Below are 144,179 nucleotides of genomic sequence, written 5' to 3'. Positions count from 1 at the left end.
ACAGCAATGATGACAGAATGACTACCCAGGAGCAAGGATGGATCAAGACATTAGAGGATAGAAGAATATCACGAGGAGATGGAGAATCTTGCGCTGGTGATCCAGATGAGGAAGACGAGCGGTGGCACAACTGGTTGAGCGGAGTAACCATGCTACACTACAACATGGTGACGAAATCATTGTACTGCGTAAAGGCCCAGGATCGCGAATTGCCAAAATATGATGGGCTAACGATGATAGATGAATTTTTGACCAAATTTGAAATCGCGGTACCCGAGCACCAACGGTTTGACACGATGAAATGAGCATTTCGCACGACGCCTGCACGGTGGTGGGGCACACATGAAGGAACATTCGAAGATTGGCGCGCCTGCAGGCGTATGATGAAGATCAGATTTGGGAAGCCGAAACTACACATAGTGGAGAAATACGATGGACGGGATGATCCGCGCATGCACCTGACTAGGTGGATCAAAGCATACGGAGAGGAACCGCAGCCAGAATGGGTGCACTTATTCTATCACACCCTGGACGTCATTCCCAGAAACTGGTACACGGAAGCGGAGCTCCGGCACGACACAGGCGAGTGGGATATCTTGCGCACAGGGTTTTTGTCGACATTTCTGTTCGAAGACCAATGGATGGATCCTGTGGACGAAGCGTTACAGCTAGTAAAGGCCGCCATATTCAAGACACTGTTAGAGCCAGAGGAAACTGTGTAGCTTGACTGGTCGCGGCAGCTGAGTCAGGCCCTTGAATGCTATAATGTCCAGGTAGAAGATGATGAGGATGATCTGCGAAACGTCAATATTCCGGAATCAGAGGGGAGCTGGGAGGTGCGCAGACCCGAAATTGAAGATCCAGATATCACGACACCATTGAAAACGAAACAAGTTAACATTGGAACCAAAGAAGAGCCGAAGTATGCAACACTTGGGGACTACTAGGACGATGCCACAGTAGAGAAGGTCATCGAGTTGCTTCAGGAATACCGAGACTTGTTCCCAACAAAGATCACAGAGCTAAAGGGAATCCTAGGAGAACTAGGAGTGATGAAGATCACATTGAAGCCAGACACGAAACCGGTGAAGCAGCGACCCTACCGATTAAATCCAAAATATAAAGCAAAGGTCCGCGAAGAGTTGGACAAAATGCTGACAGCAGGAATCATTGAACCAGTCAAGGAGTCCGACTAGGTAAGTCCGATGGTTGTGCAGGAGAAGAAACAGAAGGGCGAGATTTGCATCTGCATCGATCTCAGGAAGCTCAATGATGCCTGCGTCAACAACCCGTTTCCAACACTGGTTACAGATGAGGTACTGGAAAACGTGGGGGGACAGGAAGCCTACTCTTTCACGGATGGGTTCTCAGGATACCACCAGATCAAGATTGCGCCAGAGGATAGGAGTAAGACAACGTTTGCTACTGAATGGGGTTGTTTTTAGTACACAGTAATGCCTTTCGGACTGAAGAACGCGCCGGCCATTTTTTCACGAATAGTAGTCGCAGCATTCAAAGAATTTATTCACAAGTTCTTGGAAGTCTACTTGGATGATTAGACCATTTTTGGACTAGTTAAGAAGCACATAGTGAGCTTATGGTTGATGCTGGATACTTGTCGCCGTCATCAGATTGCGCTCAACCTGAAGAAGTGTACTTTCCTGGTTCCATTCGAAAACCTACTGGGCCACGTGGTCTGTAAGCAAGGCCTGATGGTGGATCCAGCAAAGATTGTCGTCATACTCAATCTGCAAGCGTCGCGCAGTGTCAAGAAATTACGCGCCACACTAGGGCACACGGGCTACTATCGAAAGTTCATCAAAAGCTACACTCAGATCACGGCTCCGATGGAACAGTTGCTGAAGAAGGACACTACTTATTGTTGGAACGAGGAATGTAACAAAAGTCTGGAGACGCTTAAGGAAAAGATGGCATCGGCCCCTATATTGGTCTTTCCAAAATGGGACGTCAAATTTCATGTGCATGTCGACGCGTCATGTATCACCTTAGGGGCAGTACTTACACAACCAGGAGCAGAGGGAATTGACCACCCGATTGCGTTCGCAAGTCGCCGGTTGTCAAAAGCTGAGAATAACTATTCCACTACTGAGTGCAAGGGATTAGCGATGGTATATGCGCTTCAAAAATTTCGCCATTATCTACTGGGAGGTCACTTTAAGATGTATACCGATCACTCGACGTTAAAATACCTTGTGAATAAGCCTGTGTTGGGGGGGCGTATCTGTTGATGGTTGTTGTTATTCCAGGAGTATGACTTTGAGGTCGTCATCAAGCCGGGACGTCTAAATGCATGCCCAGATCACCTGTCCCAAATTGAGATCGACGAAGAACCCACAAATCTAGAAGACGGACTTCCAGATGCTCAGCTATATGCATTACGCATAGCAGATGGTCATTTTGAAGATATAATCCATTTCTTAACTACAGGAACTGCGCCGCAGGAATACTCCGTTCAGCAGAAGAAGGAATTGGTGATACACACAGCAGACTTCATCGTGATTGCAGGACACCTCTACAAAATGGGCAACGATGAGATTCTGCGTCGGTATGTCCCAGAGTTCGAGCGAGGACAGATCCTAGCCAAAGCCCATGAGGGGGTTGCTAGCGAACACTATGCAGGTTGCGCCACAGCCCAGAAGATACTTCGTGCAGGATTATGGTGGCCCACTCTGCATCAAGATTTGAAAGCTCACTGCCGAGCCTGCGATGTCTGTCAATGTACGGGGAAACCGTCGCGGAGAGATGAAATACCACTCCAACTGCAGATGACGCTATAGCCCTTCGAGAAGTGGGAAATCGACTTCGTAGGACCTATTGAACCACGAGGAAAAACGAGCGCATGCTATATCATCACCGCAACAGATTATTTAACACGATGGGCTGAGGCACAACCGGTTAAGGATTGCACGGCTGCAATAGCTACGAAGTTTTTGTTTGAGAATGTACTGACAAGGTTTGGCTGTCCCAAAATTCTCATGAGCGATCGGGGAATGCATTTTCTGAATGAAACCATCAGCACACTCACTAAGGAATTCCAAATATATCATCAACAGAGTACGCCATACCACCCGCAAGCAAATGGGACCGTGGAGGCATTCAATAAAATCTTGGAGACTGCATTGACCAAGGTCTGTAATGCGTGACGAAATGATTGGGACTTGCACATCCCTGCTGTGCTATGGGCATATCGAACCACGTGCAAGAAATTGACGGGCCAGACACCTTTTCGGTTAGTCTATGGCAAGGAGGCTATCATGCCTATGGAATATATTGTGCCTAGTCTGCGGATCGCAGCAATCACAGGTATGGCAGACCACGGGGCTTTGGAGGAAAGGCTCGCACAGCTCGAAGAAATGGAGGAGGAACGATTTTTGGCTGGATTCCATCAGCAAGTGCAGAAACAGCGGGAAAAAGCATGGCATGATCACCATATCAAGGTGTGCACCTTCAAGGAGAATGATCTAGTATTTCTATACGACAGTAAATTCGAGAAGTTCCCTGGCAAACTCCGAATGCATTGGTTGGGACCTTACATCGTCAAAGAAGTTATCGATGGGGGGTGTGATTCATCTTGCCAAACTCAATGGGGACCCCTTTCCAGGCCAAGTAAATGGTAGTCTCCTAAAGCTCTATACGGGCGAGTCGGCCGCCTAACTAACCATTCGAGGGACAGTCTCATTACTCCAGCTAATTGAAAGAGAGCGCAGGACGATAAAGTAGTCTAGGATAAAGAGGCACGAGTGCCAGGATACGCGTCGATCGGGCCCATCATCAAGATCGCAGCTGCACGGTCAGAAGTACGTTGTTGCGTTGCTCCGAGCAAAGGTGACCGTTCAGGTCACTATTCATGACACAATGTCTGCATTATGGAAAAAGGGAGTGGGCGGCGGGTAATTAAGGGAAGGAGTACGAGCCAGATATGGCATGAGCTGCTACAAAAGTTACACAAGGACGCAGGAACAGGCGGCAATCCAAGAATTTGAAATTCGACTCGCTTATAAAAGACTGAGGAATAACTACCAAGCGACTTACACATCCACAACACATATGCTGAGTCTTGACATGGCGTTGTTTATGTTGAAAAGTGTGCAACAAGAAATGCTTGTTGAGAGTGCAACAAGATGATGGAGCTTAGTGAAAAGAGTCGCCTTCACTAAGTGGGCCCGCAGGCTATTTTTGGCGCAAGTCTATTTTTAGACTATGTCTATTTTTAGACATATGGATCATGTCTATGGATTGCAGGTTGTTGTTTATGGATGATTGATCAAGTTGGGAAAAAAAATAGATGGACTTCTATTTTTGATGAAAGTGTGAGTGATCACAGTGTGAGTGATCAAAGTCAAAAATAGAAAAGTCAAATATTATTATCTCACAATAATATTTGGACTATAAACTTAATCTTATTCTCTTGGAGCACTTCAGGATGAGCTACGGATGTGGTACATGCAGATCCCAGAGGGAAATACGTGGTTACCTATGGGATGACTAATATTTGCATGCATGACTTCAGTTAGAACTCAATCAGTTGAGTTTGGTGGAGTTGATGGAGTTGTGTTCAGTTTAGCTTTGTTAAACTGGTTGTATTTAGTCTAACTGGCAAATAGACTAGAGATGAGTTGGGTGAATTAGTTATTAATTAATTCACAAGTTATTAACTCATAATACAACTAATGAATACATCAGTTAACTCAGTTGCATGTCAGTGCATGTTCAGTTCAGCAGGGACAGGTGTTAGAGAATCAGATTGCTATCAGTTGTGACTATAGTTGTGCACCAGATCTTGCACAATAAAGGGATTGAGTATGCTAATGAGTTTGCTCACGTATTTGCCCACATTATAGCTTGTGCACACGTCCAAAAAAGTGTGAGTGACTATTTTGCAGGTGAAATACGAGTTTGGGAAGCCATTCTCATCAGTTCTTGAGCAGGTATTGAGCTGGAGAGGCGGGCAAGCAGTGGAATAGATTTGGAGATCAGATCTGAGCTGTATTGTGTGTAACAGGTGGAGCTGGTACTGGATTGCTTGTGATAAGCATTGTACTATGTATTGTTACATGATTCAATCAATATAATATACAGATAGTTGGGGTTTTTAGCGAGATGCTTTCCCCGGGATACATACTGTGTTAATGAGTTTGATTGATGCTTCTATGTGCGCCTGTGAATGTTTCTGCTTCTGTAAATTGATGATCAACGTAGAGGAGGTTATGTATTATGCATGTTCCGCTTATAAGTGTATAATCAGGATAATCTCTATGAATATGTGTCATATTATTCAAAATTTCTACATGGTATCAGAGCTGCTTGATTTGTAGAAGAGATTTTTACAGGATATCAAGCGAGGATTGATCATCAGATCTACTATTCAGGAAGTGTTTACATTCTATTTCTTCAGGCAGAGTCTGTAATCGGGCCAGGTAGCCTCTGGATTCATCCTTCCCTTGGAAGGTGAGATATCCGGTGAATGCCCATACAGTCAATCTCTGTACGAGAAATATTGTGTTCTCACGAATTTTAGACCGGAAGCGGTTGAGTTTTGAGCTGGTGGAATTCAAATTTAATTCCAAAGAAAGAGATAAAACTCAGAAACATTAAGTTTGAGAATGGAGACAGTATGCCCAAGTATCTCACGAGGTTCACTGAGTGTCGAGATGAGCTGGGAAGTGTGGGGGTTACTGTTGATGATGAGGATTTGGTGAGCTTGGCTCTCCTTGGTCTTCCGAAGAGTTGGCATTCCTATCAGGACTCTGTCAATGGTCGGGAGAAATTTCCAAGATGGGAAAGACTGTGGTCGGATCTTGTGCAGGAGGAGATTAGACGGAGCACCAGAGACGGTTCTTCATCCATGCAGGATGAGGAGAACTGTGCCTTAGCGAGTAAGGCAAAGAAGGGGAAGGGGAAGGTTTCTCTTTCTGAATCCAGTTCTTCCAATGATGGGAAGAAGGTTGACAAGGCGAAGGTGAGATGCTTTCATTGTCATGAGTTGGGTCATTATGCTACTAATTGCCCAAAGAAGAAGTCCAAGAAGGGATCCGGGGAAGGATCTGAAGGTGAGGCAGCCTCACTTGCTTCACAGTTTGAGTTGGACTTCACACTCTTCGCATGCATGGTTTCATCCAAGGTGGGAAGTGGTTGGTTTCTTGACAGTGGAGCTTCTTTCCACATGACCGGTGACAAAAGTTTGTTCAGTACTTTGGAGGAGAAAGATCTCCAGATACTCATAGGGATGGGTAATGATGAGAAGTATAGTGTCTCAGGTGTAGGCACGGTTATTTTTCAGAGGGAGCATGGAGCTCGCCTTACCTTGACCAATGTCAAGTATGTACCAGGACTGAAGAGAAACTTGGTGTCGATCGCGATGTTGGAAGACAGAGGCTATGATGTGGTCTTTAGTAAGGGAAAGGTTTTCCTTAGACACATAATCACTAGACAGGTGAAGCAGATTGGTTCACGGGTCAAGAACCTGTATGCTCTTGAGGTTCAAGATGCATGCAAAGCCTTGAGCAGCGAGGCAACTGATGGAGACTTCGTGGTTGAGAGGGAGTGTATATTACCTCTCAACATGCAGAGCCAGAAGAAGTCTCAGACGATTGTGGAGGAGCCACGATTGGTGCAACAGCTTCAGGAGGTTGTGGAGGAGCCACAACAAGGGAAGCTAAGAGGAGATCGAGTAGAGACATCTACTCATCCAGAGACCTCCAGTAGGGGGAAACTTCGAGCCAGATGGGAAGGATCGCATGCAGGCATACCTCCAGGTAGGAGGTGGGGTGATGTGGATTGATTGTCCCAAGGAGGAGGGGCAGGATCCTTGAGGTACCCAACCTCTTGGATGAGACCTTGCTACGGGAGCCCCGATGTGTAGTAGCAGGAACTGACTGATTGGGTAGAGACAGATGCAGATGGAGCGGCAGAGAGAGCGATAGTGCAGGGAATCCCAGGACAGCGCATAGCTAGCAGGCTGTAGCAATGCGAGAGGCACAAGTGTTTTGCACAGTGCTAGGTGGCACAAAGAGGTGTGCAATGGTGTGAGATGCATGGAGATGTTGCAGTAGCGCAGATGTCAGAGAGGGAGCACTTGTCAGCAGCAGGTAGAGCTTCAGCATCAGAGGGTGTTTCTATCCCAACATGGAGGTCAGTTGGGAGGTGCAGTGCAGATGCAATGCTGGGAGATAGAACTAGCAGCAGCATGGATGCAGTCAGAGATCAAAGTGACAGAGGCTAGAGCAGTCAGATACTGAAGAGCACAGAGATGCAGAGTTTCAGTCGACAAAGGAAATAGCAGTCAGAGACTTTGATGACAGAGCAAGTGGACCGGCCAGATGTGTTGCATGGAGAACATTCCAGAGTTACAGGATCGGGTTTGAGAGGAAGCCTTTCTTGTTGAGAGGGAGTGTTGAAAAGTGTGCAACAAGAAATGCTTGTTGAGAGTGCAACAAGATGATGGAGCTTAGTGAAAAGAGTCGCCTTCACTAAGTGGGCCCGTAGGCTATTTTTGGCGCAAGTCTATTTTTAGACTATGTCTATTTTAGACATATGGATCATGTCTATGGATTGCAGGTTGCTGTTTATGGATGATTGATCAAGTTGGGAAAAAAAATAGATGGACTTCTATTTTTGATGAAAGTGTGAGTGATCACAGTGTGAGTGATCAAAGTCAAAAATAGAAAAGTCAAATATTATTATCTCACAATAATATTTGGACTATAAACTTAATCTTATTCTCTTGGAGCACTTCAGGATGAGCTACGGATGTGGTACATGCAGATCCCAGAGGGAAAGACGTGGTTACCTATGGGATGACTAATATTTGCATGCATGACTTTAGTTAGAACTCAATCAGTTGAGTTTGGTGGAGTTGATGGAGTTGTGTTCAGTTTAGCTTTGTTAAACTGGTTGTATTTAGTCTAACTGGAAAATAGACTAGAGATGAGTTGGGTGAATTAGTTATTAATTAATTCACAAGTTATTAACTCAATACAACTAATGAATACATCAGTTAACTCAGTTGCATGTCAGTGCATGTTCAGTTCAGCAGGGACAGGTGTTAGAGAATCAGATTGCTATCAGTTGTGACTATAGTTGTGCACCAGATCTTGCACAATAAAGGGATTGAGTATGCCAATGAGTTTTCTCACGTATTTGTCCACATTATAGCTTGTGCTCACGTCCAACAAAGTGTGAGTGACTATTTTGCAGGTGAAATACGAGTTTGGGAAGCCATTCTCATCAGTTCTTGAGCAGGTATTGAGCTGGAGAGGCGGGCAAGCAGTGGAATAGATTTGGAGATCAGATCTGAGTTGTATTGTGTGTAACAGGTGGAGCTGGTACTGGATTGCTTGTGATAATCATTGTACTATGTATTGTTACATGATTCAATCAATATAATATACAGATAGTTGGGGTTTTTAGCGAGATGCTTTCCCCGGGATACATACTGTGTTAATGCGTTTGATTGATGCTTCTATGTGCGCCTGTGAATGTTTCTGCTTCTGTAAATTGATGATCAATGTAGAGGAGGTTATGTATTATGCATGTTCCGCTTATAAGTGTATAATCAGGATAATCTCTGTGAATATGTGTCATATTATTCAAAATTTCTACAGTTTATTATCTCTACAAAAGGAGTCAGCCCGCAGGTGGTAATATGGCCAGGAGGGTAGCCAGACTATCTCAGGAGCATGGTGTTGACAGCCGTGAGCGTCTCGCCGCATGTAGACTCAACAGTAGGGGATGTACCGGAAAAGAGAAGACACGAAGTAAAAGTGGTCCAGATGTCGTCGCATCGTCTAGGGGCGGGTCGGAAAACTACAAAAATTTCACAAAAAGATGGGAAAACGGAGACCACGGGTCAGAACGAAGTTACTAAGGCATCTCTGAAAAACTATAAGCAGTGGGATCTCACGAACAGCAGCAACAGTCTTGCAAAATTGCAACACAAGCTGCAGCAGACAATGCAACAAGAAGATACGAAGGTTGGAAGTGGCTGCGGAGGTACAAGGAGGTCCTATCTGAGGCTTCCCCGCTTGAGCTAAAATTGTATCAGGGGGTGTTCTGTGTTAACTGAGCAGAGCAGAATGAGCATCATCGGTTGGAAGAAGTAGTACAAACACTGAAGCAGGAGATGGACGAAGCGTTGTAGGAGACAACGAAGAAGCAGTAGGACGACAAGCATCACTCAGAGGGAGGTGAACCACGAAGCCACAGCAGTGCGTTGCGCCACACCAACGAGTGACTCGGGACGAGTCACGATAATTGTGTTGGGGGATTGTTGGGTAGCGGAGGTCCCGCATAACGGTTTTGGGACAGAAAGCCTAGAAATTAGGATTAAACTATTGTAAAAGCTCCGAAGTATGCGGAGTGCGATGTGTAATAAGTCAAAGTCAAAAGGGTAGTCCACCCAAAAATAATGTAAGTTGAGTCTGCCCGCCTATGGATCACGGTCCATAGAAAGGTATAAATAGAGCGAGGCTCTATGGGTAGAGCAGCTAAGTTTTTGGTATGATTTTGGAATCTGAAATGTAATGGGTATCTGAGAAGAGTATTCTAAGAGCATCTGTAAGTCTGAGTCATGGGTTTGGGTAGAGGATAGAGGCTCTGCAGCTGTGTGCGCAGAGGCCCGGAAGAGTCCGCAACTGTGTGCGCGGACCCCTGCAACTGAGTGCGCAGGGAAGATCTGGATGTAAGGGTGATAAGTGGAATTAAAGATAAGTTTCTTATGAATTCTGTGTTAATTCTGAACTATCGCAACTCTGTTCTTTTATGGTTTATGACATTGTGTTGATCTGTGTGCATATGCTTATTGAGTACTTGTGAATCGAGTTTAATCTTAGTATGAGAACTAAATGAAAGTAATAAATGTTTGCCTAAAGACCTCTCTAAGTAGATCTAGGTTATAATACTTAATTGAATAAATTATATCTAGCTAAGATTATCGAGATCTGCGCGGTTCTAGCACAGCGTGAAGCTGCAGGTTGGCGCGCGAACCTCTCAGACCACATCTAGACATCCCAAGGGTGCGGAAACCTGGTTCCAGCACCCTCCCCTGCTACCTCAGGTGAGACCTCAGTCCGCGCTTTGCGAGCTGTTGCCGAAAGGGCCGGTAGCTGCGGGATTTGCTTGGCTAAATAATTCTTCCAAACCTGGGTCAGACCCATATAAGCCAAAAGTTGGCCCAGAGTAGGGTGGGTCACTACAAGGAGGAAAACTTCCCATATCAGAGGATGAGAGGTTCATGTCTCCGATAATAGGGGAAACAGTCTCATTGGACGTCCATGGGAGGAAGGAACCTCAACAAGAGAATTAATAATCAGATTTTCATGATTATTATCAAAGAAAAGGTAAGTGAAATGACAAGGAGGAATACCTGTAGGATTATGCTTCAAACTCGCTTCCAAACCAACCGCCTTTTTGCAATGAACCAAATCATCATGTCTCGCCACAATACCCGTCGACCCATGAAGCACCCTCCTATGGGAGTCTTTACGACCCCCAAGTCTATGAACATTGGGCCATAAGATTGCCAGTGCGATAACATATAAGGCATATGAAGGGAAAGCCCCAAAAATCCAATCACTGCAGTAAATGTGTATTCTCCCAGTTCAGCTCAATGTGGTCCGGGAAACCACCCATATACTCTTTCTCTATCAAAATCCAGGCAATTCGCTTATCCCTTGCCCCCAGGCACTGAGGATCAACATAAACAAATTTATCAATAGAATTTACAATATCAATAAAGACCTGCCTCATCCAGAATTCAATCTGCATTCCAGGAAGCTTGACCCAGATCAATATGCTCCTGGGTGTTTCCTTCAGTAGGTTGAAACCAATATACCATGGGTGTAAAGCCAAAAACCCTGACCCCAAATCCACGCTAAACCCCTGATCTTTTCCAAATATTCCTGACACAGGAAGTGAAAACTATACCAACCATTCATCAGTATAACCATTGTGGGCATGTATCCCATAAGAGATTTCCACTTAGTTTCTACCCAGATACACATCTCATCTTCCATAAGTTCATAAAAGTGCCATCTACCAGCAAGAGTGAGTCTAGCTAACATTGATTTTTCAAAGAATGAAAACTATGGAGTAGAGGTTTTTTCTTAATAATATTACGAGATCACTAGGCCAAAACAAGCATGGATGCCACTAGATTTGTGCTCGTTTATGTAAACTATGAATGTTTTTATGAAACCAGCTCACAAAAAGATAGAAAAGATAGATCAACGCCTTAGAATTCAGCCTCTTCGAGGGGGCAACCTCCTTTACATTGCACAAATGAATGATTCTTTCATGATTCAAATTAAAAAACCTCCTTTCTATATATAGGAGTCTAAGGAGTCACAATATAACCCAACCAACCTAACAATAGTAATATAAAGGCACAAAAATAACAATAGAGGGATTCTATGGGGCATAGTAATAACAATATGGGGACAATAGGGGCACAAAAATATTAATAAGGGATACAACTACAATAGTAATGGGGTAATCACTAGTATTATAGGGACCTAACATGCCCCTCTCCTTCAAAAAAGTGTTGTCCTCAACGCTTGAGTAGTTATGGATGCTTCTGTATAAAATTCTCATCCTCCCATGTGGAATCTTCAGCGGACAAGTTCTTCCACTTGATGAGATACTCTGAAATTGATCGATTTCGTAGCTGTCGAGTTCTTGTTTTTGTGATTGCTTCCGGTTCCAATATAATTTTTCCTTCCTCGTTAAGTTCTGGCAATATTGTTTGAATTGGGAGCTTGTCGCCTATAACCTTCTTTAAATATGAAACATGGAAAACTGGGTGCACTCAAGAAGCTGCAGGAATCTCCAATTTGTATGCCATAGTACCAATCTTTTGCAACACCTTGTACGGACCATAATACTTTGGTGATAATTTAATATCCTTCTTAGCTTGCTTGAGGTACATTTGTTTATATGGTTGTAGCCGTAGGAATACCCAATCACCTACATCAAAACTTCTTTCACTGCGATGTTGATCTGCTTGTTGTTTCATTCTATTCTGCGCCAACACGAGGTTATCCTTTAAGAGTTGGAGGACTTGTTGTTGATGCTCGATGTGATGTTCCACTGCTTGAACCTTAGAATTTTCTCTTAAATATGATGTGATGGATGGTGGCTGATATCCATGAAGTGCCATAAATGGGGTCATTTTTGTTGTTGTATGGAAGGAAGTGTTATACCACCATTCCGCTAGAGGAAACCATTTGACCCATTATGTTTGTTTATCAAATACAAAGCAACGAAGATATCCTTCCAAACATTTTTTTACTATCTCAGTTTTCCCATCAGATTGAGGACAGTAAGATGAGCTATGAGCTAACTGAGTATCGAGACAAGAAAATAATTATGTCCAAAAATTTCCTGTGAAAATGGGATCTCTGTCACTTACAATAATCTTTGGGTTTCCATGTAGCTTTTGAATTGTTTCCATAAATGCAGTAGAAACTGTACTGGCTTTAAATGGATGTGATAATGCACAAAAGTGTGCATACTTGGTAAGTCTGTCAACTACCACCATGATGACACTCTTTCCCTCAGACTTGGGTAAACCTATGATAAAATCCATTGAAACCTCCTCCCAACGTTGGCTTGGAATGGATAAAGGTTGTAATAGACCCAGGGTCTTAATTGTTTCAACTTTATTTTGTTGGCAAACAAAACATTCCGCCACAAACTTTTGAATATCTGATTTAAGGCCATCCCAAAAAAATTCCTTCTTAACCCTGTGGTAAGTTTTTAAAAATCCTGAGTGCCCTCCTAAGGGAGAAGTGTGCAATTCCATAAGAATCTTTTGTTTGAGTTGGGAATTCTTACAGAGGTATAAGCAATCTTTGTACCATAACGAATCATTTTTCCAGCTAAATGTATCAGATGTACTGGAATCTTGTTGTAACTTTCGAGTAAGTGCCCACACTTCTTCATCATTGTTCCATTCCTCCCTTGCTTCGTTTATCCAATCTGGTTGGATAATAGAAATGGCGCACAACAATTCTTCCACATCCTCATCCTTTCTTGAGAGTGCATCTGCCACGACATTTTGCTTCCCTTTATTGTAGACGATTTCAAAGTCATAACCCATCATCTTTGTGACCCACTTTTGTTGCTCTTACGGAGAATAATCTTTGTTCTAAAAGTATTTAAGGCTACCATGATCCGTTTTTACCTTGAAGTGTCTTCCCATTAGGTAGGGTCGTCATTTCTTAAGTGCATGTAGTATTGCCAACATTTCCTTCTCATAAATAGCTTTGTGTAAAAACTTTCCCTTGATTGGACGACTTTCAAAAGCAATGGGTCTTTCATCTTGCATTAAAATAGCACCAATTCCATTTCTTGAAGCATCACATTCCACAATAAAGGTTTTTTTGAAGTCCGGTGTAGCTAATACTGGTGCGGTAACTGACACCCCGAGGAAAGAAAATGCAAACACCTAGTAAGCAACCTGAAAGCTCTGATTCCAAATGTTATGAAATCAGCTCACAAAAAGATAGAAAAGATAGATCAATGCCTTAGAATTCAGCCTCTTGGAGGGGGCAACCTCCTTTACATTACAAAAATGAATGATTCTTTCATGATTCAAATGACAAAACCTCCTTTCTATATATAGAAGTCTAAGGAATCACAATATAACCCAGCTGACCTAACAATAATAATATAAAGGCACAAAAATAACAATAGAGGGATTTTATGGGGCACAGTAATAAAAATATGGGGACAATAGGGGCACAACAATATTAATAAGGGATACAACTACAATAGCAATGAGGTAATCACTAGTATTATATGGACCTAACAAACGCGGTCGATCACAACATCGTGACCAAAACTCAGAAAAGGCGTCGGGGTGGTGATATCAATTGCACATCTATTCCACCTCTGTCGTGAGCCCCTGGGAATACCACGTTGATCAACAAGGGATCGAGGTATTGCATGTGTGCCACCTGGAGTATTTCTAGTTAAGCCGATCACATTCCTTGTGTCCCTCCTAGATGGCCCACCGCCCATACCATCTATGCGGCCACCTGAATGAGTCCATTCATCCTCCATCATGGCTCTGATATATGCCTCATGGGTCGATGTGTCTGATGCAAGATGGTCTGAGTATGCCATGATAAGACGAGTGATAGGGGTTAACGTAGTATATTAAGCCCGGTCCTCATACCAATCTGTGGTAGGAAGGTAGTGCGCCCCACCAGTAAATGCGGATAATAATATAGTAGGTCAGCATCCAGTGAATACATCTTGGTCCGTGTGGTCAGCCAATATAAAATGCCACAACCATCCCCATCAACACAAAGACCTCATTCCACATCCCACCTACATGCCCACTTACCCAGAACTTTGTCGTCAGTGCATAGCCCGAAATGGAAAAATAAATGTATATAGAGTAAATGTAGATATTTGCCCGATCCAAAGGCCAATCCGGTACCCCAGTCAAGACAGTCAGTGTACAGTTGCCTATATAATGTCAGTGATTAAGAATAAATAGAAAAGACTCGTCCTAGAGATGTGGAGCCGAGGTCATCATGCGCGTCCATTCAGAATTTGAAAACAGCCACCCTAAAACCCTATGAAATCCAGGTCGAAGCAGTGAAAGTGAAAGTATTAGAGAGCACCACATTCCAACCAGTAAAACATAGAAGTATCATTATCCCTCACAGCAACAACAGCAACACCATCCTAAACATGTCCACCACCTGTTACAAAATCTAAAACCAAATTCTTTGCATGGTATGGAGATTATAAAAGCATCCACCCACCTATGCCAAAGGGTAGTGTAATTAGTAAACTCCAGACAGGAACCCTCCTCCTAGGTTCGAGTTGGGCAGGCAAGTTCTACAATATCAGCGCAAATAGGCATGTGGCCTCCTGTGGTTCCGGGAAAATTGATCTTGAATCATACAGAGTAAGATATAGACCGCAATGATAAAGATAAGCACAATGTGCAAGATCTCTGACTATATAAAATGTATCATGTCGATAGTTAGTTGTGCAAAAATGGCAACTGGAACTGAGCTCAGTAACAAAAACATGTACCACGATACTTCCCATCCAACCACCCATAATACAGTCATGTATTCCTAGAGCCTTTCCAATTTCAACCTATATGCAAAACTAATCGGCACAGCAGGATCAAAAACTCGGAGACCAAAACTGCCCCAGAGACACCTCTGTGCCAAAACAAGAGCTCGGAGAATACCAAAAACTAAACTATCACATCGATGTAGTCCATCAAGATAACAATACACCAGTCCTATTGTCCCAGTAAACACACCTAGTAAAGTTCGAGTCTGGTCTTACATACCATATCTGCAATTCCTATCTCGATTCCATTTGTTCCTCCTTTCTGAGCTCGTCCTTTGCTTCAGCTATCTCCTCCAAACCCTTGGAGTGGACTCTGTCGTGGGCGGAAACGCAACGAGCACCTCGGCAAGTTTATTCAAATGTCTTTCATGATTATTGGATCTTTTTTTTAATAAGGTGAACAGGTAGATTTGTCACTTATTTAAAAAAAAATTGGGATAGATTTAATGAGACTGCCATTATACTTTTGAGCTTAACATAATTATCTATAAACTAAATTTCAAATTTAAACAAACTCATTATATTAATTAATTAGTAAACGCCAATCAATCTAAGACTGCCAACTACTAAAACAAAGTTGACCATCTTTCATCTCTAAAATTTAGATCAGTGATTCATATACATTATAAATTACATATCATCCAAGATAAGACTAATGAGGACTTAGACTCATACTTGATGGAGTTACATTTTATAGCAGGATGATCATAGTTAGCCATAAAAGACCATGAGAATGTTGTAGTTAGTCTAAGGAAAAGTAGAGTGTTTTAGCTATTTGGAAATGGAAGTTGCATTTTGTTTACATAAGTCTAGTGCAATAGCCAATTTTTTGTAGAGTGTTTTAGTTCAATTTTAAGGAAGTTGGTTATGTGATAGTTAAATTTGATCATTAAAATGTGTATACACAAAAGCTAAAAGAATCTCGTCAAATTTGTTTGAGTGTAATATCACATTCAAGTTCAATTTTAAGTTATTGATTCAAGTTTTACAAGTGTAATATGTAGTGTTAATGCTTAGTATCTCTATCTTATGCAAAAAGTAGTTGATAGTTAAATTAAAGTAAAACAATAATTTCGGCGCATACACTTCTAATTAAAAAAAAAAAAAAAAAAAAAAAAAAAAAAAAAAAAAAAAAAAAAAAAAACATTACCATGTAATTAATACCTATCTCTTATACAAAAAGTAATTAAGCAACCCCTTTTCCTTGTCTTTTCCAATTTCCGTTCTAAGCTTTTCTCGATGCATCCAACTACTGTGAGCTCTAATGCCTATTTTGCACATAATTTATGAGCAATGGATGCCCAAAGCACCCCTTGTTAATGGACCAAGACACTAAAAATTTGACTATTCTAACCATCAACATTTTGGCATGTCCATAAATGATCATTAATGTGATCATATGGTAGGTTTTTTTTCAGTAGGAAAAAATCGACATATTGTATTGAGATATGGATCATGTTACATATGACCGTAGTCTTGGAATATACACCAATATGGAGAGTATCAGCCGCCTGAAAAGGCTAAGAGTTATAATATAGAAGAGAGCATCAGCGATGTAATTACCATAGCAAAAACAACCTGTGAGAAGGCTATGAGACGGAATATAAGAGCGCAGGAAATATGTATACATGGCTCCGAAGTTGAGAGCATCAGCGATGTAATTACCATAGCAAAAACAACCTGTGAGAAGGCTATAAGACGGAATATAAGAGCGCAGAAAATATGTATACATGGTTCCGAAGTTGCACATGTGATGTATCAGCAGCATAAAGGCTATGATTCAAAATATATAAGAGAGCAGCAGCGGTCTATAAACCGGATATTGAGATGCGTGGAAAGTGGAACAGCTGCGAGAGAGCTAATCAAAATGGGAGCGCATGTATCCTGAAAATGGCATATGGGAAGAACACGTTCCATATGAGACCTGTATAATATTGCGCTGGACAGTATTCCCATGTTAGAGCTGAGTGGATATGGATCCCGAGATGAGTGGAAGGATGGAGAGCAAAGACAGGCAGGAGGCCTGAAAAATGCGCCGATTCCTCCATAACCAAATATTCCAGCAAGTGAGGCAGAAGAGTGCCTGTCTGTCAGAGCTTTGGTCTGCCCACCATTTAAATGCCTCCTGGATGGAAGAGAAGTGTCTGAGAGGGAAGCTGTGGAGAATCGAGAGTTCCTGCTAGATTACTTGGACAGCATGGCAGTGAAGAAACATGTGGAGATTTGTTTCATTGTCCTGAAGACAAAGAACACATCGACCAGGACCGATCCAGCCCTTTCGTAGTAATACATCCCAGGAGAGATTTTTATCATAGAAAAGCAGCCAGGAGAAGAGGATGACTTTAAGAGGGCAAGGGGCCTTCCAAAACTTGACAGGAAAAAAGGAGGAAAGGGGAGGGAGTTCAGCTATGATGGAAGAATAAATTTTCCTGACAGTGATGAAATGGATGGAGGAATCGGTAGACCATATGAGGGAATCCTTTGTTCCATGTTGGAGAATCCCCTGATGGGAAAAGAGTGAGGTGAAGGATGTCCAATGGGCAAGTAGATGGTGAGGGATAGCAAGCAAGTGGGCGGATTTCCAAACCGGCTGTAGAGACGACCAGGATTCAATGAGGGTGTTCCATGTGAATAAGCCTCGAGAGTGAAAAAAGGAGAGAAGGGGGGGGGGGATCATAGACTCAAAATTGTAAAGGGTGGGGTCAATGCCTATGAGAATAGAGGAGCCCGAGTAAAGTGTCATATAGTAGGTTACATACACCATCTTAAAAAACTTATGATTAAAAATGATAAAGATTCACTATCCATAAAAACCTATCAATTAACAAAACATGTAATAAAATTTTGATAAAATTATATGATAAACTCAAAAAACTTTGTCCATATTTATTTTATTTTATATCAAATTTTTAAACATAAAAAATAAAATAATAATAAAAAATTATAATGCATTTCAATACTAATAAAATTAAAATTAAATAAATAATAAATAATGAAAATTCTAATCCTTATTTTGGCTTTTAGCTACAAGCATCTATGTAAATAAATAATAAATAATGAAAATTCTAATCCTTATTTTTGCTTTTAGCTACAAGCATCTATGTATGGGTCATGCTGTAAAGTTGGTTTTTAGGTTGGATACCAAACTGTGTTTTAAAGAGCATGAGCATTTGATAAATTATGGGATTACTTTTAACCCGGCTGGAAAAAGCTTGTCATTTTTTCCTTAGTTCAGTTTCTGGAGATCATGTTATTGTTATTTAAATCTTTTTAGGTTGTGCCACGCGCCATAATATTTCTAGACGTGATCAAGCGTTTTGGAATTTTAAGATCCCAATTCGGCTATGATCAGAATTAAAAAATAATAATAAAATTATTAAAATCTTTTAAATAAAAATAATTCACTTCTGGACATTTCGAACAAAATTAATTACATGATCTGAATTAAAAAATAAAATTATTGATTAAAATATAATATTGAAAATATTTTATATATAATAAAATTAGAAAACATAAAGATCCTTTCATAAAAACTGTGCTGTTGCATCTATAATGTTTAGAATGAGTTTCTAATGTTGAAGGCTCAAGATGGTGATGTACTAGACGGTGTGTCACTACTGTTTGAGGAGGGACGCCCGTTTGCATTTTATGCTGAACCAACAGTTTCAGATGCACCACTGCCAGGTTAGTTTGAGTTAGTTTGGGTTAATGACATTGTATTTTAAAAATTAATTAATTCAAAAATGTTTTATTTATGTTATATATTTCGATTTAGGGTGGGCATCAATGTTCAAATTTGAACACATCACAGCTTTTTGGAAGTCCTCTAGTACGTCACAGAAGTGCTCAGCCAAATTTACTCGTCAAAAGAAATTTTAATTTTAATTTTTAAAGGTTTTTTAAAATTTTAAATAATATTATAAAATGTCATATGAAGGTAGGACATTTCAAAAAAATCTAGTTCTTTGACTGATGTAACACTCTAAAGTCTGCAAGAGGTTTTGGCAACACTCAAGAGGTTTTGGCAACACTCAAGAAAGTGCAATGGGACGTAATGGAGGTTGTTCATCCATTCCAAAGCCATTAGTCATAATGGCAGCACTAATAGAGTTAGCAGTCATGATATGAGGTTTATGTTTGCATTCGTTGATAACATAGGTTTCTTTTCACAATCATTGATAACAGAGGATAAGTAGCTATGTATTGGTATCCGTGAACCGGGCATATTTTAAAGGTACCGAAGATTTAGAAGAAACAAATGACAAAAGACAGAATTAACGATAACTAAGGTAGATTATTCTAAGCCTGTGAATCTTGCTTGCATTGATTTTTCCAATCCCAATCTTGGGACGAGTGCACTACAAGTTCGCAAGGTATTTTTAACTCTCAGTTTTAATTTTCAACATTCATTTCCCTGGCCTTTCATTCAGTAGAATTGATTAAAATTATTATGTCTGGAATGGTTTATTGATCTTTATATAGTCATGTGTAGGCTCAAGATTTTTTTTATATCGTCCATCATGTCATCGATGAAGATTTTTTGGACTAAGTCTTTGAGCAAAGTGGACGACTTTTTGCCCTTCTTGAGGAGGAAACGATGAAATAGCTGCGGAATGAGAACCATCAAGGTTACACTCTGTATCAAGTAAAATCTCTTAATCTTTCCATTCAACCAGAGGGTTTGATGTGGATTTGTGTCTCCTTCTATTTACTTTTGCTTGTAATTACATCCTACTCTGATCAACTCTAAAAATCAATCTGTTGAAGTATTTCACTTCATATTTTTTCATATATTTGTTTTTCCAGGGGATTGGAAGGGGAGTTATGAAGCTTCTGAAGCGTCGATAAAGGCAAGCGATTTCAAAGTCCTAATCAATGGCCTTCAACAGATATGCAATTCAGCATTTAAAACAATATTTTGCATATTTGCCCAACACTTAAAAATAGATTAAAGTGACAGTATTGACATTTTTACATCATAACCACATACTGCATTTTCTGTGGTATCTCCATTTTCCTTAATTTGTAAAATTTTATTCTTTCTTGTCAACCCACCATTAACACAAGATTGTTGAATTATGAGATTACCCCATTAGATAGTGATAACTATGCTTACTGATTCACAAACTTTTATTTGCCATCTTGTAAATAACTACTACCATCTACTACATTTTCGACAATGCCGAATATATTCGAACACTGATCATCCTACGGTTATGAAAACATCTTCCATCCTACCTTTATGCAGACATATTCATGACATTACTTTGATGTTCCACATAGATATCTTGACATAGTATAATAAGGCCGGTATGGTTCCTTACATTTTCCATGAAAACATCATTACTTCATGACATTACTTTGATGTTCCACATAGATATCTTGACATAGTATAATAAGGCCGGTATGGTTCCTTACATTTTCCATGAAAACATCATTACTTTGAAACTCTGTTCGACATGGAAATCTTGAGATAGCATAATGAGACTGATAGGGTTCTTTCTTTAGGGTTTTTTTTTAGCGAACATCGGTATATAGAGTAATCTCTTTATTAATTTGAATTCTTATTTTATAGTAATAAATGAATACATTCTCATTTTATAGTAATAAATGAATAATTTTTCATTTTATAGTAATAAATTAAATAAATTAGTTAAAGATGTAATATTATCGTATTTAAAAATAGATTAAAGTGATAATATTGATATTTTTACATCATAACCATATTTTCTGTTGTATCTTCATTTTCTTTCCTAATTTGCAAAATTTTCTTTCTTTCTTGTCAACCAACCATTGAGACAAGATTGTTCAATTTTGACAACCATTCATACAAGATTGTTCAATTATGAAATTACCCCATTAGATGGTGGTAAATAACTACTACCATCTCTTTTCTATTTTAGATTATTCCATGACTGACAACCATAATTCTTACAAAATCTTACAAAAGCCTAGCATTGCTGCTATTTGAACTTACTATAATCAAGCTTACTATTAAGCCTACTTACTATTAAGCCTAACATTTGTAAAATCAAACTTCATTTAAAACCCTGTATTTCTTCTCTTATCTTAAAAATCCTTTTTCTTTATTAACTCTCTAGTTTTTGAAAACAAAGAAATTAATGCTATAAAAAAATTGAGAAATAATAAGTGTGCTTCCGTAAAATTATGTAGAGATTTGAACCAGGGAGGAGTGTTAAAATGAATCTCCAAGGCTCTATTAACAACCACACAACCAAATATTGGTCTGCCTATAGGGCTACAACTTAATTTCCTTTTTCCGGTCAGTCTTCCCAAAAGATATAGAATGCCAATAGTTATCCATACAACAATTATTGTCTCTCCCGCTTCATTTTCTCCATTCGGAGTCTAGGAAATAAGTTGTGCGTGTGGGTGTCCATGTAGCTGCTGCTATGAAGGGGTTTTTAAGGAGATGTTGAAATCATAAGAAAAAAAAAAAAAAAAAAACATTGTTAATGTAAAGAAACCATATTATTAGGAAAATACATCAACGAAAAGAAACCGCATTATTAGAAAAAGATATCAACGAAACTTGAATTCATTGTAAGGACCAAATTTGAAAACCATTCTTAAACAACAAAAAAATGATCAACCAATCCATACAACAACACTGTAGATGTGTATTACATATTACAATATTTCCCTATTAGATATGGAAAACGTTCCTTTTAATTACATAAATTTTTGAATCTATAGATCTTGAAGTTTTTAATGGAGATAAAAGTCTATTGATAGTTGGTAGTGTTCTTTGATTGAGCAATGTAAAGAGAAAAGTTCAATTCCCTTGGTTTTTGAAGGTATATATTTGTTTTTTTGGTTTTCTTTAAATTGTTTCAAGCTGAACAAAAGATATAGTATAAATTAGAAACAAATGAAAACTATAAAAAAATTCCGTTGTCCAAATAGATTTATATTTTCAATAATGTAAATTCAAATACTTTTGATTCGAGAGTGAGACTACACACTAATGATACACCCCCAACCCGACTAGTGTGTAGGAAGCGAGAACTGCAAACAGCTAGGGTTTTAGGTTACAGCTGAGGTTTTTCCATGGAAAATTGCAGAGGAGGGAGCTCCACTCCCTCCTACAAGGAAGTTGTGGCCAAGAAGGGCAAGAAGATTCTAGATAAAGGCAAAGAAACCGTTGAAGAAGGAAGAAGGAACATGGCAGAAGAGACAGAAGGTACCAAACTAAAGGAGAATAACAGCACTAAAAACAAGGAGGAAGCTCACAAAAAACAAGGAACAAAAGACAAAAGGGTTCTTGTAAACCCAAAGCTGAAGTTACTCCCAAAGTAGTTTTAAATGATCCAGCACTGCAGGTGCATAGGGAACACATGGGTACCTATGCAATCATCTGTAAATTCATGGGATTATGGCCCACAGAAAAAGCTTTGCAAATGTGGATCAAATACCACTGGAAACCCAAAGGGAGCATTGATCTACATCTTGGGTCAAAGGGTTTCTTTACGATGGTGCTTACAAACATTGAAGATAAAGATAGAGTGTTTGAAGGAGGGCCCTACTTCTACGCAGCAGCAGGTCTTTGTATGAGGCCATGGAAGATGAACTTCATTCCGAAGCAGGAAACTTTTACTTCGGTCCCGATCTGGGTAAGACTTTATTCTCTACCTCTTGATTACTGGCAAACTAAATCGTTGGCGGCCATAGGCAACAAATTAGGTAAATTTGTTAAAGCTTCTGAAGCCACAAGAAAGGGAAAATACCCCTCCTTTGCAAGGATTTGTGTGGAGATGGATTTATCAAGAGCTCTTCTGGACGAGGTAATTCTGGAGGTCTTTGACGAGGAATGGGTTCAAGCAGGAGACTATGAGCATATTCCGTTCAGGTGCCATAGATGCCATGAACATGGGCACCTTCTCAGAGATTTCCCTCTCAGCAAAGCAGACAACAAGAGCAAATCTAATGCAATGAAAGATGCTGATAATTTTCACAACGTGGTACACAAAGGAAAAGGCAGAAAAAAAGGGGTGAAACAACAACAAAAAGAAGGACAAAAGGTTAACCAGAACCAGTTCCACGTTCTTGAAGAGGATGAAGAATTAATAGCAGAAAAGCAAGCAAGGGAAAGAAGTCCTGAGGAAAAGGAGAAGGAAGAAAACAGGGAACAAACACAGGAAAATGAAAAACAGAAAGAGATCATGATGAGTGATACAGAGACAGAGATGGATCAAGAAATGACCCAAAGTGAGATGGATCTGGAGGACCATGAGCTGCAGGAGATTCTTGATAGAGAACACCTAGATCTGGAGGGGTTCTTAAATCAGGGAACAACCAGGGGGGGTAGAATCGTTACCTCAAGAAGAGTTAAGTAGAATACAGCAACTGTATTTATGGAGAACTCAAGCTAAGGGTTTGGAGGGGGCAAAAAACATTGGCAGGCAGAGCAATGAAGGCATTAAAGCAATAAAAATGACTTTGGGATTAGCACCTAGAAACCCAGGAAAGAAAAGAGGAAGGAAAAAACAGAATGAGCTACTGATGGAATGTGGCAAACTCATGATAGACTTAGGTAAGATGAAAGATCTAGCAAGCTATTCCTTTACTAATCTTTAAATATGAAGTTCACATCTTGGAATATTAGAGGTCTAGGCAGTAAAAGGAAACAAAGAATGCTTAGTAATAGAATGAAACATGAGGCTCCGGATATAATCTTTATCTAGGAAACGAAATGCTCCATCCAAAAGTTAAGACAAATACATAGCAAATGGCTCAGCAGATTTGAGTTTCTAGAAGTAAAGGCAGAGAATTCTGCAGGAGGTATTCTCTCCCTGTGGAATCCTCAAAGATTAAGCATAATAGATGCTGAGGCATATAGGAATTATTCATCAGTGATCATTCAACCTATTGGAGATAGGGAAACATATCTTGTCACGAATGTTTATGGCCCTCAAAGAATAGATGAAAAACTCTGGTTCATAGAATCCCTAGTGGATCTCAAGGACAGACATTCAGAGATAACTTGGATTATAGGAGGGGACTTTAATATGACTAAATCTCTTTCAGAGAAAAAGGGGGAACAAGAGCTCTAAATAAAGAATCTTTGGCCTTTCAAACCTTCACAGATAATATGAAGCTAGTGGATATGGAGACAAATAATGGCTACTTTACATGGAATAATAAAAGAGGAGGAAAGTCTCATGTAGCCTCCAAGTTAGACAGATTCATAATTTCGGAGGATCTTATGCTAACAGATAATGAAATAATAACAAGGGTTCTTCCCTTTGGAGGATCTGATCACTGGCCAATCCAAATGGAGATTCAGAGCATAGGGACTCCTCGGAATAGACCTTTCAAATTTGAAAATATATGGCTCTCACACCCAGAATTTATGAGCAATATTGAAAAATGGTGGATGGAATATTTGCAGATTCAGGGAACAAGAATGTTCCTTCTGCACAAAAAATTAAAGCACGTCAAGTGAAACTAAAAGAATGGAACAAGAATGACTTTGGCAACATTTTTGTTGAAAAGAAATCTGTTGAAAACAAAATGCAGAAAATCAACCAAGTCATGCTGAAGAAGGGCTTTGACAAAGACAAAAATGATCAAGTCAAGAAACATCATCAAGAATGGGATAATTTGTGTAAACAAGAGGAAATATTTTGGAGACAAAAATCCAGAGTTCAATGGCTAAAAGAGGGAGAACGCAATACCAAATTTTTCCACAAATCCACTATGGCCAACAGAACTCACAACAGAATCTCGTCAATCAAGAATGAGAATGGACAGATTCAGCAATCACACAAGGATATAGAAGCTGTGTTAGTCCAGCACTTCCGAGGCATAGCTCAGGAAAACAACCCAGAAAGAGATCATTACATTAGGGACTTGACCAACCATATTCCTAAGCTGGTGCCTAGAGAGGAAAATTTCAACCTTAACAGATCAGTGACTGAAAAGGAGGTCAGTGAAGTCCTCAAAGAAATGAAGAATGGTAAAGCACCGGGCCTAGATGGCTTCACTGTGGATTTCTTTAAAGCCTGCTGGAATATTGTAAAACGAGACAGTTGGAGGGTTGTGGAGGATTCCAGGTTGAACAAAACTATCTTGAAGGTGCTCAATACATCCTTCATCTTCTTGATACCCAAACAGGACAATGCTAAAACTCCAGAAAGGTATAGACCCATTGCTTTATGTAATGTATTCTACAAGATTATATCCAAGATTGTGGCCAACATACTCAAACCTCTGCTTCCTTCTCTGGTATCGGGGGAACAGATTGGATATGTAGAAGGCAGACAGATTCTAGACAACATCATTCAAGCTCATGAGGTGGTTCACTCCTTAACTAGCAAGAAGAAAGCTGGAATGATCATGCAACTGGACATAGCCAAAGCATATGATAAAGTGAACTGGGCTTACATCAGGAAAGTACTAATTGCGTTTGGTTTTGATCATAACTGGGTTAGATGGATCATGGCCCTTGTAACGTCTTCTAGCTTTTCAATTCTAGTTAATGGCTCTCCCTCTGAGATTTTTCTTCCTTCAAGAGGCCTTAGACAGGGAGATCCACTCTCACCCTTTCTCTTCATCCTCATGATGGAAGGACTAGGTCGATCGATCAAGCATGCTAGAGTTATGGGCAAAATACAGGGACTTCAACTAACGGAGAATGGACAGGTTTTGACTCATCAACAATTTGTAGATGACACCTTGTTACAAGGTATCCCCATAGTCAAGGAGGCGTTAGCATACAAACAAATTCTAAATGACTTTTCCATGGCTATAGGTATGGAAGTTAATCTTTCCAAATCAAAAATATTTTTCTTTAATACCAATATTGCTATTCAGAGAAACATCTCAAGAATTCTAGGCTTTCAAAGGGATTCCCTCCCTTCCAAGTATCTGAGAGCCTCTAACTGTAAAACCTTTGCATAAAATCATCTGGCAACCGTTGATCAATAAGATGCAGGACAAAGTCCAAAACTAGACCATCAGATCTTTAAATCTGGTGGGGAGATTGGTGCTGGCAAAATCGGTGCTCCAATCTTTCCCAGTTTTTATGCTTTCAGCACTCCCAGCACCAAAAGGAGTTCTGCAACAATTCATAAACATCCAAAGGGATTTTCTCTGGGGCAAGGAGGAGAATAGAAAGAAATTTGCATTAGTCTCTTGGGAAAAGATTTGTAAACCCAAGAACCAGGGAGGCCTAGGCTTAGAAGATCAGGAGATACTCAACAACGTTCTAGCATGCCAAACTTTGGTGGCGTTGGGTTAAAGATCCAAAAGCCCAATGGGCAAGTATTTGGAAAGAAAAATATGCCAGTGCCTGGCATCATACTGATCTCATAAGGATGTCTAGAAATATTAGGGGCTCGTCCATTTGGAACAAGGCCTAGGAGAATAGAAGCTTAGTTCAAAGAAATAGTTTTTGGGAAATCAGAGAAGGGGATCTGGCACTATTCTGGGAGGATAAATGGCAACAAGAACCAACATTGCTAAAAGAAGAATTTTTGGACCTTAAGCATGAAACAGATAACCAAGTATTAACAAAAGTAAAATATTTTTGGGATCACACTAACAAGTCAGGAAAATGGAGAACTTGGAGAAACATAGATTGCAGAGACGATGGACCCATGAAAATAAAAGCAGAGGCACTCATGAGAATACTGGAACAAAGGATGATTCTTGTTACTAAGGGGCAGGACCAGCTAAGGTGGGGCAACAATAAAAAAGGCATCTTTAATATCAAAGAGGCTAAAAGTATTCTCCTGGAGCTGGAGTCCCAGGCTCAGGACAGAATTTGGCTGAACCTATGGAGACATCAAGGGTGGATGAAGATCAAACTCTTCATGTGGCTAGTGTATCACAAAAAGATCTTGACTTGGGACAACATCCGAAAAAGGGGTTTCCTGGGGCCTTCCAAATGCCAGCTCTGTGAAGCCCAAGAGGAAACCATGGAACATCTTCTCAACAGTTGCACTTTCACTTCTAGGTTATGGGACACATTTGCCACCATTTTCCAAAAAATGAATAAGGACAAAGAGAGTATCATCAATACCCTGAGCAATTGGAGAAGAAGTTTTTCATACAATGAAGTTCTTAACTATGCTTGGGCTCTCATGCCAAGCTTCATTATATGGAATGTCTGGAAGGAAAGAAACAAGAGAATTTTCAAAAATGAAAAGAATCCTTCTCTTAGCCTGTTTGAGCAAATCTTAAAACAGCTTAAGGAAACGGTTGGCACCACAATGAGAAATCTTCCCAATAATCCTCCCTCAGAGGTTGATAAGAAAATTCTCAAGCAGTTGGATATGCAAAGGATCATCCCACAAAGCCTGAATAGGAAAGTTTTCCTAAAGGAAACTGAAAAGGAGTTCTGGCATCCTCCCCCGAGAGGTTTTTTGAAATACAATATAGATGGAGCTTCAAAAGGTAATCCGGGATCTGCAGGTTTTGGAGGGGTTCTGCGAGATGAAGATGGGAGTATTTTATCTCTCTTCCATGGTCATTTAGGAAAAGCTACCAATAATATGGTGGAACTAATGGCTCTGGAGCAATGTTTAGATTATCTACAACAAGACAATTGCTTAAATGTGGTGATAGAAGCGGATTCTGAGTTAGTCATTAACTCGGTCAAAAGAATCAGTTGTGGAACAGAGCCGGAGAAAGTCTCTAATCACTGGAGATTAATCCAAGTCTTTCAAAGAATTCAGGGTCACCTTCAGGGACTACGTACGGTAAAATTCAACCACGTATGCAGAAAGGCCAACAAGCTAGCGGATATACTGGCAAACCAAGGGGTAAACTGTAAGGAACGCTCTGTTTCAATGGGATGGCAAGTAGTGCCTCAGGGTAGTCTGAAAATTCTTTGTCACACTCAAGCGGAAGAGGATAGAGAAGTGTATAGAAACAAAACTACAGAAGCAAGATAGCTATGATTTGGCCTCTGCATGTTTCCCTAATTTTGGTCGAGCAGATCTTTAGTAAGAGGCAGGCATCGAAAGGTCTCAGCAACACAATTAATTCCATCTTCAAAATTCCCTGGTGTATCGAGGAAGGAATTCTCAGGTTATTGGATGTTAAGTACAGGTTAAGTTTTGAGTTCAGGAACCTGAGCTTGTTGACGAAGGAAGGGGATCAGGGCTTTTCCGGTGGCAGCAGTATTCCTTTTTCCACTCTTCAGAAGACAAAACCTCTCATTGAGGGGTATTTGCTTGATCGCTTTCCTCTCAAGCGGGAAGTGGATTTCGCGATGTGGGAGCGATCCCATACTACTTCTGACACGTGGTGGGGGGCCGGTATGGTAAACCGCCCACATCGCATGCTAAAGATCGTCTCCATAAAGCAGTGCGACATAACCAGCATCCGTCGGATCTCGGGGTTTGGATCAATGATCAGGATTGATCGGGCTATTTTGTGGGACCCGATCGTTAGTTATATGACGGTGTTATTTCATTTCAAGTACAATGGCATTGTTATCTTCCGTGTTGTTGTTGATTCAAGCATGGATCTAGTAGATTTCGGGCGAACTTCCTGCACGAGGGTTATCCCCCTTGGCGGACCCAAAATCCTTCTATGGTGGTCTATATTTTCTCATCGGGTCCATTTCCTGAATTATAGAGGGTGCTTGTTTCCATTCCGAGATGAAACCATGTCCGTTAGATCGCTGAAGGAGGATGGTACGGTTTTGGCAATTGTTAATAATCTGAAGGACTAGTTGTTTTGTTGGTGGGCCCTTGGCTCGGTTTGGAGCTTAGGCTCGGTACCCAAAACTTTGGGCGGCTAGTTAACTCTAGAGCCGACATCTTTTTTGGGTTTATTGTAATTTATGTAAGCTGTTTTTACCGATTCTTTTGAATAGAAGGACCGACTCTTGCTTAAGCAAAAAAAAGTAAATTCAAATACTTTTGAAGATTATCTAATGAACAGAAGAAACATATGTTTAATTTTTTAAATAGAATTTGAGAAAAATGTTTGCCTATATACTAAATTCTATTGAGATTTTAAAGTGTTTTAATGTAGCCACTTTTTAAATTTTAAAGATTTAGAAGGAAACCATTTCATTTTGGCATTTTTTTTTATAAAGAATTTATTTAATATACACTTGTTAATAGAAGTACAATTTTTTTTATCACTTTTCATCTTTGAAGGGTTAGATAAATATATGCCCTTCCAAATAAAATTAAGACCAACCCTTCAAATTCGATCACTAGTGAGCATATATTGTTGCGCGCCATTTATGGATCGATAGTATGATAAATAAGGCTTGCAAAAACACAGTCAATTGTTGGAGAGCCAGAGAAACTAGATTTTGGAATAAGTATATATGGAAATAATATAATATAATATAAGTTATTAATTAATTAAATTATGGTATTAGTTAATTAGGATATTTAATATAGAGAGCCAAGAAAATCAGATTTTGGAACAAGAATGGATGGAAATAAAATAATATAATATAAGTTATTAATTAATTAAATTATGGTATTAGTTAATTAGGACATTTAATATAGAGAGCCAGGAAAATCAGATTTTGGAAATAGAATAGATGGAAATAAAATAATATAATATATGTTATTAATTAATTAAATTATGGTACCAATTAATTAGGACATTTAATATGGTACAGATGTCAATTTAATTATTTTTGTGAAATTTATATTTTATATATAATTTTTTTGTTTGATAAATAGAAGAAAAAAACCTATAATAATTGTTTATTCAATAATTTAGACTAATCAAAAAATAAGATTTTAAATTTCAAAAATTCTAAAAAAATAATTTTAATTTTGAGAAAATTCATTTTAATATAATAATTTGTACCAACTTATAAGAAAAAAAAAACTGATTAAAAAAAAATTAAAGTTTTATTTCAATTGATTTTCAATGAGTTTTTAAAAAGACATCAAGTAAGAAAAAACCAAAATCAAAAATTTGAAAGAAGTTTTGAAGATTGAAAATTATATTATTAATTTGAGGTTTACAATTAGCAATTCTAGATTCAAGTATGGGATGGCACCATATTTTGTGTTTATTTAGTTATTATTTAAAAAAAAAAATAGTCTAAATGTGTTATGAATTATCTTTGTCTTACTTGCTCAAAACAAAGGGAAGGGAAACCAACATTTTTGGCCCTAAATGTGAGAAGAATCATTTTGTATTGATAGAATTGTAGGATTTAGATGTTAATATTACACAATCCAATTGTACTAGGAGTATTCAAGAGTGACAATTCTATTTTTACATTAAAACAACAATTTCATCAATCTAAAATTGCAATTTTGACAACAATTCATTGGCTAGATTAGGGGAGCAAACTAGGAAAAATTCAAAATCTTAGAATATTTAGCCTTCTTCGTTGAAAAAAATTATAAAATAACATGTATTATTGCATGAGGGTTGGTAGTTTATGTAGGACTTATGCAACATATGATAGGGGATGAAACTCAAGGATTGAAATGGGAAGTTGATTGGGTGAGGAATATTCAATTTCAATTCCTAATAAAAATTTAAGATAATGTTCATTGAGAGATTTGGTGGATCAAACTATTGAATAAGCATTGAGCATTCTAATTCAGCGTCTAATCCAAACAATGGACAAGCGATCCACTTGATAGTGGAATTAGACAAAGAGATGGAACCTAATAGACATATTTGAGAGTTTAATGAAGACTCTACTACAGATGCATTATAGTGCATAAATCATGATGTCTTGTTAGACAAATCATAAATTTATGTATCATAAAGAGACCTCTAACATAATAGCTCAAGGCACTTTATATATGGGAAGAATTGATAAGAGTAAGTTAAAATTCACTAATAATGGCATTATGAAAGAAGCACCAACAAGAGAGACATGAGAAGATCCTTATGAAGAGATAGTGCAAAAAGAAACTTTCTTGGAGACTTGTATAATCTTCAATTCATAGATTCTCACTACATCAATCTAAGAAGGTATTCAAGAGTTTCAATCATTGAAGAAGGCACATACATAATAGATACTTCTATGTACTCATGTCTCACACACACACACACACGAAACTTTCTTAGAGACCTATATAATCTTAAATTTATAGATTCTCACTACATCAATCCGAGAAGGTATTCAAGAACTTCAATCGTTGAAGAAGGCACATACATAGAGATATGTACTCATGTCTCACACACACACACAATCATTTCCCTTTAGCCTCCTATTTTCCATCATTTATTTGGAGATTCTTATAAAAAATCATAGATATTATATGACTTCTATGCAATCATCTTAAATACTTAATTTAATTATCTAATTAAACATTTTATTTTTTAGCACATAGAGAATCATTTAAAGTGAGGACTAGAACAAATCCTTTTTTAAGGAAGAAGTCCATTATTATTGGATGATGACCAAAGAAAGTAGGAATTACATTTATTAAATATGCAAGCCCAAATTTTCCAATAATAAAATTGTTTAAATTGACAAGACTTTGTTGTCTAGAATAATTTGTGTCCATGTCTTTCATATAATTGTTTCCAATGTAATAGATCCTCTTAGAGAGATTGTTTTTTAATTAGAAATGGAACCATCAACTCCAAATTTCCCCTTTAATCTATTGCTAATATTTTTTCGTCACCTTCTTAGAGGGTCTAAACCTTCTTTTTTATTCAAGGGGCACTCTATTAAGTTAAAATCACATAGTGGTTAAATGATGAGTAATACATGTCTACAATTGTTTCCTAACTAAATATAAAATTAAGGCAGGGATATTTATCATCCCAAAACATTTCCTTTCAACACTCTATACATGATGTGAGGGGAAGCCAAACAAGAAGATAGGAAAAACCCCTTGGAGACTAGAAATGGCATTTTCTTGTTGCCTTCATGTTCATTAGTGACAATTTTAGCTTCATTGTAAATAGGTGCTAAAATAGACTCTTTTTTCAAACATATTAATTTTGATTTGTTGCAACACTATAATGTATGTCATTTCTAGGTCCATTTTAAACATTTTAGCTACAACCCTTCTATTTATTCTAACCCCTTCATAGTCTAACCAAAATTCTTCATTTTGCTTATGAGGAAACCAAATTTACCCAAAAATTGGGAAATATTACCAAATTTTGACCATTTTTACTTTACCAAATAAATAAACCCATGTTTTATTTTGAAGAATCTATGTCATGAAATATCCCAACACCTTCTAGGGCACAATGATCAACATGGAGTGAAATTTGTCGTACACAATCACCAACAACCCTCCAACCTACAATATTGGGTGTGCCCTACCCTTGTATGCTTGTGCCCTACCCTTATATGGTTGTTAGCACACTCTATGAAAACAATCTACCACATTGAAATGGCTTCTCTCCATGGACTCACGAAACACCCCGTCCATAAACCAAAAGCCAAAAAAATCTTATAATTTAAACCTCATTAGATGCACAATATGTTGGCATCAAAGAACTCAAGAGTAAGCCAAAATATGAAAACCCCAATGAACAACACAAGCATACAATTCTAGACACCCCACACACACACACATATATAGGTAGGTAGGTAGGTTTGTCAAGCAGAGATACAAGGGAAGAGATAGCCAACCCTTGATGTCATGTGCAATTCAATGAGCATGGCTAGTCATGCCAAGCATAAGGTGAATCGAAAATGGTAGTCAACCTCAAAAGGCATGTACAAGTAACATGTATTGGTGATCATGTCACATGTAAGGATCATGAAAGATAGTAACCAACCATTAAAGATGTAAAATTAATAAGCAATGGTTGTCTCCACTTGTCACATCACAAGCCTCCTCATCTCTCATATGTCTCAAAGCAATCAACCCACATTTAATGCATGGACACCTTATCATGCTTACTAATGCCTCCCCTATCTTACATATAGTATTATTTATTTTCATGTTTGTCTTTTTCAAACCATTCCATGATGGTGCACTTAAGTATTCATTCTAAAATTGATGTCATGAACATATGATATTGTGATAAGAGCCATATATATCATATACCAAAAGTGTCAACCACATCTTAGTCTTTCTATGAATGCATGGAATCTCTTTTTGATGCAATAGATGGCTCTCTAGGGGAGGTAGATTGGTTCTAATAAATTCAGTGCTATAAGCTATTCCAGTGGCACTAGAGCTCACATACCCAAAGGTAAGCTTGAAAAAATCAAAAAAACCTGTTTTAATTTTATGTGGCAAGGGCGAGTATAAAGGGAATCATTTGGTTAACTGGCAGAGGATTGCATCTCCAAAAGCCTTGGTGGGTTGGGAGTTGAAGAACATACATCTATTTGATAAAGCTCTACTAACAAATACAGTATGAAATGTCATCACAAAAGAGAGCCTATGCAAAATGATTCTTATATAGAAATACATTGCTCCAAGCATTTTCTTAGACTAGATTGGAAAATAAAGGAAGAGTATAATGAATATATACAACCAATGGAAGGCAATAACACTAGCCTTCTCAGTCATAGGCACTAATTTAGCATGGCAAGTAGAAGATGGATCGTAAGTAAGAGTGGGGGCAAGAGTAATAATGAGGTGTGGTAGAGATATATTCCTAATGAAATCATATAACACTTACAAGTAATTGGAAAATGTACAATTAATTTGATTAACAACCCAGATGGCACATCGTTATGGATTCAACGCTAGAAAAACGTAGTGAATCTTGGCCTATTAGGAAATTTGGCTAAAAGATGGAATCATTTTTTAGTAGACCTCGAGAAGTCACATATAAGATTTGTTGAAAATGTAACTATGGTCGATCTTCATAACTGCTATTGTACTTCATCATTATGTATTTATTGTAAAATTGAAAAAGAAGAAGAAGGAAATTATTTTGAAGCATGGGTTTCATGTTCTTTTCATTTGTTCATTAAGTCAGCCTCCATTAAAGGCTTCTAGGGATTTCTTGAGTCATAAGAGTCATTGTCATATGTATTTGACCCTTCTTTGGATTTTGTATCATGTAAAGAAAAATTATTTTGAGTCAAAATAGTCATTTTACACTTCCTCGCCAAGTTGACCCTGTTTGGGGCTATTCGACCTTGTGGAAGAAGTATATATAGGAGAATTTGATCTCCTAAGCATCAATTCATATCAAGTTTGACCTACAATGGAAAGAAGACAAAGAAGAGTGAAGCCTATAAGAAGGAAGACAAAGTCAAGGAGAAGAGAAAAAGTCAAGTTTTGGACATCTCTCTCTCTCTCTCTCTCTCTCTCTCTCTCTCTCTCTCTCACGTGTGAGTTTTTTAGGGTTTTTGGGCTATTGCAGGAGGCCGGAATTTCTGATTCTACTACAGGTCAGAGTTTTAGAGTTGCAGGGGACCAAAATTCCAAATTAAGAAGATTTTGAAGGTGTTGATCCTTGTTGGTTTTGGCAGAGTTTGTCTACTTGAAAGGAGGGTTTACTTGGTGATTGGAAGAGGTTTTTGTCTTTGTCAAAAGGTCTCGGATTGTATCTCTTTGACTTGGTTCTATTAAAGGAAGAATTTAAGTGAGATTTCACCCAGGAGAGGGGTTTTGCCCTGGTTGAGTGCCTACATCTTGTGTCTCATGCTCTTGTGATCTTCATGTATTTGTTATTTGGTAATTGCTTGATAAAAGATAACATACTAAAGAAGTAAATAATCCAACACATATCACGAGTAATTATCAAGAAAAGAGGAATCAAAACCTTAACAACTACATGCATTGATTTCTCAACATGGTATCAAAGCTAAAGTGAAGAAAGGATTGTTTGAAGATCACTTTGTTGGCTATCTTTTGAAGGAAGGAATATCTGAAGGAAAACACTCTTGAAAGAAAGTATACCTCATTAATGGAAATCTATTTGAAGGTGGGACTCAAGACCCTTAAAGGTCTCTTGGAAGTAGCAAGAAGCTTTGGTATCAAGGTCATCTACAACATATCAAAAGGAGTAGAATATGGAGGACACTTTTCTACACTTATAGGTACATTTGATGATGACAATGTTTGGATCATTGATAGTGCAGACTCAAGACACATGACAAGAGACTGTGGACAACTTCAAACCTTATCAAAAGAATCATCATCTCATTCAATGGAACTTGGAGACAATAAGACCTATGTAGTCAAAGGCCTTGGATCTACTTCATTAGAACTAGAAGATGGTGGCTCAACAACATTCTTTATGCCCCAAGTTTGAAAAAGAATTTACTTTTTATTTCTTATCTAGAAGATAAAGGAGGTAGAATTGCCTTTGTAGATGGAAAATTTCTTGTTGGGGAAGGGATTCTTGTATTGAAAAGGCAAAGGTTATTGGGATTCATGAGGGGAGGTTGTATAGTCTTCTAACACCCCCTCCTCAAGCTCTTATTCACATGGATATTAGTCCCTCTAAGCTATGGCATAGAAGGTATGGACACCTTCACTATAAAATATTGACTTCTCTGAGTTAAATGGTGAAAGGCATCCCCAATTTGAAAGAATATTGTGAAGGAGTATGTAAGGGATGTGCCTTGGGAAAGAATACAAAGAAGCCATTTACAAGCATTGACACAAGGTCTAAACAAGTATTAGACCTCATTCATTTTGATGTGTGTGGACCAATGGTAGATAAATATATTGGAGGCCATCTATATTATGTAATCTTCATTGATGATTACTCTCGGAAGACTTCGATTTATCTTCTCAAATCTAAAGATTAAGTCTTTCAAAAGTTCAAAGAATTCAAATCAAAAGTGAAGATCTTAACAGAAAGGAAGATAAAGACCCTTAGATCTGATAATGGTGGCGAGTATACATCTAAGGAACTCATAACCCTTTACAAGGAAGCAGGTATTAAGAGGGAGCTCATACTTCGTTATAATCCTCAACAAAATGGAGTAGCAGAGAGAAATAATAGGACCATTGAAGAATGCATTATAATCATGATATATGACCAAGAGCTTCCAAATTCTTATGGTGAGAAGCAGCTATAACAACAGTATAAATTCAAAATAGAAGTCCTCATAGAATTCTTGAAAACATGATACCAAAAGAAGCATTTTCAAGGAAGAAGCCAAATGTAGATCATCTCTGAATATTTGGATGCCCTACCCACATTAATATTCCTAAGGATTAGAGAAAGAAGATAGATTCTACTAGTATGAAGGGTATCTTTGTCGATTATGGCCTTTCATTAAAGGCTTATAGAATCTACGTAAAAGAAGATTGTCAAATTGTAGCTAGTAGAGATGTCATATTTGATGAAATCTTTGCATACAAAAAGTCCAAAGATACTCTCGTTGAGTCTGATGAAGAAGATATCCACTCTTTGAAGAAGAAGAGAAACATGACAAAGCACCTACAAAACAAGAAGAAGAAGGACCAATGAACCCATTCAACCTACTATCATTCCCAAAGAAAAGAAGAGACCAACTTGGTTAAAATCCATACTTTAATATGTCGAAGGACATGGAGCAGCAAAAGGTACTTTCAAACAAAGCAAGAAACCAAAGATGTACTCTGGATATGCAGCATATATGACAAAACTAATTGAAGTAGAACCAATCACATTTGATCGAGCCGCTAATCATGATGAATGGAAGAAAGCCATGCAAGAAGAATATCAATCAATCATGAAGAATGGGGTTTAGGAAATTGTTCCTAGACCTAGTGACAAAGTTGTTGTCACCTCTAAATGGATCTACAAAATCAAACGTGTTGTTGATGGGAGCATAGATAAATACAAAGCAAGATTTGCTGCAAGGGGTTTCTCTCAAAAGGAAGGTGTGGATTACGAAGAAACATCTACCACTACAGCCAGGTACACTGCCATTAGATCCTTGATTTCTTTAGCAACTACAATGGGATGGAACATCAACCAAATGGATGTCAAAACAGCTTTCTTGAATTGAACCATAGATGAAGAAGTGTACATTGAACAACCGGAAGGTTTTGAGCTACATAGTAGGGAATCTCGCGTCTGTGGATTGGAGAAAGCTCTATATGGCTTGAAACATGCACCTAGAGCTTGGTATGCTAGAATGGATGCCTATCTTTTAAGGATTGGATTTTTCGAAGCTCTGTAGACTCAAACCTCTACATCAAAGTAGTAAAGAATGAACTAGTCATTATTCTATTATATGTGCATGATTTATTCATTAGAGGTGTGGAGCATAGAAGTCAAGAATGTAAGATGTTGGCAGTTGAATTTGAAATGAAAGATCTAGGACTTCTGCATTATTATTTGGGCTTGGAAGTTTGGTAGAAATCTAAAGAGATATATCTTGGTTAAGGAAAATATATTATCAAGATTCTACAAAAGTTTGGTATAATGAATTCCAAGCCCATGACAACTCCAATGATCACTAACTTAAAAAAAGTTGAGAATTTCAAACTCTAGCTCCATTGATCCCACATGTTATCGTCAGTTAGATGGCTCGTTGATGTATTTGGTGAATACTAGACCCGATATATGTTATGTCATAAATGTTCTAAGTCAATTTCAGTTGGAGTCGTGTCATGATCATTAGATAGTTGTCAAGCACATCTTAAGGTATTTGTGTGATTATTCATAATTGCCTAAAGTATGATGTAAAGGAAATTTGATTAATAGGTTTCACCGATTCTGATTGGCGTGGCAGTGAGATGACTGGAAGAAGCACTACCAATGGTTGTTTTAGTCTGTGATCCGCAACGATTTCTTGGACAAATCATAAAAAAGGCTTAATGTTTTGAGTAGTGTTGAGGTTGAATATGTCGTTGCTTGTCAAGTTGGAAAAGAAGCGGTTTAGCTAAGGAAGCTTTTGTCATATTTGTTTGGAGGGCTCTTGGATCCCACAATTATAAATTGTGATAACCAAAGCAGCATCAAAATGTCTAAGGACCCCATGTTCCATGCTAGGACTAAGCATATTAATATTAAGTATGACTACATTAGAAGTTTGGTACAAGATGGAGTCGTGAAGCTACAGTACATTCTGACATATGAACAAGTAGTTGATGTGTTGACAAAATCTCTCCCCAACAAGAAGTTTGTATATTTTAGAAGCATGCTTGGATTGGTGGATGTCTCTAATTTGGTTGAGAGGGAGAGACGAGTCCCTTAGGTTGTGTGCTCGTATGATGGTACTTGGGAGGACAACTTGGCCTAGATGGTATTGAGATCTCAGTTATAGCTTGACCTAGATGATACCTAGATCCCTGTGAGGGTTGGTGTCTTGGCATGGAGGCCTAGATGGTACCTATATCTAGTTGGATTGATACCTTGGTTGTAGCTTGATGGTACCTATAGTGGCAAGTTGCCTTGATGACACCTTAGTCCTTGTTGGGTTGATATCTTGGCAGTTAGCCTAGATGGTATCTAGATCCCTAGCATTGTGTATGTTGATACTCTTCTGAGAACATGTCAATTTGAGTTCATCCTTGTACTTGTTTGTACAATTATGAATACCTCCCTAGTTAAGAGGGAGTGTTGAAAATGTAACTATGTTCAGTCTTCATAATTGCTATTGTACTTCATCATTATGTATTTATTGTAAAATTGAAAAAGAAGAAAAAGGAAATTATTTTGAAGCATGGGTTTCATGTTCTTTTCATTTGTTCATTAGGTCAAAGCCTCCATTGAAGGCTTATAGGGTTTTCTTGAGTCATAAGAGTCATTGTCATATGTATTTGACCCTTCTTGGGCTTTTGTATCATGTAAAGAAAAAATATTTCAAGTCAAAATAGTCATTTTATGCCTCATCACCAAGTCGGCCCTGTTTAGGGCTATTTGACCCTATGGAAGCAGTGTATATAGAAAAAGAATTTGACCTCCTTGGCATCAATTCACCTCAAGTTCGAATTGCAATGGAAAGAAGACAAAAAGAAGAGTAAAGTCTAGAGGAAGGAAGACGAAGTCAGGGAGAAAAGAAAAAGTCAAGTTTTGGACATCTCTCACTCACATGTGTAAGTGTTTCTACAATTTCTAGGCAATTGCAAGAGGCCAAAATTTTGGATTCTACTGCAGCTCTGAATTTCAGTTGTAGGGGACCGAATTCCAAATTAAGCAGATTTTGAAGGTGTTGACCCTTGTTGACTTTGGCAAAGTTTGTCTACTTGAAAGGAGCGCTGACTTGGCGATTGGAGGAGGTTTTTGCCTTGGTCAAAAGGTCTTGGATTGTATCACTTTGACTTGGTTCTATTAGAGAAGAAGAATTTGACTGGGTTTTTCCCTGTCTTAGTGCCTACATCTTGTCTCTTGCTCTTGTGATCTTCATGTATTATTTATTTGGTAATTGCTTGATGAAAGATGACATAATAAAGAAGTAAAGAATCCAACGCATATCACAAGTAATTATCAAGAAAAAAGGAATCAAAACCCTAACTACATGCATCTATTTCTCAACAAGATTGACAAAATTCATAGATGAATTACTCTGGGTTGTGAATGTAGCAAGGGGCAATTATATTGTTAGTCCTGAATACTCAGCACTTTTCGAGCCAGAACTAAGTGATGACAAATAGTAGCGACAAAAATTTGGAAACTTGAAGCTCCTCCCAAGTGTAAGTTGTTTATGTGGAGTCTTAACATGGGAAGCCCTCTAGAAAAAAGGAATATAGCAGGTCCAAGCATTTATTTACTTTGCAAGTGCAATGAGGAAAACACTTCACATGTATTCTTGCATTGTAATTTATCTCAGAAAGTTTGGGTTGATGCTAAGAAGTCTTTCGAAATACAAAACCTTTGGAAATGTGAATCCATAGATACATTTAAATGTTTGGTTTACTCAACACGATCTAAAGTGCTACAAGGCAATCCCATTTTCAATTCTATGTGGAATGTTGATAGTGAAAAACTCTATTTTGTTTGAAGAAAAGATGATTCCCACTTTTCAAATAGTTGCTTAGGTTGATGTTTTACCTGCGTGTTATAAGGTTACTCCAAAAGTTAAACTACAAAGAACTCTACTTTAAGATACAAGTGGACATATCTTTAGTGTGGAAATATTTTGATGAGCTTCCCAAGGCCCATATTTTATTTGGGGATTGACTTCATTCTATATATTCCAAATACACAGAGAATTTAGGTCAAAGGTATTATAGGAGTAGGAACAAATAACCAAGCGGAATTCAAGGCTTTATTGTACTTACTAAAATATGTGTTTGACAAGAAGATTGATGAGATTTAAGTCATCGGTGATTCATCTATGGTCATTAATTGGATGAAAGGAAACCTCCAAATACAAAATAATTATCTCGTTCCATTGGCACAAAAATTAAAGGCAATATATAAATAATTTCTTTGGTCCAACTATACTCATATTTAGAGAGGTCACAACAAGACTGCAAATCAGCTCTCAAAGGAAGGACTTCATCAAACTGAGCTTTATGGTTCTTTGAGAGAATACGAATTGACCAAACAATCTATTTACAACTATTTTCTTTTAATGATTTCTAAAATCCTTTTAAACCTATAAGTTGTCAATACATGGGACTATTAAAGTCTATTTATACTTCCCATTACTTGATACACAATATATGTTATATTATGAAAGTTGTGGATCTTTATGGATGTAATTAAATATTCTTAAAGATCCATCTCTAGATGATATTATTTGGATTGTCCCTGGAGCCCTTGAATATTGTAGTTTTGTTTATCTCAAATAATTTTCTTTTCATGGAAAAAAATAAACAAAATATAAAGGCCATATGATGTCCATGTTTTACAATCACACAGGGAGATTTGGATAGCAATGAATGTTATCTTCACCAACCTAGATCCATTTGAACTTTGGATCTACCAAGCGTCAAGAGCGATCAAATCTCTTTTCACTCTAAAAGATGTCTGCATCTCAAGAGATTTGATCCATCTCTTGGTAGATCCAAAATTAAGATGGATCTAGGTTGGTTTAATTATTAATTACTAATTAATTATAAATATAATTACTAATTTTATGTTTTTTATTTTATTTTATTTAGTTTTACGTAATTTGACCAAGTCAAAATGTTTTATTGATAATTCTAATTATTAATTACTTTATTTTTTTCTTTTATTTTTATATAATTTGACTATCAAAATGTTATACAGGACATTACATGACAACATTTTTACCATACTAATCTGGAGAGCACCTCTCGGCGCAATATTTCTGTGTACAAATGTATAGTAAAACAACTATGGTTTACCATTTCTCAAATATGGTATGGTATGGCCCAAAAGAAATGCAAATCAACATGAATTCTTTCCTGATGTGTGTAACTGCTAGAGTGTAATCACTGAACAGAAAACTTGTCCCCGTTATTTGCCATCACTGAACAGGAAATTTGTCCAGGTTATTTGCTCGATAGATATCGCACAGACTTGTATATAAACAATAATGCAAGGGAATTTATCATGCCAATAAAACAAAACAAAAATTGACGAAATGAAGGAAAAAATATGCCCAAAAAAATGCAGATATAACGGAGAAAAATATCCACTATCTTGTTGATCATATAAAAGCATATTGATGAGCATTCACCAACTATTACCATTCTTTTCATTAGTTTCCATTCTCCAAAACAAAACAAGTTTAACAAATGCAATAGTGGATCCACATATCATAGACTTGCAAAAGTTCTTAAGTTAAAAAAAATGACTTCAGCATTCTGAAAGAAATTGATGAAATATTTTTGGCAAGTTTAATTTTTCCAACAACTGATTTGTCAAATATACAGAAGAAAACCCAAGCCTCACTCTTTGTATAGATTAGCACCAATTCTATAGGAAAACTAAAACTTCTGCACAGTTGAACCAATTTCCACTCTTGCACTTTAGGTATTTGTCCAATGGTAAATGGCAATTACAATGGTATTTGTCCAAGTGGTAAATGGCAATTACAATTACCAGGTGAAGAATCAAAATCCACGGTACTTAAATTAAGCCTACACGTTAGTTGCCTACAACCAAGTAGCCACTTTGATGTATACAAATTGCAATCTCAAAAAACATAGCTAGTTCCTTAATTATGTAGTCTTCAGAGAACAAAGAATAAAAGGAATCTCTTCTAGGGGGTATATTTAGTCCTTTCGTAAGGCTCGTGCATACTATATGGCATAAACTTCTCCGAGCTCAGTTCTTTTTAAGAAGATTAAGAATCTCATTTATTTGGGTCTCGCAAAGAGTTATGTAACAGTGGTTCAACTCATTCTTACACATACTCGGATAAAAAGCACACCATAAAACAGTTATTAATTATTTCCAAAGCAGTTTTGAGCCTCGACATGACAATGAAATGTTTGTGCACTCTAAAATTGGCATGGCCAGAAATTAATAGATTCATGACCAAGAAAGTACATGGGAATTTTACATTCAAAGATAAAAGAGGGTAAACACAACCTCAAGGACTACAGCCAAAAAAAAAAATATCCTTGTTGCTACTCATTCAAGAAGCAATTACAATGTATCCTGAATTTGGAATTGTGATTATCACATCAAAATGAAAATCTAAACTACCTCATAAACCATGTACAGTGGGTATTGCATAAAATCATTTAAAACCCAAGTAGCTGGTGAATTATGGCCCCCATCACCTCGGAACTGACAGACCAAATTCTAGCAGACAAACACAAAATACAACTGTATCAGCCCACCAAACAATGACCAAGTCAATGAAAAAAAAATCATAACTTCAAACAGAATTCAGGTAAGCATTTCAAATAAAAATGCCCAAAATTTTTAAATAGATATTCATTCAAGCACAGTCAAACTGAGAAAACACTAAAATAAGAACTGAAAATTTTTCTTGGTGCAGATTGCCAGATAATAGATACAATTGATTATTAAGGCCAACAAGACTATTGTGGAAAAGGCTATATATTTCTAAACTGATTTCACTAGATCAATTTCACTTTATAAATTATGGATCAATAATGGAAAAAAAAAATCCCCAGGCTTTCCTTCACCAAAATAAACAGGCAATGGGCAAGAAGCTGGAAAATATATCATTCGCAGGGATAAATACGACATGGGGTTAAGCCAAAAGTAAGCAAATACAGTCCCCGGTCCAGAATTCAACTGTTATCTACATCAAAATCTCAAATTTGTGATTATAATGGATAAGTTATAACATGTGAGCGTCCACCTTCAGTAATAGCACATCCCGATGCAGAAAAGGATGATTCACGTGCCATCTTTGTCATCTGGGAAAAGAAGCAATGCTGGTACTTAAATCCAAGAAATCAAAACTTAACAGACCATTAAGTGTTCCAACACCCATTCTTAGTACTTCCATAATGCCAACAAATCATGGTAACATATTTATTACTTGATTGCATAAGGAAATATAAGTTGACTTTACAGAACACAAACTGTATAACAGGAAAACAAAAGGTGGTATAAAGAAAAATTATCAAGAACCATGATTCATCAGTCTCATCACCCAAGCAATCAAATAACAGTTAGCTTTCAAACAGCAAAAATCACAAATACTGGGCTCAAATTGGCAAAACTTCAACATCAATAATATTCAAAGAAGTCAATAATATTCAAACCAATTTTCTACGTAAAAGAAACTTTTGCGTTACAGCTCAAATCAAGCAAATGTCCACAATATATTCATAGCTGGTAGCACATACCCAGTATGTCCCAACAGGCCTAAATGACATGCTAAGGATCTTGGGATTTATGTGCATGCATGTAAACGGGCTTAAAACACTTCAAATGGATCGATTCACAAGGTTTCCAGTATCTAGCTCAGTAAGATCAACTCAACTTGCAAATTTAAACTTCTGCACATAATGGCTGTCAACTGGACAGATAAATACATGTATTCAAATTCCTAAAAGCATGATATTATTCTTACCAGGGTTACCAACCAAATGAACAAGCACATACATCTCCAAGCCAACACCAAGGCTCCCACTATAGTCACTAGTAGTTTTCAGCAGTGTGGACTCACTACTGAAAATTGACATCCGTAAAAAAACCTTTTTTGTCCTCCAAGCAAGTGAAGAACTAAAGAATTTCACCCAAAATGCTGTATAAAGCTTTATTCCTTCTTTCTTAGTTTCAAAGATTGGAAACCTATGTGAAACTTTCATGAATTGTGAAATAGGACCATATGAAAATTAGCAAACAAGCTAATGAAGAAATCAAGGTCAAACCAAGGAAATGGTAGGTAAAACAGCACAGTGGGATTTCATAATGGGCTCAGAAAAATATTAAATGTGAATAACCCAAGTCTAGTGCCAACAGGAAATCAAACACATAACAAACACACCATTCAATGCTGCAACAAGCCATAGCTTTCATAGGTCTAAAATATTTGTCTCTGACAGAGCTGACCTTGAAAATGAATATACTAAGGCAAATCCCATAAAATGTTTTGCCGACAGCAGTTCACAAAGCTTGTCATGCCTCGGCAATTTCATGGTTATTTTTTTCAGGAAACAGCAAGTCTATCCTAGATTTAACAAAACCATTGTCCATATAGATTAAATTATTGCTGCAAAAAATTTACTCTTGAAATGACCCAGATAACTTCTGTCAACCAATTTGAATGTTCAAGTCCCTGCAGCAAAAGAAGAGATTAAGTTGGATCCCAAACCAGTTATTGAGTGCGACATCTTCTGAAACTTTATTTTGGGTAATTGTTTCAACAAGAAAAAGAGATGTTAATTGGCAACTAGACCTTTCGAATTTCTGTAAGCACTCTAATTATTGATGGAATTATAGCAAGTGATGTATATCATGATAAGAATCATTTGGCTATGCCCGCCCATGCAGATTGTACATAGCAGACAATTACTTGTATAGAATACACGAGCCAAACAAACCATTATTGCTCCCACTTAACAGATTACTATCACTATGTTGGAAGTGAAACTTTATGAATAGACAATCATTATTTACCATGCATGGGTCTATGGTAGTCGACATTTTTAGAAGTATACTCTTCAGACTATTTCACCACTATTAGCACAACCATGCTTACCTTCAGACAACTTGAACATGTTCATCTAGATATCTTTGGCTACCATAGAGTTTGGCTAATAAAAACATAATGGGTAAAACAAGCTAGTGTATGTGCTCCATTCAGTTAAGAGTAAAACCTCCAAGGCCAGAGTTATTTGCAACTTGGACAAAGATTGGCACAAGGATCTGACAAAATCTCTCATAGAACAAAGTTGTAAAGTTTGGTCTGTGCTAAGATCACATGAAAATTAACAATGCCGATCTATCATTAACAACATACATACAGGCCACAAAGTATCTTGGCAATGCATTTTCACACTTTGTTCAGAATAATGAAGATTGTCAATAAATTTGCTAGTTGAGAAAGATAACAATTCTAGTAATACTTTTATTTCCACAACACCCCAAAAAGCAGGCTTTATGTTTGCTTCATCTGTTCAATAACGAACATGTCATCTGCAGCTCACATTTCACAAAACCATCCGAAAAAAAATTTGCCAACCATAATCCATTATTTCATCATGCAACTATACTCAAAACTACAAAATCAATAATGTTTGTACAGTATTAAAATTATGCTCGAGCAAGTAATGAGATTTCAAGCCCCATGTAACCAGTAGTTGTCTGCTTCAACTGTCATCGTGGTACTGAAAGACCAAGCTCTAGTAAACAAATAAGGTCAATGGCATCGTATCAGCACACAGAAAAGAAATGGAGAGAAATAAGTCAAAAAACATAGTTACAGTCATGGCAAAAGCAATCCAAATGACAAACAATGTATATTACAGTCATGGCAAAAGCAATCGAAATGACAAACAAAGTATATTACAGTCATGGCAAAAGCAATACAAATGACAAACTAAGTATATTCACTCAGTCATGTGAACCCCCATATGAAATGGATAAATCAAGAATTGTCTTCCCTATGTGCTCAATCAAACCACTTAATATGATCGAGAGGCATGATTAGTGTCAAAAATACCAAAGACCAAAGCGTTATTTTGAGCAGAAACTCCATTTTTCATATCGCTAATGCAAAAGGAGAAGCTTCAGCTGCCAGATCACTAACAATAAATGCAGAAACTTCTTTTGTTGGATCCCTTTGAATTTGTGTCTCTAACATAAGGGTTCCATTTCTGAATTTGAGTCTTCAACACAGATTCAACTTTTCTTTCAAGTTAAGGACTCCACTACTGTTTGAAACTAAGCTGGTTCCCTTTATCAAAAATTCTTTTAGTGTCCAGGCTGTTGATAAGAATGTGCCAGGCATCCAACCTAGTTTCAGGCCAGCCAAAACCTGAAGTCTATTAGAGGGGATGAGAGAAGAGTGTGGACCTAACGCAAATAATTTTAGACTTCTGTTAGCCATTTGGACATGCATAATGTCAAAAGGAGACTTAAACACATTGACAAGTAGCGATAAATCAAAAACAAACTTCAAGGGTTAATGAAGAGATACAGAGAACTTATTTAAGAAGGAAAATCCCAAGTTCTCTCCATTGAAGCATTCACTTCTTTGAACCAAAGTACTCGTTTGAAATTTGAATGAGGGTATTATTTTCTCTTAAATGAGGCATTCCTTCTCTCCGTGGATGAATCCCAGATCAAATCTACTTCAAATTATTTCAGATCGATGTTATAAATATCAGCAAAGAACTGTTTGTCTGTTTGTCCAGAGTTTCGGCTGAAAAAGGCATAAATTTCCCAAAACAATGCAGATGATTTTAAGTTATATCTATTTTTTTTGCTTGTTTGTTTGATTACTAGTTTTAAGACAAATTACAAATCCGTTCTTGTTGTTTTCTCAATGAAAATATATGATTAAACTACGGTTTGTGGTCCCATATAGTTCACAAAAGCAGTTTCTATAAATGTATATCTCATGAGTCATAATATAATTTTGTTACTTGTATGATATTATAATACACTTTTATGTTTCAGCACTGTTAAGCATGGATAACCTGTTGAGAAATCCAAAGTGAGGCAGTTAAATGATTTCTCTTATTATGACATTATCTTGTGATGTTTTGATTATTATTATTTGATCTTTTGAATTATCTTTTCTTATCATCAAGACTAATGCCAAGCAACAAATAGAAGAGAACACAAGATGTAGGCACGCTGCCAGGGCAAAACCCCACTCTAGGGGAAAACCCAGTCAAAATTCTTTCTTCAGTAGATTCAAGATGAGACGACCAAGACCCTTACAACTTAGACTCGAGACTACCTCCATCAAGTCATCCTTGTTTCATCTTCCTTTCCATGTCATTGTATTAGCACCAAATTCTTGCCACCAAGTTTGCACTGAGATATCATCACTGCGATACCACCGAGACCTTCTCACTGTGATGACATCGAAACTTTCTTATTGTGAGGACACCAAAGCCTTCTCCCTGTGATAGCACCGAACCCTTCTCATTGTGTTGGCAATGAACCTTTATCATGTGCTTGCACTGAGAGAACACCATCTGTGGTAGAGAGATCCGAGCTTATTCTTCTGTGTAATAGCACTGAAAACAATTCACTGTAATCCGCAATAGTCTCTGAGATCCGACCTTTTGTGGCAACACCGAGATCATCCAAACAATTCACTGTAATCCGCAATAGTCTTTGAGATCTGACCTTCTGTGGCAGCACCGAGATCATCCCCTGTACCCTATCCAAGCTCTTGTAGTGACATCGAAAATTATCCTCTGAAATTCCTATCCGAACTTATAATCTGAGCGAAGGCCTTAGGCTGGTATATATAGTTGTCTCCATGTGTAATAGGCTGACTTTGTTGAAGGGTTGTGTCTTCATATGTTGAGGTCGACTTGAGTTCTGTTAAATGAAGTCGACTTAATGATTATCTATTTGAAGCCGTCTTGAAGGAGACTTGATGGAGGAGTCTTTGACCAAACAAACATATTGACTTTGACCCAAATAAATAATCCTAAAGCCTACAATGGAGGCTTGACCTATAAAAATTGACCCAAGCATGAAACCCATGCTTTAACAAGTCAATTAAAATAATAATAAAATTATTTTTGCTTTCTTTTGACAAATATATTACATTTTGACTTCAAGTACAATTATGAAGACCGAACCTAGTTACATTCTTCAACACTCCCTCTTAACTAGGGAGGTATTCATATTTACATATAATCAAAGAGGTACATGGAAGATCTCAAAACACATCATATACGAAGAAGTTTAGGCACCGCAATGCCATGGACTAGATTCTTGACCAGGGCAATCTATCCATTGGTCTCTCAACAATTTAGGCACTGCAATGCCATGGACTAGATTCCTGACCAGGGCAATCTATCCGGGTGGGACTAAGATGGACTCAAGCTTTCAGCCTCTCTAGGTACCATCAGGCTTACTTGCTAACCATCAACCCAAAGATCCAGGTGTGTGTCAGAGCTCAATGACCAACGCCACCCTTCCAACTTCGGGACCTAGACATCAACACAAAGTGTCAACTAGATGTCCTCCTAGGCAATGCTTCTATTAGGGTTAAAACCTAACCCCCTTATTTATGTAATAGGGTTGAGTCATAGTTCTAGTTAGTTAAAGAGTCAATAAAGCCCATATTAATAATTGTAAGTGGTTGACCCGCATTTAAAGAAAGGGACCACAGTTAGTTGCAAATGGGCCATGGTATTAGATAGATGGTATTAAGAGAACCATGGTACTGACCCATGGTATTGCATGTATGAATCCTATATAAAGGATAGAGACTCCCCATTGAGGAGCGTCGTGTCTTATTTTGTAATCGAGCCCTGCTCTATTGGAGGTTGCCCCCTCGAAGAGGCAAGTGAACATTGCTTTCATCTCTGAATAATAAAATACATGTTGTTATTTCTCATTTTGTTCTGTGTTTTGGGTTGTGTTTCTTCGTATATTTGGTATTCTGGCATCTTCTCGCAAGTCAAGAGCATAAGAAGTGGTATTAGAGTGCTTTCCAGGGCCAGTGGTATCTCCATTTTTAGCAGAAATTTTTTTGGCTAGAGACGTGTTCCGGCATCTTTAAACCACGAGATCTGTCATTGAGCGCATAAACCTGCGGATTTGGGGAGGCATGCACGCAGGAAATACAAGAGGTGGTCACGCTTGTTGAACTCCCTTGTAACCCCTATGGGTACCCCTTCAAGTAGTAGCGCATTAGACAGAACTGTGCATAGACTGTCTTCCACGTACCCTCTGGGTATATCGGAAGCCCCCTAGGCGCCTGAAACCTCGCCGTAGATAAACCGTCGGCCGTCTTGCTGCTACAGTACACTGAGAACAGCACTCGGGGAGATTACTCACGCGTACGATAGGGTAGTCGGGTAGTACGGCTAAGGGTACGGTTGATCCTCCTTAGTTAGTGCCCTGAAAGATTGGGTCGAGTACTACTGTTGGACCCTTATGTATATTGCGATTTGTAGCACCTGACACTCCTTGAGACCATAGTTCCCTCATCTCTCTGAAGATCGCCCATCATCTTCTTTGCCAGATCAGATCTAGCAGGTTGGGTTCTGTCGCCGCTGCAACAATCAGACCCACTAGTTCAGGGTCTACCGCCACAATACCATTTAGATCTAGCAGCTGGGGTTCTGTCATTGCCGCAGTCCTACTCACATTCTGCAGTTGAGGGTTTCGCAAACAGATCTGACCATTTGTGCAGGGAGGCTTGTGGCTCCTATACCCTGGGGCAATTCTCGCAGGACATTGGGCAGGATTAACTTTTCTGGAAATTGGCTACTGCAGTATTGATAAGCGGGGAGTAAAACTCCTTTCGGAGTATAAAAAAAATAAAAAATAAAAAATAAGTCTGAGGCCCTCCCGGGATGCTTATAAGAGACTTAGCCCATAAGAATCAGGACAACGAGCTGAGCGAGGTGGTACCATTCACTTGTCAGCTTCAATTTTCGAGTGGTCCCAATTTTTTTCACAGTGACGACAAGTGACTCGGATCTGTGTATGGTAGAAACCAGAGCTCAAGCTATGGCCAATGAGAAGATGGAATCCCTTGAAAAACGGTTGGAGGAATTAACGAGGCAGATCCAGACATTACACGACACATTCACAAAGGGCAAGTCGGAGTTACAATTGGAGACATATGGTTTTAATGAAGACCATGAAGGAGAATCTAGCCATCATCTTCACTTCCATGGAAATCACCAACATTCCCACCCTCGACCACCCAAGCTGGACATGTACAAATTTGATGGCTCTAATCCGGCAAAATGGCTATCACAAATGGACCAATACTTCACTCTGAATCACATCAGAGATGATGAGACTAAGCTACGTGTGGGAGGCCTTTACTTGGACCAAGAAAGATGGCAATGGTGGCAGTGGCATCAAACATGCTATCCAAGGACAATTGCTTGCCAGACGTTCGCAAAATCCATTTGTGACCACTTTTAACGAGAATCGAATTTTTTAGGTCGTCTTACTAAGCTCAGACAGATGGGCACAGTAAACGACTATATTACAGCCTTTGAGGCATTAGCCTTCCGCACATCAGGTCTAGCAGATGAATTATACTTGGAATGTTTTATAAGTGGTCTCAAAGATGCCATCCAAGCCCACGTCCGGATGCACCACCCACCCACATGGACGGAAGCTTGTACCAAGGCTATCGAAATGGAACGTGCTTTAGCGGCTCAGTCGCCTTGTCCAAATTTCATAGCCAAGGGACGCCCCACCTAGGCTCAAGGCACTACCCAAACACTTAAGGTTCAAAAGGTGTCACCCGCAGAAATGGCTGAAAGAAGAAAGCAAGGATTGTGTTACTACTGTGATGACAAATACTCCCTAGGGCATAAATGCAAGGAACCCAAATTCTTTCAAATTGATGCTATTGATCACAGTTCATCTGAGGAAGCCCCACCCTTTGAGGGACCAGAGGAGGAAGATGAGGACAACCAGCAGGACAATGAGCTCCCAGCTACACCAGAAGAACTAGTTATCTCGCTCCATGCTTTGGTAGACATTTCTTCTCCCCAAACTCTCAAAATTAGAGGTTTTATTAAACATTGCCCTGTAGTAGTATTGATTGATAGTGGCAGCACGCATAACTTTATCCATCAACGAGTCGCAGAAGTTGTGCATTGTTTTGTTAGAGCAGTCTCTAATTTCCAGGTCCAGATTACTGATGGGGGACAATGAAATGTGAAGGCCGCTATGAAAATATCAAACTTCAGATGGGAGATTACCACCTAAAGACCCACATGTTTGCCATCAACATGGGTGGGTGTGACATTGTCTTGGGTGCTAAATGGCTCCGCACACTCGGCCCAATCACAATGGATTTCCAGGAGTTATATATGAGCTTTAAGCAAAATGACCACACGCATACCCTCCGCAGACTCCAGGCAGGTACTCCTTCTATCATCAACTCGCATCGGATGGAAAAGTTGTTAAAAAAGGGCCACCATGGAGTTATCGCCCAATTTAATGCCATCCAGGCCTTCGAGCCCACTACTCTTCATATTCATCCTGAGATGCAATAGGTCTTAAACAGTGATCTGCAGGTCTTTGACAAACCTCACAAGCTTCCACCCTCTAGAGGGGAACATGATCATAGCATTACTTTGGTCCCAGGGGCACAACCACCGAATGTGCGCCCATATAGATACCTGTTTGCCCAAAAGAATGAAATTGAAAAAATCCTCAAGGAACTCCTGGAAGTCGGTGTCATTCGTCCTAGAATTAGTCCTTATTCATCGCCTGTGGTCATGGTGCTCAAGAGATGGGGAATGGCGCATGTGTCCAGACTTCAGGGCCCTCAACAAGCTGACGGTCAAAGATAAATTCCCTATCTTGGTTGTTGATGATTTGCTGGATGAACTAAATGGGGCTCAATTCTTTACTAAACTAGATCTTTGCTCGGGCTATCACCAAATACGCATGAAAGAAGTCGACATTCCGAAGACTGCTTTCCGAACTCATGAAAGCCATTATGAATTCCTGGTCATGCCGTTTGGTCTCTGTAATGCCCCATCCACTTTTCAGAGCCTCATGAATCACCTTCTCAAACCATATCTCAGAAAATTTGTCCTTGTTTTCTTTGATGACATTCTCATCTACAGCCTCACTTGGGAAAAACATCTTTAGCATGTAGACCTGCTCTTGCAACTGCTCCGGAAGCATAAATTATTTGTCAAATTGTCCAAGTGCTCTTTTGGCATGAAAGAAGTCGAGTATTTGGGCCACATTGTGGGGCGTGAAGGTGTCAGGGTGGATCCCAAAAAGATCCAGGCAATGCAAGATTGGCCCCAACCAAAGACCTTGAAGAGTTTGAGAGGATTCTTAGGTCTCACTGGCTACTATCGCAAATTTGTCAACAATTATGGTCGCATTGGTAGACCCCTCACTCACCTTCTCAAGAAAAATGCATTCCTCTGGACTGATGAAGCACAACAGGCATTTATAGCTCTCAAACAGGCCATGTGTTCCACTCCCGTATTGGCACTACCTGACTTCACCAAATCTTTTGTGATTGAATGTGATGCTTCAGGTAAGGGTATTGGGGTTGTCTTAATGCAGGAAGGTCGACCCTTGGCCTTCACCAGCCAACAACTAAGCGGGAAACATCTGGGACAATCTACCTATGAGAAGGAGATGACAGCCATCTTACATGCAATGGATACCTGGCGACCATACTTATTGGGGTGGCATTTCCAAATCCGCATTGACCATCAAAGCCTTAAATATTTTTTGGAGCAACGGCTATCCTCGCCATAGCAAAATAAATGGCTAGCTAAAATGTTGGTATATAATTATGAGATAATTTACAAGAAAGGGTGCAAAAATGTCATAGCGGATGCTTTATCACACCAATTTGAGTAGGACAGCACCCTACTAGCAATCTCTCTGTGTTAAAATTGGCAACTAGGGCCAAACTCCATGTGGGTCATCTTATTTATGGCAGCTAATATTTTTATTGGATCCCTCTCATCGAGAAGTGTAGGATTGATCTAAAGATCATCCGATTCCGATAAGTATTTATGAAGTTATGAATTTATTTATGTTATGAACAAATTGTTAAGCCGACCGGAAACTTATGTAGGCTCAGAAGCCCAACAGTCATGTCTATTCAACCTCTACATTTTAGTATAAATAGAAGAGGACTTCAAGTCATTTCTACACACACTTGGATCTCTTCCTCTCTCTACTTGTCTTTGGGTTTTAATAGGAGGAGAGATCCTAAGGAAAAGCCGGAACTGCCGGAAAAGCCGGAAAAGATGGAACTCCCAAAACTGCCGGAAAAACCAGAACTGTCGGAACTACCAGAAAAGCCGGAAATACCGGAAAATCCAGAAAAGCCGGAACTACCGGAAAAGCCGGAACTGCCAGAACTGTCAGAAAAGCCAGAAAAGCCGAAAATGTCGAAACTATCAGAAAAGCAGGAACTATCGGGAAGTGCCGAAACAGCCGGAGCATCTGTCTCCGAAGGAAGGCGGCATGATGTATGAGATCATGGGCAGCATAATAAGAAGCATGATGATATGAGCATGGGCAACATAATGATGCATGATTATATGAGTATGGGCAGCATGATTTATGATATCATGGGTAGCATAATAAGCAGCATGATGATATGAGCATGGGCAGCATAATGATGAATGAGATCATGAGCATGAGCAGCTTGATGATGAATAAGACCATGGAAGATGCAGCATGATGAGCAGCATGAAGATGAGAGCACCTCAGTCATCAAGGTTCAACACATGTGATAGTACAACAAGGTGTCACACAGTAATGTGCAGCAAATAGACGAGATCAGCACTATGATAGGTGAACAAGTCACCTTAGAGAATCAGTTGAAGCAATATGTCTTCAACTGATCTCATGCCAATATCAAAAGACAAAGTGATTGACTTCTATTGTAAATGTACTATCTCTCTCACTTTCTCTGCTGAACCCTGAAGAACATAAAAAAAGAATTGATCAACGGTTTCCCCACATTGTGGGGTTTGTCCCTGGCTAGCGCCACATCTTGTGTCCTCTTGTCTTAGCTTGTCTTCTGCAATTTATATTTATGTTCTATCTGCAGTTTACTTTATGCTTATGTGATTGCTAATGTGGAAAAGAAATTGAAATAAATTGCTCTAGCATAGAACATACCTAAAATTAACATGGTATCAAAGTTGAGGTGAAGACAATGCCCAAGCAAGAGTGAAAGAGCAATCACCAAAGACAATAGGGACAAGACAAAAGGATCAATGAGTTCCACATCTCTCTTCTAAGTTCGCTAAGGGTGAAGTGGAAGCAGAGAATATTATCAGAATGGCACAGCGGAAGATCACTTCATTGGGAAGTTCAAATCTAAGGGTGGAAGGAAAGGCAGATGCCTTGGTTGCAATAAGTTCGGCCATCATGCAAAGAGCAGAGACACATCTCTTGATGAAGATAACAATCATTCCAGGGACATCTTCAATGATCAGAGGAATGATAAGTAATGCAAGTCATCAAGGAAATGGTCGACTCTTCAAAGAAAGAAAGGAACCCAAGAATCTCTTTTATGTACCTGATCGCAAGAAGAACCTAGTGTCCATCTCAAAAATGGAAGTTTAAGGTTTCAGGGTGGCACTCATCGATGGAAAGGTACGTGTTTGAAAATAGATTTTTCAAAGATGTTTTAGAGTTCAGGGTTGTATCAAGTCCACTGGGGACCATGTCCATTGACTCAGCACCGGAGGTTTGTGAGTCAGATGGTGACCGGGATGCCTGAATTCAAAAAGAGCATGAAGGTACATGTTTGAGATGTACCGAAGGAAAATCTTACAAGGGGACCATTCCCCTCATGTAGCAGGTCCACAGGTTTGGAACAACCCATGGAGTTTGAGATTCATGAACGGGAATCTCATGTATACAGGTGGAAGAAAGCCCTTTATGGCTTGAAGCAAAACACCCCGGGCGTAGTATGAGAGGATTGATAGCTGTTTGATGAAGTTGAGATTCACTAGGAGTGAAACCGATCCAAACCATTACCCGAAGGTTGTGGATGATAGACCTCTCATACTGGAAGGATGACCTATTTCTAACAGGTGCAGACCCTCTCATTTGCAGAAGTAAGAGGGAGTTGGATTCCGAATGTGGAATGATAAACTGCAAGCTTGTGACTACCTTGAGGATATTAACTTTCAGAAGTTATATGGTAGTAATGTCGGACCAGATTTGGGAAATGCCTCTAAGTTTCATAAACTCAATCACGTTGATGTTCTTGGTGAACTTCCATCCGGACATATGTTTTGCAGTTAGCATGGTGAGCTCATATTTGGTTGAGCCTCACTGGATTGGTGCCAAGAATCTTCTGAGATATCTTCGGGGCACAATCTCTCATGGATTGAGCAGGAAGCAAAAATCGATTGTTATAAGTACCGTCGAGACCGGATACATAACTACGAGTATGACCTCGTATGAAGTTGCCTGGTTGTGGAAACTCTTCAGTGAGTACACATGATGAATACCACTGTGATTCTCTGTGACAACCAGAGGTGGGATTCGATTATTGAGGAATCCCATATTCAATGATTGCTCTAGCAGATAGACATCAGATACTGCCTTATCTGGGATATGGTAAGTCAATGAGCAAGGAGGCTCCATCGCACTGAGATGATGTACAAGTCGCTACACTTTGTCAGAGCCCCGGGGAAAGATCAAATTTGTGATTTTCCCGAACGACTTGGAGTCGTCGAAAGACCCTTGTAAAAGGATCCTGCATGTTGCATACATTGAGCTCTAGGAGCTCTAGGGGCTTGCGGTTCTTACTAGAGCAACATATGACCACAGGGGGACTCACCCTCCCTTGGTGGTGCGCACTGGGACAAGATGATTCGCTCTCCTATGGACAGGATGATTCGCTCTCCTGTGGACAAGATGATTCGCTCTCGTGGGACAAGATGATTCACTCTCTTGTGGGACGGGATGATTCGCTCTCCTGTGGACAGGATGATTTGCTCTCCTGTGAACAAGATGATTCGCTCTCTTATGGGACAAGATGATTCGCTCTTTTGTGGGACAGGATGATTCGCTCTCTTGTGGGACAGGATGATTCGCTCTCCTATGTAGCAGGATGATTAATTCTCCTGTGAGGTCTGGATGATGTGTTCTCCATGACGATTGTGTAGCAGGATGATTAATTCTCTTGTGAGGTCTGGATGATGTGTTCTCCATGACGATTGTGTAGCAGGATGATTAATTCTCTTGTGAGGTCTGGATGATGTGTTCTCCATGACGATTGTGTAGCAGGATGATTAGTTCTCCTGTGAGGACTGGATGATGTGTTCTCCATGACGATTGTGTAGCAGGATGATTAGTTCTCCTATGAGGTCTGGATGATGTGTTCTCCATGATGATTGTGTAGCAGGATGATTAGTTCTCCTGTGAGGCCTGGATGACATGTTCTCCATGGTGATTGTGTAGCATGATGATTAGTTCTCCTATGAGGATAGGATTGATTAAGTTCTCCTGTCGAGGCATCCTACCCATGCAGTTTGGGACTCATGGGAAGTAGCTCTGATCTGATCAATGAGCAGAGAAATGAGGATAGGGACCATAGTAGTACCGATGGATGCATCGTTGTATCTACTGTACTCCCTATGCTAGGATGACCTTCATTGATCTGGGATCAATGATACTGGTCTAGGACCAGTGGTAGGAGTTGTACCCACTATGACATTGACTTCGGGTCGGTTGAGGACTGGTCTGGGACCAGTGGTACATACTCTGAGACTGACTTCGAGTCAGTAGAGTACTGGTCTGGGACCAGTGGTAGGAGTTGTACCCACTATGACATTGACTTTAGGTCAGTTGAGGACTGGTCTGGGACCAGTGGTACATACTTTGAGACTGACTTCGAGTCAGTAGAGTATTGGTCTGGGACCAATGGTAGGAGTTGTACCTACTATGACACTGACTTCGGGTCGGTTGAGGACTGGTCTGGGACCAGTGGTACACACTCTGAGACTGACTTCGGGTTAGTGGAGAATGGTATGACACATTCTCGATCAATTCTTCTTCTTCATGGTTCAGCAGAGCTAAGTTGAGCAAAGCAGAGCCAGCAGAGCTAAGCAGAGCAGAGCAGAGCCAGCAGAGCTGAGTAGAGCATAGCAGAGCCAGCAGAGCTGAGCAGAGTAGAGCAAAGCCAGCAGAGCAGAGCAGAGCTAGCATAGCTGAGTAGAGCATAGCAGAGCCAGCAGAGCTGAGCAGAGTAGAGCAAAGCCAGCAGAGCAGAGCAGAGCCAGCAGAGCAGAGCCAGCAGAGCTGAGCAGAGCCAGCAGAGCATAGTAGAGCCAGCAGAGCAGTGCAGGGCACTGATGACAGAGATAATACGGTTGGACATATGGATCAGCAGATGGAGTTCTCGCTAGTTGAGAGGGAGTGTTAAAATTGGCAATTAGGGCCAAACTCCATGTGGGTCATCTTATTTATGGCAGCTGATATTTTTATTGGATCCCTCTCATCCAGAGGTGTAGGATTGATCTAAAGATCATTCGATTCTGATAAGTATTTATGAATTTATGAATTTATTTATGTTATGAACAAATTGTTAAGTCGACCAGCAACTTATGTAGGCTCAGAAGCCCAACAGTCATGTCTATTGAACCTCTACGTTTTAGTATAAATAGAAGAGGACTTCAAGTCATTTCTACACATACTTGGAACTCTTCCTCTCTCTACTTGTCTTTGGGTTTTAGTAGGAGGAGAGATCTTAAGGAAACGCCGGAAAAGCCGGAACTGCTGGAAAAGCCGGAAAAGCCGGAACTGCCTGAAAAGCCGGAAAAGCCGGAACTGCCTGAAAAGCCGGAACTACCGGAAAATTTGGAACTACCAGAAAAGCTGGAAATGCTGAAACTGTCGAAACTGCCGGAAAAGACGAAACTGCCGGAAAAGCCGGAACTACCGGGAAGTGCCGAAACAGCCAGAGCATCTATCTCCGAAGGAAGTCAGCATGATGTATGAGATCATGGGCAGCATAATAAGCAGCATGATGATATGAGCATGGGCAGCATAATGATGCATGATGATATGAGTATGGGCAGCATGATGTATGAGATCATGGGCAGCGTAATAAGCAGCATGATGATATGAGCATGGGCAGCGTAATGATGCATGATGATATGAGCATGGGCAGCATAATGATGAATGAGATCATGAGCATGGGCAGCGTGATGATGAATAAGACCATGGAAGATGCAGCATGATGAGCAGCATGAAGATGAGAGCAGCTCAGTCATCAAGGTTCAACACATGTGATAGTACAGCAAGGTGTCACACGGTAATGTGCAGCAAATAGACGAGATGCAGCACTATGATAGGTGAACGAGTCACCTTAGAGAATCAGTGGAAGCAATATGTCTTCAACTAATCTCATGCCGATATCAAAAGTCAAAGTGATTGACTTCTATTGTAAGTGTACTATCTCTCTCACTTTCTCTGCTGAACTTTGAAGAACATAAAAGAAGAATTGATCACGGGTTTCCCCACATTGTGGGGTTTGTCCCTAGCTAGCGCCACATATTGTGTCCTCTTGTCTTGGCTTGTCTTCTGCGATTTGTATTTATGTTCTATCTGCAGTTTACTTTATGCTGATGTGATTGCTAATGTGGAAAAGAAATTGAAATAAATTGCTCTAGCATAGAACATACCTAAAATTAACACTGCCCATTCCGAATTGGATTGAAGAAGCTCGCAAGGAATGGTTTTCACATCCTTCTCTCTCCCAAATCATTAATAACTTGCAAGCAAATTCTAACTCCACAGCGGGCTACTCTTGGAAGGATGAGATTCTTCGCTACAAGGACCGAGTAGTGATATCACCGACTTCCACCCTCAAAATGCGCATTTTGGCAGAGTTGCACTCATCTCCCACTGCAGCCCATGTAGGCTTTCAGAAGACTTATGCTCGCACTCGTCGTTCCTTCTTTTGGACAGGCATGACAACAGACATTCTTACTTTTGTAGCTGAATGTGATGTGTGTCAGCGCCACAAAGGAGAAACAGTAGGCACTTTACAACCATTGCCCATCCCTGCCTCAATCTAGACGGATGTTTCTATGGATTTCATTACTGGTCTTCCGAAGTCAGGCAACAAATCAGTCATCATGGTGGTTGTGGACAGACTTTCTAAGTATGCTCATTTTTGCCCCCTATCCCTTTTACACCCACTTTGGTGGCTCAATCTTTCATGGACCAAATCTTCAAATTGCATGGCATGCCCACTTCCATTGTGTCTGATTGTGACCCGAACTTCACCATTAACTTTTGGCAGGAACTTTTCAAGCTACAAGGCACCCAACTACAACTAAGTACTTCCTATCATCCCCAAACAGATGGTCAAACTAAAGCCGTCAACAAATGTCTGGAGACCTACCTCAAGTGCTTTACTTCAGAAAAGCAACATCAATGGGTACAGTGGTTACCTTTAGCTGAATGGTGGTATAATACTAACTATCATGCCGCCACCAAGATGACTCCATATGAAGTAGTTTATGGTCAACTCCCCCCTTCACCTACTTCTTATATCCCTGGATGCTCTAAGGTGCAAGCAGTGGATCAACTCCTATAGAACCGTGCAACCATGCTAGCTCGTCTCAAAGATAATCTCCATCAAGCTCAGAATCGCATGAAGCAACAGGCAGACCAACATCGTTCGGAGCGCACATTTCAAGAAGGGGATCAAGTATTCTTGAGGCTGCAACCATACAAGCAAACATCACTCAAAGACAAGGGTCATCAAAAATTATCTCCAAAATTCTACTTATCAAATACTTCAGCGCATTGGCAAATTAGCCTACAAGCTAGCCTTGCCACCCACTGCAAAAATCCATCCCGTCTTCCATGTATCATGCCTCAAGAAAGTGGTGGGGAACAATTGTAGAATTCAAACCAGTCTACCTGAATTGGATGAAGAAGGTTCAATCTAGCTCCAACCGGAACAGGTCCTTGACAAGCGAGAACGACATCTATGCAGCCGCACGATCAAGGAAGTCCTCGTCAAGTGGAAAGACACCTCTCTAGAAGATGCAACCTGGGAACCAGCCACTATTCTTCAGCAATTTCTGCAGCTTCAGCCTTGAGGACAAGGTTGTTTTTATGGGGGGAGGGGCATGTTAGGGTCCAACCCTAACCCCCTTATTTATGTAATAGGGTTGAGTCATAGTTCTAGTTAGTTAAAGAGTCAATAAAGCCCATATTAATAATTGTAAGTGGTTGACCCGCATTTAAAGAAAGGGACCACAGTTAGTTGCAAATGGGCCATGGTATTAGATAGATGGTATTAAGAGAACCATGGTACTAACCCATGGTATTGCATGTATGAATCCTATATAAAGGATAGAGACTCCCCATTGAGGAGTGTCGTGTCTTATTTTGTAATCGAACCCTGCTCTATTGGAGGTTGCCCCCTCGAAGAGGCAAGTGAACATTGCTTTCATCTCTGAATAATAAAATACATGTTGTTATTTCTCATTTTGTTCTGTGTTCTGGGTTGTGTTTCTTCGTATATTTGGTATTCTGGCATCTTCTCGCAGGTCAAGAGCATAATAGCTTCACTCACAAAGCCTCAACACTCCTTGATCCAGCAGATCAAGGATAACAAATCTCTCCCAATCAAACTGATTGGTAACCAACATGCTATCAAAACCTTCAAGAGATTCACCTGTACAAACACAACCCCAATCAATAATATACTTTCACATGTACATAATCAAATTCAAACCTTCAAGGTCTTTCAGACAATTGATGTTGCTTTTCAACACAGTAGGACTATCAACCGAATCTTTGACAGAAGATTCCTCAATCATACACTTTCCTTTCCTACAATCTTTTGTCGGTAGCCCTGTTCCAATCCAACCAGATGCTGCCTTTCAAAAATCAAAAGTAAACATCAAACCAAAATTACCTCTTTATGATGGCCTTTTGTCAAATCATCTGCTTCTACAACATCAACATCCTTTTCTATACGAATCCATCTCCAAGGCTTCCATTAACGAGGTTTTCCTTCTTCATCATACATATCAGGGTCTTCATAATTTCCTTATGGAGATGTCATAGCCAATCCTTTTAACATCAGATGTTGATTATCCATGCTATCTATGTAGTTGTAGACACATCTTCACGAGCTCTCTTTTTCAACTTTTGCTTTCTCGAGATCTCTATACATAGCCCCTCTTGTATAGGAACAATTGTTTCCCACCACCTCATATTCTTCATGAGGTCATATGATATGTTGATTTCATCATGTCTTTATGTAGTATGCCAAGTTTATGCCTTCATGTATTCTTCATATGGAAGAGTTCTTTATTCTTCAATCATGCTCATGAGATAGATCATTTTGCAACTAAGTGATGACATGACTTTATCTATCTATTAAAAATTATCAAATATATGCATAACTCTTCCTTCATGTGGTCATCTAAACTTCCCTTAGCAGCTTCATTTTCCATGCTTGAAGATGAAAATGCTTCAACTAAATTGTCATGTTGCACTTCTATGACACCATACCTTCTTCCTTCTAAACTGTGGATCCCATACGAGGTGGAATGTAAACTATCTATGTAACACTTGTTTCTTTAAGTAGAGATGAACCTTTCCAACAAAGATTCTAATGGAGGATCACAATGATCCTTTTCTGCAAATGCTTCTTCTAGATGATGATAAGGTGAGATGAGATCTTATCTTCCTATCTTGCTAGATGACTTGCTTCAGCCATACAAATTGCTACTTAGGCTATCCTTTTATGCTTCTAATATGATGCAATCTCAATTATTATAATGCATTTTATCATAACTGTAATGCTTCCTACCATGACTATTGTCTTGAAAATAAACTCAATATATGAGAGACCTTTAGTAGTAGAGGTCTTTCACTTCTTCCTTCTTAGATTTCTTCTCTTCTGGTTCTTCTACTTCTTCGGTCACATGGGCTTCACTTCTTTCTTTCCTTTTCTTGTTTCCCTTCTAGAGTTTGGGACAATTCCTCTTGAAGTGTCCATATTCATTACAATCATAAGACTGAATCTTAGACATGTCAATTTTCTTTTGAAACTTCTTTCGAAACTCAAATCTTCCAAACTTTCCTTTCTTCCTTGTCATAGTTGAGAATACTTGTGTTTGTTCATTTGATCCAACGTCATTCTTTGCTTTTAATCTAGTTTCTTCAATCTTATTTGATCCAACTCATTCTTTGCTTTTAATTTAGTTTCTTCAATCTTACATAATGCCCATAGATCACTGAATGGTGTAGATTCCTTCTTTCCATAGATGCTTGATACAAATTTTCCCCATTCATCTAGTAGTGCATTGAGTACACAAGTGGTCATCTCTGGATCTGACATTATTTCTCCTAGCTCTTGTAGTTGATCTCTAATTTGAGATACCTTCATGAGATATGAAGCTACCCCTTCTTCCTTTGATACTTTCATTTTGTATAATTCAGTTCTTAAAGATATTATTTCCCCAGTTGTACTTACAAAGTACAACTCTACCAACTTGTCATAGATCTCTTTCGATGTCTTCAATTTTGCTACAAAGGGAATGAGAGAATCCTTGATAGATTCAATGAGGATTCTTTGAGCCCTTATTTCTCCTTTCATATACTTTGACAATGCTTGAGATTTTTCTTGAGGAGGCTTTGTGATGGAGCCCTTGATATACTCAAAAACTTCATTTTTTGTGAGAATCAAATCTATTATCTTCTTCCATGCAAGGTAGTTTGATGTACCAACAAGTTCATTGTTCTCCTTGCAAAAAGTAGTCATTTGATTTGTAGGTTGAGACATGAATATAAAGCACGCACTTGATAAATGAAGATGCCTTCTTGATGAGCTTTATAAGGAGGGATGGTCTTCCTTCTTCAAAATGACGGTGCTTCTTCTCTTCAACATAAGGTAGATCACTTCGATTCCTTTGATGAAGTGTTTTTCTTGCTTCCTTTGGATGATGATGTGGAATGTGGGAGACTTCCCAAGATGCTTCAAATATGTGAAGTCCTTCTTACTTTGAGATGGAGGTAGTGTCCTTGAGGTCTTCTATTCTTCTTCCAAGAGTCCTTCCTTCAAGATGATAGGGTCTTTGACGTGATGACTAGATCTTCTTGATACTCTTCCTCTTATATTCGGGCCTTGATTATCCTTTTTCCAATTGAGTGATCTTCAGGCTGCCCTTCTTGTCACCTTAGCTCTGATACCATGTTGAGAAATCTAGGGCAACTAGATTAGGAGTGATTTCTCTAAACTTGATGATTGCTTGTGATGTTCTTTTACTTTAGCTTGATGTACTTATAATTTGCTTTTTCTTATCCTGATTATTATGGTGTTCTTATCATCAAACAATTATCAAAACATGAAGATCAATAGAACAAATGGACACAAGATGTAGGCTACTAGCCAGGGCCAAAACCTCTCCTAGAGAGGAAAACCCACAAGAAATTATTCTCTTCTTATAGAAACTTCAAATGACGAATTCCAAGACCCTTTAGACCCAAGATTGAGATCGCTCCAAGACCAAGTCAACCTTTCTTTAGATGACCTTCTTTTCACAAAATTCAACACTAGTCAAACAACTTCAAACTTCATGTTTCGGCCAGTATTTCAAGATTTCGGCTATTGCTTCAAGTTTGCATATTTTCAGCCCTTCTATAGCAGCTGCAACTTCGCACATGTGGGTGATAGAGACTAAATTAGGCCTTCTCTCTTCTTCACTTGGCTTGATCTTCTTTGCTTTGGTGTTCGGCCTTAAAAAATTGATCTTCTAGCAACAATATTTCGACTTCTTAATGGAGAACTTCAATGTGATCTTGTAACTGAAAAACCCTAGTTGCAACTCGCACGTGTAAGAGAAATTGACCCAAAAACTTCAGATGTGTTGTCTTCAAGCCTTTTTCTTGATCTTTAATTGCTTGTAGACTTCTTCTTCTTGTGATCGAACTTGCTTGGATGCTCTCTCTCAAATGATATCGACTACTTCTTATATATAGGCTCCTAGGAGTGTGAATTGCCCTTAATGAGGCCGACTTCTTCTTTTGTAGGCCGACTTGGTCTTGGAGGGACTTTTGACACAATTATGACTCAAATAAATTCTTTTGACTTGATACAAAATGCTCAATAGGGTGTATTACATATATGATATAACAATGACTCGTTGACTCTATTACAAACCCTAGAAGTACACAATGGATGCTTTGATCTAAAAATAAATTGACCTTGAGCATGAAACCCATGCTACAAAAACAACAACAATATTTTTTTCTTTCTCTTTTACATCAAATACATAAAATCAAGAATACATAAGATATTATGAAGACCGAACCTAGTTACAATTTTCAACATATTTTTCAAGTGCAATAGATTCAAGCACAATTTCTGAAACTGATAATTACTTCTAATGATATTGAATATTATCTTAGCACTTCCATATTATCATTAAGCAATTATACTTTAGAAATTCAACCATAAAATGCATTAGGACAGTAGAGATCACAATAGAACAATGATGCACAAAGACACGAGATTTTTATCTTGGGGAAACCCTATTCTAGGGAAAAACCTAGTAACCTTTTCTTAGAGAAATTGTCCAATTCAACAAGAGAAACAATCTGATATTTCCAATGAAAATAAAGTCAAACTGACCAACAAACAAGCCTAGGTCAAACCTGCTCAAGCTGAGAAATTTTGGCCTCTTGACATTTTGACTGTCCTCCACTTTCCTCAGAGTTCGAATTGTTGCCTTAGATTTGCTGCCCATAAATACATAGAGAATCTTCAGTTAACTACCTCAAACTTAGTCAAACTATGCCTTAGAAACTTCGTTGGTCTCTTTCCTTCACATGTATCAACAGAGAATAGATGTGTGAGAGATACAAATTGGTGTCTTGAGGAGGAAGACAAATGGTGCATATATAGTAGATTAGAGTGCCCCAATAGGCACGTCCCTTGGGTTGGGCCGACTTAAGCAATTGGAGCCAACTTGACTTTTGGAGGCAATTTGAAAATTCAAATTTTGACTTTTCCCTCTTTAATTTGGAGTCGACTTAAAAATCAAATTTATGTTTTCTTCTCTTTTTAATTTTAGGGCTCATACAATAAATGAATACCGACCGTAGCTACAAAAATTCAACATATATAACAGATGCTCCTGAGTTGCTCCACTCCTGATGATTTTTGGAAAATGATGCTCCCACTCACTAAAACGTTCTCGCTCTACTCCAAGTTCTAGCAACAATGACAGAGAGAGACAGAGACAGAGAGATTCTACTTCCTTGAAACCCTATGGTATGGTTCATTAATAGATGGATAAGGAGTACCTAACCATAGAAGCTACAATTATGAAGACTTGTTTATGAAAAAGATATCCAGAGACTTCGTGAAAGAGGTCATAGTGAAATCAAAAGTGATCAAATATTCAAACAAATAACATTGTTTATATCATCATGGTTTGATGGATATCAAAATATTTATGAAAAAATTTAGAGTGATTGTGTGAATATATGTTGATTTAGTGTGACACTTGGGCATAGCTCAAGTACTTGTGAGGAATAGTTGTTAACTCCCCACCCAAGTTCAAATCCCACTTGGTGACATGTTTGCTCTTAACAAGTCAATTATTGATGAGCTATATATGATCTAGCCATGAATTGTTGACTAGGCCTTGTGCCTTGAAGAATCTAGGGTTTACCTTAGCTATTGTTACCACCTATATTGCAAGACGATTGTACATGTGATATTTTGTCACATGAATCAAATTTTTGCAAGTCAACATTTTGATCCTAGCTTCCAAAAGGTTGGGATGTTGGTAGAAGGCTCCTTCAACTGTGCACCATGGAGATGTTTAGTTGACAGGGTCTCACTTCTAAGTGTTGTGTGTACTACTTATGTGGTGGTACCTAATTCTTTCTCTCTACATGGTTGCGTGAAACTTTGAAGTTTACTTATACGATGCTTTGGTTGTTGATGAGGCACCCTATGGTATATCCTTGGTAGATGTCATTATGGTTTCCCTTGGTCTCCTTTTCTGGTGACTTTGGCTTATGGTGGGTTTTGCTAGGGATATTCACTTCTATTACCATGGTACAAAATCTTTGTGGAGTATACCCTCAATGACACACATTTGGATGTGATTTATTATTTTATATGCTAATGAGCCACCCCCTACATCCATTCATTAAATCTTTTGGGTGCTAACAACATTACCATGAGCCTAAGTCACCCGATTCGAGTTTGAGTACGAGTTCGATGACGTTGAAGTTCCACAAAAATTCGACAATGAATAATTAGGTAATAAAATTCGACATTAAGTTTGAGAGACTATAAAATTTAGAAATTTAAAATTATGAAGATAATCATATTATTTTAATGGACCACCTTCTTTAATCTCATACCATGGTAAAAAGAAAAAGTATGGCCACCACTTTAATATCATTTTTTCAAGTGGATTGATACCTTCATCCATTAAAAAATAGCTTGAACTTTGTGCAATGACACATTGGACACATACAGTGTTCGATGGCCAACCTTCATTTTCCTTTATATCGTCGGCGACTTAGATACATATGAAGTCGTGGGCTATGTCATATGGGAAGCTAATGCCATACATAAACTTGAATCATTAACCCACCTTTATACATTGTATGAACTGGAGCCAATTGCATGCCACGATGGGAATAATGGGTTGCCCTCTATATTCACTCCTCTGTTGCATACACCCACAGACTTGAAGTGGCACATATAGGTGTTTGATGGAGGTGACTTATGGACCACCTAGAGGTACAGTTCCACACTCTGCTCTTTACATTATAAAATGAGTGCATAGTCATGGGCATGCATCCAAAGATTCCCACAAAGTTGTTTGAACATTGCAACCAATTCCTACTACAAAACGAGGGTTACTTATTCAGAAAGGGGGGTTGGGGGTGGTCATATGACCATACTACGAACCGTCCCTTTAGCCATTCCCAGCCAAGAGGTAACATTTTTTTGCAACTATCCTGTGAGCCAAATAAAAGCATGTACTGAGGAGGATAACACACAAATTATAACAATCACGTAAAGATGAGCTAGTTGATTTACAATGGTCAATCCAGTTGAACTGACATCCAATGGGAACCGCCTCAATATTTTACTTCACAAATCAGCCATGAGTTGGAACATGGTATGTACATTCCTTCACAAGGGACGTGGGATCTCATTCTTACTTATGTTTCTGCTAAGCATGGGTAGGTTTCAATATTTTACTTCACAAATCAGCCATGAGTTGGAACATGGTATGTACATTCCTTAACAAGGGACGTGGGATCTCATTCTTACTTATGTTTCTGGTAAGCATGGGTAGGCACACTATTAAAATCAATGTGGAAAAATTCGACCTCGGGAATAAATCGACAAGGTTATGGAAATTGAAAAAGTCGTTAAAGTTGGGAGGTTTTTGAAAAGATCAGCAAAAGCTTGGCAAAATTTTAAAAATACAGAAATATTCATTTTAAAAAAAATATATATATATATATATATAGCATCTAATGTATCCACAACATCAAATAAATGCATTGCCACATAAATATGAAAAGAATGTTAATATATAATATGTATAAGAAGTCTAATGCTCAGTGTTGCGAAAATCGTGATTTTATTGCGATAACATCAAAAAAATCGCGATTTTTTCATTTTCCCGATAATATCACGCGATTAATTCAGCGATTTTTTCAAAAAATCACAATTTTTCCCAAAAAATCTTGAATTTTATTTTTTTTATTTTATTTTTTTGCCAATTTTTTTATGAGGAGGAGGAGCAACAAGAGGAGGAGGTGACACAACCTACCCAGGCTACCCCTGTCACCATTAGAGGACGTGGTCTACCTCCTGTAGCTCCTAGTTCTTCAACTTCTAGAGCACAACGAAGTCCACTGCCAACTCCACCGACATCTACATCTAGAGGGAAAGCTATTGCATTTTCTCGCAAGAGGGGCAGAGGAAATCAGTAGTATTAGTTATTTGGTTCATTTCATTGCATATGACATTATGACTCATGATATGAGATACATTATTATATTTTTTGTTGATATTTTGAGGCTGAATTGAGACTCAGGAGTCAGGGCTGACTATTCAGGACATGATTCACTGTTATGTGTGATGTAGCACTAGAAATGATATTACACATCTTATATATTAGTTCTTTTATCATATTTATGTGTCAATGTATTTATTTTATGTTGTAGATGCTTTAGATATTAAAAAAATTGAAAAAAAAATGAATATTTTTGTATTTTACAATTTTTTCCCGATTATTTCCCAATTTTTACGATTTTTTCCGATTTTTTCTGCTCGCCGATATTATTCCGATAACAATTTTCGCAACATTGCTAATGCTACATCACATATCAAAATAGTGAATCAAGTCCTGAATCCGGAGTCCTAAATCTCGAGTCCCGACTCAGTCTCAACTCTCAAGAGACAAAATATCAACAAAAAATATAATAAATGTATATCATGATTCATCATCATGAGTCATCTACATGTCATAAAGTAATCAGTGACTGAGATCCTCTGCCCCTTTTACAAGAATCGGGAATGGCTTCACCTTTTCCTCTAGAGGAAGAAGGCCCTGCCCCTAGGGCTACAAATGGACTATGTCTTCCTCTAGAAGCAAAAAAGGAGGTGGTCTTTGTCCTTTACTGCTGCCCATCCTAGATGGTGTTACCTCCTCCTCCTCCTGCTTGGTGGGTTGGTTGCAGGTGTTAAGGATAATCGTTCAAAACCAAAAACGATTTCTTCAAGCTCGAGTGGAACTTCTTCTCGGGTTTCCTTTGGAGTATCAGTCATCAACCTCCAATTTTAGTTATTCTGCTAAAATAGCAGAATTGTTTATTTTACCCGTTATTTGGCAAACCTTCAAATTTTCCACGGAATCAAAAGGAATTAAAACCTTGGTTCATAACCTCATCGTGTCCGCCATTCCAAACCTTTAGCGCATTAAATCTCCGTCGTCGATCTCATTCCTCAATCCGACGATTATCGCTTCACCTGTTCGCCAACTAGCTTAGCCGATCTCCACCATTGATCAATCCCGCTTCATCCAACGGCTATCGCATAATCTTGCGTGGAATCTTGCACGATGTATAACAAGCCGAGAGCACATGAGAAAAGTGGTTTTCTCGTGCTACATGTCAGTCGTTAAGGCTAATCGCGTGAATTTTCAAAATACCACTTACCACCTTGAGACCGCGCGAGATACAGCTTACACATATGAAGACCACTTTTCTATTTTGACTAACGCATGCGCTTGTTGGCACGTGATGACCATTAGATCTGTTAGATCTGTCGATCGGACGATTCAGATATTTTCCTAGGTTTCTCGCGAATTTATCAGGTTTTCCTTGTTCCGCCAAGATTTAGCACTTCCGCCAAGTTTAGTTCTTATCTATCATATTCAGGATATCGCTAACTAACTTTGTGATTTCGAATATATCCAGGTTATTTCAATGCACAGTGAATGAAGATTTAGATGCGATAACACAAGATTATACAAAACTCTAATTCTAGAGGTTCAAACTAGAAATCAACAAAACTCAGAAATATTTCGAAGGAAATTAAAACCTCCGAGATTGACCATTCATGCACAGAATACACAGAGACAGAGAGATTCCAAATTTTACAATCCAATCCTCCACAGCCAAATCCCATTACACTAATTCAAAACTTACATAAATACATGTACATACAACAACCAGATCCTAAATCAATGGATCAAAACTGCCTAATCCTAGATAATAACTAATCTGCATGATATTCTCCTCAAGAATCTCAACTAAACCTAAATACTTGAATTAATTACAAGATAATTCAAATCCCTGAATTCTAGCTCAAATCCTATCTAGAAAGCTTTGTAAAGTGACAGCTAAAGGATCCCACTCCTTTGCTTGTAAACCTTTTTTGTATTTTTGGAATAAAATTTGAAGTCTTTTGTCTTCAAGCCTCATGCTCCTGCATCAAACTCCTGAGAACAAAATCTGTCATGGGCTCTTGTCCATGAGCTCTTCTATAGAACTGCCTAACTTTTGTAGCATGGCATCTGTCATCCAGGTAGCATCAGCAATTGGTTGATCCTTCCACTTGATCAAATATTGAAAATACTCCTGTCCTCTTGTCTTTTTAAACAATCTCTTATCTAAAATCTTTTCTGGATGCAATGCCTTTGCTGTAGGTAACTGTTTTACCCAATCAACCTCTTGCTCTTCTTTATCTTTTGTTGTATCATTTGCATTTATATTTTCATACCTGTACAAATCAGCAACATTGAAAATTGGAGATATTCCAATGTCAGAGGGTAATTCAATTTCATATGCATTTGCAGAAAATTTCCTCAAGACTTTGCATGGTCCAATTTTCTTAAATTTTAACTTGTTATACTCCCTTTTTGGAAATCTTTCCTTCCTCAGGTGTGCTAAAACCAAATCTCCAACCTCAAAATTAACTTCTCTCTTCTTCAAGTTTGCTCTGCTCTTGTACTTTATGTTGCTATCCTGTAACTGTTGTTTTACCTGTTCATGTATTGCTTGAATCTCTGAAGCAAAATCTTCTCCTTTAGCACTTCTCATTTCAGCTTTTCCCAAGTCTCTTAATTCAGACACTCCTCTTGGGTGCATTCCATAAACTATATGGAATGGACTCTGCCCTGTACTCCTGTTAGGAGAATCATTATAAGCATATTCAGCCTATGCCAAAATTTGATCCCATTGTTTTGGATGTTCACCTGCAAGACTCCTCAGAAGATTTCCCAAGCTTCTGTTTACAACTTCAGTCTGTCCATCAGTCTGAGGATGATAAGCTGAACTGAAACTCAGTTTAGTACCAAGTTTCTTCCACAAGGTCCTCTAGAAATGACCAACAAATCTGGTGTCTCTGTCTGAAACAATGCTCTTAGGTAACCCATGCAACCTTACAATCTCCTTAAAAAACAGATTAGCAACGTGAGTAGCATCATTGGTTTTATAACATGGAATAAAATGTGTCATTTTAGAAAATCAGTCCACCACAACATAAATTGAATCATTTCCTTTTTGAGTTTTTGGTAATCCCAAAACAAAATCCATACTTACCATATCCCAAGGTCTATCTGGAATAGGTAATGGAACATACAAACCTGTGTTTTGGCTCCTTCCCTTTGCATACTGACAGACTTTACAATTTTTCACATACTTCTCCACTTCAGATCTCATCTTCGGCCAAAAATAAAACCGATTCAACTGCTCATAAGTCTTGTCTGCACCAAAATGTCCTCCAAGTCCACCACTATGTTTCTCCTTGATTAAATTTTCTCTCATAGAACAATTTGGTATGCACAGCTGATTTCTTTTAAACAACAATCCTTCTTGCAAGAAAAAATCCAGCCACTTACTTCTGTCTAACAAAACAGGATTTTTACAAGCTTCAAATGCCTCTTTAAAATCTAAATCTTTCTCATATAATTCTTTAAGAAAATCAAAACCCAACACTTGAATTTGACTTTCCTGAACTAGGATACTTTTTCTGCTTAAGGCATCTGCTACTTTGTTTGATTGGCCATTTATATGCTTCAATACAAAATTAAAACTTTGAAGATATTCTACCCATTTTGCATGTTTCTGACTAAGCTTTGGTTGTTGCATAATGTACTGCAATGCATGATTGTCTGAATAAAGTATAAACTCCTTAGACATCAAGTAATGTCTCCACTTTTTCAATGACTGCACAACTGCATAAAATTCCTTATCATAAGAAGAATATTTCTTCTTTGATTCATTCAGTTTTTCACTGAAATAAGCTACAGGTCTGTCCTCCTGACTTAAAACAACGCCAATAGCTTCTCCACTAGCATCACATTTCACTTGAAAAGGTTTATTAAAATCAGGCAAAATTAAAATAGGTTTTTCAGTGATCTTTCTTTTCAACAGCTGGAAGTTCTTTTCTGCTTCAACAATCCATTTAAATGGTTGTTTATCCTTCTTTATAGTGTCAATAATAGAAGCATTGATCTTACTAAAATTCCTTATGAATTTTCTATAAAAACTAGCAAGACCATGAAAACTTCTTACCTCAAAAACACTTTTCGGTGAAGGCCACTCTATGATTGCCTTTATCTTCTCTGGATCCATCTTTAATCCATCAGCAGAAACAACAAAGCCCAAATATACCAACTCTTCCTTCATGAATGAACATTTCTTTAAATTTAGCAATAACTTTTCTTGTTGCAGCTTCTGTAAGACATAATTCAAATGTCTCATATGTTCCTCTTTAGATCTGTTGTAAACTAATATATCATCCAAATATACTATTACAAATTTACCAATAAATTCTTTCAGCACTTCATTCATAAGCCTCATAATTGTACTAGGAGCATTTGATAAACCAAAAGGCATTACCATCCATTCATACAGTCCTTCATTTGTTTTAAAAGCAGTTTCCCATTCAACTCCTTCTCTAATCCTTATTTGATGGTACCCACTTTTTAAATCCAGCTTTGTAAAATATCTTGCTCCACTTGAACAATCCATCAGATATTCAATTCTAGGTAAAGGAAATCTGTACCTGATTGTTATTTTGTTGATTGCTCTTGCATCAGTGCACATTCTCCAGCCTCCATCTTTCTTTGGACTCAACACTGTTGGCACTGCACAAGGACTCAAACTCTCTTTAATCAGTCCTTTATCTAACAATTCCTGAACCTGTTTTCTGATTTCTTCATTTTCTGTGGGAGTCATCCTGTAAGCTGCTTTATTTGGCCGATTTGCCCCTGGAATCATTCTAGGTAAAGGAAATTTGTACCTGATTGTTATTTTGTTGATTGCTTTTGAATCAGTGCACATACTCCAGGGTCCATCTTTCTTTGGACTCAACACTGTTGGCACTGCAGAAAGACTCAAACTCTCTCTAATCAGTCCTTTATCTAACAATTCCTGAACCTGTTGTCTAATTTCTTCATTTTCTAAGGGAGTCATCTTGTAAGCTGCTTTACTTGGCCGATTTGCCCCTGGAATCAAATCTATATGATGACTGGTTTTTCTAATGGGTGGTAACTCATTAGGCAAATCATCTACAATGATATCACAATAATTTTCCAGCATCTCTTGAATTTCAATTGGCAAATCAAAAATTTTAATGGAAGTAATTATTACCTTGGGTTTGCAAATCAATGCAAAATTTACCTCATCCTCTTCAATCTGCTGCAAATATTCTTTTCCACTCAACAATAAAGTCTTTGGATCAGATTTTCTTGATGCATCCTCTTCTTCCATAGGAAACAATGTATGATTAATACCATCTTTACCAAATTTGTATGTGTTCTTTTTCCCATCATGCATAGCTCCTTTGTCATACTACCAAGGTCTTCCCAGCAATATGTGACATACATCCATAGGCATCACATCACACAGAATTTTGTCTTTGTATCTGCCCAACTGCAACTCCACTTCACATTGTTCCTTCACTAACAACTGATGTCCTTTTTAAAGCCATGACACCTTGTAAGGTGTTGGATGTTTCTTTGTCTTTAATTTCAAATTTTCCACCACTTCTATAGAGACCAAATTATCAGTGCTGCCACTATCAATTACCATTTGACAGCATTTTCCTTGAACCTTGCACACAGTCTTGAACAAATTCTTTCTCTGTGTTGGTTCAACAACTTCCTTTGTTGGCTTTAACAAAACTTTGTTAACTACCAAAGATTCCCCTCTCTAGTACATTTTCTTCTTCTGGCACCTTTGCTACTTCCTCTTCAGTCTGAGCAACAATTACATTTCTCTGATTTGTTCCTATGTTTTCTGGGCACTCATAGGCTCTGTGTCCCAGCTTGTTACATCTGTAACATCTGATTTCTCTTCCTCTGCCTCTGCCTCCTCTTCCTCTGAAAAAACTCCTTCTGCCACTTGCATCACCTTCTGTGGGTGTATGCTGACTCGAGTTGCTACTAGCTCCATCTCTAGGTGTTGTAGATCTTCCTCTACCACCTTGACTTCCTCTTCTTTGGAAAGTACCTCTACTTCTGGCAGATTTCTTCCTCATGAGTTTTTCTTTAGCCTTCAATACCATCTGATAAGCCTCTTCTACTGTTTTAGGAGACAGCACACTTATCTCATCTTGGATCTCCATTCTAAGACCATTTATATATCTTGCAACCTTCTCGTCTGTATCTTGAATTTGTCCAGCTCTTATGCTCACTTTGTAAAATTCCTCTGTGTATTCTTTCACTGTCAAAGACCTCTGTCTAAGATTCTGCATCTGTCTAAATAATGACTGTTGATAATCACTTGGCAAAAACTTACCTCTCAACTTTGCCACCATCTTGTTCCACTTTTTAATTGGCTGCTTACCAAGTCTCCTTCTTTCTGCCTGCACTCCATCCCACCAAAGTGTTGCATGTCCTTTCAATTTTGTGACAGAAAATTTCACTCTCTTTCCTTCTTCCATTTCTTCATAATCAAAGAATTTATCCATGTCATTAATCCAGTCTATCAACTCCTCAGGGTTTAAACCTCCTGTATAAACTGAACCCTCAAGTCTGGGTTTAGATGTGGATCCCAACACTGATTTAAAGAATCTCATTTCAGGAGTAACTTCTACAAGTTCCTCTTCTTCTGCAGCTTCAACTTCAGGCTCACTGACATCTCCAACACCTGCATCTCCTTGATTTCCCATTTCCACTGCTTCTAATCTAGCTTGCATCTGTTGCTATGTTGCGAGGGAGCGCCCCCCCCCCTCGAACCCGCTCCCAATCCGCGCTCCGGGCAGGAGCAGCTCGGGAGCACGCTCCCAAATAAAAAAATTTCACTCCCTGCCAATTTAGGAATCGTTGTCGGGAGCGTCGCTCCCGGAGCGAAAATTACAGCTCGGGAGCGATCGGGGAGCGATCACTCCCGACCACTCCCGAATTATAATTTTTCGATCCGGGAGTGAATCACACGGCGCCGGGAGCAATCAAATAAAAGATATTGTTCATAACAGAGATCCCAACTTGTACAAACTAATTCATGATTGTGTGTGTAAACGGTGGAATAGACTTAATCTTCCACTACATTGCTTGGCGTATATCCTTACGCCAAAATACTACTCTACATCTTGGTTGGGCCAACCTGCACCAGGGGGTGGGATTAGGACCAAACCCCATTTAGATCCAGAGGTAACTAGTGGATATTTGCAAGCATTAGAAAAGTTGATACCTGACAGGGAGGAATGTGCAGTTGTGCGCCTTGAAATAGGCAAATACTTCAGTGGCACTGGTTTGTATGGTAACTTCCATGCAGTGGACGAAAGAGATAGATTTGATTCTTTCACATGGTGGGAAACATATGGCGGCCACGGACTTTTGCCAAAATTGGCAAAAAAAGTTCTTTCACAGGTTGTAAATACTTCTTCTGCAGAGAGGTGTTGGAGCACCTACAGCTACATACATAATGTGAAAAGAAACAGACTCAATGAAAACCGAGCAGAAAGCTTGGTTTATGTGCACTACAACTTGAGGTTGTTGAGTCATTATCGTGATCGGGCTTATGAGGATCCCACATATAAAATTTGGGACAATCACCCAGAGGATGACAATTTGGAAGATGGCATTGTACATCTTGAAGAACTAGAAGAGGAACTTATAAGGGATGAAGATGAAGCAGCTGCAGCAGCCATGCCACCTCCACCTCCACCTCCACCATCCAGTAGCAGTGCTCGAGGTCCGAGTCTTGTTCCTTTGCTATCGCCACCTCCATCTACACCCTCACGTGGAGGGTATGTTCCTTCTAGTTCTAGTCATCGATCTGTGCGGGAGACTCCTAGAAGACCACCACGACCTGCTTATACTCCTGGAGACTCTCGTGGCAAGGGCCACATGTAGATTTACAGTTTACTTGTCTTTTCTAGTTTCTATTAGACTTTAGTTTTCATAACTGTTGAGTTTTGAGTCCTTGACTCTTGACTCTTGACTCTTTCATATCATAATGATATTTTTTGTAAACAATATATGACTGTGACAATGAAAATTTGAAGTTTGAAGTTGGCAACTATAACTCATTGGTAAAACGATGTTGGGAGCGATGGCAGGCGTATGCGAGTTTAGGGTTTCAGCAGGTCCATATGTCGCCGCCGCCGCCCCCACTGGTTTGTTGGATGCAGGGTCAGACTGGAGCTTGGCCGTGGGTTTCATAGCGTTCGATAGTACATGCAGGACTTGGCCCGGATCCATTAACGGAGAGGAGCAGCAGGATCCGATTCAAAACAAACGGATACTTGAGGTTTTTCCTCCTTTCTTGGCACGGTTCGTCTGCCTCAGGGCGACTCTGGGCACCCCTCTACACTGTCTGGGGTTATATGTTTCAGATCTACCGACCTTCACACAGTCTCAGATTGATGAGACCTCCATCGCGGGTGATTTACCTTGGACAGGTAGCCCTGTCTGCGTAAATGGGGAAGAGAGCCGATCGCTTATCCCTTTGCCCCTTCTGGGATTTCTGCGGGTCCGATCCACCACAATACGGTTGTTTTCAAATGACCTGGGTGAAGATCAACTGTGGGGCGGGAAACGGGAGCTGGTATTCCAATGGTTTGAGGCTCCTCTGTCCTCGGTGGCGCTGTTTTGGGAGACGGCCATTTTGACAGCGGAAAAATTAAGCCACAAGACCCCCATCTTCAAGACGCCCTCTCGGCGTGAGATACAAGGCCCCCAGCATCTTTTCAGATGCCCTGATCCGGGAAACGGCTCACCAGAACGGGCCAATCGCTATAGTTCCGGGGTGGAACGATCGGATCTGGCCAGATCTAGGCAAAAGACAGATGGAAGCCAGCCAGATCCAGAACTCAAACCAGTAAAATGGGACCTGAACAAGGCAGACACAGCAGATCTGAAGCAAATCTTTATCAGATCAACAGAAGGAAGACACGTTTGTGTGCAGATCTGGGAATGGATGACTGTATTGGAATTAAAAAAAGAGATCCAGGTCAAACTGGGTACTCCAGTTGCATTACAAAATCTTTTATTTTCAGGGCTCTGCATGCAGGATCAACACACACTCCAGCATTACAGGGTTGCAAAGGACTCAACTGTTATTCTCAATCACCGACTGCGAGGTGGATCTAAGGGATCTACATCAAAACCTATAGGATCCTACAGAGACGCAGCAAAAGAGAAAGAATCTCCAAAGGGGAAAGAACATGCAACTGTTAATATACCTCCAGGGCAGTATATCGTGGATGAAGTACCAGAGAGCCCCTCCATTCCGTTGGATATCCCAGAGGTAAAGTGCATATTCTCAGATCTACAAAAAAATGCCGTTATTTGTAGATTTAACGGCTTCTGGCCTAGATCGGATGCTTTGTATCAATGGATTCACACGGCATGGACAAAAAACTGCCGGATCCACCTATGCTCGAAGGGTTTTTTCATAGTAATCTTTCGCGTTGAAGAAGAGAGGGAAAAAGCTCTCACCGAAGGACCATGGTTCTGGGGCAGTGCGGGACTATTTGTTACCCCTTGGTTCCCGGAGTTTGATCCAAATACCATGGTGGTATCAAGGATGCCGGTATGGGTAAGGTTACATAATCTTCCGATACATTTTTGGCACTTTACATCCTTATCAGCTATAGGGAATACCCTTGGAAGAATGTTAAAGATTGATACAGAGAGACATTTAAAAGGAATCTTTACCTTTGCTAGAATATGTGTCGAGGTAGATCTCAGTCAAGGGTTACCGGAAAGCATCATCCTGAATTTCAACAATACTCAATGGAAACAACCTTTGGACTATGAGAATACAGCATTCAGATGCAGGGGATGTCAACAAACAGGTCATTTGTTCAATGCATGCAAAAGCCTTAACAAGAGCAAGCCACAACAAAGGAAGCACAAAGGATGGCAGAACATAGATAATGTCATAAAGAAGAGAACCGCGGAAAAGAAAGCCCCCACAGTATCAGAAGACGAAGAAACAGAAGCAGAGGAGGATGATACCACCATAGAGGAGGTTGAAATAGAGAACCAGAAGGAAAATACAGCAGTCAACAAGGAGCTACAGCCACACTCAATTCAGGCAGAGACCCAGCAAAATCAGGCAGAGATGACAAGCGTGGATCAAAGCATGGGAGGCATCAAACGGCAGCATCACTCAGATACTTCAGACTCAGACAAAGAAACAGGGCATCAGAATGTAACAACCCAGTTAGTCATTGCTTCGACCGAGCCCACTGTGGGAGAGTGGCGCAAGGTTGAAAAGAAAAAGGGGCGAAAAACCTGAAGCGTGAGTTTTACTCACTGCCGGAAGTCAGGCTTTTTTCCCCTTTTTCTTTCTCTTTTCTCTTCTCCTTCTTATTCTTTGTGCACGTTAGTTTCCTAACGCTGTGAGCCCATGTGGCAACATACTGAATGCTTCATTGCATCTGCTAGTGTAACTTTTCATTAATTCTTTAATAAAAGGTTACCGTTTTTTTCCTTGGAAAAAAAACTATAACTCATTGGTAATGATTGTGAATTATGAATATGATGCTTCGTGAAAGACTAAAGTTGTTTCATTTCATTTCATTATTCATGTTTCATTTTATAACATTTCATTTCATGTTAACAGTTAGAAGTTAGGACTTAGAAATATCAAAGATATTACTTCTTGTAATGGTTAAACTTAGCTTGCAAGTACAACTTCGGTGATCAATGATGATAAATGTTATATATTGAATTTCCAATTTTGAAAGCTTGAAGTTGAAACTTTAAGATTGAATTTGATGAATCATGATTCACGAGACTCAATATGTTGCAGTTGTAATATGTATTTTACTAACTTGTGGACATGGTTGATGAAGATTATAATTTCTAGATGATTGATCATTGATGTGATATGGTTCAATGATCAATGATCAATCTATGTTTTTTAATGTTTTTTATGTCTAATTCATCATTCTACATGTTTTTGTTGACATATATGTATCAAAAATTAAAAAATATAAAAAATATATATATTTTTTAAAAATCACTCTAGGATTCGCTCCCAAACCGGGAGCTTCTGAAAATGGTCGCTCCCGCTCCCCGCTTCCGCTCTCGCTCCCAAGTAACATAGGTCCATTGTATCTGATGGATGGACAAATGTAAAAGGCAAGCCATTGATAAATGTTCTTGCTGTGTCTGTTAGTGGCGCCATCTTTCTAACTGCACATGATTACTCAGACAAGTTCAGGACCGCCATCAACATTGCAGAAGCATTACTTGGAACAATTGACCGTATTGGGCCATACAATGTCATCCAAGTCATCACTGATAATGCTGCTAATTGTAAGGCAGTGGGAGCAATTATTGAGGATAAATACCCCAACATATTTTGGTCTGGATGTTTGGTTCACACATTGAACCTTCTGATGCATGATTTTGTCAAGAACAAAAATGCACAATACCAATGGATTGGTGATTTGTACAAGAAAGGCAAACAAATGATAAAATTTATTACAAATCATAGCAATACCCATGGCCTTTTCCGCAATCACTCGAGATTGGAGTTGTTGAAGATTGCGAAGACCAGATTTGGTAGCTTTTACCTCACCTTCAAGCGCCTTTTGAAGGTAAGAGAGTCATTGGCTAGCATGGTATCAAGTCCACATTGGCAAGTATTAAAGGAAAGGGCTACAAATGCAGCTGACAGGGAAGGTTTTGAACTAGTGGAGGAGGCCGCTCTTGATGGTCAGTTTTGGACAAGTGTGAGGCAAGTATGGGATTTCACCTAGCCCATTTATCACACGATTCGGTTTGCAGATACAGACAAACCAGTGATTGGCGAGGTGTATGAGCAAATGGATACCATGTTGGGGCAAATAAAAGATATTGTTCATAACAGAGATCCCAACTTGTACAAACTGATTCATGATCGTGTGTGTAAACGGTGGAATAGACTTAATCTTCCACTACATTGCTTGGCGTATATCCTTACGCCAAAATACTACTCTACATCTTGGTTGGGCCAGCGTGCACCAGGGGGTGGGATTAGGACCAAACCCCATTTAGATCCAGAGGTAACTAGTGGATATTTGCAAGCATTAGAAAATTTGATACCTGACAGGGAGGAATGTGCAGTTGTGCGCCTTGAAATAGGCAAATACTTCAGTGGCACTGGTTTGTATGGTAACTTCCATGCAATGGACGACAGAGATAGATTTGATTCTCTCACATGGTGGGAAACATATGGCGGCCACGGACTTTTGCCAAAATTGGCAAAAAAAGTTCTTTCACAGGTTGTAAATACTTCTTCTGCAGAGAGGTGTTGGAGCACCTACAACTACATACATAATGTGAAAAGAAACAGACTCAATGAAAACCGAGCAGAAAGCTTGGTTTATGTGCACTACAACTTGAGGTTGTTGAGTCATTACTGTGATCGGGCTTATGAGGATCCCACATATAAAATTTGGGACAATCACCCAGAGGATGACAATTTGGAGGATGGCATTGTACATCTTGAAGAACTGGAAGAGGAACTTATAAGGGATGAAGATGAAGCAGCTGCAGCAGCCATGCCACCTCCACCTCCACCATCCAGTAGCAGTGCTCGAGGTCCGAGTCTTGTTCCTTTGTTGTCGCCACCTCCATCTACACCCTCACGTGGAGGGCATGTGCCTTCTAGTTCTAGTCGTCAGTCTGTGCGGGAGACTCCTAGAAGACCACCACGACCTACTTATACTCCTGGAGACTCTCATGGCAAGGGCCACATGTAGATTTACAGTTTACTTATCTTTTCTAGTTTCTATTAGACTTTAGTTTTCATAACTGTTGAGTTTTGAGTCCTTGACTCTTGACTCTTGACTCTTTCATATCATAATGATATTTTTTGTAAACAATATATGACTGTGACAATGAAAATTTGAAGTTTGAAGTTGGCAATTATAACTCATTGGTAATGATTGTGAATTATGAATATGATGCTTCGTGAAACACTAAAGTTGTTTCATTTCATTTCATTATTCATGTTTCATTTTATAACATTTCATTTCATGTTAACAGTTAGAAGTTAGGACTTAGAAATATCTAAGATATTACTTCTTGTAATGGTTAAACTTAGCTTGCAAGTACAACTTTGGTGATCAATGATGATAAATGTTATATATTGAATTTTCAATTTTGAAAGCTTGAAGTTGAAACTTTAAGATTGAATTTGATGAATCATGATTCACGAGACTCAATATGTTGCAGTTGTAATATGTATTTTACTAACTTGTGGACATGGTTGATGAAGATTATAATTTCTAGATGATTGATCATTGATGTGATATGGTTCAATGATCAATGATCAATCTATGTTTTTTTATGTTTTTTATGTCTAATTCATCATTCTACATGTTTTTGTTGACATATATGTATCAAAAATTAAAAAAAAAAAAAAAAATATATATATATATATATATATATATATATATATTTTAAATCGCTCCAGGATTCGCTCCCAAACCGGGAGCTTTTGAAAATGGTCGCTCCCGCTCCCCGCTTCCGCTCCCGCTCCCAAGTAACATAGATCATATAATGCACCATGTACCACATGAGAATTAATTCACTCTATAACTCAATTTGGCTCAAGTATAAATAGTAGTGACGTACTTGAGAATGCCATGCTCTCTACAATAACTTTAGAACTCATTGGATTTGCATTCTCAAATCTCCCTATTATCAAATATGAGTGTCTTTAATGATTTCCTGCTCCATTTCTCAACTACAGCTTTAAATTCTAAGAAAACATTCAACGGCATCAAACTTTTGTGCCAAGAAATAGATCCAACCTTTTGATTATAGTCATCTATAGAAGCGATTAAATATAGCTCACCATTCATTGACAACCGACTCACCAATCCACATAAGTTAGTAAGCATGAACTCTAGAATTGATTGCTTTTCCTTTTTAGAACAATTCACATGTTTGCTTGCCCAAGATACAAGCTTCATAGAGCATAGAAGGATTTCGTGTTTGTGGAAAGCCATGAGCCATATTTAGTTTATGTTGCACCTACAAACTCTAAAAATTAAGATGACCATACCTCAAGTGTTACAATATACTATAATTGATGATTGTTTCCATCTCACATTCTCCATACATCGTTGCAAGTAATCTGAACATGCCATCCTCTGTTAGAAAATCAAAAAGGCAAAAAGATTTTCTTATACTTGATAATTACTTGTGATGTTCTTGACTTCTTATTAAGTTATCTTTATTTCTTCTTGCCAAAGCAAAAGCAAATAAAACAGTGGACACCAGATATAGGCACTATGTCAGGGAAAAACCCCCTTCGAGGGGAAAACCCAGTAAAAATTCTCTTCCTTTCAATAGTATTCTTTGAGACTCTTCACCCTAGATAAAGACCAAACCTTCCCTCCACACCAAGTCAGCCTCCCAGATCTTCGACCTCTTTTCCAACAACTTCGACTATGTAGTAGCTTCCGGCATCAGTGAAACTTGGAAGACTTCGATCTCCCAAACTAGGGCACGAAACAGAGAGAGAGAGGCACCAAAATTTTGCTTTTCTTCTTCTCCTTAGACTCCACCCAACTCGCACTTCCTTTGGCTTCTTTAGACCCACTTCACACTTCTTCGGCTTCCTTAGAGATATCGAACTAGCTTGAGATGAGATACTCCAAATGAATTGGACTGACTTCTATTTATAGGCTTCAAGGGAAGTCGAATTGATGTCCTTAGGCTGACTTGATCTCTTCTAGGCTGAATTAGTGTGGAGGATACATAAATTACATTTGACTCAATACTAAACCTTTTTACATGATTCAAAAGCCCAAGAAGGGTCTCTTTAAAAGTACAATGACTCTATTGACTCAGAATAAATCCTAGAAGTCCTCAATGGGGACTTTGACCTAAAACATGATGACCCAAGCATGAAACCCATGCTTTAATAAGTCATAATAATAATAATAATAATTCTTTTCTTTATTTTTTTTACAAGTACATTACAAGATGACTCAAATACATTAAATGAAGACCGAACCTAGTTACATTTTTCAACACTCCCTCTTAACTAGGGAGGTATTCATAATATACAAATATAATGGAAGATCTCAAACTATATGAACAATGAAGAACTTTAGGCACCGCAATGCCATGGACTAGATTCCTGACCAAGGCAATCTATCCATTGGTCTCTCATCAATTTAGGCACCGCAATGCCACGGACTAGATTCCTGACCAAGGCAATCTATCCATTGGTCTCTCATCAATTTAGGCACCGCAATGCCACGGACTAGATCCCTGACCAGGGCAATCCATCCATTGGTCTCTCAACAATTTAGGCACCGTAATGCCACGGACTAGATTCTTGACCATGGCAATCTATTCGAATGGGAATAAGATGGACTCAAGCTTTCAGCCTCTCTAGGTACCATCAAGCTTACTTGCTAACCATCAACCCAGAAATCCAAGTGCATGTCAGAGCTCAATGACCAACGCCACCTTTCCAACTTCGAGACCTAGACATCAACACAAAGTGTCAACCAGATGTCCTCCCAAGCAATGCTTCACTCACAAAGCCTCAACACCCCTTGATCCAGCAAGTCAAGGACCACAAATCTCTCCCGATCAAACTGATCAGTAACTAACATGCTATCAAAAACCTTCGAGAGATTCACCTATACAAACACAACCCCAATCAATAATATACTTTCACATGTACATAATCAAATACAAACCTTCGGGGTCTTTCAGACAACAGATGTTGCTTCTCAACACAGTAGGACTATCAACTAAATCTTTGACAGAAGATTCCTTAATCATACACTTTCCTTTCCTACTTCACATGCAGCAACATATCCTTCATTCTCCAATCAAAACTATGTTATGCCCTCCCTCTCAACTAGGGAGCTTTCCTTTATCCAGGCTCCCTCTTAATCTAGGGAGATCAACTTCTTTACTTCGACATCAAAGAATCTTTTGTGGCTTCCAACCATTTCATTAGAGTTGTCATCATCCACATCATGCTTATCAACGAACATCTTCACCATATTGAAGATTGTGTACCTGCACAACTTAGATAGCAAGTACAACCAAATCTATAAAAGCATGAAGTTAGCCATATCAGAATTACGGAAGCATTTCAACCTTATATATCAAATACCAAAACAAACAAGAGACACATACTCTTTCAACATCTTACTAGGGACTTAGTCATAAACCCTAGACTACTTCATAACAACTTTCATTACATCTAGGGTTTCAATGTTTCTTCCAAAGGTATGACATACCTTTCCTCATAGCAAACCCTAGAAACAATTCAAACAAATATAGATCAACAAAGCATCTAACAACTTTCAGAATTCATATGTTAGACTCCTTACTAGGGTTTCACACAAATCCTAGATTTCATACATGGGAGTTAATCAATCAAAGCCATTCACAACTTAGTCATCAACATGACCAGCTTCCACTAAGATTAGTTGCAAACCCTAGATTTTTCAATCAGACATTAATCACAACTAAAACTCATATTTCAACGATCTTACAAAAATCTCAAATTATCACATTGTCATCAGAGATTTTTACTTCTACTAAGGTTTAACTCCAAAACCCTAGAATTTCACAAATACTATCATCCTAGAGAAACAAACATTGACTAGGGCTTAGTTCCAAACCCTAGGATTCATGATCACCGATAAACAGGTCAAACTCATACATCTAGGACTTCATCATCATGCATAGGCATTTCATGTCATGTGTTAGTCAGACCCAACTTCCCAAGTATCAACAAGTTTTCAACAAACAAACTTGATTGGACTAGGGATTGATCAGACAAACACACATTCCAAGGAAATCATTTCTAAGACATTATAAGGGTCTTTCTTACACATTCCACCAAACCCTAATGAGTTAGGGTTTCAATATAAGAACATAGCAAACCCAAAATTACCAAAACTTCAAAGGTTCGGGATTTTAGACTTTATCATTCAACCCTAAGTTAGGTTTTCTTGATCATAACAAAAATCCCAAACATGACATCATCAATTAAGACTTCAAATATCATTTCTCAATAACCCTAAGCAATTTTAGGGTTTCAATCATTCACATTAGCATACCCTTAGGTTAGGGTTTTCCAGAGAACCTATCTAGGGTTCTATAAAATTAGTTAAGAATATGAGTGGGGTAGATTTATCAAGTGATGAATCACCCAAAACAAGAATCATTATGATTCAATATAGCTAGACATAACAATGTTAGTAATAGATTGTCAAATGAATAAACATTTATTATAAAGAAATCAATGTTTTGTAGTTTAAGGCATACCTTTGTTTCTTGACAAACCTTATCTTGGGTGGCTCTCTTCAAACTCCTTGAGGATATAGCAGATGTTTTCCTAATCAAGACAATAGAGGGAGAATGGTGATTAGTATTAATATAATCAAAACTTAAACAAGTACATGAAACCAAAAACTGAAAGGAAATGAGATACTTATCTTTGGGAGATGTTGGGGGCTCCCTCCAAAGCTTGAGGGATACCTATAAACTTATCAAAACAAAAGAAAATGTCTTTTCCAAAAATCATGTTAAAACCTATAAATTCTAAAACATCAAAAATATAAAATAGGACATCTAAGACTAAAAGCAAAGGACTTAGTAGTGTAAGTCCCTTATGTCAGATTCTTTGGGTTTGGCTTTCTTTGGATCTTCTTCTTCAACAATGTTAGCATGATCTCTTTCTCTCTTCTTATTTCTTGGATTGTCAGGACAATCACTCTTGTAGTGACCCTTCTTATGGCATTGATAGCATTCTACCTTGGACATGTCAACTTTCTTCCTTGGTCCTTTCGATTTCTTTCCTTTATGTTGAGCAATGTAGGCATTTGAAACATCTTCAGAATTGGCAACTAATGAGATCCTTAATTCTTCCTGACTGCAGGCAATCCATAGTTCTTCAAAAGTGGGAGCTTCCTTCCAACTGTTAAGTCCTGCAGCAAATGCACCCCAAGTAGGTGGCAATCCTAATAGAGCAGTGATCACGAGTTCTTTATCTGGAACAATTTCATCAATGGCCAAAAGATCATCTCTGATTCTTGCTATCTTCACAAAGAAGGAGGCCACTGTGTCTTCTTTAGTCATCTTTGTGGTCCTTAGCTCATTCTTCAAACTTGCTACTTGACCAATGTTCTTAATAGTGAATAACTTTGACAAGGCTTCATACATTTCCTGAGCATGATCGATGTTGGCTATGAATGGGACAAGGTTGTCCTTTATTCCTTCTACCATTAGAGTCATGGCCACCAATTCTAGTTCCCTGAACTTTACTTTGTCAGCATCACTGGAGTCTTTTGTAGGCTTCTTTACTTTTCCTTTGACCAAGTCTAGAACCTTGTTCTTTTCAAGGATGAGGTCAATCCTCTTTTTCCAAGACTTGTAGTTAGAGGCTCCTTCAAGTTTGCTTTCTCCCTTAATTGTATTAGACATTGTCTTTGAAGATGGTAGACTTCTTTCCTTGAATAACCCTTTTGAATGATTCCTTGATTAAGTGCTTGAGACTGCCTTTTTCTTCTTTCTTCACCAAAGCTCTGATACCATGTTAGAAAATTAGAAAGGCAGAAAGATTTTCTTATACTTGATAATTACTTGTGATGTTCTTGACTTCTTATTAAGTTTTCTTTATATCTTCTTTCTTTAGTTCATCAAGCAATTACCAAAGCGAAAGAACATAAAACAACGAACACCAGATATAGGCACTAGGTCAAGGCAAAACCCCCTTCAACGGGAAATCCCAGTCAAAATTCTCTTCCTTTCAATAGTATTCTTTGAGACTCTTCACCCTAGACAAAGACCAAACCTTCCCTCTACACCAAGTCAGCCTCCTAGACCTTAGACCTCTTTTCCAACAACTTCAACTATGTAGCAGCTTCCGACATCAGCGAAACTTGGAAGACTTCGATCTCCCAAACTAGGGCACGAAACAGAGAGAGAGAGAGAGGCAACAAAATTTCGTTTTTCTTCTTCTCGTTAGACTCCACCCAACTCACACTTCCTTTGGCTTCTTTAGACCCACTTGCTTCTATTTATAAGCTTCAAGGGAGGTCAAATTGATGTCCTTAGGCCGACTTGGTGTGGAGGATACATAAATTACATTTGACTCAATACTAAACCTTTTTACATGATTCAGAAGCCTAAGAAGGGTCTCTTTAAAAGTACAATGACTCTATTGACTCACCATAAATCCTAGAAGTCCTCAATTGGGACTTTGACCTAAAACATGATGACCCAAGCATGAAACCCATGCTTTAATAGGTCAAAATAATAATAATAATTATTATTTTCTTTATTCTTTTGACAAGTACATTACAAGATGACTCAAATACATTAAATGAAGACCGAACCTAGTTACATTTTTCAACATCCTCCTCATAGCCTATTACTATGATTGCATAGTTGCTTAGATTGTCCTTGATAAAGCATTTGTCATCATCAAATTCAATTTATTCATCTAATTCACAAAGGGTAAATTCTTTTATAAACTAAGAACATAGAAGACCTCCTTCAGATCACAAGTATCCCATGTTCTCAAAAGAACATGTACATCACCTTTACCTTCAATCTCTTGTGTTCTATCATCATCAAATTTGATATTTTCAAGCTCTGGAAGTTTAAAATTCTTGAACCAATCTCTCCTCGCAATCATGTGTTTAGTTGCGTCTAAGTCAATATGCTAAACAAAATTGACAATTTCAATAATTGCTACATAGATTATGAGTGCACCTATCTCCTTGGTCTTCTCCATGATTCTTCTTTTATACAACAATTCCTAGTGCCTCTTCTCTTTTGTTTGTTCACAATTGAACTTGTAACAGTGGCATGCATGATGTCCTTTCTTGTTGCAATAATAATAGATTACATCCTTGGTGCTCCTTATTCAATATCAACTGCAATAAATTGATCACAAACATCCTGAATGCATGTCTTATAGTTTGTAGCATTCTCACTTATCACTCATCTTGAAAGCATATAGCTGGATGTGTACATATAATATATGTGCCCTATTGGACATCTCATAGCGATTCTACAACATGGCCCAAAGCTTGTTCTTGCTTTTAGCACTCCGGATATGAGGAATGATGTGATTCAACACAGTCAAGTTCAAGATGTATTGTGCATCTTCATCTCTTGATTGGTACTTTGTTAACTCAATTGCACAAATAGGTAAATCTTCTTTTCCCTCTAAAAGCTTTGACAAACTTTGCTTCACTAAAATATTATAAATGCGAAATTTCCAAATGGAATAGTTCTGACCATCTAACTTGGTACCATCTCCCACTCCAATAATCCTTTGCGCTGTATCAACTACAAAAGACTATATTCAAATTTAGTTGGCTCCAATCTAATCAATCAATGTTCCATAATTGAACATGGCTATAATACCATGTGAGAAATTTCAGCACTCGAACACTTAGAAGTCAGCACCGATGCCTTAAAATTTCAAGGGCAAAAGCTTAGCCGTGTGATGCACACTCTGATAAACACACCCAACTTATAGCATCTTTGATACCACTTGAGAATTTCAAGACTCAAGCACCCGTGTAAACCACTGCTAAATGTTGATTACGGCAAAGCACACTCATGTTTTCGTCAGTGCCCAAATGTTAACACTGCACAGCTTCCTAACGTAGCTAGTTGCAACTTCAACATCAACAGATATCTGTCCTTTAAATTAAAATTATTTCCAATAAACATTCAAGATCCCCCACAAATTATCACGAAAAGTTAACTGAAACTCACAAGTAGATACTTTGTCTAAAGAAGCTTTGAACCTATATGAGGGTACCCTAGTTGTACTTGAGTACAGACGAGGTACTCTCATTTCAGAAGCTGAGAATCTCTGTATTAATTATTTTCTTGAGATGAGCGCTAAGGTTTCAGATCTTCTAGTTTGTGTGTAAATATTCTGGTTCTCTACCAGAATAAGCCTTTAATGTTTTTCGATACATAAGAACGATTGAATATTGTGAAGGCCTGTAATAAATAGACATAGTTTCTTAGACATAGTTTCTTTTTGAATAAAAGTGCATAAGCTGTATATGGAACAGTCTCCGACCACTCCAGAACAAAACAATGTATAATTTGATTTCTTTCTTGTAAATATCAAATATAAGGTTTTTTCTTTAAAAAGATAGTTATCATGAACATTTCATACACGAGAAGGATCAAATAAATATAGATGGACTCATAGATTGAAGAAAAGCTTACTGTGTTAACAACAAAAACTGCAAGAGCAGAATTACATAGAGTATAAGTGTGCCTTCAACAACATAAGATCTCAGAATGTGTGGCACAACTAGCCAACAACTCTGATTAAACACTCACCTAATGAACTGATATAATCTACTGATCATCCTCAAATAGTGAGGTTGTAACATATATAGTCATCTGATGGATGATCAAGATAGACTTTGTCAATGATCAACTTTGACCAAATATTTCAGGTTTTCTCCATTAAATCAAGGTACTCCACGATTAACTGAATTATGAAATTTCACTTGATCATCTCCATGTCATCAATCCATGCTAGCTCGACATTAGATACCAACTCTCAATACTAAGCTACATCAGCTTCTGCACACCTGCATATTTGTGCTCGACTTCACATTACAGCTCCTTGATATCTGCACACCCAGAAGACTCAAGTGCGTTTGACTAGCTTGTCTTCAGTTCTGCCTGCACTAAGTTATAAGCCCTCACTTGTGTTTCCCATGCTCTTTTGTCCCCAGTGCAACCGGATTTCCAATTATGTTTTCCAACAATGAAATGAACAAACAATTGAATACCATAGATAGAGAGACACATGAAGGGAAACAAGATCATAGAGATGTTGAGGGCTAAGATAAGGTAGGTCTATTCTTCCATATGTATACAAAATCATATACATTTCCTTAGCTTCTGTTGACTATACACAGATTATAATAGTAATTGACTAAGACATATGACTTTAGACACGTTGTATGGTAACATATTAGTATTTCTTACTACCTATTAGTTTTACTTTGTATTTAACAACTCACCCAACCGACTATACTTCATGCATTAAACAACAGTAGTCTACACAACATGACCCCTCTAGGACCACGAGGTGCAAGTTTCAAAGGGTCTAGTGGATTTGAAAATCAGGCAAGGATTTGTAATACATTTGTCAATATGTACTATAGCAAGTCAATTACTTAGATGGGTAGGTACTAGCACACGTGTGTGTGGAGTAACAATCCATGTGGGGAACATCAAGTAGGTCGCAAACTCACAAAATAAACATTAGCGTTCTGGAGAGGTGCAGCAGAGGGTACCCTGAGACAGCGCTCGAGAACTCCGAGAATTGACACTCAGACATGATGTGAGCCTGGCAGCTGCAACTGCACTGTGTAGAGGGACCAATGACTGAGCACAAGCCATCTCTGCAAACAGACTAACAAATGAAAACACAAAACCATAAGAGTTCACTCTAAATGGTATTCTCCATTACAAGAAATAACAAAAGTGGGCGCCTATAACTGCTTATGTTGAACTCAAAGCCATTAAAATTAAGCTGGCTATCATCTGTGGCATTCTGTTGCTGGGATCCATTATATGTTAAACTCAAAAATCAGGAATTGGGTCCTATGACATTAATCTGTTGCAGTGATTGATATATTTAGTTTAAAGGAATTCATAAAATAGATGCCGGAATGACGTGTTTGTTTAAGTATTACTGAAATCTGATTTATGAACAGTGTTCCCAATAGCCCATTTGGTATGGAGCTTAACTAACAACCCATGTGTGGAACATATTGAAGCTGAAGTAAAACAAAGTCGACTCGTGAAGAATAAAACATTGATTATCATTAACATACCATGATACAGAGGTAGATCGACGCGGGGGTGCTGCAGTATCTTGAGCAATGCGGGCAGAAAATCTAGAGGAAGCGGCGGCCCTGCTACCTTCGGTGACCTTGACATTGAGAGCAGATCTGGCTTTGGCACAGATTGATCTCGTTAGAGATCCACAACGTTGTGCCATTGTTGTAACTTCAGATTCAATATCGAATCGGTCTCAAGGGATTTTATCTGCTAGGGTTTTAGCGAGGTTTATGACGTCGCGATACATGTTTATACAAGCTGTTCTGATAGAGGACATATTACAAGTATTTTATGTTGTTTCCAAAACTTCCACCCATCCAGGAAAGATTATCAATAGTCCCCGTGTCTAAGGATAAAGTATCTTATTAGTGTTAATTTAAATGGGATGTTTCCGAGTTAAGAGCTAATCCATCTTGCTTTGTTCACAACCTATATATTTACACGTGTTGATTTTTATTAATATATTATAGGTGTTGATTTTGAATATATGAAATATATGTTAGTTTTATTTAATTGGGAAGGAAAAATATTTTATTATATTAATATATATTTTTTCTTGAAGAAATATTCGCTTAGATCTATTTAAAGGGATCACTTCTTGCCAGTGTATTAGTCATCTTGCAAGCTTATTAGCAGAGCCTAATCTTGAGGGCGTTGAAGAGAATTGACCTTGTTACCTCCCATTAGCAAGGTGCTTTAGCAATGAGAACTAGACCAATTGAGTTAACCCTCGGGGCTTGAATGCATTGAAATATTCGGGCAGATCCACCCAAATGGATCACATCCTGTCGGCCTATTAGCATAGCCTAACCCCGAGGGCGTCGAGGGGAATTGACCCTGTGACCTCCCATTAGCAAGGTGCTTTCAACGACGAGGACTCGACCAATTGAGCTAACACTCGGGGCTATAATTTTTTTATGTTTATTTAATTATCTTAATAAAATATAATTTTATTTTAGAATATTACTTATCAAAAGTAGTGAAATACTTCATAATTTAATATGGAGAAATGTTCTTATATAACATTATATTTCATATTCCCGGATCGGGTTGTGTGCCAGCTCACAGTTCCTCTTGGGACTCTCGTTAAAGGTGACAAGAATGGAGGCAACGCGGAAGGGCGGCTCTTGCCAGTACATCATATGTGTGAATAGGGAGGTGAGGAGGTAGGTTGCATGGGAGAGTTTAAGGCAGGAGTAATTCGTCGTCACGCGTTTAACCTCCAGGTGGTGAAGGCATGCAACCCATTCCATGCACTTGCTCTGTGGTATTGTGTGGTTTCAAGTGTCAAGCAGAGGTATCTAGATTTCTATTTTCTAGTGGCAAGCTCGACATGGAGGCTCCATTTGTGGGAGGACAATGGCTTCGAGTTCATGGCGTTGGTAACCGGGGATGTTCTATTTCTTTCACCCCTACCCAGTCGTGACAAATTATAATTGCAAATGTTGCATGCAAGGTAGTTGGCCCCTCCTGCAATTGGATGATTGTGCGACCTAGAATTGCCTGTTCAATAGGCGAGCATGTTTGTGTGGCTAAATTTTATCTTGCATCTGTTGTTTCTATGTCGGTGTCCATCTTATATGGTATTTTATTGCTTCGAATGGGAATGTATGGAACAATTTGGGTTACTTGTCTTTTCTGGAAGGAATACTCGCCCGATGGGAATGGTTGTTTATGTGATTGGATAGAATGGCTTTTGAAAATCTCCTTTATCTCGTCATTTCTGGTTTTATATTGTTCTGGTGTGTTTATATATGGGAATTGGCTAGAGGAGTCGATTTGTAGCTCCTCCCTTCTGTGGAGACAGACCATCCTTGGTTTCTTTCTGTCACGAGATGTGTCTGAGCACAAGGTGCTGGTGATTGGGAAAACGCGACGTTCGTGGTTTTCCCTCTCGACCTGTTATGCTCTTATATGCCGGGCATAATGTCATTTGCTTCCTGCTCTTGTCATATGTATATGTGACAGGTCTAATTAATTTGGAATCTCGCTAAGCCTGCATGTCGTTGGTCTTGGTTTAATTGGTGGTTTGGGTGGACAAGTACACTGTGGTGAAGTGGTGGTTGCAAGATATGGTTTGGCCATCTCCGGGTGTTGGTCCGTCAAAACTAGGGGTCGGGGGTGCAATAGAAAGGTTGGACCTCAGGGTGGGTGAGGATCCTCCTCGTCACAACCGTCGAGGTGGAGTGGTCGAAAAATGGATGCCCATCATATCAATGCAGCGGCTCAAGCATATACTATAGGTAGTCTTGTGCAGGTGAAGCAGTTAATTGCACCTTAGGAGGCAGACCTCAACCAGTGGGTTGAGCATGAAGTGCAAATGGAGGATTGGCGTTTACTGGTCCCTAACCCAGGCCATACGCGAGGCAAGCTCACACAGTATAAGCAGACAATGCATCTGTATTCATTGATGAAGAGTATAGTAGCTCGAGCTATTATGAACTTTACAAGTTCCATTAAATCTGGCCCGGGTTCCAAGAAATTCAGAAAGAATTCCAACTTGTCCAATTTCAAATTCAGTAGCAGAATGTCCGTCTTGGTTGTATTGAGAAGCACATTATGTGCCTTCCTCAATTAGAATTACTAGGTTCCTGTTGAGAATGCAACAAGATGATGGAGCTTAGTGAAAAGAAATTGCCTTCACTAAGTGGGCCCACAGGCTATTTTTGGCGCAAAGTTTATTTTTAGACATATGGATCATGGTCTATGAGTTGCAGGATGCTATTTGTGGATGATTGGTCATGTTGGTAAAAATAGATGGACTTCTATTTTTAGACATATGGGCGGTTTCTATTTTTAGACTGCTAGGCTAAAAATAGAACAGTCAAATATTATTAGCTCATAATAATATTTGGACTATAAACATTATCTTATCCTCTTGGAGCACTTCAGTTTGAGCTACAGATGTGGCACATGCAGCTGTCAGAAGGAAATACGCTTTTCTTATGAGTCAGTTGAGCTATTGCATGGTGGACTTCAGTTAGAACTCAAGTGATTGAGTTTGGTGGAGTTGATTGAGGAGTTGATGGAGTTGTGTTCAGTTTGACTTGGTTGAACTAGTTGTATTTAGTCTAACTGCAGAATACACTAGTGATGAGTGATGTGAATTAATTATTAATTAATTCACTAATTATTAACTCATAAAGCAACTAAAGAATACATCAGTTAACTCAGTGCATGGACAGTTCAGTGGAGACAGGTGTTCGAGGTTGAGATTGCTATCAGTTGTGACTATAGTTGTGCATGAGATTTGCACAATCAATGGATTAAGTATTGCCAATGAGGATTGTGTGGTTCAGCCAAGGAAATACGAGTTTGCTTCAGCCATTCTCATCTATTCTCATGGAGGATTGCGCAATGGAGGTAGGCAGACAGTGGAGGAGATTTGAACCTGTGATTGATTCAGATCTGAGCTAGTTTTGTGTGTAACAGGTGGAGATAGTACTGACTACTTGTGAGGAGTATTGTACTATGTATTGTTACATGTTATCAATCATTATAATATACAGATAGTGTGGGGTTTTCAACTGTATGCTTTCCCTGGGTTACATACAATGTTAATGTGTGCATGCGATTAATGTTTCATTGTTTTTAATTCTGCAAAATTGATGATCAACGTAGAGGAGGTTATGTATTATGCATGTATTCAGCAATAGTGTATAATCGGGATAATCTCTGTGAATAAGTGTCATATTATTCAAAATTTCTACAGTTCCAGCGATGAGGACAAAGCTCCGGTGGAGTCCTCTGATGAATAGTAGCATGCAGTTTCCTTTTTGTTTATTTTGATGATGTATATGTCGGTTAGTAGTACTTATGTTAGCATGTTAAGGGTGAATTGGTTTATAGACATCCAGTCATACAAGGCTTTGTATGACAGACTTAAGAACCTTAGATTTTGGATGGCTTATAATGTGTTACGATGGCCAACAGACCTGGTTTCCCACTAGGCAGGTTGAGACCACGGAACATCTTTCATGGATGTAACCTGCTTTTTGCAAATGAATGAATGAAAGGTCCTACTAAGCTTACAATATATATATATATATATATATATATATATATATATATATATATATATATAGAGAGAGAGAGAGAGAGAGAGAGAGAGAGAGAGAGAGAGAGAGTAGCTTTGAAGGTTATGTTTAATTGGTCAAGTCTTCGTCATTAAAGAACATTTGTTACTGAGAGGTAACGGGTTCATTTATCTCGACACTCTTGATGTTAGGCTCCATGGTTGAGTTGGCAGGAAGTGATCCTTTTGGATGGATTTTCCTCATACAAACATTTTGTGGTGATCGTAAACTATCATGGATATTCCACTAGACAGCTCCTCACAACATATCTAATAATATTATATTTAAAATATGAGATTCTACACTATTACAAATTTATTTAATTTCTAGATATGTAAAATTAATTGTAATCAGTGAATGCATGTAAAATTAAATCAAGCATAAAAGTAGAGAACGACAAAATAAGCTCACAGACACATAATACACAAGATATGCTCTCTGGAAAACCCTTTTGGGAGAAAACCCAGCTCGAAGGTGAGGTTGCTTCGCTCTCTTTCTCTGTCTAGAAATATGGATGCATATACAAAGAAGTAATGTATGTGGCATGTGGACTGCAACACTGCACAAATCCTCTATGTGTGCTCTACCTCCTATCTCTCCTGGCTATATTTGCTCAGCTATGAAACAAAATGCTCTCGAAAGAATGGAATGCCTCTTCCTCCTAGTGGCCCTGTTATAACACAACTCAATAACCTACTAGTGGTTAAGTTTGACTACATCAACTCTTAACTAGAGTTACAAAATAGACTCTTCTAGAGTCTTTTACATCACAAACATGTGGCTATCCCCTTTTCCATGAATAATGGGGGCTAACGTGACATCCTCCTGAACTATAGGTGTGAAAATAGGAAGGTCAACTTCTGAGTGGCATAACTTTTGCATACGGACTCTGATTGACGTGATTCTTGCGTTGTTGGAAAGATTTCTGTGTGTAGAATAGCATAAAAAAGTGTTGCGCTTGTGCGGCAATGTTTTACCCCCCAAAAAACGTCATTTGATGCCTCAAAATGCTCCCGGAAGGTTTTGGACCTCGTTTCGCCAAACTGGGTCCCGCCGGTAAAAACGGTCCCGTGAGCTAATTCCTCCACTTTTTCCATTCCAAATGCATCGAGATGGATGACAAACAATATAATAATCCAATTCAGATCATGTGGACATAGCAGTCACCGATCTATGAGGTTCGTGAACCACGTAGAAAGTATATATATATATATATATATATATATGACTAAGTAATCACATCTAAAATAGTTAAATATTTCTTAAATTTAGAATCTAGATGTATCGAGTACAAAAAGGGATTAGATTTTCTTAACATGTGAATTTCTTAATATATGACATGGAATTAAATGTTAAAAACATACTAAGAAATATAATTCCTTTTAAATAGTTTAAAAACAAAAACACCTATCTATCCTCTTTCTCTTGTGTTATAGTATATCATTTGTTCCGTTGACTCAAACTTTCTTAAATTATATTAGACATGTTATGAAATTTTGGTTTTCTATTTTTTCATTTTAAAATAAATTGTAATTTCTATGTTCTCCAATAAAAAATATTAAATGAAGAATGGATGTCTCAATGTCAACCTAGTGTGTTTGTCAATTGCATTTGTTTTGGGAATTTTTGTTTGCAGTCACCCAAGGGCTTGTGTCTTAGGCCTGCGGCCCTGGGCCGCGATTTCTCTAATTTTCTTTTGGATTTGGTTCGTTGTCTCGATTTCGGCCAGGGTTGATTTCTTTGTAGGTTATGGCTCAACAACAAGATCTAAGTGCTCATCCGTTCAGGAGTTAGTCCTTGATTTTTTATTTGCGCTACCCTTTAGGATTTTTTGGCCAAGCAGTCAGAATGGCTAATCCGACCCATGACTCTCAGCTCTCCAAGGAGGTCATTTCCTTTAACAACTTAGTGGCTAACAACCCTAAGTTTCAGAAGCCCCCTCCTTCCAAGTTTGTCAAAAAGATCAATGAAATTCAAAATATCGTGATCTCGGCTCCTCAAGCTCGAACTAGGGCTTTGCAGCTTACAGAACCTAGGTTGATTGGGCAATTTACATGCATTTAGCCTTCCCCTAGATCTGTCAAAACATAGATTGAGACAAACCGGAAACAAAATATGAAGGGGGATGTTGTTTTTTCTTTTGTTGTCAATGATTTCTTCACTCTTTACTTTGAATTCAAGGAGGATCGGGATCTGATCTTTAGAATCAGTCCATATTTCATGGGTCCTCAAGGGCTATATCTGGATCAGTGGCAATATAATTTTAACCCTCATTGTCACATCCCCACTATCATCCCATTTTGGGTCAAACTCCTGTATCTTCCTCTACATTGCTGGAACAATGCCACTTTTAGATTAATAGGAAATTTTTTGGTGAAGTATTTCGATTGTGCAGAGCCTATAGAGGGTTTATTCGCTTGTGTGAGAATCTGCATAGAATTTGATATAGAGAAAGGGCTCCTGATACTTATCAATCTTTGTATGGATGATTGGACTCATATTTAGGAAGTCGATTATGATTAGCTTCCCTTTAAATGCAGGATTTTCCATGAATATCGTCACTTTGCCAGGAGTTGGTGTAAATCCCCTGCAACAAACGAAAATCAAGGAGAACAGGGAGATCAATGGTAGAAATCAAAGAGAAGAAAAGGATTCAACAAGTAGCAGGCCCCTCAATAAGGAAAAGCACCCCTGCATTCCAAAACATCAAGAAACAATAACACCTATAATTCAAGCAAAGAAACACAAGTCAATCGGGTATCTAAAAGGGCTCAAGAAATAAATTTGATGCCCTAGAAAATCTAAATAACGAAGACAACCCATCTCAAGAAGTGTAGGAGCATGTTAGACAAGAAGATGAGAAATATTTGATAAAGGAGACGCAAGCTCCTAAAGACTCTCAGGAGTCCTTGGGGGAACCATCAGAAGATGAGGAGTAGGCTTAAATTTCCTTGAAAAAAGTTACAGGTCAGATCCCCGTGGCAAGCTTGGTAGACGAGAAATATGAAGCAGAAAAATCTAAGGAAATGGATCAGGAAATTAGATTAAAAAGATGAAAAACCAACAGAGAAATAAGAAAAGAAAAAACTAGAGCAAAAAAAAAAAAGAGTTGGGTTTCCAAAATACCATTGCTCGCCAGTTAGCAAATCACAGGCACAAAGAAGGGAAAAAGGGAGTAGCAGCAGGCCCCTCAAAAGGGGCTTCTAATCCCAAAGGTAGATAATGAATATTATCTCCTGGAATTGAAGGGGCTTTGGTTCAAGGAAAATATATTAGAAGCAAAGTTGTTAACTTTAATAGAGAAAACATTTGTTTCCCTTTTCTAGGAGACAAAATTGGATAAGAATGCCCTTTCACCTATTCAGAATGAAATTTGGAATAAGAAGCTCCTGTTATCAGTCAACTCTCGAAGAGCATTTGGTAGCTTGGGCACTTTTTGGGGTCTGGATCAATTTAAGCTATTGAATAGTAGAAAGTCACAACACTAGATATTGCTACCTTTCAAATTATTGCAACAAACCAAGTATGCTCTATCATAAATATTTACATGCCAATTCATTTTATATAAAAGAAAGAATGTTGGCATTCTCTTATGGAACTCAAGGATACTGAATTTGGGGAAAACTATAATATTGGAGGAGATTTCAATACCACCCTTCTCCAAAAAGAGAAGAGAGATGAGTCGATGATAAGGGATCATTTTCAAGAAACCATTGAAGATTTGATTTCATCTCTTCAACTTCTAGACATTAAACCCTCGAGGCAGTGTTTTGAATAACCAAAGAGTTGGTCCTGGTCATATCGCAACAAGGTTAGATTGGTTCTTGGTCTCTGATCTTTTTCTTTCTACAAATATTCAGCTTCAATCTTTGATCCTCCTGATAAAAATTAGATACAATTTAAGGCCTATCTGACCATCCTTCAGCACATTAAACCTCTCTTTTTGCATTAGAATACATATTTTTGACTTTAATATGTTCATCAGGAAGGTTTAGAGATAATTGCATATTATGTGCCTAATATTATTTCTTTTTGTAGAATATTGTGAGAGTATTGGGTAGATTATGAAGACTTGGAGGATGAGATCATCTAGGGACTTTCTCCTTGCTATAGGATGGACCATGATTGGATAATAAATGAACAAGATATTATGAAATTATTGAACATATTATAGAGCTCCAATAATTAAGAAAAACTAGGAATGTGCTCCCTCTCATTTAATGCAAATTCCTAGTGTTGAGGACTAGATCTACTTTTTGAGGGATTTTGGAGGGGAAAGTTGCCTCCTTTCAAGGATAATGCTTCCTCATCACTTTGTATAAGTACCAATTCTAATTTGCCTCTAATGGCATGTATTTCTTAGTCTTTTTGTGGAGAAAACTTGTTACTTACTAGCTCCACTTTCATTTCTAGCAAAGATGTAGTTGGATTGATTTAAAACATGGAGTTTGGTGCCACTTTTAGCTTCTAAAGCTTGGTTTCCTTCATAGGACTCTGAGTATCCTTGGGCTTGGCCATCCCAAGAGCCCCGGAGCCCTGTTGTATACTTTATTTATTTTCCTTGAATGTATTTTTAACTTGCATCTCTTATTTCTGCATTTACTATTCATGCTTCTTTTGGTGTAGATCATATTGGTTAAATTATTGAAGTGAGTTTTTTTGCAGGTTATTTATAGAGTCAAAAGAAGGTACATCCTTATAACAACTTTGAAAATTCATATTCATCATTGAACTACTTAGATTGGTTTACTAGTTCACAACTCTAGAATTTCTGGAAGTCTCTTGTAGCAAAATAGTAGTCATCTTATGCTATGTTTTAGCACACGTTAACGAGGCTATCTTGAGTTGATTTCACTTGGATTGAGTCCTAAAAACATTCAAGTTAATAACCAAAATTACCCCATAGCATTTGCACTTGATTAGGTTAGGCATTTGGTAGGTTAACTAGCTAACTAATTCTTGAATTTATAGTTTTTGTAGTAATTTTCTGTTATTTTTTAGCATGTTAAAAGGGTATTTTTGAGTGATTTCACTTGGATTGAGTCCTAAAAACATTCAAGTTAATAACCAAAATTACCCCATAGCATTTGCACTTGATTAGGTTAGGCATTTGGTAGGTTAACTAGCTAACTAATTCTTGAATTTATAGTTTTTGTAGTAATTTTCTGTTATTTTTTAGCATGTTAAAAGGGTATTTTTGAGTGATTTCACTTGGATTGGAGTCTTAGGACATCTTACTTAATAACAAAATTTACCCCGTATCATTTTCATTTGTGAGATAACTCAGAGGATAGACTAACTGGCATACTATGTATTTAGTCTTTTAAAGTATAAAAATCAGAATCTTTTTGTGGTATGAAGGCGCTCCTCTGGATTTCCAGGGTTAGCACTGTCATTAAAACTCCTTATTCTACCACCAACTCCTTCTTTCTACCTCAAAAACTGCTCTAAAACATTGTTCACCAAGAGTACAATTCTGGTTTGTTGAAGGCCACCGTGTGCATTGTTCCTTGTGCAAAATGGGACCCTGAAGGGTACTAAGCTTTGAAAGGGCAACATATAACCTTCTCCTTCCTTCCACTTCCCTTTCCCACCTTTAGATAACCGTTTCTACCCTTAGAATGCTCACGGATCCAATCCTGTAGCAATCTCGTAGCAGTCTTGTAGCATCCTATAGCATTGTCTAAACTTGACCAAATTTGCTTTAAGAGCTTGATTTTTGTATCTTGGGATCGAATAATGACCTCCGTACTTTGAATCCTTAGTTGGAGAGTACCAAGGACCACTTTAGACCCATCCTTCCTTCACTGCAAGTAGATAACAACAATTAAAATTAGTAGACAGATTTCCACATTTGCATCACAAATATTATTCTCTTATGCAATGTGTAAGGACTCTACTGCTAAAGCTAAATTATCTTGAACTTAGTGATAAGAAGGGAAACTCTTTAATGCAAATAGATTAGACCTAGTTTATGAAGTTATGTTCTTAGATTTTCCGGTCATAAGATTTAGATCAAGTTTCTTTTTTCAAGCAAGTTTTCACATTCTGCAAGTAGAGTAATGATTTACATTTTGCAAGTAGAAACTTGATTTGCATTTACAAGTAGGCTGGCATATTTCATCTATGCAATCAGTACAGTCTTTTACCTTCCTACAATTGTAATTAGTTAGTCTTTAGAGTTGGTTCATGCTCATTACTTTGTGCAATTAGAATAATGTTTGATTTCCTTGTCTTTTATAGGTTAAGGTTTCCATTTCAAGCATTTTCATTTCTACAATTAATGATATTCACTCAATTGCATCGGATCAACGAAAGAAGGACATATTGCATGCTTCACATATAGTGATGACACCTCTTAAGTTTGTACAAACACTGGGTTGATAATTTAAGTTGGTAACTCTGGGAGTTGCAGCATTCTTGTTGCAATACAAGGGCTCATCACTTTTTGGTGTTGTTGCCACCCATGAAACGTGGAAAAGTCAAAGTGGGGAAAGTGATAATTACGAGGAGTGTGCACAACGACTAAAAAAGGAAATACATGTAGAGGCCATATCACCAAGCGCACCGAGTCCACTACCACAAAAAGAAATAAAAGGACAAGGCTCAACTTCATTTGTACTGATGTTGATTCCAAAAATAGTTAGAGAGTCTCATTAAGGCATCAAAGGTCGAGTTAGATGCTTTTAGGGGCTGCCTAGGGTGCTACAAAAGAGATACAGAGTTCATTTGCAGGTGCTATAGGATCAGGCACAGTTGCTACAAGAATATAAGAACTGCTACAGGATCACAACGGAGATGCTACAGGATCGTAAGGGAGATGCTACAGGATTGGAGCGAGAGGTGAAAAAGGGTCAAAACCATCGAGAACTTTCCTCTAAACCCCCTCAAACATAAATAATTCATCCCTAGAGGGGTAAGTTGTATCTTTTCTCCTCATTCTCCATGAAATTATGAGTAAAATTATGCCTACTATAGGGATCCTATAGCAAACCCCTGTAGAGTTAAATTACTTTAAAAAAAAATTGTATTTTTACATAAGAAAGGCGGAGTGGGAGTAGAGGTAGTTTTCCTTGAAGCAAGCGATATAATTCTTCTCTTTATTTGACTAAAAGGAGGCCTTCATTGAGACACAAACCCTTATCACAACACATCAAGAACAGACACCAAAATCTAGTGTTAAAGGTAGGCAAGAAGAAGAAGAAGAAGAAGAAGGAACACAAAAAGCAAAATAAGGGACCCATGGAGAGCCCTTTGGATTTAAAAAGACAGGAAAACATGTGAAAGAAATAATCCTCTCACCAGGAAACATAGAGAAAGAAGTGGTTTCCACCTTGGCCACACTTAGCACACCTATCAAGCCCATTGAAAATAGCCCAAGCAAGGCCCCTTGTACTTTAAAAGGAGAAAGAGCACTAAGATCAAGCAAGGGAAGCCTCAACCTCCCTCAACAGTCCCAATTACAATTGAGGAATCAGCTAGCCACTAGGTAATGGATTCGGTATAGGGTGAAAGGAAAATTAAGGAGGTCACCTCCCTTAAAGCAAAGGGGAAGAAACTTTTGACACCCATGAGAAGGCCTACCACTAGAATAGTCACAACCAAGCAGCTCAAGGCACAAATTACCCTGCTATAGGAGAAAACAGAGTTGCTACAGGAGAAAACATAGATGCTACAGGAAGATAGAAAGTTGCCATGGGAAGACAAAACATCGCTACAGGAAAGTGTTGGACAACAACATGATAAATCAGTGAGGTGATGCAGGCCTCAACCCGCCAAACCCAGGATCATTAAACCACATCAAACATTCAACGCTTGGTTCATGACTGTTGTTCTTTCCTGATTTATAAACTATGCTAATAAAACCCATATCTTAAACTCACGGTGATATAAACCACAAACGGTTCTCCAATGAACTCTTAAAAGAGACTTTGTCATGCGCACACCATAGACAAACCATGCATTTAACACACGACAGTGTCCCATTACAGACAATTTATAAAAACCATGACCCAATTCAAAAATCAACAAAGGTTGCGCTATACTATCATTTCCATCCTCATGATAACCGTCCATACCAATAAAAAAATCTCATATACAGCTTGATTGCGCCCTTACCTTGTGTCTTTATCTGCTTATATCAACCACAGGTGATCTCCCAATGGCGGCCATACCCATAATGTACATTCTCACCTTACCTTAGTCTCTGCAACAGTATTAGACCGAACTTTACAGCGGACAAGCTCTTATAACCATCAATGTATATATTTGCCATGCGCTCCTCCATTCTGATATCGCCCCACTAATCATGCATATGGCAGTCATATAAATAACGAAGCTTCAACCATTATTAACGCCATCCCATTATGCTGTTCACGGCTTTGATTTGATAAGCCGACAGTTATAAACCTGCGTATAAAGGCGCAGCTCTTCCCATCTTCGTTGCAAGCAAGTTATCCAACTAGATATAGATATGACGGTCTCATGTGATAATTCGGTTAATTTGACAGGCTACGCATACAGCTGCGTAAATCGCAGGCGCAAAGCTTGAATACACATGTGTGAACTACTGTCGTGTATATATCTCTGCCAGTACTCACCTGTAATTGATTCCACGCTTCCTCCCTTGTCTTTATTTGTCACATATAAATGATTACTACGCCCCGCAAGCGAGATGTATATATAATGACTGGAAATTTAGATGTCACACACACGGATGGATGAACGACTGTTCTGACTGTACATATAGACTGAAAAGTCGATTGATTCGTTCCAATCTCCGGAATTCACCACAGCAAACGCCCACAAAACATCTGCTCCACCATATGCTTTCTGGTCAACGCATATGTAATTCAAACTCAACACCAAACAGACTTGCAATGCGAAATTGAGACCGCCAGACAACTTCAGATCTTCTAGCAGTTGGTCTTCAGATCACTTTCGGTGAACACTATTTGAGTTCAACGCATCCCGACAGACATGTAATTGTCTGGTGTGGAGTCCTCGGCATATTTTAGCAGTTCGAATTCAGCTGATACCGAATTCAACTCTAAGCCACAATAAATGCGCGTCCATAATTTAGCATTACACATGCGCATACAGCGTTTTAACACGTTGTCCGCCCACAAAGCTAAATATATAGATACGGTTCAGCGCTTCCGCTATGAGCTCTCAATGGTGTCACCGCCTCTTAATGAAAATTACAAGAGTTCTGGCTATACTAACGAAAGGAAATCACCGGATTAATACACTACAAATACATATGGAATCACAACCAGAATCACCGTGCCATTCAACATTACATAACTGTGTATATATGCGCCATATAAACTCAATTACAAACAGAGACGGAAATCACTAATCATCGGTTATCCACTTAACAATTACGATACACCAGCACATATACGATTTCAACATGCTCATATTCACATAAAACTAATATTTACACAGAACTTGCTCTTCAAGGCCAGATATGCAAATCTATGGCCCTTTTACAAACTGCCCGAAGGCTCTAAAGGAGAATACTTCTTTCTCACTCACTCCTATTCTATCTCTTTCTCAAAGAAAACCATTCCTATTTACATACTTAACTAATTAAATGCTCAATCCCCTTAGTATCTCAACAAATCCCTAAATCTATCAACATCCCTAAAAGATAGATTCTCATCCCTAAGACTTAGAAACTAATTCCAACTTAGGCTCCCTCATTAATTCTAAGTCTATTTCCTCTCATATTCCTTAAAAGAATATTTACAAAATCCTCACTTTCTCCCATTTTATTAAAAATAACAAATTAATTAATAAAATATTAAAAAGTGTCACACCCCCTTTAATCACATATTTACAATGAAAAAAATGGTCTTGATGCTCCTGCATCAGACTCCCAAGGTAGAAAATGATCATGATCTCTAGATCATGCGTTTTAAGTCTTTGTCCGCCTGGATCCCACACTTTATGCTGTCTTGCTCCACTTGCTGCACTTTCACAATCTGTCTCTATTTTCATTTTGCTGCTGCTTCTACTGCTTCTCTTCCTTGCTACTGCTGGTCTCTTCTGGGATTCTTTTTTCATCAGTCTTCTGATACTTTCAATCTCTCGGTCCAATAAATCTCCCGGCTGTTGATTTCTTGCTGTCTGCTGAGCTAAGACGACTTGCTCAGTTTTTACTTTCTTTATCTCTACTGTCACTTGCTGTCTTCTTACTTCTTTGCTTGTTTCTGTTCTGACTTGTTCAGTCTTCATTGCCACCCAATCATCCATGCCCTCTTGTTTTCTAGAACAGAAAAATTCTTCTTCTTTCATTTGACTGCTCAACTGAGTCAAATATTCTGCAACAATAACTGCATTCACAAAACACTTGTTAGAATAAAAATCAGAAGGCATGAGTGCCTTGTCCTCCTTTGCCAGCACTTCAGTATGCTGTTCTGAATTCTCCTCCACCATCAGCATATCACTATGTTGATTCTCTTTGCCCAAAGAACCCTCTGAAGAATTCTCAAGACTGTCAACCAGTCTTTCTCCCACATCATCTGCTTCCATGATATCTTTTTGCACTCGTTCACTATACTGAACTCTTTCTTCTGCCATCTCCCTGTCATACTCCGAATTTTCCAACAAATATTCTAGCAATGCAATTTCCCTGTGACATTGCTGAAGCATTTCACTATCACTTACAGTTCCTGCATTCATACACAACTTGTCAGTTTGAAAACTACAAGTCTCAACAGCTTTAATCGTCGGTTCATATACCAGCTCTTCCAGCTGATCATCTTCTTCATTCACATGGACTTCCTCTTCAACAAAACCTGTAATCACATCACAGCTGTCAGCGATAAAAACACAAGAGTTCATATTATCCAGCTGATCTGGATCTGCCCAATAATTTAAGAAATCATCAATGATCTCCTCCTCTATTTCATCAATGGAAACCTCCTCTTCCAACTCAGCTGCCTTGAGTTCTTCACGTCTCAATTGTACATCCATTATCTGCTCGAGCTTTCTCAGCTCTTCTGTTAACTGCATGTTTATCTGTCGATCTCTTTTCTGTTGTAGCCTCTGCCACTTCACTTTCTTTCCCTTCAGTGGAAAGATCCATCCTCTATTCTGGTTTTCCTGCTCTTGCAGCCATTCCTCTAGTACCTGCAATTGCACTTTCATTACTGCAATCTCTCTTTCTCTGACTTCTGCAGTCATCTCATCGCTTTGGCATTCCTTTGAACCTCTTCTTTGATCCTCCATGATCACCTTCTCCATGAGTTGTTCACTCACTATGAGTTGTACTAGCCTCTACGACAGCAATCTCTTCTGCTGTCACTTACCTCACCAAGGCCTCCTCACTCAGTCTTTTGGTAAGTACTGGTTCACTGCCTCTGAACCTCTTTGAGCACTCTCCTCTGCTCACTCTCTAGGCTGTCTCTTCAACCCACGTTCTCCTTCAGGACACTACAATTGTCCTCCTTATTCAGCCTTTAGCTGAATGCCAGGTTCAATGCCATCTTCTCTGCAACCAGAAACTCTCATCACAAATGTCAAATTAGAAAAAAAAATCATTTCACCTTCAAGATCCTATTGATCTCGCTTCATCTCCCACCTGCACGACATCTCTGTGCTGCAACATTCATCAGTATCCAAATCTGATCTTATCACATGCAATTAATAAAAAAAACTTCATCCTTCAAACAGAGCTAATCCAGCTCTGATACCAAAAATGATGCAGGCCTCAACCCGCCAAACCCAGGATCATTAAACCACATCAAACATTCAACGCTTGGTTCATGACTGTTGTTCTTTCCTGATTTATAAACTATGCTAATAAAACCCATATCTTAAACTCACGGTGATATAAACCACAAACGGTTCTCCAATGAACTCTTAAAAGAGACTTTGTCATGCACACACCATAGACAAACCATGCATTTAACACACGATAGTGTCCCATTACAGACAATTTATAAAAACCATGACCCAATTCAAAAATCAACAAAGGCTGCGCTATACTATCATTTCCATCCTCATGATAACCGTCCATACCAATAAAAAAAAATCTCATATACAGCTTGATTGCGCCCTTACCTTGTGTCTTTATCTGCTTATATCAACCACAGGTGATCTCCCAATGGCGGCCATACCCATAATGTACATTCTCACCTTACCTTAGTCTCTGCAACAGTATTAGACCGAACTTTACAGCGGACAAGCTCTTATAGCCATCAATGTATATATTTGCCATGCGCTCCTCCATTCTGATATCGCCCCACTAATCATGCATATGGCAGTCATATAAATAACGAAGCTTCAACCATTATTAACGCCATCCTGTTATGCTGTTCACGGCTTTGATTTGATAAGCCGACAGTTATAAACCTGCGTATAAAGGCGCAACTCTTCCCATCTTCGTTGCAGGCAAGTTATCCAACTAGATATAGATATGACGGTCTCATGTGATAATTCGGTTAATTTGACAGGCTACGCATACAGCTGTGTAAATCGCATGCGCAAAGCTTGAATACACATGTGTGAACTACTGTCGTGTATATATCTCTGCCAGTACTCACCTGTAATTGATTACACGCTTCCTCCCTTGTCTTTATTTGTCACATATAAATGATTACTACGCCCCGCAAGCGAGATGTATATATAATGACTGGAAATTTAGATGTCACGCACACGGATGGATGAACGACTGTTCTGACTGTACATATAGACTGAAAAGTCGATTGATTCGTTCCAATCTCTGGAATTCACCACAGCAAACGCCCACAAAACATCTGCTCCACCATATGCTTTCTGGTCAACGCATATGTAATTCAAACTCAACACCAAACAGACTTGCAATGCGAAATTGAGACCGCCAGACAACTTCAGATCTTCTAGCGGTTGGTCTTCAGATCACTTTCGGTGAACACTGTTTGAGTTCAACGCATCCCGACAGACATGTAATTGTCTGGTGTGGAGTCCTCGGCATATTTTAGCAGTTCGAATTCAGCTGATACCGAATTCAACTCTAAGCCACAATAAATGCGCGTCCATAATTCAGCATTACACATGCGCATACAGCGTTTGAACACGCTGTCCGCCCACAAAGCTAAATATATAGATACAGTTCAGCGCTTCCGCTATGAGCTCTCAATGGTGTCACCGCCTCTTAATGAAAAATACAAGAGTTCTGGCTATACTAACGAAAGGAAATCACTGGATTAATACACTACAAATACATATGGAATCACAACCAGAATCACCGTGCCATTCAACATTACATAACTGTGTATATATGCGCCATATAAACTCAATTACAAACAGAGACGGAAATCACTAATCATCGGTTATCCACTTAACAATTACGATACACCAGCACATATACGATTTCAACATGCTCATATTCACATAAAACTAATATTTACACAGAACTTGCTCTTCAAGGCTAGATATGCAAATCTATGGCCCTTTTACAAACTGCCCGAAGGCTCTAAAGGAGAATACTTCTTTTTCACTCACTCAATCCTCACTCCTATTCTATCTCTTTCTCAAAGAAAACCATTCCTATTTACATACTTAACTAATTAAATGCTCAATCCCCTTAGTATCTCAACAAATCCCTAAATCTATCAACATCCCTAAAAGATAGATTCTCATCCCTAAGACTTAGAAACTAATTCCAACTTAGACTCCCTCATTAATTCTAACTCTATTTCCTCTCATATTCCTTAAAAGAATATTTACAAAATCCTCACTTTCTCCCATTTTATTAAAAATAACAAATTAATTAATAAAATATTAAAAAGTGTCACACCCCCTTTAATCACATATTTACAATGAAAAAAATGGTCTTGATGCTCCTGCATCATGAGGCCACCAGGGCCATGAATGAGGCATAACTAGGTCACTAAGTAGCTCAGAGGATGAGCAACACTTTCAGTAGAGGGGTATGATGGGCCTCCAAATTAGATACAATTTAAGGCCCATTTGACCATCCGTCAGCACATTAAACCTCTCTTTTTTCATTGGATGACATCTTTTTGACTTTAATATGTTCATTAGGAAGGTTTAGAGATAATTGCATATTATGTGCCTAGTATTATTTATTTTTGTAGAATACTGTGAGAGTATTGGGAAGATTATGAAGACTTGGAGGATGAGATAATCTAGGGACTTTATCCTTGCTACAGGATGGACCAAGATTGGATAATAAATGAGGAAGATATTATGAAATTATTGAACAGATTTTGGAGCTCTAATGATTGAGAAAGTCTAGGAATGTGCTCCCTGTCATTTAATGCAAATTCCCAGTGTTGGGAAGTAGATCCACTTTATGCCTCCTTTCAAGGAGAATGCTTCCTCATTACTTTGTATAAGTACCAATTTGAATTTTCCTCTAGGGGCATAAATTTCTTAGTCTTCTTGTGGAAAAAACTTGTTATTTAGCAGCTCCACTTTCATTTCTAGCAGATATGTACTTAGATTGATTCAAATAATGAATTTTGGTGTCACTTTTAGCTTCTAAAGCTTAGATTCCTTCATAGGACTCTGAGTAGGCTTGTGCTTGGCCATCTCAGGAGCCCCAGAGCCCTATTGTACAATTTATTTATTTTCCTTGAATGTCTTTTTAACCGGCATCTCTTATTTCCGCATTTACTATTCATGCTTCTTTTGTTGTAGGTCATATTGGTTAAATGATTGAAGTGAGTTGTTTTGTAGGTTATTTACAGAGTCAAAATCATGATTCATCCTTAGAACAACTTTGAAAATTCATATTCATCATTGAGCTACTTGGATTGGTTTACTAGTTCACAAATCTAGAATTTCTAGAAGTCTCTTGTAGCAAAATAGTAGTAATTTTCTGCTATTTTTTAGCACATGTTAACGAGGCTATTTTGAGTTTATTCTACTTGGATTGAGTCCTAAAAACATTCAAGTTAATAACAAAATTTACCCCATAGCATTTTCACTTGATTATGTTAGGCATTTGGTAGGTTAACTAGCTCATTGATTCTTGAATTTATAGTTTTTGGAGTAGTAATTTTCTGCTATTTTTTAGCACATGTTAAAAATTGTGGTTTTGAGTGATTCACTTGGATTGGAGTTCTAGGAAATCCTACTTAATACAAAATTCACCCCATCTCATTTGCATTCAATTTTCTTGGTCATTGGTGAGATAACTTAGAGGACAGACTAGCTGGCAAACAATGTATTTAGTCTTTTCATGTAAAAATCATAATCTTTTTGTGGTCTGCAAGTGCTAATGTGGATTTTTAGGGTTAGCATTGTCATTAAAACTCCTTATTCTGCCACCAAATCCTTCTTTATACCTCAACAACTCCTCCAAAACATTGTTCATCGAGAGTAAATTTCTAATTTGTTGAAGGCCACCGTGTGCACTGTTCCTTGTGCAAGATGGGCCCCTGAAGGGCACTAAGCTTGGAAAGGGAAACATACAACATTATCCTACCTTCCACTACCCTTTCCCACATTTAGATAAACTTTTCCACCCTCAAACTTCTCACGGATCCAATCTAGTAGCAAAACAGGGAAATCCTATAACATCTTGTAGCATTGTCTAAACTTGACCATATTTGGAGTGAATATAATGAATTGCAAAAATGGAAATGCTTGAAATTTAAACCTTAACCTATGAAAGACAAGGAAATCAAACAATATTCTAATTGCATAAAGTAAAGAGCATGAACCAACTCTAAAGAATAAGCAACTACAATTGCACGAAGGTAAAATATTGTACTAATTGCATAGATGAAATATGTTAGCCTACTTGTAGATGCAAATCAAGATTCTACTTGCGGAATGTAAATCGTTACTCTACTTGCATAATGTGAAAGATGCTTGAAAAAGGAAACTTGATCTAAAGCGTATGACTGGAAAATCTAAGAACATAACTTCAAAAATTAGGTCTAATCTATTTGCATTAAAGAGTTTCCCTTCTCATAATCAAGTTCAAGATAATTTAGCTTTAGTATTACAGTCCTTACACATTGCATAAGAGAACAATCTTTGTGTGCAAATGCGGAAATCTGTCTACTAATTTAATTGTTGTTTTGTAATTGCAGTGAAAGAAGGATGGGTCTAAAGTGGTCCTTAGTCCAAATATGCCAGATTTCCTTTAAGAGCTTGACTTTTGTACCTTGGGATTGAATAATGATCTCCAGACTTTGAATCTATGGTTGGGGAGGACCAAGGACCACTTTAGACTCATCCTTCTTTCGCTGCAAGTACAAAACAACAATTAAATTAGTAGACATATTTCTACATTTGCATCACAAACATTGTTCTCTTATGCAATGTGTAAGGACTCTGTTACTAAAGCTAAATTATCTTGAACTCGGTTATGAGAAGGGAAACTCTTTAATGCAAATATATTAGACCTAGTTTTTGAAGTTATGCTCTTAGATTTTTCAGTCATACGCTTTAGATCAAGTTTCATTTTTCCCATTTTGCAAGTAGAGTAATGATTTACATTCCACAAGAAGAATCTTGATTTGCATCTACAAGTAAGCTAACATATTTCATCAATGCAATTAGTACAGTCTTTTACCTTCATGCAATTGTAGTTAGTTAGTCTTTAGAGTTGGTTCCTGCTCTTTATTTTATGCAATTAGAATATTGTTTGATTTCCTTGTCTTTTAGAGGTTAAGGTTTAAATTTCAAGCATTTCCATTTCCGTAATTCATTATATTCACTCCATTGCATCAAATCAATGAAAGAAGGACATATTTCATGCTGCACATATAGTGTCAACACCTTTTAAGTTTGTACGAACCCCAGGTTAATAATTTAAGTTGGTAACCTTAGGAGTTGCAATATCAGGGCTCATCACCTCCCATGGAGCGGATCCGACCATCGACCGATTAAATTATCAATGACTCCATCTCAGAATTACACTCTTAGCTCGTTCAGGTTCTTATCCCCGTGGCTTCAATTCCTTGGGTTTGCTGAAATTGTGACTTCCTCTTGGAACCAATGGGTGGAAGGCAGTCCCATTTCCATATGGGAACATAAAATCAAAAGAATTAAACAAGACATTAAATAGTGGATAAAGAAAGGAAAATCGAATAATTAAACTTCCCTTATCTCCCTTGAAAAGCAGGTAGAGCAGATCTAATCTCAAATGAAGTTTGAGGTCGTGATAGAAGATCTTCCTCTCCAAAAGTTACAAACATTCCAATCTTACCACACCAAATTAAAGCAGGAAGAAGAATTATGGAGATTAAAATCAAGAAGTGTTTGTTTGAAGTCGAGAGATAGAAAGACAAAGTTATTCCATGAGCAAGCCAAGAATAGAGAGTGAAGAAATACCATCTTAGAGATTCAAGTTCAGTAGCAAAAAATTGATAACTTCCAATTAATCCAAGAAGTTTCTTTTGAGCAATATCACAATCTATATACTGACTCGGTGCAAAAAAGTGAAGAAGCCAAAAAATTTATGTTAGAAAATCTTTCGGTTATGGTGGCAAAAGAAATGAATGTTCAGCTTATTATTCGTCCATCTGTGGAAGAAATTCAACAAGTTGTGTTCTCCTTCCATCCCGACAAGGCTTTGGGTCCTGATGGCTTTCCAGCTCTCTTTTATCAACATTTATGGGGGTTAATTCGTAAAGATTTGGTGAGAATGATTGGATAATTCCACTTGGACCCCCGCCACTGTCTCTTTCAGTTTTTCAAATTCCTTAATTGTAGCACACTTTACTATTTTTGGCAGTTTTTTTGGGTCTTGAACTTCCATAGTCGTTTTAAGGCCCTAAATGATGTTTTTGGTGAAAAATGGCAAACATGAGTGTTTGATTGATGATTGCACTCAAAAGTTGTAGTCGTTGGATAGATCTTTCTAACTAGGTAATATGCGCGTTAAACGGAGATCGTATACCAAAGTTACAACCCCATGAAGTTGATGTACCAATTTACCCAAACGGGGCCCATAGTTTTGGCGCTTCATCTCCTAGGGTTAGGTTTTTGGAAGTTTAGGGTTTTCCATTATTTCTCAATAATAAATATGCCTTTAAGCCTCAATTTAACACAGTTAAGAGGCATGTATCCGCCACATCTCTTCTCAGAGATAAGCTACCATTGTCCGAGCTAGTTTATTTCCATTATGTATGTAAGCATATTTCAGTTCTTTGATATTAATGAAAAGATAATTTATTGATGTTGCATCTTTGTGTTTATGTTTATATTTGTATTCTATTTCATTTCTACATAAGTTTGGATCAGTGGTATCAGAGCGTTCTGCTCTTTCTCTATTTTTCTTTGCATGTCCCCAACAAGGTCAAGGTATAAGGAGTTAAGGCTCGAACTGGTTGAACCTTTGTAAGACCAGCCTTGTAAACCCCGACGACCTCCCATGGTGGAAGAAAAGAAAGATGAGGGAGCAGGAGATCCCTTCAAAATATTGTTCGAAGAAGCCCTTGAGCGACAGAGGAATGCGATGATGGACAACTTTGCCCAGATCCTTCGGCAGATGCCCACATGCGACGCATCTTCATCCGAGAGCCACTCTAGAGGCACCACTTTATTCAAGGTACAAATCAACTTTGATATTCCCATATTTGAAGGCAATATAGATGTAGACATCGTAGATAGATGGTTAAATCTATTGGAATGGTATTTTTCGGTTCATGATTTTTCTAGTAGGGAAAAGATTACTTTTGCACTCCTTGAAGTTGGCACCCATGGCAAGGACTCGTGGGAAACCTATTGTGAGCAAAAGCACGAGAGGGAATCCTCATTGTTTTCAACCGCACCCACTTGGAACTCTTTTTGAGACGCCATCAAGGAGTAGTATTGCCCTGTCGGGAGCTATGAAGATAAGTACATAAAGTGGACCACACTACAACAAGGAAGGGAATAAGACATGCCGGAGTTCACAAATATTTTTCATACCCTTCGCAGGAAGTTGGGTATCAAGGATTCTGAGCAGCATCTGATACTCACGTACCATGGTTGTATGCACAAATACATCGAAGACGAGATGGAGTTCCTAGACATCTCCTCGCTTGGTGGTGCCTACCGATACGCTGTTAAGATCGAGCAAAAGTTAAAACAGAAGAAGCGAGACTTTGGATCTGCGAATCTGAAGCAAGGGAAAGGTGCCCCCAAACTGCAGAACAAAGGAGAAAGCCAAGGCGGGGTGACCCAGGACCAACCTGTCAAAGACACAAGCAAAGAAAAACACCATGAAGATGAAGAAGGACACAGGGAAGTGATGTGAGTTCCATAAGAGCCCCACTCACAACACAAGTGAGTGTTGAGCCACGCAGTCACTAGTGGCCAAGCTGAAGGTTTTAGAATTAAATGCATGTTCTAACTCTGAGTCAGAACCTGACAAGGGGAATGACAAAGGGAAGCAGATTATTGATGGGAAGCCCAGCGCCACTGTTGCCACCACCAAGATCCAGAAGATTGAGCCCGAATATCCAAAGGAGGGAGAGCATCTCTTCCACTCACAAATGTGGGTGAAGGGTTCGCCGTTGCAATTCATTGTTGATGACAGGAGCCAAAAGAACCTCATTTCAGCAGAGGTCATGAAGTGGTTGGGCCTACCGACCACACCACACTTGCAACCATACATCATCAGGTGGCTTCACCAAGGACGATATCTTCGCATTAGCCAGCAGTTCCATACAACATCAATCCCTTCACAGATGAGGTATTGTGTGATGTTGCTCCTCGTGAAGTTTGTGATGTATTATTAGGCCAACCATACTTGTGGAAGCGTCATGTTGTATGTGAGTCGAGGCCTCACATTGTTATTATTTCTTTGGGTAATAAGTTATACAAGATATCGGAGGTAGCATCACCTATTGCCATCTATTTGATCTTTGCTAAGCAACAGAGTAAGATCATCTCCCAGACTGGGAAATTTGTTTTCTTTCTTATTTGCTCTCAAAGTAAGGGGAAGATCGTAGCCACATCCAGGGCCCCAGGGAAGGGTTCCTCCACGCAGCAAAAGCAGGTGAATACGATCATGGAAGAATACATGGACATCTTCTCCTCACCCACAGGGTAACCCTTGCACTGTCAAGTCAAGCATTCGATCGATCTGACTCTCAGAGCATCTCTACCAACGAGCCAATATATTGTCGCTCCATTATGGAAAATGAAGGGATCAAGTGGAAAATCCAGGAGTTGCTGCAAAAAGGGCACACTTGAACATGTTCCTCGCCTTGTGGGAGCCCAACTGTACTTGTAAAGAAGAAGGATGGGACCTGGAGGCTCTACATTGATTATCGGGTATCTAATCCCATGGATTGATGACCTTCTAGACCAACTCAAAGGGGCAAAGTATTTCAGCAAGATCGATCTGAAGTCTAGCTATCACTAGGTTCTAATAAAGCCCATAGATGTATGGAAGACCACCTTCAAATCCAAGGAAGGCCTTTTTTAATTGTTGGTTATGCCCTTCGGGTTGACAAATGCCCCTACTACTTTTATGAGGCTAATGGATGACATCTTGTGATCCTTCACCAACTCATTCATGGTTGTTTATCTGGACGACATCCTCATCTTCAACAAGAGTTGGGAAGAACACTTGCAACACATTTTGGAGGTCCTTCAAACCCTTCGGCAACAAAAACTATGCGCCAACTTGGAGAAATGCACCTTTGGAATGATCCAGGTCCAATATCTGGGTTATATCATAGATGAGCATGGCGTGCATGTGGATCCGACTAAGATCCAAGTCATTCGGGATTGGCCAACTTGACCACTCTAATAGAGCTTCATAGCTTTTTGGGCCTTCCAACTTTTTATTGGAGGTTCGTGTTGGGATTCTCCCATATCACTTGGTCGTTGAGTCAGATTACCAAGGGCGGAGCAAAAGCAAAGTTTTCCTGGTCTGAGTCCCAACAAAAGTGCATTCATTGAGTTGAAGTGTCGCCTCTGCTTTGCACCGATACTCACATTTCTAAACCTGCACCAACCATTTGAAATTGTGATAGATAACTCCATCTATGCTATTGGTGCAGTCCTCACCCAACACAGGCATACAGTGGCCTATCATATTGAGACACTTTCTGATACAATTCAGAAGTACCCCACTTATGATAAAGAGATGTATTCCATTGTGAAAGCTTGCCGACAATTGAAGAATTACATTATGGGGAAGGAGACGGTCATCTACACTGATTAATGACATCTTTAGTTTATACATCCACAAGGGAAGTTGCAGAATAATCGCCATTAGAAGTGGTCGCCATATCTACAACAATTCCACTTGAACATTAAATAGAAAAAGGGCAGCACCAATCATGTTGCAGACTGCCTCAGTCGACCCCTAGGTGTAGCACTGACTACTTTTCTCAACTCTTGTGGCCACGAGACCTATGGATGGCTGCAACTATACAAAAATGATCCAGTTTTCGACTCCACATACCAAATTCTAGTAGATGGCAAGCAAGTTCCTGATTTCCACTTCCAGGATGCATTATTATGCTAACTGAACCACCTTTGTGTTCCTTCAAGCGAGCGTACCAAGCTGATTTGGGAGGCGCACTACAATAAGGTTGCAGGACACTTTGGTGTGGATAAAACTGTGGTTGTACTACAAAATTACTTTTATTAGCCAAAATTTCGGCTGGATGTTGGGAAATATATCAGATCCTGTGCTGCCTGCACCATCACCAAGCCAACCTTTAAGAAGATAGGAATGTACACTCCTCTATCTACTCCTAGACAATCCTGGGAATCCATCTCCCTGGACTATATGTTTGGATTCCCTTCTACCAAGCATGGTAATGATTGTGTGTTTATGGAATTTTTTTTCTAAGATGGCTATATTGATGGCCTACAAGAAGAGTATTATAGCAGAGGACACTGCCAAACTCTTCTTTGAACAAGTGTGGGTACATTTTTGGATCTCGTAGACGATTATATCATATTGGGATAGTAGGTTCCTTAGCACATTCTCGTTAAGCCTCTATACACTATTGGACAACAAGCTCACCAAGTCGTCTACATTCCATCCCCAGACTGATGGCCAAACAAAGGTCGTCAATAGGATGATAGTGCACATACTCTGCATGTACAACTCCAAGCATCCACGAACATGGGATGAGAGTCTTCCCTATGTGCAACACAATTATAACATAGCTCTCCATAGCTCGACTGGTCGCAGTCCTTTTCAAGTGGGTCTAGGATTTCAACCATTGTGTCTGATTGATGTTGCCATGCCTCATGCGACTACACAAACATAATCCACACATGTATTGTCTGAGGTTGATAAAGAAATTAGATGTATTGAACGCATCCAACACATCTGCCAACAAGTTCATGACTTCTTGGAGAAGTCGAATGCCAAGTACAAGTAGCGACATGATCAACATCAAGTGCCACACAAGTTTCAGGTGGGCGACAAAATTTGGTTGCATTTACAAAAAGAAAGCCTTACCAGAACCCATCGGAAGCTCAGACCACTCTGATATGGGCCTTACATCATTACCAAGACTATGGGAGACAATGCTTTTGAGCTTAGCATTCCCCCATTCTTTGGCCTGCACCCAATGTTTTATGTGGACTGCCTTCGACCGTAATTTCCACCACTACTGGACACATCAGACATTGCAGAACAACTCACACCAAAAAATTTAAACTAAGACTGCATGGAACATGCCACAACTGATCGGATCATGGACACAGAGATCAAGAACACTCACCAACAAAAGATCCAAATATATCAGGTTGTCAAAGCTGGCCAACTCCTTCACCAAGGCAAGTGATTCACAAGGGACCAAGTTCAACGGAAGTTTCCCCATCTCATGAAGGCACTCAACACAATGGGGACCATTGATTCCTAATGGGGGAGGACTAATCCAGGTGGATATTGGTCACCACTCGCCTATTCCACTTGGACCTCCACCACTGTCTCTTTCATTTTTTTAGTTTCCTTAATTGTAGCACAATTTACTATATTTTGCAGTTTTTCAGGTCCTGAACTTCCAGATCCGTTTTGAGGCCCTAAACGACATTTTTTTGGGGGAAAAAAGGCAAACATAAGACTTTAATTGATGTTTTCTTTTGAAAGTTGTATTCCTCGGATAGATCTTTCTAACGAGGTATTGTGCGTGTCAAACGAAGATCGTATGCCAAAGTTACGACCCTGGGAAGTTGATGTACCAATTTACCCAAATGAGGGCCATAGTTTTGGCGCTTCATCTCCTAGGGTTAGGTTTTTGGATGTTTAGGGTTTTCCATTGTTTCTCAATAATAAATAGGCCTTCAAGCCAGCTTCGTAGGAGACAGGATAGAAGTGATAGGCTAGATCTATCTCGATCTATCAAGGCATAACGTATTGATCTATATCGATCAAATCACTTTAGCTAGCCCAATCACTTTAGCTGGGATTACATGAAACAGAGAAGATCATAGAAGAATAGGAGGGCAAGGAAGGAGGGCTTGCCTAATTCACTGCCATTGTATCATGGTTTAGAGGCATGTATCCGCCACATCTCTTCTCAGAGATAAGCGACCATTGCCTGAGCTAGTTTATTTCCATTCTGTATGTAAGCATATTTCAATTCTTTAATTTTTTTCCACTGGAAAAATCAGTAACTTTCATTAATATTTGAAAATTACATAAGTAGATGCCGAGGCATTGCTGGTTGTTCATACAAAATCCCTTCTTCAGGGTGTTGATCTGTAAGATAAGCAAATATTGTTCTGGGTTCATTCATCTTGACTGTACAATCTAACCAATGTCCATTAGAGGACTCTGTTTATATAACATAGTATCCATATTCTATATATGCCGAATAACAAAAGAACAAAAATGCCATTGACAATCATCTGTTGGGACTGTTGTCCCTTTGTTCTCTTTGATCTATGAATGGCCTGTGATAGTATTGGAATTCTTCTGCTCCATTCTGTTCTACAATTATCCCCTCGCCTCTGGGAAGTAGAGTGGCCTCTTTGGATAATTTGTCAGCATCGCTGTTATGCTCTCTGTAAATATGGAAACATGTGCAGTGGTTAAATGCAGCTTTGAGAATGAGAGTGTCATGTAATAAATTTCTGAGAGTGTATGAATGACATGTAGTAATGTTGTTAATCCAGTTAATAACCACCAATGAGTCTCCATATATATTGATGCTTGTATGATGATGCATTAATGCAAAATGAAGTAGATTGTGGACAGCAGATAGCTCAGCAAAGTTATTCGATCCGATGCCAAAGCCCAATTTAGCAAGGTATCGATGGTGTTCATTAATGTGTAGGACAAAACCCCCGCCACATCCATCCTGATTAGCCGCTCCGTCGAAATATGCCCACGGGACAGTTCTGTCAATATTTGGCATTGGCTGTATGGTACGCGGACTCGGGGGAGGAGGTTCAGGTAATTCTTGATAAGCTGCAATGATAGAGGCCTCAACCCGAGCCCAAATTATCGCTCTGTCATCGAAAATAGCCCGATTCCGTGCAAGCCATAAATGCCAAGTAGCTACAGGAGGAAGATTTTGTAGTTTAGTGCCTGGATGACAGAGTGCCCAGTTATCCCATGCGCTCCTAATGTCAAGCCCTTTCCAATCGGCAGCAATACCCATCAGATTGCATATGTTGTTCCATAGGTTGACGATGACAGGGCAAAGGAGAAAAATATGATCCTGTGTCTCTGTAGCATTTTTACAGAAGATACACCAAGAGGGGCCAAATATGGCTCTGCGGGTGAGATGCTCCCCAGTGGGTACATTGCCATTGAGAGCGCACCAAAAGAATAGTTTGGACCGGGGAGAAGCCTTAAGCTTCCATATGGATTGCCACCAAGGCTGCAACGTATCAGGCATTCTGTGTGCGATAAGTGCAGTATATCCATATTTTGGAGCATATACACCATGTTCAGCAGCGCACCATATGAGCTCATCCGGGCCTTGCTTTATACGGATATGAGATTCAGCTAATGCCTCAGTAAATCTATCCCACTCCTGATGCCATTGAAGGGGGAGCTCCAATTGCTGGGCGGATTTCCAAGCCTGTGAGAATATATCAGTGCGGTGTTGATCAGCAATCTGAGCAAAATGACGGATATCCCGGGCCTGTAGGTATAGAATAAGATCTGGATTAAGTATGTGTCTCCCCCCACAGTTAATCCAAGGGTCTAGGCCAATTCTACCAGTCAATCCATCATTAATGCGCCACACAAGGTTGTTCCGAATGAGCGGTAGAGATTGTATCAGAGCCTTCCAAACCGAGGAGCATCCCATTGTAGTCCAAGTAGGGAGACGGGCCCAATCCAAAATATTATGAGGCCAAATGTATTTATAATAAACTACCTGTGTCCAGAGATTTTGACATGTAAGCAGAGTCCACCCCATCTTGGCGGCTAATGCTTTTGCAAATTCAGGTAGTTCCTTTAGGCCCCAGCCACCCCACTTTTTAGGCAGGGAGATTTTCTTCCATCCTATCCATGCAAATATTCTTTTATCCTGACTCCCATTCCAGAGGTATCTATTACAGAGCTGTTGTAGCCGCCCCAGAATGTTCCTAGGAATCCAGGCTAAAGCCATCCAGAACACCGGGGTAGCTTCTAATACAGATTTTATGAGCACAAGTCTACCAGCCCTGGATAGATATCTGAAGCTCCAACTAGTGAGTCTTTTCTCCAATTTGGCAACCAACCAGACCCAGTCCGCAATTCTTTGGCAAGTCGGTTTAAGGTTGAAACCCAGATATTTGAGACCTCGATCCAGGGGGTGGACCGTGTAAGGGAATGCTTGGAGGCCAATCTGGGTCTCCTGAACAGATGTGCGAGCACAGGTAATAGTTGATTTCAACTGGTTTGGCATCATACCCGTAGCAGAGGAAAACAGTTGAAGAATCTTTAAGAAAGATCGAGAGTCACGCACACTACCATTTAGAAGTATAAGAACATCGTCCACAAAAAGTAGATGAGAGAGATAGCAAAGATCCGTGATGCGAAGGCCCCCAATGTCTCCAGATCGCATAGCTGCTTCCATGAGGCGGCTGAGACCTTCCATGACCAACAAGAAGAGGAGTGGCGATAGAGGGCACCCCTGCCTCAGTCCCCTTTCAGAATGAAAAAAATCAGTGGCCGAACCATTGATAAGGATGCTGAAGGATGGAGATGTAATGCAGGCCATGATCCAGGTGATGTATGCATGTGGAAAGCCCAGATGAATGAGAATCATTTTGAGATATAACCAGCTGACACGGTCAAAAGCTTTTGATAGGTCGATTTTGAGAAGGATGGCCTTTAAATTTTTAGACCAGATGGAGTGGAGGGCTTCTTGTGCTAGTCCAATGGCCTCATGGATCTGTCTAGATTCTAGAAAGGCAAATTGCTGCGGGGCAATGGAACGAGAGAGAATCGGTCTAAGACGATTTGCAATGGTCTTCGAAATGATTTTATAGAGACAGTTACATAAAGAGATGGGTCTATAATCATCAAAGGATGCAGGGGAGTCAGATTTGGGAATGAGAGCGATAAAAGTAGAGTTGATGGCATGATATATAGATCCAGATGTCCTACTTTCTTCAACCACCTGGAGCAAGTCCTGTCCCAGAATGTCATAGAAGGCCAAGTAGAATTCAATAGTCCATCCGTCCGGCCCTGGACTCTTGTCTTTCTTGAACCATTTCAGAACTCCTTCCAGTTCCTCTGCAGTAACCGGGTCAGTGAGGGTCTCCACATCTTCTTCTTCCACAAATCTCGGGAAGTGATTAGCCACACGAATAATATCAAGTAAGCTTTCATCACGTGGACTCCTGTAGAGGTTCCTGAAATGTGATATTCCCAGATGTGCGAGTTTATTAAAGTTGTCCGCGATGTCTCCATCCGGGGAGGGGAGCTTCCAGATGGTATTAGATACCTTCCTGCATTTTGCAAAGTTATGGAAAAACTTTGTATTGTCATCCCCAGCTTGAATCCATAATGCTCGGCTCCTTAATCTAATGGATTCCTCTCTCTCTTTGAGGATCTTGGCTTTTTGATTCTCAAGGTCAATAAGCCTGCATTTGTCCTCAACAGTCATGAAGCCCTGTCCTCTGTCATCTGTTAGTGTACATAAATCTGCTTCAATCTGGGATAGCAGCGCTGTTTCCCGAACTAGTTTCTCCCTTGCCCACTTAATAGTACATTGTTTAATTTCTGAAAGGTTCCTGCAAAAACCTTTAGCAAGAGGTACTGATTCATTGATAGGATGAGAGGCCCAGAAATCCTTAATCATCTGAATGTATTCCGGGTCCTTCAGCCAAGAGGGATTGAATTTGAAGGGAGCCTTGGGTTTCTTGAAAGGACCCAGAATCTCCAGGTATATCGGATTGTGATCCGATATCCCCCCCGAGCCAACCCATTGTCTGTAGAGATGAAGATGTTGCAGAAGAGGACCCTTTAACAGAAATCTGTCAAGTCTTCGTGCAAGTGCAGCATCCCCTATCCTTCGATTCCGCCAAGTAGGAAGTAAACGTTGCACTGGAATATCCGAGAAATCAGATTGATCTAGAAGATTTGTCATATAATCAGTGATGGAGTCAATTTGAGCCTCAGTACCCCATGACTCCCTGTAGCCCAGTGAGAAGTTCAGATCTCCTCCTATAATAACATGGTCCTCATTTAGCAGGGGCATCTGAAGAGTATTCCGCCAGAAAGATTCTCTCTGGGAGCATGGGGCATAAATATTGACAATTCTTAGATCCATACCGAGGTCAGCCGAGAAGAAATCCAGACCGATGAACCCTGCACCTCCCCAGGATGAGATGGGCTTAATGGAACGAGGGTTTATACCAATGGCAATGCCCCCAGATCGTCCCACAGCATCATTTGCAAAGAAATGCCATCCAGGAACCAAGGCTTGCATAACACTAATAATTTGTTCTGCAGAGCAGAGGGTTTCTTGTAGCATGATAATGTCGGTGGGCTCAGTAGCAATGAGCCTCTTCATGGCTAGTTTTTTGGAGGAACTAGCCAGACCTCTGCAATTATAAGAAAGGCACTTCATGGGGGAACACCTCTCGGGGTGTGTCCTGCTCTAAGGACCCCGTCAATGGTCGCTTGACGACCTGAAACCACCTCAGCCCCAGCTTGTTTGATGGCTTTGGAAAGGTGAGATTTTCTCCCTCTGGAGTTCAATGATGTCCCCTCAGGAATGATAATGCCCAGACCCGAGTGCCTGACAGTCTGCTCTTTGGTTGGGTTCCGAGATCTAAGGAAATACGGGTGGGGTGGGGAGGATGGACACGGGGTGGAGATGGACCCAAGAGATGAAGTAGTGATAATAGGGTCAGTGCAAGCGAGAGGCGATGATAGAGTGCACGGGATCATGTCGATATGTGCAGATGTACCAGAGGCATGATAATCATTAATAGATGAATGCAAGGAAAAAGATACAGAGGTCATATCCGCTTCTGCCGCCGAGCGAGCCCTTGTATTAGGAGGCGAAGATCTCCGGAGCTCAGCGTCGACCGCAGGAGGAGATGCCGAAGGGGCCGGACCAGCAGATGGCGGACGAGATATGATGGGGGAAGCTGTCCAGGTAGACGCCGGAGTGCCTTTCACTGATTCTGCAGCTTTCTTATTGAGGGGGCAGTCCTTTGCGAGGTGCCCCACTTTGTGGCATCGCCTGCAACGAAATGGAACTCCTTCATAGTCCAACAACTGAACTCGTATGCATCTGCCCCACTGTAGCGTGATCTGTTCCTCGAGTCCCTCTCTAGTGTCCAGATGAACCAAAATTCGAGCAAGAGTTCGATGCCCAGATTCCACATAGGTGCGATCGTAGTCCAAGTACGTCCCTAGGGCATTGCCAACCCTAATAAAAACTTCCTCATCCCAGAAAGGAATTGGTAATCCAGGGAGTCTCACCCAGATTGGACCAGCACCTAGCTGCTCGCGTTCTGGATCGAAGAGAGGGTTCCAGCGCTTGAGAAGAACAGGGGCCAATTCGATGTGCCAATATCGGCCCAAAACAAGGTTTGTTTGACTGACCTTGGAGAATTTAAGAGAGAACCATCCTCTGGGGAGGACATGGACCTCTGGTAGGTCGAAAAGGACTCCCCCCCATATCTCTTTAACCCAAAGATTGAGGCGCTGCCTCGAGTATGATCGACCCCTGACATGCCCGACCAACACAGTGTTAGCAATGTCCATATATTCGCCAAGAGGTTTTGCCTCGTCAAATTTGATGGAGATATCCCTTGTCGTCGATCTGATACACTTTACCTTCTTAGAGCCTGAACGAGGGGCCGACGGATGGTCCACCAGGGGATTTGTAATGCCCTCCCGGGGAAGCGGGTTAGTGGGAGGGGAAGATACCGCCGGCGTCTCAAAGCAGCCCGAGGGGCGAATACCAGAAGCAGATGGGTGAGCAGAAGGAGTAGAAGTCGGCGGAGGGCGGATCACCGATGGGATGGAGGCCAGTGGGTCAAAAGAAGGCGATGGCGGAGAATTGGAGGCCAGAAATTGTAATGACCCAGGTGAAAGCGGAGGAACCTCGAAAGGCGGAGATACAGGAGGGTAATCGACTGCAGAGGATGGAGCTGAAGCAGGTAAAGGTTGTTGCGGCGGAGCTGATGTGGAAGCGGAATGCGGGTTCAGTGAGCGAGAGATAAAATGTGGAGTCCCAAATATAACGTTCTCCGGCGAGGGATCCGCCGAATAATCCACCTCTTCATACTCCCAGCGATCCATAACTGATTACTGTCGGTGACAGAAAGGGACAGGCGAGAAATTCGATAGAGCGGCTGTAGCTGTGGAGAGAGCGAAACCGTGACCGTAGCAGGTGACCGTCAAGATGCTGTCGAGGAGCTGTCGATACCTCAGCCCTGCAAAATCGTCCAAACAGTTGCCCTACGAACCCTAGCAGATGCCTGAAACCCTAGCCTTGTCCTTTGCGCGAGCCCATCTTCCTCCTCCCTCCCTCGTGAGAAATATTGCTCTCTCTCTCTCTCTCAATTCTTTAATATTAATGAAATGAAGTTTTATTTTTGCTGCATCTTTGTGTTTATATTTATATCTGTATTTTTTTTGCGTTCCTGCATAAGTTCAGACCAGTGTTGGCATTGATCCCTAAAGAAAGGAATCCATTTTCTTTTGCCATATTTAGGCCTATTTCCTTATGTAATGTTTCATATAAAATCATTTCTAAGATATTAGCACTAAGGATTAGGAAAAATCTTCCCTGCATCATATCAAAAAACCAAGGTTGTTTTTTCCCTGGTCGGCAAATTGTTGACAACATCATAATGATAGAAGAGGTCATAAACTATGGTTCGAGAAGGGGAGATCAGAGTATGGTGTTCAAACTTGACATGGAAAATGCCTTTGACGGGTTTAAACACTCTTTTATTTACAAAGTCATGCAGAAGATGGGTTTTCAAGGAACTTTCATTCAATGCATGGCCTTGTGCATTGGATCCCCCTGGATTGCGCCCTTAATTATTGGTAAGGGATATTATTTTTTTAAAGCCTCAAGGGGGCTCAGGCAAGGTTTCCCCCTTTCTCCATTCCTATATATCATTATGGTTGATTCTTTAAATAGAATACTGGAAGCTGGGAGAACCAATGATCGCCTCCCGAGAATTCGCTTTCAAGAGGGAATCAAGAGCATTAACCACGATCAATTCTTTGACGACATGATTCTATTAGGAGGAGCTTCAATTCTAATTTCAAAAAGTTATGGAAGGATTCTGGACAAATTTCTAGATGCCTTTGGTATGTCAATAAATGAGATCAAAACCCAAATATTTTCCCAGAATATAAGTCTTCTCCCCCAAAATAAAACTAAAGAGGCTATGGGATTTAAAGTTCTTACTAACTGCACTGACTTCAAGTATTTGGGGATGCCAATAACCTTGAACAAATCCTCCTCTCAAACTTGGAATACTATTCTGGACAAAATCAAAGGCAAAATGGAGAATTGGGGTGCACGATGGCTAATTCTCAGAGGTCGAGTGGTTCTCTCAAAGGTTTTGTTAACAATAGTTCCCTTATTTCAATGTTATGCTATTCTAGCTCCCATGAGGGTCAATGAAAGAAAGTGTTGTAATAAATCTGAGGATATGTAATCAATGTTGTTGGTTAGTTGTGTAACACATTGTGAGATCTTATGTTGTTGAAGGCACACTAGTACTCCATGTCACTTTACTATTGCAGTTTTTAGTCAACATAATTAGCTTTTCTACCATCTATGAGTCCATCTATTTTGTTTTATCTTTCGTATGCATGAACTATTCATGAATTTGTGATGGAATCTTAAATTATCATTGAAAATAATTTTTAATTAAAATGACAAATATTTGTTGATGTGAAAGTTGCAACTAGCTATATTAGGAAGTTATAACAACTCGACAAAAGAGGATTCAAAGGAAAGGGAACAAACCAATTTGTATTTGACCAAAACTTCCCCACAAATCGGGTGTCTCAATGAGATACAATGGAAGTGGGTAATCCAAAATGAACCCATACATGTTCAAAAAACAATTTTGCAGTCTGTTCAGCTGTAATCTGTTTATTACAAGGTATCAAAATACACATTTTGTTGAACCTATCCACAACAACATATAGATAATCATGACATTTCCTAGATTTAGGCAGTCCTCCAACAAAATCCATGGAAACACTTTCCCAAGGGTGAGAAGGAACTGGCAATGGAGTGTACAAGCCTAGTTTTCTGTTGCTGGGCTTGCTTTTAGCACACATAGCACACCCTCTTACATATCTAGAAACTATCTCATTCATTTTTGGCCAATAGAAAAATCTTTGCAGCTGTGTGTTTTACTTACCCCAAAGTGACCTGATATTAGAGAAGTATGTGCTTCCCTAATTATCTTTACTCTCTCAGTTTGTGGAATGCAGAGTTTCCCACAATGGTATAAGAGTCAGTCTTTTACATGATAATCCAATTCTTCTACTCTTTTGCCTTGACTCAAAGTTGCATATACATCTTTAAAGTCTATATCTTGAGCATATTGTTCAATGTAGCTTTCATGTAGCACAGAATTATGCTTAAGTATAGTAGATGCATTTATAATGGGTCTAGATAACATGTCTGCAACTTTGTTATGTATGCCATTTTTATATCTGATGACTAAATGAAATTGTTGTAGAAAACCCATCCATCTGTAATGTCTTGATTGCTGCAACTTAGTTTGGGAGTGTAAATATTGAAGTGGTTGATGATCAGTATGTATTTGTTAAAATTGGCAACCAGGGCAAAACTTCATGCGAGTCATCTTATTCATGACTAATAATATTTTTATTAGATTCCTCTCGTCAAGAGGTGTAGGATTGATATAAAGATCATCCAATTCCGATAAGTATTCATGGAGATATGAATTTATTTTGATTATGGAATTATTATCAAGCCGACCTACAACTCATGTAGGCTCAGAAGCCCAACAGTCGCATCTATTCACCCACCAACGCTGTGTATAAATATAAGAGGACTTTTCCTCATTTGGACTCACTCATCTCATCACATCTCTCTCTCTCTACTGCGCAGATATGAGTCTCTTCTCTACTGCGCTGAAATGGGTCTCTCTCTCTCACACATGTGAAGCCGGAAGCTGTTGAATTTGAAGCTGCAACTGCAGAAGTAAAGTTTGACTTGCGTGGCCTAGAAGATCTCCTATTTGGAACTGCGCTGTAGGTTCATCTGAACCTCCTTTGAAAACCGCAACTTTTGGTGGTGGAATGAAGTCAATCCGATGAACGGTTTGCAAGATATCGACTGCCCTAGTTTGAAGCCGGAAACTGCTGAAACTGAAGCTGCAACTGTAGAAGTAAAGATTGACTTGCGTGGCCTAGAAGATATCCTCATCTGAACTGCACTGTAGGTTCATTTGAACCTCCTCTGGAAGCCGAAACTTTTGGTGGTGGAATGAAGTCAATCCGACTGTCGGTTTGTGAGATATGGTCTGCCCTAGTTTGATAATGAAGCCGCTAATGCTGATGCTATTGATCTAGGGTTTGCTACTGCTGATATGAATCAGATTTATTGTACTATTTCTCTCTGCTGAATTATTGAAGATAAAAGAAGATTTAATCAAAGGGTTTCCCCACACATTGTGGGGTTTGTCCCTGGCTAGCCGCCACATCTTGTGTCTCTTGTCTTGGCTTGTTTTATGTCGATCGTTTAATGTTCTATCTGCACTTTACTTTATGTACATGTGATTGCTAATCAGTGGAATATAATAAGAAAAAGAAGTAAGCTGTTATAAGCATAGAACATACCATAACTTAACATGGTATCGGAGCTGAGGTGAAGACAAAGCCCGAGCAAGAGCAAGAGCAATCATTGAAGAGAAGATTGGCAAGGCTATCCTAAAAGAACTATGGGGTCCTCAACACTCTTTCCTACCGAAGACAAGCTCCGTGAGAACGCTGACTATCATGGATGGAAGATGTTTATCGATCTAACCCTTGAAGATCAAGGAGTGTTGGACCATGTAAGAGGCAATATTGTTGAGCCTTCATCAAATGCATCTGCTGCTGCCTGGAACAAATGGAAAAATGGAGAAGTCAAAACAAAGAAGATCATCCGGGACTCTATCGACAAGCGCTTGGTGGCCTACATCTCTGATCTAGACACCTTCAAGGAAATCTACGACAAACTGGTGAGTTTATTTTAAGTTAGTGATGCAAATCAAGTTTTGTTTCTTAGAAATAAGTTGAGGGAAATCAATCAACAATCTCCTATCTATTGGGGAAACCATTACTGACAGAGAAATGGCACTCACAACTCTCGAAGGATTACCATCTGAATGGTATGTGTTCAGGACTACTCTTCTGAACAATAATGTAATTCCTAGTTTCGAGGAATTAATGGCTAGATGCATTCAAGAACAAACAAGGGTAGAAGAGCAGGAAATGCCCTTGCCTAAAGGTCCTCCTGCTGCCTTTTCTTCTCATGCAAAGAAAAGAAATAATTCCGGGACTAAATCAAAAGGAAAGGCTGGACCTAAGGCTAGAAGAAAATGGCGATGTTACATTTGTGATAAAGCAAGTCACTATGTATGAGATCTGAGCATCATGAGGAATGAGATCATGGACATAAAGGGCAACATGAGATCGTGGACATATAGGATAGCATGATGATGATGCACACTAGTTTGAGCAGCATTATGATGGATAAAATCATGGACATGGGCAGCATGATGATAATCATGATTAGAGAAGCATGGTACAGTATGCAGTGGTGCAACTCGAAATCCCTCTGATGGCAATCAAAGGAATGACAAATTCAACAGCAAAGGTAAGAGGAGAGCTGGGAATCAAGGAAGAGGACAAGCATTCAAGAAGGTTAGAAATTCTAGGATGTATTAAATGCACCTGACCTCAAAAGGAACCTAGTGTCCATCTTGGCAATGGAAGACAAAGGCTACAAGGTAACCTTCAGCAATGGCAAGGTATGTATATGAAAAAATAATGTTAAAGATGCCTTTACTCTTGGGTTTAGTGTTGATTCATTATATCAGGTCGATGGAAGTCCGCTAGGTGTCATGTCTTGTGACACAACTCTTAGTCCGAACTTTGGCATCGGAGGTTTGCCCACCTTCATTACAAAGCTCTACCCGATGTAAGACAGATGGTAACAGGGATGCCTGAATTCCAAGTAGAGAAAGAAGGTGTATGTCCGGGATGTGCCAAAGGAAAGCTCAAAAGGGGATCATTCCCCTCAATCCAAAGCAAGACCTCCGATATATTACAATTGGTTTACTCAGGCATACCCGAGGTTGGCATCAAGAGGGAGACTACTACACCATATACTCCTGAACAAAATGGTGTGGCAGAAAGGAAGAACCGCACAATTATGGAAGCTATCCGGGCCATGCTACATGATCAAAGTCTTCCTTAGTTTCTATGGGCTGAAGCTGCAAACACTATCGTATATGTACAAAATCGATGCCCTCATCAAGCATTGGGTTCCAAGACTCCTGAAGAAAAATTCACCGGTAAGAAACATGATGTTTCTCATTTTAAAATTTTTGGAAGCCCTGTATACTTTCATGTGCCGAAAGAGAAAAGAAATAAATTGGGAGCATCTGGAAAGAAGGGAATTTTCGTGGGATATGGTGAAAATACTAAAGGCTATAGAATCTATGTAGCCGGTCAAAGGGAAGTCATAATTAGTCATGATGTCACCTTTGACGAAGATATGGCTCTCAGCAAGGTGATCAATCTTCCGACTTTGAGGAGCTCTCAAGAAGCCGACACCAGGGAACCGAAAGAAAAGGATGATGAATCAATGCCTGATGTAGAAGAACCCATGGATCCGATTGATCCTCCTCCATATGAGCCTTCCTCTTCTAGGAAGAGGCCTTCATGGCTTAAGAGGTTACTTGATGATGCTGAAGGACATGTTGCACCCCGAGGAACCTTTCGTGAAAGTAAGAAACCTAATAGGTATCAAGGATACCTGACCATCATGAGCACGATCATACAAAATGAGCCTTCGTCATTCTCAGATGCCGTCAAGCATCAAGTATGGAAGGATGCTATGACCGAAGAATATGAGTCTATCATAAAGAATGATGTTTGGGAAGTAGTTCCCAGACCCCAGGACAAGACTGTTGTTACTTCCAAATGGCTTTACAAGATAAAGCATGCAGCAGATGGAAGCACGGAAAAGTATAAGGCTCGAGGAAGGTATAGACTATGATGAGATATTTGCACCTGTTGCCAGATATACGACCATCTGCTCGATCATAGCCCTTGCCGCTTCACAAGGATGGAACCTACATCAGATGGATGTCAAGACTGTGTTCTTGCACGGTTTGATCAAAGAAGAGGTCTACGTGGAGCAACTCGAAGGATTTGAGATTTATGATTGAAAATCTCATGTATGCAGGTTGAAGAAGGCTCTCTATGGGCTGAAGCAAGCACCCCGAGCATGGTATGAGAGGATCGATAGCTACTTGATGAAGTTGGACTCACTAGGAGTGAAGCCGATCCTAACCTTTACTTTAAGGTTGAAGATGAAAAGCCTATCATACTGGTGTTGCATGTGGATGACCTCTTTCTACAGGTGCAAACCCTCTCATTCACAAATGTAAGAGGGAGATGGATTCTGAATTTGAAATGAAGGACCAAGGACTTGAAGTGTGGCAAAATCCAGGAGAAATTTTCCTATCTCAAGGAAAATATGTGGTGAAGATATTGGAAAGATTCAGAATGGTGGACTACAAGCCTGTAACTACTCCGATGGAGCTTGACTTCAAGAAGTTAAGCGGTAGTGCTGCTGGACCTGTTTTACGAAATGCTACCGAGTATCGGCAACTCGTCGGAGCATTAATGTTCTTAGTGAACTCCCGTCCAGATATATGCTTTGCAGTCAACACATTGAGCCAGCATATGGTTGAACCCCACCACATACACTGGATTGGTGCCAAGAATCTTCTGAGATATCTTCGTGGCACAATGGGTTAAGATACACTGTCGAAGATGTGAGACTACTTGGATATACTGATGCTGATTGGGCAGGCAGTGTGGTGGACCGTAAGAGCACTTTCGAGTGTTGTTTCACCTTGGGATCTGCTTCGATATCCTGGATGAGCAGGAAGCAGAAGTCGGTGACTTTGAGCACCACTGAAGCAGGATATACTGTTGCTAGCATGACCTCGTGTGAGGCAGTCTGGTTGCGAAAGCTCTTCAGTGAGCTGTTTGGATACCATTGTGATTCTCTATAACAACCAGAGGTGGGATTCGATTATTGAGGAATCCCGTATTCGTCGATTGCTCCAGCAGATAGACATCATCTGGGATATGGTAAGTTGATGAGCAAGGAGGCTCCATCGCATTAAGATGATGTACAGGTTGATACACCTTGTCAAAGCCCTGAGGAAAGATCTAATTTGTGATTTTCCCAAACGACTTGGAGTCATCAAGAAACCCTTGTACAAGGGTCCTGCATGTTGCATACATTGAGCTCTGGGAGCTCTGAGGGCTTGTGGTTCTTACTGGAGCAACATACGACCACAGGGTGACTCACCCTCCCCTGGTGGTGTGCACTGGAACAAGATGATTCACTCTCTTGTGGGACAAGATGATTCGCTCTCTTGTGGAACAGGATGATTCGCTCTCCTGTGTAGAAGGATGATTAATTCTCCTGTGAGGCCTGGATTGATATGTTCTCCATGGCGATTGTAGCAGGATTGATGTGTTCTCCTGTGAGGCCTGGATTGATGTGTTCTCCATGGCGGCCTGGATTGATGTGTTCTCCATGGCGATTGTAGCAGGATTGATGTGTTCTCCTATGAGGACAGGATTGATTAGTTCTCCTGTCGAGGCATCCTACCCATGCAGTCTGGGACTCATGGGAAGTACCTCTCATCTGATCAATGAGAAGGGAAATGAAGTTAGGGACCATAGTAGTACCGATGGACACATCGTTGTAACTACCGTACTCCCTACGCTAGGATGACCTCCATTGATCTGGGATCAATGATACTGGTCTGGGACCAGTGGTAGGAGTTGTACCATACTATGACGCTGACTTCAGGTCGGTTGAGACTGGTCTGGGATCAGTGGTACATACTCTGAGACTGACTTTGAGTCAGTGGAGGATGATATTGGTCTGGGACCATTGGAGTTGTACTCACTATGACGTTGACTTTGGGTTGGTTGAGACTGGTCTGGGACCAGTAGTACATACTCTGAGACTGACTTTGAGTCAGTATGATACATCCTCGATCATTTCTTTTTCTTCATAATTCAGACAAAAGCAGAGTAGAACAGAACAATGCAAGAGCAGAGCAGAACATAACAAAACAGTACAGATCAGTGCAGGGCAGAACAAGACAAGGCAGAACAGGCAAAATAGAGCAGAGCAGGGCAAGGGTCAGGCTGTACAAGGTAGTGCATTTGATGGATGAATAGTAACGACCGATAGACAGATTGCAGATGGAGTTCTCCATGGTTGAGAGGGAGTGTTAAAATTGGCAACCAAGGCAAAACTTCATGCGGGTCATCTTATTCATGGCTAATAATATTTTTATTAGATTCCTCTCGTCGAGAGGTGTAGGATTGATATAAAGATCATCCAATTCCAATAAGTATTCATGGAGATATGAATTTATTTTGATTATGGAATTATTATCAAGCCGACCTACAAATCATGTAGGCTCAGAAGCCCAACAGTCGCATCTATTCACCCACCAACGTTGTGTATAACTATAAGAGGACTTTTCCTCATTTTGACTCACTCATCTCATCACATCTCTCTCTCTCTACTGCGCAGATATGAGTCTCTTCTCTACTGCGCTGAAATGGGTCTCTCTCTCTCACACATGTGAAGCCGGAAGCTGTTGAATTTGAAGCTACAACTGCAAAAGTAAAGATTGACTTGCGTGGCCTAGAAGATCTCCTCTTTGGAACTGCGCTGTAGGTTCATCTGAACCTCCTTTGAAAGCCGCAACTTTTGGTGGTGGAATGAAGTCAATCTGATGAACGGTTTGCAAGATATCGACTGCCCTAGTTTGAAGCCGGAAACTGCTGAAACTGAAGCTGCAACTGCAGAAGTAAAGATTGACTTGCGTGGCCTAGAAGATCTCCTCATCTGAACTGCACTGTAGTTTCATCTGAACCTCCTCTGGAAGTCGAAACTTTTGGTGGTGGAATGAAGTCAATCCGACTGTCGGTTTGTGAGATATGGTCTGCCCTAGTTTGATAATGAAGCCGCTAATGCTGATGCTACTGATCTAGGGTTTGCTACTGCTGATATGAATCAGATTTATTGTACTATTTCTCTCTGCAGAATTATTGAAGATAAAAGAAGATTTGATCAAAGGGTTTCCCCACACATTGTGGGGTTTGTCCCTGGCTAGCCGCCACATCTTGTGTCTCTTGTCTTGGCTTGTTTTCTGTCGATCGTTTAATGTTCTATCTGCACTTTACTTTATGTACATGTGATTGCTAATCAGTGGAATATAATAAGAAAAAGAAGTAAACTGTTATAAGCATAGAACATACCATAACTTAACAGTATTACTGTCTCTTCACCCATTAAGTAATGTTTCCACTTTTTCACACTCTGAACTAATGCATACAATTCTTTATCATATGTAGGATAGTTAACTACTGCAAAATTAAAAGTCTCAGAATGATAACATATGGGTTTACCATGTTGTGTCAACACTGCTCCCATGGCATAGTCACTGGCATCAGTTTAGATCTCAAATGGTCTTTGTAGAACAGGCGGTGCTAGTACAGGTGTTGTACTAATCTTTTCTTTCAAGGTGTCGAAGGCTTTCTGATGTTTGCCTCCCCACTGAAGCACCTTGTTCAATCCGGTTAAAGCATGTAAGGGAGCTGCAATTGAGGAAAAGTTAGAAATGAACTTCCTCCAATATTGTGCTGCTCCTAAGAAGCTTCTTACTTCTGTAGTAGACTTGGGTTTAGGCCAGTTTACAATGACTGCCACTTTAGAGGGATCTATTTTCAATTCACCACCTCCTACTATATGACCCAAGTAGTTTAGAGATGTCTTGCCAAATTCACATTTTGAGAGTTTAACATAAAGTTTCTCTCTTTTCAAAACATCTAGTGTCTGCTTAACATGCTTTAAATGTTCTTCCCACGTTTTACTAAAAATCAGAATGTCATCCAGATACACAATAACAAAATTATCAAGAAAAGGTCTGAGTACATCATTCATTAATCTCATGAAAGTAGCGGGAGCATTGGTCAAGCCAAAAAGCATAACCAACCACTCATACAATCCCTGCTTTGTTTTGAAAGCAGTCTTCCATGCATCTTATTCTGCAACCCTGACCTGATGGTATCCACTGTGCAATTCTAGCTTGGTGAAATAAACAACTTCCTTCAATTGATCCAAAAGATCATTTATGTGAGGAAGGGAATAACGATTTTTTATTGTTATCTTATTCAGTGCTCGGTAATCAATGCGCATTCTCCACGAGCCATCTTTCTTTCTCACCAAAACAATTTGTGACCCACATGGTGATGTGCTAGGCCTGATGAACCCCTTCTCGAGCAACTCCTGCACCTGCTTCTTGATTTCAGCATTCTCTAAAGCTGACAACCTGTACATCCTAATGTTAGGAAATGGAACATCTTGCTGCAAAATAATATCATGTACTATTTCCTTTTTGGGTGGTAGACCTTTAGGTTCTTGAAACAAGAAATCATATTCTGAAACAACCTTTTCTAAATCAGCTTGCTATTAAGCATTACAACCCTCAAATACATTGGTTTTATCAGGTTTCTTTTCCTTTACAACCATCAGTAAGAATTGTTTGCATGAATTTATCATTCTTTTCATCTGCCCTGAGTTTATGAGAGTATAATTATTCTTGATCTTATGAGCTCTTACAAAGTATTCGATTCCATCTTTAACAAGTAGATACTTGTTCTCATCTCTATAGAAGATAGCCTTCCTATCATACCAGTAAGGACTTCCTAAAACAATTCCACATATATCCAAAGGAATTATGTCTAACTCAACCTCATCTACAAATGCTGACACAAAAGAAAACTTGAGTTTGCACTGTCTAGTCACTTGTAGTTGTGCTTTATCATTCAACCATCCTAATGGGTATGGTTTCTTGTGAGGTGTAGTTACTAATCCCAATTTCTTTACAATTGCTTCAGAAATTAAATTTACTTGTGAGCCACTATCAAACAAGGTATCAATGTTTTGATGTTTGGAAATAACTCGAATATGGAAAAGCTCATGTTTTTTTCTCTCATTTTCTTCATCAATAACAGATTGAGCAGAATTACTAGTAGATGCTTCAGAATTCTTACCTTTAATACCTGTGGCTGCAATAGTTGTTTCATCTCCCGAGTCTGACCCCAAATCTTTTTGAATAGCTGCAGTAGTCTTCTTCTTCTTGTCCTCGAACTTATTAGGTCTCAGCTCTGGATACAGAATCCAACAATGCTCATCATCATGCCCATCCTTTTTACAGTGAGTGCATGAAGCCTTGCTTTTCTGTGCAGTGTTAGCCTTCCTTGCTTTCCACTTCTGCTTTCTTTTCTCCTTGCTCTTGCTTGCAGTGGGTTGGGATGGTCCCCCAACTTCTGGATTTCCATTCTTTCCTCTAGCTTCTAGATGAGTAGCTTGTACAGATACCTCATCTATACTAGTGGGATTGAACATGAGGATGGTATGCCTCATGTAGCTATGTAGACCACCAATGTACTTCAACAGAGTTTCTGGTGAGTCTAATGAAATTCCTAGAATCAATGCTCTCTTTCTAAATTCTTGAGTGTAGCCTTGCACACTTTGCCCTTTCAATTGCTGAAGAGTTTGCCAACTCATCATGGCTTTTTGCATGTAGGCCAATGGATAGAACTGCTTTTTGATTGCAGAAACAAATTCACTCCAGACAGAGATGGTCTTACCATGTCTTTTCATGTCAGCTTGAGTTCTGCCTTCCCACCAAACCAAGGCAGTGCCTCCTAGGTGTAGGCTTGCTAGCTGAATCTTGCCCTTGTCTGAGTCTATGTTCTGTACCTTGCAATAAACATCAATTTGTCTAATCCAATTGTCCAACTTTTCAGCATTTAGCTCTCCATCATATATAGGTAAATCAAATTTAACATCTAGCTTGATCAAAGATGCCTTCTTGTTGTGCACAGGGCTATTAGGAGGTGTGAGAAAGCTTTCCTCCTTCCCTTTTCCTTTGGAGTGGTCTTGGAAGTGAGACTCATCTTCTTCTTTATCTTGTTTAGAACCTGATGAATCTTCAGCCTTATGTTTTCTAAAGTCCCTATACATTTCTTCTACCATGGACTTTATAGCTAGGAAGCTTTCTATGAATTGAGGGTCTGGCCCTACAGAACCTTCTTCTGACATTGTCTTCCGAGGATAGACTCTCCCAATTTCAGGATTAGTTTCCACCAACTCTCCTTCTCCTAATTTGAGCTTTGATCTAGTGAGCATTCAACAACGAACCAACACAAGCTTGTCTAACCTTTACAGCCTAGAGATCTGATACCACTTGATCTGATAATCACCCTATGAATGATCTTAGTTAAGATTTATTACATGAAGGTATTACAAACTCATGTGCTGGTGTGTGTCCATGTTATTTAGGCAACGGATCGATCAGATTGCAAATACACAGACACTTGAAATGGAAGACAATAGAAAAATACAGTAAGCAATTATAAGAACACGAGAATTTAATAAGGAGTTCACCTTGTCCTCTAGGGCTACGTCTCCGGTCCAGCTTTCAATGGTGGCCTTTTTTTATTGTGTCTTAAAGCAGAGAATTACAATGAAGGAGCTCAATATGAGTCTCCCGAAACAGAATTTGCTTGGCAGGTGGTTCTTGGATGCCCCAAACCACTAAAGTACATAGACTCTTTTCTTTACCAGCTTAGTGACCTTTCTGGTATTTAATGGAGAGAGCCCAGTGTTGTGCTTAGTCCGGACAGATCCTCTTGGGGATGGCTTGAACCTCTCAAGCTCTCTGGTGCTTGATGCTGCCTTTGGTCAACTCGACCCTCCGTCTTCTGTTATGCTTTTGCTTCACTATCTTTCTTTTGTTTGTTCTTCCTTTCTGTGTTCCGTCCTCCTCTCGGGGTTCTGGTGTCTTTCTGCTTTACCTGTGCATGGCTTTAAGGCCATTCGTTCTCATGGCTGTTCGATTCCTCTTCCACTTCCTGCCGGATCGCCTGCTACAGCTTTGCTTAGAGGTCCCTGTTCGGCGTCATCATCAGGCTCACATGGGATGGCCACATGTCCTCCTGCAGCTGCGCCAACTCACTTCGCCGGTTCGGTTTTTCTGTTACGTCGTGGAATGAGTCTTCTGCCACCTTGGTAGTCAAATTGGACGTCAAATCTTTACAAATTGTGGCTTAATCCCCCGTCGATTCCACTTTCCCATCAAGCGCGATCTCAGCCGTTAGATCTGGGCCCTCCAGATCCGACGCCATTCGCATGTTTCACGCGGTTGACTTGCTCGACCGTTAACACGAGATCAGCAGTGGTTTTCTCTCTCCTCTGCTTGCCACGTGTTGGGCGCTGAGTGGGATCGCTTCGTTTTCGCCAATTCTTCTTACCGCTTGAGGGTGACCCCGATCAATACCATCGGTTTTCGAAGCGCGGGTCCCGCCTTGTCCTTTAGCCTTTTCCCCACGGTTTTCCTGACTCTTCATGCGACCGACCGCTCGGGGCCTTCCCATTTCGAGGGGTTTTGCCACTGCCTCTGTTTCCTTATCCGGGCCTCCCAGGGGCTAGTTTCACCTCCTGCGCAGTCTCCATGGGCCTCGGTCAGCGCATTTTGACCGAGGTCCTCATCGCTCCACACTGGCTGCTAACTGCCACTGTTCAGAGGTGTTTTTGACCGTTGTTTCTTAATTCTTTTCTCTCTGTCCCAACCTGATACATTCATGGTTCTTCTGACAATTCTTCATGGATCCAGTTCGGAACAAGAGTTTATTATCTATAGTTATCTCCATTAACAGAATGAACAAAAGTGGGTTCCTATAACTTCTAAGGTTAAACTCAAAGCCTTTACAATTGAGTTGGCTAACAGATTTGGTTCTCTATTACAGATATCTATTATATGTTAAACTCAAAAACTAGTAATTGTTGCAATGGTCGATATACTTAGTATGAAGTTAGTGTCACAAGCTAAAATAATTGAAGAGAGCTATTAAATTTTGGACTAGGGATAAGAAGAAGGCTTTGGTGAGGTAATTGATCGATATTGATATGCATATTAAGACTCTAGCTTACCGAGAGGAATTAGAATATTTCTCAGAGTCCATAAAACAAAATCTTCTTGCTCTAGAACAAAGAATAATCAAATTTTGAAATCTCAGGAAGAGGAATGGCATGTAAAGAGTAGGGTCTCATGGGTGGCGGAGGGAGACAAGAACTCCAAATTTTTCCATAGACAACTGACATATAAAAAGAAGAATAATGTTATATGGACTATTCAAAATAGTGAGGGACAATCCATGTATTCACAAAAGGATATACAAAGGGAAGGGTCTGTTTCTTCAGCCAATTATATAGAGCCAGAGAAGGGGTAGAATTTTCAAGATAGTTGGAATTTATAAATCTCTTTCCTAATATGGTTAGTTAGGAGTATTTGGATCGTTTGGGGAGACCAGTAGATAAAGAATAGGTCTTAGGAGTTTTAAAAGCCTTCGCTAGGGACAAGAGACCAAGACCTGATGGCTGGTTTGTGGATCTCTTCACACATTTTTAGGATATTATGTTAGAGGATCTTTCGACTATGTATGATATCAGGTTCAATAAATGATACCTTTATGACTCTGATCCCTAAGGTCATACATCCATCCTCTTTTGAAGATTATCATCCTATTTCTCTTAGTAACACAATTTATGAATTGGTTTCCAAGTTGATAACCAATAGGATTAAATATGTGTTATCTAAGAATATGATTGATGAATAATTTGGCTTCTTAGAAAAGAGACAGATCCATGATGTTGTTGCAATTACTTAGGAATGTGTACATTCAATTAAATATTGTCAAATCGAGCGTGCCTTATGAAGATAGATCTAAAGCATATGATCATGTGGATTGGGAAATTATTAGGCTAATCCAGTACAAGATCGGGTTCAAAGTATTGATGGTGGATTAGATCATGGCCTGCATAAATAAAATGAACTTTGCAGTCATTATTAATGGTCTTCCAACAAAATTCTTCAAGGAATTGATAGGGCTCTAGCAAGGATGTGTCGTATCTCCTTTCATTTTCCTAATTGTGATTGATGGTTTAAGCAAGAGGATCTTGGAGACAAGGTCTAGAGGAATCATTTGCAGGTGCAAACTATCTAAAATAATTATTCTCTCACACCTGATGTTTGTAGATAATGTTCTTTTAATGGGAAACGCCTCTACGGTGGAATGAAAGTCTTTTCACTAGATCCTGTCAACTTTTGGGGAAGCATTGAGCTTAATCATGTGTAAAGGAGAGTCTGTTATAGGTTTAAATATTTTGGGTTCCACATTAAACCATATAGTTATGAGAATAAGGATTGGGAATATATCGTAAATAAATTTGAAAAGAAATTGTGAATTTGGTCACATATATGGTTATCATCAGGGGGCATATTGGTCATGATCAAATCAGTGCCACAACTCATTTCTATCTACTGGATGCATATATACAAGATTCCTCAAGGGACAATCAATAAAATCAACTCCATTTTAGCTAATTTCATATAGGCAGGTTCTGGTAGCTCTTGGAATATACACTTAGTTCGCTTTGGGAAACTATCAGATTGGGTGGATTCTAGTGGCTGGGGTATCATTGACCTAAAGAGGTTCAATAAAGATTCGTTAATAAAGAATTTTTGGAGGTCCTTGAAAGGTATTGGTATATGGCAACTAATCATCAAAGATAAATACCTCAAGAATAAATAATTGATTGATTGTGTTAAAGAGAGAGTTCATACTCTCTCTTTAACACATGTAAGGGACATAATGAACAATGCTCTAAATTTTGAGAAGATGGGAATTTCCAGATCACGCTCTCTCTTCTCAAAATACAAATCACATTGCATTGATGATGGACTTACTAAGCTAGTTTGAAACGTTGGTTTCAAAAATTGTTCACAGGTTTTTCCAAAAACATAAAATTGATTGATTGGATGAGAGACGGGGCTCTGAAGAAGAAGGAGGTTTCTCTCTCCTTGAAAAGTATGATGAAAATCAAGCATTGGATTTATTGCAACCTATGATGGGAGGCGGGCATGGGGATGGAAGTATAGATATGTCTGGACGCGATCAAAGGGTTGACAAGTAACCATACATTATCATTTACTTCACTTAATCATATCCATTATAGAGGCATATTCGTTCTAAAAGATATATATGTGGAAAGAGACCATAATTCTAGTATGTGTTCATGGCGGGAGGTTAAGGAAGTTGGTATTTTGGGTCGACAAGTAGTTGAGTGGGATGGATACATCCTCCAACTATGTTTAGCTGGTATTACATTGTTATCGAAGGTGGATTCAATGTCATGGAACATAATCTTTTCCAAAGGTCAGATTTCATTTAATGAGGTATACTCTCACATATCCCAAGGCAGTAGTGATGATTTGAGTTATTTGTGGTTTCAGAAGTCATGGAAATGGAACATTCCACAAAAATTGAAATGTTTTATTTAGCTTGTGGTACACAATAGGATAATAGCATGGGAAAATTTGTATAAAAGAGGCATTCATGGCCCAGGTAGATGTGCACTTTATTGTGGGTCTTCATAAGATGTAGTTCACCTCTTTATTCAATGTCCATTTTCTGTTTCAGTTTGGATATGGATTTTTTAGATGCTCAATATAATAACTGAGTGAGATAGAGTCTTTTGTAGGGTAATGTCTTCGACAATGGTTTCAAGATTACAAGGAAAATAAAGCTTTGCCTTCCTATGTCATGTGGGGTATATGGGGAACAAGAAATGTTTGGAATTTTTACAACACAAAGCCAGAAGTAAGGGTGACATGCCTCAAGATATTGGTATATTTCTTGCAGATAGGCCCAATTAAGGAGAACCTTCCTATCAGGAGATGCAAATATAAGGATATATGGGTTAAAATCCCAATTAGATTTTTCGACTGGACATCATCTTCAGAGTTATGTCGTAGTGGGATGTTTATTGCATTACAAGGAAAATATCTTATAGCGGAGGTTATAACAAAGGTTTTTAGTGTTATAAAATTAGCAAAAAAATTCAAAGAAACTTCCATTTGCAATAGTGGATGTTTTAGTGGAGATTATAATGAAACTTCATCACAACTAAAAAAATATGGGCAGTCGAAGGTTTTAGCGAATGTTTTTCTAGCGGTGCACTTCATGGAACAAATTGCACTAGTGTGCTACATATATAAAAGCACAGGGGTGGCATACATAACTAAAAACACCCACGCATTGAATGCAAAGAACATGGGTGCCTGTAATGTATACTGCCTCGGTGCGTATATCAAAAAATGCCCCAGGGTGTTCTTTTAAGGAACGACACCGGGGTAGGAAAAAAATATTGCAGACCCAGTGCTTTTATTTAAACTCGTAGCGCTAATGTGTATGATTTGAATAAATGTATTGGTGCACTAAGGATATAAAAAAACCACTGCTGTTAATTTTTATAATGCACTGGGGTTGGAAATAATATTTTGTAGCACCGGGGCGTTAGGTCTATGAAAGCACTAGTGCTTTAAGAATTACAATGCATCAGGACATTAATTGCAAACAATATGAGTGCTTAAAGAACTAAACGCTCTGTTGCTGTCGTTTTCCAAAAAGGAACCGGTCATGCAAAAATATGCCATAATAGTGTTTTTATATAACGTAATGCACCAATGTGTGTTTATGTTATGGACGCGCTAGTTTTTTGTATGAGATTTTTTTGTAATTTTTTAAATCCATTATTCATCGAAAAATCGACATATATCTTATAACAATATTCATATAAATTAAAATTTCATTAGTGCATTTGTATATGATGTTTAAATTAATTTGTTATATTATCAAATTTCACATCTCTTCATTATAGTATTTAATCATCCATATATTTAATCATTGGTGTAACATTTCACAAGGACATTGGATAACGCAATAGAATAAATTAAAATATATATATATATATATATATATTATATATCAATAAGAGGCTCTTTGTCATACAAATTGGGATTGTTATTCGTAACCCCTTATATTTCAGTTGGGTCACTATGTCCATTACATTAAACAAAATGTTTGATTTCCATAGACAATTATTTCAAAAAATACAACAAGTTGCATTGATATCCAAATAGATTATCATTATTCGTTGGAATTGTTGTCAATGCTTGAGCTACTTCCATGACTTGGGTTATTTGGACGAATGTTTTCTTGATTGAATTGATTATTTTTGGATTCTTGATCTTGTTTCATCTGCAAACATAAAAATAAAGTGTAATGAGTGTATCTACATTGGTGAGAATACTGAAAATTGAAATAAATAATATACATCAATGTAAATCGAAAGTTAAATGTACCATAGAAAGAAGTGACTCATAAATTGTACACATGGTTTCAAAACCGAGTCTCATGCCTTGTTGTAACAAGTCTTCTGTTGGCAAAGTCCCATACTTTGTTTCCTGCATGTTTTAAACCCCATTATAAATCACAGATTTTTATATAAATGATTTTTTTGTTCTATTAATTATAAACTCAAAGAAGTAAAACAACATAGATACTTACAAATTCCACAATTAATTTTTGCTATGCGAACATATACTCACAACCCATATTTAACCCAATGTCAATCAATTCCTCAGATCGCTCTTCTTTGTATGTTAGCACCTATTTGAATCCATTCAAGGATGGTTGCTATAAAACAACTTAAAATATACAAAAATGAAACCTTGAGTTGTTATAAGTAAATATTAACAATTACTCACAAACTTTGATATCAATCGTTTTCTTCCTTGTCGTCCTGGTTTATGTGTTGAATGAGTTCCATTTTGTTTTTTTTTGCAAGAAAATACTTGAAAAATAATATTTAATGCTAACTTATTTTTTTATATGTACAAAGTCAATCATGATTACATACATTTGAAGCATGTTGTTGCTGAGATGGCTCCTCCTATGATGCAATTATGTCCATTTCTTTGACCATCTCCTTGTACAATTTTTTGGACATTCCTACTGAAATGTTTCACATATCAACTCATTGATCCTTTGAGATTTTCATAATCTTCCTAAAAAAAGTAATAAACTATTTTTATATTGATATATGAAAACTAAATATAACAAAATTGATGTTAATAAATTAATGTTTTGTAGTAATATATACATATAATTCCATAAAATCATTTTAATTATGAATATTACCTTTTGAATGATTCTTTTTTGTTGTTGTATGTTTTTGCTATTGCAAGTCTAACATGTCTCATTGACCATTGCTTTGGAAATGCTTCCTGTATTTTAGATATAATTTGGTTCTTGGAATCATTGGATTGATTTTTGTATTGTAAGTGGAAAGTACATCTATATGTTCATTCCACTAAATCTCTCATAGTTTTGTTAAAAAAAACTATCATTTCATTAATCTCCAACACCGCTCTAGATGAGCTAATGATCAATTCATCGTCATTTACATGTTCTATAATTTTTCTTTTCTTAGAACTACATTGATCTTTTCATTTGTTGTTGCTACCTGTACAACATTAAACATATATGAATTAATAGATTGTTTGAAACATGATATCTAATATTCTTAAGTATATTAATAATGAAAATTCAAACAAACACAAAAAACTCATATTGAATAGCATTTTTTATTCACACAATTCATCCTTCTGCAATTTTTCTTTCAGGATTTTACATTCTTTTGAACTTAGATTAGAAATAATCTTATCTAACTTCTTC

At 39.1% G+C, this 144,179-nt stretch overlaps 1 protein-coding gene across 9 annotated transcripts; it reads right to left on the bottom strand.

The window, feature by feature from the left end:
- Positions 1-42,244: 42,244 nt before the first annotated feature.
- LOC149259499 (protein NONRESPONDING TO OXYLIPINS 2, mitochondrial-like) lies at positions 42,245-91,096 on the bottom strand. Of its 9 annotated transcripts, none has more exons than XR_016257617.1 (4): positions 90,791-91,095; positions 90,206-90,366; positions 43,163-43,220; positions 42,245-42,633 (listed from the first exon to the last, which is right to left on the bottom strand). XR_016257617.1 is itself a non-coding variant. In XM_089418560.1 (4 exons), the coding sequence occupies exons 1-3, from the start codon at positions 90,955-90,957 to the stop codon at positions 43,201-43,203; spliced, it is 306 nt and encodes a 101-aa protein (XP_089274686.1). In that variant the 5' UTR covers positions 90,958-91,096; the 3' UTR covers positions 42,245-42,633; positions 43,163-43,200. The 9 variants fall into 9 exon arrangements, 8 of the variants coding, with proteins under 8 accessions (XP_089274686.1, XP_089274670.1, XP_089274649.1 ...); XM_089418560.1 differs by having other exon boundaries at positions 90,248-90,366; positions 90,791-91,096; XM_089418544.1 differs by lacking the exon at positions 43,163-43,220 and having other exon boundaries at positions 90,248-90,366; positions 90,791-91,096.
- Positions 91,097-144,179: the final 53,083 nt, after the last annotated feature.

Source organism: Pinus tabuliformis, chromosome 6 (assembly GCF_031772625.1).
Source record: "Pinus tabuliformis cultivar Carrire ecotype Pingquan chromosome 6, CPIR1, whole genome shotgun sequence".
Taxonomy (NCBI): Eukaryota; Viridiplantae; Streptophyta; class Pinopsida; order Pinales; family Pinaceae; genus Pinus; species Pinus tabuliformis.
Note: the sequence above shows the minus strand (reverse complement) of the source record. Positions and strands in the feature narration are given on the sequence as shown.

What these genes read in the sequence shown, in the direction of transcription:
- LOC149259499 (XM_089418530.1), bottom strand. Translation starts at nt 90,957, where the DNA reads ATGGCACAACGTTGTGGATCTCTAACGAGATCAATCTGTGCCAAAGCC. An exon ending in CGATCTACCTCTGTATCATG is followed by an intron (nt 90,367 to 90,790) that starts GTATGTTAATGA and finishes TTCATTTGTTAG; the next exon opens with TCTGTTTGCAGAGATGGCTT.